The sequence below is a fragment of the Lytechinus variegatus genome, chromosome 4 (genome assembly GCF_018143015.1).
Source record: "Lytechinus variegatus isolate NC3 chromosome 4, Lvar_3.0, whole genome shotgun sequence".
Taxonomy (NCBI): Eukaryota; Metazoa; Echinodermata; class Echinoidea; order Temnopleuroida; family Toxopneustidae; genus Lytechinus; species Lytechinus variegatus.
In genome coordinates, this window is record NC_054743.1 from 16008936 (window position 1) to 16153114 (window position 144179).

At 36.3% G+C, this 144179-nt stretch overlaps 3 protein-coding genes, 1 long non-coding RNA gene and 1 pseudogene across 4 annotated transcripts in view; 3 read left to right on the plus strand and 2 right to left on the minus strand.

Annotated features, from left to right (window-relative positions):
- The first annotated feature begins 1611 nt into the window (after nt 1-1611).
- Nucleotides 1612-49819, plus strand: LOC121413502 (snake venom 5'-nucleotidase-like). Its single transcript, XM_041606326.1, has 8 exons — nt 1612-2392; nt 32246-32459; nt 35634-35819; nt 39659-39856; nt 42983-43234; nt 44209-44364; nt 46722-46922; nt 49262-49819. Exons 1-8 carry the CDS (start codon nt 2042-2044, stop codon nt 49456-49458), a joined length of 1755 nt encoding a protein of 584 aa, XP_041462260.1. The 5' UTR covers nt 1612-2041; the 3' UTR covers nt 49459-49819.
- A 7655-nt stretch (nt 49820-57474) lies between these two features.
- Nucleotides 57475-73705, minus strand: LOC121412831 (tubulin alpha-2 chain-like). Its single transcript, XM_041605593.1, has 4 exons — nt 73649-73705; nt 60982-61207; nt 60203-60351; nt 57475-59820 (listed from the first exon to the last, which is right to left on the minus strand). The coding sequence occupies exons 1-4, from the start codon at nt 73703-73705 to the stop codon at nt 58840-58842; spliced, it is 1413 nt and encodes a 470-aa protein (XP_041461527.1). The 3' UTR covers nt 57475-58839.
- A 38-nt stretch (nt 73706-73743) lies between these two features.
- LOC121413503 lies at nt 73744-98147 on the plus strand (annotated as a pseudogene).
- Nucleotides 89180-95663, minus strand: LOC121413504. Its single transcript, XR_005969747.1, has 5 exons — nt 95301-95663; nt 93875-94052; nt 93074-93230; nt 91214-91338; nt 89180-89675 (listed from the first exon to the last, which is right to left on the minus strand). It is a non-coding gene; the product is annotated as an uncharacterized LOC121413504 (long non-coding RNA).
- A 43878-nt stretch (nt 98148-142025) lies between the features above and the next one.
- The window catches only part of LOC121412832 (serine/threonine-protein phosphatase 6 regulatory ankyrin repeat subunit A-like), an 8202-nt gene continuing 6048 nt past the window's right edge, over nt 142026-144179 (plus strand). The window contains exon 1 of the mRNA XM_041605594.1: nt 142026-142232. Coding sequence (XP_041461528.1) covers nt 142026-142232 — 207 coding nt within the window. The remainder of the gene's footprint in view (nt 142233-144179) is intronic.

The following is a 144179-nucleotide window of genomic DNA, read 5'->3' on the forward strand; positions in this document are numbered from 1 at the left end:
AAATTGCGAGTTATTTGTAATCTGCTTCTTGAAGTGACAAGCGGTGTAATCTGACTACAGTTAAGATTGATTAATCTATTGCAACATTGCAACAGAATATTTACAATTGATTGCAAACATTTTCTTGTGACATCCCCTATGACTAGTTATTACACAACAGAGTCAATGAGAGACCACACAAAGTGATCAGTTCACCCCCTTTAAAATTCAGTCTTGAGGAATAAACTAAAAAAATGAAAAGAAACGAAAAAAGGGGAGCTCTCCAGATCTTACGAGCACCCTCTAATCTCTCTTACGAAGATTGATTTTGTGTCAGTCATCCCAATAGCCTTCCTGAAGACATAAAAAAATGTACCTCTGTCGAAACTTTCAAAAATCTTCTAAAAACTTTGTTATTGAACTCTTAGCTCTTTATGCGCCTTGAGCACTCTACAGAGTGGATTTGGCGCTCTACAAGTCTCATTATTATTATTATTACTATATCACGAATACCGACCGAATACTAATATGACTAATATGTATGGCCAATAACCCATCCGCGTCTATAATAATAATTGGTAGGTTCCACATAATAATTTAGATGGAGGAATTCTCGTTCGGTCGCTGTGGTCGATATATTGTGGTCAGGTATTGATACCTGAAAACGTATTTTAGGTGCGCTTTAACTCGCATTTTTTTTCTTTTTACAAACACACGTTCAGAAGTGTTTTATATTCACGATTTCAGGCGCCGTAGCCGAGTGGTCTCGTGACCCGACTACTTCATGAAATTCAGAGGTTCGATTCCTGGACCCTCGACCAATGCATGTTAATATACATTACTTATTTATCTTGCATCAAGTAAATATAAATATTTATGCACTGTTGATATGTTGTGCATGTGTTAAAAATCTAACATTTTAGCTCGCATTCCGCGACACATTTAGTGAGGTGCGCATCACGTTCATAAATTCCTACAAAATTGACCTTAAAAATATTTTTTTTTCAAATCAGTATACCCATAAAGCAACGAAGAACCTCAAGTTAATTCATCCCTTGAACTACTTGAGTGCGTAACAGTAGCTCTGCTAAAGCCAAGGTAATTATGTTGCATTTATTATAGAGCGCTAAAGACTTATGATAAAGGGGCATTAGGCACTATGTAAGTCAGTAGAGAGTTAGTATTTTGGGTTTGTTGCACTTCGCTTTTCTTAATTCCCCTGGATTAAAAAAGGCCAACGTCAATATATTGAATCTCCTTTCTACAACTCATTGATAGGCCTCCGCTATGTTTATGGTCGGCTATTTTGTAAACTCGTTGGAAAGCATATCGATCGAAATGTCTGATTTTCACCGATCGGTCAGGCTTATCAAATGCCCGGTATCAATGCTTATAAAGGCTTATGGTCTGAATGAACCCCCTTTTTTAAGGACCCACGCCTAACAGACAACAAACCCTTTCTCTTCGTTCCCCGCACATCGATTTTATTGACCCAAGTCATACTGGAATGAACCCATTGATTTCTAATCTAAAGCCTCTTTTATGAAACGGAACAAATAAATAGTAAATAAAATAAAGACCGTTAAAGAGACGTAGAAAGTAGTTTATGGGATGTATGAATAGGCGATACCGCTCAGAGGCCTAATCGGGTCATGGTGCGGATATGGAGAGCGCCGTCTGTCGTGGCTTCACACGCGCGTGGGTCTTGCATTGTAGCAGACGATATTCTCTAATATTTCACCAGCCCGGGACATAGTCGACAGGTATATAGTTTACCTATTTTGTTATCTTTTATATCCTGATAATGGATTGTTGTCTTACTTGATCAAAGTCCGTGTGTTTCTACATGTGATATAAGAACTGACGGACCTCTGAAATGAACAACGAATGTACTGTCATATTATGCTACTAATCAAAAAGTCAATACTACACGAGGTGCATCGCATCACCTTATTAATCTGATCAAGCTTGCGATCGTGTATCTCTCTCAAATCGGCTACTGACTTCACGGGTAGATGTACTCACCAACTCCGCTTACAGTCTCACTTTTGGATTTATAAACATGGATATCCTCACCATTTCCTGGTCAACCAGCATCTTACTTCTGATCATTTGTTTGGTTTCCCACGGCGGGGCGGACTACCAACTGACGGTCCTCCACACCAACGATGTCCATGCACGGATCGAACAGTTCAACAAGTATGGTTCCGAATGTAGCCAGGAGGATGCCGAGGACGGAGCGTGCTTCGGAGGGGTTGCTAGGCGGGCAACCAAAGTCAAGGAGATCCGGAATCGGGTTGCCAATGTTCTTCTCTTGGATGGGGGTGACCAGTATCAGGGTACCATGTGGTTCTTTCTTTACAAGGGTGCTGAAGCATCTCACTTCATGAACATGATAGAATACGATGCAATGGTGAGTTTTCGTAGGAAAATATATTAATGAAAGTTTTTACCCTAAACATTTAGTGATACTTATTCTTGATATGTGGGAAAGGATTTTTTTTCATACAGATGCCATTTTTCCTCTAACGGGGGTGGGGGGAGGGGGGGGGGGGGGGGGTGGGGACACGAGTGATGGATAAGAAAGAACTACTATAACAGGGGTATAAACATGGGGTTTTGACATTATTTATAACATATTTTGCAACAAAGTCATGATCCTTCTGTATAACTCAAATTTTGAAAACAGGTAGCATAAAAAATTGAATTTTACCCATCAGCAGGGGCGGGGCTAGAAAGTGGTGGGACAGGTCGTGACCGCCCCCATTTTTCACAAGTAATTAAATAAAATGGAGGAAAATGGATAAGAGGGAAAAGGGAAGAACTTAATACCCAATTATCTTTAGAAAGAGAGATTGCTTTTACCCCGTTTCGCCCTATTTCACATGAAGGCTATATATTAGTCTACAGGCACAGACCCTGATTGAAATTTTGATCAACAAGTGCGTCTCCACGCAAAGACTAGCATGAGCGAGATGGCCTTCAGTACACAAGGCATGAGTAGGCTGCTTTTTAAGACCGTCAACTCGAGTGAAGGGTTTGCCCAGCAGACTAGCTATATATAGCCTTTGTATGACTTTACAAGAATGAATAGTTTGTGGTCATAGGGTCTAAATACGAAAAGAAGATCACACGGCTCTATCTATTTTTTATTTGTTTTTAACTTATATTCGATAATCCAAGGTTGGTGGTATCCCCATATTATTGGGTAAAGTTAAACAAAAAAATGAGATTCAGTGTGCTGCACCTCCATGGATATAGCGGAGCTCAGTAAGACCTCAATTGTACACTGCAAAACTCCGGTGTTAATTTAACCATGTTAACACCAGCCCGGAATCTATACACTCAAAAAACGGGAATGTTAAATCAACATTTTGAAAGGTTGGAGGAGTGACAACATTTTCTAAATGTTGCATTTACCACTTTAAATGGTTCTACTCAACACTTAAAATGTTGGATTTAGCTTTATACATAGTTGGATGTAACATTTGGAAAAAGTTGTCACTCCTCCAACCTTTCAAATGTTGATTTAACATTCCATTTTTTAGAGTGTATGTCCACACCAGAGAAGTTTCGTTTTGGTCTAACACCAGAAAGGTGTTTATACAACACCAATTAGTATTAAAACAGCATCGGTTTGATTCCAAACTGGTGTTGTTTCAATAGCGATATTTGTGTGTGTAAGAAGGGAAAATAAAGAGGGAGGTAGGAAGAGAGGGCAAGAGGGAGAGATATTAGGGGGGGGGGGCAGGGAGTGGGAGATGGAAAGAACGAGAGAGAGGTAGGCAGAGACAAGAGGGTCAGGTATGCAGAAAGAGAAAAAGAAAGGGAGGGAGGGAAAATATGAATGAAAGGGCACTGCAAAGCAGTTTCCTCGAATTTCCACAAAATTCATATATACCAATATAACGTAATCAAGATCAAATTGCTACCATGGAAACCCCATCCGTCATATATATATATATATTTAAAGATACTGATTATCATCTAAGTCCTCTTGACGATATCATCCGAACTGATTATTTTCGCCGTCGAAACGATTATTTTCCGAAAGATTAGGTTTGAGTACGTCAATACTTCTTGACATTTCAGCGACCCAATCACATGATTGGGTGGATATACCCTCTCTTCGTTTCCTCCAGCATATAGTATGGAAAAAAATGCCCAGACTGACGACGAAAGCACGAAGCAACGTTCGGTGCAACATGTTGGCTTTAGCGTTTATCTGACTTATTACCAGTGGCAGCACCACAAGGGGGCAGGGAGGTCATCGCCCCTAGACAATTTCAATTAATGAAAAAAAGGAGTAAATAGGCAGATAGAAAAAAAATGAATAGAGAGGGAAAAGTGGAATGTAGAAAAGAATACAAATGAGATATCTCAGTCGTGTAGCTCCGTAATACCCATATAATGTAATTCAATCGATAAAAAACATGACGTCATAATATTTAGGTCGCCTTGATAAATAAATATATATATATACCCTCTACCCTATACCCTACGGGCGGCATTGGGATATATGTATATATATATATATATATATATACATATATATATCCCAATGCCGCCCGTTTTTATTTCATAAGCATGGATGTGTAATAACATGCATGACCTGGGCTCCGTTGCAAAAAAGTTACCATTATGGTAACTTTGACTTCCAATGGTAAATTTCATGGAATCCTTGATTTTGATTGGTTGTTGATCAGCGTTACCATAGTAGTTACCATTGAATGGCAAAGTTACCATAATAAATTTTTTTAGCAACAGGGATCAGAATAACCATACCTTAATTGAACTCCTTGTCCAGAAAGCTAAACAATCATTTCAATGAAATCCTGACAATCCACTTGCAGCGAACACAGATATGATTTTGAAATCTAAAAAAATTGCAACGTCTGATGCAAACAGTCTTGCGTCATTATGTGATGTAGTGTAAATTTCATGAATTGTAATATCCAAAAGATTCATTGTCAATTAATATCATATTTTTTTGCATGAAGTGCGTTTGAATAACTTGTCTGTAAATACATTTTAAGCATAAGTAAGATACATCAAGACTTCGAGTTACGAATATATCCGCTAAAGAGGGCCCATACACTGTAAAAGCTGCGGTGTTAAAACTGACACCAATTGGTGTTAATAGAGGACCACACCCTGAGGTGTTAAAATTACACCCTAAAGATTAAACATAACACTAAAGATTGTAAATGTAACAACAAAAGGAGTTGTAATAACACCTATAGGTGTAAAACTAACACCACAAATTCAACACCGGTGTAAAATTTTCCGAGTGGAAGACACCTTTTGAAGACATTTCGTAGACTTTGTGGTATAGATGAATACCATTCAATTCTCTTCTTGACTACCCTTCAATAAAACGATAATATGCTAACCATGCTAAACATCTGAAAGGCTCATGAGGAAGAAGGCAAACAAACTGTGTCATCCTTTTCTGATTTTTTGTGGAACCGTTGCTGACCTTTTTTTCTCAAAAATCCATTCAATTCGAAGATTGTTTCATCCGTCCATATGATTATTGTCAACTTATCCATGTTATTAGAGGCCCCATTTTTCTTTAAGTTTTATTCGTGATTTATGCCATTCGTTACGAATTGAAATATTGTCAGATATTCACTAGGCATTGCAGGATTGAGTTGAAATATTGTCAGATATTCACTGGGCATCGAGTCTGGAACAAGTAACTCTAAGGAATTCGTATATGCTTAGGTTTTTAAGGCTCTGCTTGGTACCAAAAAGAGATTTATTTTTAATTTTGGAGCAAATGCGTTCATTTAGGTTCAACCCTATATTACAGAATCACATCTCCTAAAATGTTACCGAAAAGCTTATTATGAATTGAGTGAAGTAAAACCACATCCTTATTGTATAGATCGTAGCATTACGTAATTGATGCTTTTTACCTCGAGTTTGGTATGTCGGTGACGTTTCACGAGCATAATGCTCGATTCCGCAAAATGAGGTAAAACAAATCCTATAATTTATAACCACAAACCGCGATGAACTACGGGGGGGGGGGGCACGTGCCCCCAATCGGCTGACCCCCCAAAAAAAAACGGGGAAAAGGAGAAAAAGAGGGAGAGGGAAGAGAAACGTAGTGGGAAAGAAGAAATTGTTGTTCATTATGATGTTATGAAACATTTTTTAATAACTTCATGAAACATATTTTACTCAGGGCCTATGTGCTCATTATTCCTGGTGCTCGCATTGTCTGTTTAACGAGATATATAATCCCGTTGTACTAAAACGTCCCGTTTTCAAGTCAATATACACCAAATATATTCCTCCCACTTCGTCTTATTATTGTTTTATAGAGTGACATATGCTTCTTTTTCATGACTATATACTTAAAGTGATTGCCCTTTAAGGTCTTAATACAAAAGATTTCATGTCCGTGCTTACGTTCGCATTAGTGGATTGGTGAGATATATCTGATCTCCATGGACTAAAATCAGTCCTTAAAATGTCTCTTTTTCTGATCTGAATATCAAAAGTTTTCAGCTCGCGCTTCGCGCTCGCATCATTTGGTTTGTGAAATAGGTATGATCTTATTGAATTCCTACAAACAAGCATTAGAATGCCCATCTTCAGATCTGAATTTCCTAAATTTTCAGCTCGCGCTTCGCGCTCGCAATGTTTGATTAGTGAGATGCGTATGTTAATCGTGATTACAATAATTGCTACAAGTGCTTCTTGTGTTTAGATGTAATTGTAACAAAATCAGCAAGCGCTTTTCACTCGCAATAGATGACTATGGAGAAATATGAATACTCTTAATGGATTTCTAAAATATAGTCCTTAAAATCTCCGTTAGGGGTCAATATATTAAAAAAAATTCAGCTCGCGCTTCGCGCTCTCATTTTTTAGGTACGAATCATGATTACAAAAATATGATTATAATGTCTCTTTTTAGGTTTGAATGTCAAAAATTTTCAGCTCGCGCTTCGCGCTCACATTATTTGATCATTGAGATGATCAAATAAACAAATTCATTGATTCAGGAATGTGTGGGTCCAATGCTAATGGCACTGTCCTTAAAATGTCTCTATAACTTAAAGGTCGTTATACCTGGCAACTGAGCGCGCGAAGCGCGCTCATTAAGTGACTATTTTTTGCTGGTGCCCCCCAATGCCATGACCCACGGTACGCCACTGGATTCTCATATAATAAAAAAATTGACATTTTTGAATTCATTCTTTTTTTACCCAAGGGGTGTTTTTGTAAAGCTGAACGTTTGTGAGACGCTAATAGGTTTATGTTCAGACCATGGACCTATAATAGCAAAAAAGAAATGGATCTGAACTGGATTCCACATTTCACAAGTATAATTATGATATTGTTTTTTTTTTATAAATGACATTTCATTATTCTAATGAAGTAGATATGGTATCACTGAAAAACAATGAATTCCAGAATTCCTTTACGCTGTTTCTGGTAAATCACCGTGTGTCTGTTGATAAGTCACGCAGTCAAAATGTAACATTAAATCTTTTCCTGCGCCAGAAAGTAGAACCACCTTTCACGTATTATAATGGGTTTATTCAGCCATTCAACCATTATCTACGGATGCTTAAAAATGCCACCCAGATGTGGGAGAGATGATCAGATGACAAGATCTTGGATCTCAACATGTCTACATCCCTTGGAAGAAATGATCAGATGACAAGAGCTGGATCTCGTCATGTCTACATCCCTTGGGAGAGATGATCAGATGACACGATCTTGGATCTCAACATGTCTACGTCCCTACGTCCCTTGGAAGAGATGATCAGATGACAAGAGCTGGATCTCGTCATGTCTACATCCCTTGGGAGAGATGATCAGATGACAAGATCTTGGATCTCGTCATCATGGTCATGTCTACATCGTTTGGAAGAAATTATCAGCTGGCAAGATCTTGATCGGAGATCTTGTCATCTGATCATCTCTCCCACAAGATGTAGACATGACGAGATCCAGATCTTGTCATCTGATCATCTCTTTCACGGGATGAAGACATGACGAGATCCAAGATCTTGTCATCTGATCATCTCTCCCACAAGATGTAGACATGATGAGATCCAAGATTTCGTCATCCTATCTTCTTTCCTAAGAGATGTAGACATGACGAGATGATTATATCAACATCTGAGAGGCACTTATAAGCTTGTAAAAAAAAATAGCGGGCCCAGCATTTCTACCTTTTGTAAAATGACGATGTGAAATGCAGAGCACGGCTGAGCAGTAGGCAACAGAGGGTTGAAATCTTTGGTATTTTTAGTTTTGTAGTAATCTTTATTATTCATTTACTTTAAATTCATACACAGTCTGGAAAATACCACAGAAATAATTCAACAGATTAATTACAGCTGTACATAAACAAAATCAAATAGCATTACACAAAATAACATGGCAGATTAATTGTATATGAACAGAAACGTAGCAACAAATCGCAGAATATAATACAAACATCGCAGAAAATAATACAGCAATTAGAAAACACGACATCAGATAAATATTTTGAAATAAAACAGTAAAGCAAACGGGATCAAATAATCTGAATGAACGAATGTATCATGCATCCTCGCTCCAGCATGTCCAAACAACCCCTTCTTAATTTTATCCGACATTCATGACATTGAAGCTGAGAAAACTGACACACTGACAACAACTGCAAAATAAAAGAAAAAAAAAGATTAGGATAAATATATATTGACGATTTGGCAATGAATCGAACCCATAACCCTTTCGTCCATGACCATGATGCTCGGTCATGCTCACGTTGTTAATCTATCATTTCAGAGCAGCATCGTTGATCGATGTTATACATGAGGGGGTCATACAGTCTCCCTTTCAACATTTTGAACGTGGAGGTAGAATGCTTGTAAAAAATGTGAAGCTTTCGATCGCTCTATCAAACGCGTGTGGAGGAGCTGTGGTGTAGTGGTTCTGACTCTCGCCTTGTAAACAGAGGGTCGTGTGTTCGTATCCCATCGCGGTCTGGCGTCCTTTGGCCATGCGTTAATCCACACTTTGCCACTCTCGACCCAGGTGCTAAATGGGTACCCGGTAGGTGTGAAAGTCATTGTAGCTTGTCCAGTACTGTGTGCGCCTCACAGGCGACTGACTGGAATACTCCCCACGGAGTGGAGGATGTGCATACATTGTGTGCGGGAATGACTGATTGAATCTGATGACCGGGGTAATAATATATCTGTAAAGCGCTTAGACACGTCGTTCCGATGGACTAAGCACTATATAAAAGAGGATTATTATTATTATTAAATCCTCCGAATCCTCAGAAGTTTGCACATGATTGGGGATGATTGGAAGGGATTCTAACGACACAATAGGACTTGAATAACATGAATAAAAAGATGAAGCAAAAAGATAAAAGGACGCTTATACAAGTTGTATCTAATATGTTACAACAAAGATATACCAGTTGTATAGCTGTGATGCAATTGAACATTCGAGGTGTAAGATTACGTGAATTATTCGACGAAAGAAGACAATGAAGTGCAGAATATTAATGTTAAAGAATGTCAGATAATACTGACACTTTACCAAAGATGAATACTTTCAGATAGTGTGTATCGGAATTGGGTGAGTTTTTGTTATTTCAACGAGGAAATTGATTTCCGATGATGTGGCCGAAAGTAGATTGTTTATATTTTGTAAACATGTGGATACAATTCAGAATATTAGAACGTTTCGGTACGTGGAATAGATGACGAATAGAAAACATGAAAAAGTGGAAGGGAGGAGATAGAAGGAGGAGGAAGGGAGGGGGGAGGGGGGGAGAAGAAGGAGGGGAGTGATGAGGTTCATAACAGTTGTAATAATAACAGGTTTGAAGTAACGGTTTATACCTATTGAAAACTTGGTATAGAAATCATGCATTTGTTATAACAAATCTTTTTTGAAATAGAACCCAGAAGAGTCAGCAATAAATCCGTAATAACATCATTAACATGATTAATCACCGGTGGAATGTACTCCTTTTTATGCATATTTATAAAGTAATGAAACGATCCCTGACAATCTAACTAAATACGCCAGTGCGATAAAAAATCATTTTCTACTATGCATGTATATAGGCATATACGAAGCTTTCTTCACTTGCTATTTTAGTTCGGTAGACCTACAAGAAAGTTGTTTGGTATAGCCTTTACTAACCAAGGGCATTGGTGCATGGATATAATTATCGAGATTTGCGACGTCCTCCGTTGTACGTCTCTTTCTTGTGAAAAAGATTTGAAGATGGAATACCCTCGAGTCTCAAGTATTTGCCGACTGGTAATTATGTCACCATCTCTTTCTCCCGCCGAGAAAATGGCCCAATCTCCGAACTATTTTTCACCTAGCTTACTGGTCACGTTCACACGTGTCAACATGATGAATAGGCTTATAGATTAACCTCATTACTCAAAGATAGAAAAATGAAACAAACATAAAGAATAGTCAACCCCTCCTTTAATCTTTGGCGCATTTACTGCGCATTACATGCGAAACCGTCTATTTTATAGAATCTTCAGACTGGTTGGATGTAACGTTAGATAAACCTAAACCGGTCATGTTGGCTCAGTGGTAGAGCGTCCGCCTCATGAACAGGAGGCCGTAGTTTTGGAGCATTTGTATTGTGGAGCATTGTGGCCCAGTGGATTAGTCTCCGGACTTTGTAACAGAGGGTCGTGGGTTCAAATCCCAGCCATGGCGTAGTTTCCTTCAGCAAGAAATTTATCCACATTGTGCTGCACTCAACCCGGGTGAGGTGAATGGGCACATGACAGGAATTTATTCCTTGAAATGCCCCAGCGCTGTAAAAGGCTGCGGGGCTATATTATCCAAGTCCTTTGGAAGCGCATAGAGACGTTATTTATAATGTGTCATGCGCTATACAAGAACTGTCTATTATTATAAATATTTATTGATCCCAGGCCGAGTCATACCAAAGACTTATAAAAATGGGACATTCTGCCTTTTTGCTTGGCGCTCAACTTTTAGACTGGAGAAGGGTAATAATAACATATTATGTTATGCAGGGCCCGCTGGAAGAGCAGTCTTAATATTGAAGTGGCTACCCTGTGTAAATAAAACGTTATTATTATTAAAACAAAAAGTAATAAAAAGCCGTTCATCAACATCAATACCACAATATTAACACAATTTTACTTGCAGTTTATGATACATAAACCTACCATATGATGAAAATATTACAATAATTCGTTTGAATTATCTGACAAAATTACACAATTATCTGTTGAAAAATAGGAAATTTGTAGACACTTGATATGACCCAGACATCGCTTGTTCAATCTAATTTATTTTGCTTTTTATTCAACATCATTTACCTAAGTAGATTGACATATATATTGTATTCTTGTAATAGTTATTGCATTTGGCAAATTGTTTCCAGGTTTTGCATCTGGAGATTTACGGTATACAAAGTTCAAGACCAGCGGCCGGCAATATGCCATGCTGGGGTAATGATTGATGCACTATTAAGGTCCATCCATTTTGTTTATTTCGTTGATATAGAAATAGAATAAAAATTCTCGAATCTTGAATGTTGAAAACTGGGGGCTGTTATCATTACCCCTAATGGCTGATCTTCTGAACCCGTGATCAGTCAGCACCAAACACATCTGATAATAGCCAAGGGAACAGGCAACCCGGCGCGTGAAGTTGGTTTCGAGAAGCAGAAAAAAAGAGAAAAAACTTTTGCCGAAAAGCCACCCGAGAGGCGCCCCCCCTCATAGGCAAACTCATATCAAATTGGAATGTCCCTGACAATGAGTTGAAGAATAAAAAGGAGAAAAATTAGACAAACATATTGATAAATTTTTTTTTGGAAAATATTTGAAAATGTCAGGGTCATGAATAATTAAAATTCTGTGATGCGCGTAATTTATTTATTTTTCTTAATTATTCATGCATAATGTGGCTTAATATTGAAGAGTGGACGTTTGATAATTTCTAATGACATTTCGAATTCACAGATAAAATTATTTCCGTTTAAAGAAAATCTCACCTTATGGTATTCAGAGTAGACGGCGTCTGGGGGGGGGGGGCGCATCTTGTAAAGCCCCCCCAAAAGAAAAAATGCATGTAGAGACTAGAGAGGTTAAATCGGAGAATTTATTTTATTCAGGTGAGTGAATCAATCAAATCGAAATGAATCGCGAAACACTAATGACAACAAAAATGTTTTTTTTTTAATTAGATATCTACTTCACCTAGGCTAAGTGATTGGCTTGATTTGAAAGCCGAAAATAGAATCCCCCCAAAAGGTCAAGCTTTTTAATCCTAGGGGGCGAACACAACCGTTATAATAATAGGAGGTCGTGTTCCCAGCCTGAATCACCGCCTTAATGGATATAGGGGGATTCCCATTCATAACTTTAATTTCTGTCATGTCTGTTCTGGGGAGGAGTGCTCTGACTGAATAATGTTCACATGTCTCTGTCATTTCAACTACGACGAGGAAGTAAGCTGTCATCTTGGATAAATTTGATTATCAGTTACATTTTCTGCTAACGAGCCTAACGTTAAAGGTAAAAGACAACTTATTTCATGACAGAACTAATTTCATGAGAAAGTCTTTAAAATCAAGGTTAATTGTCATAATATTGCCATACATCTAGAGCTGGTCATTAATGTACACTTATTTTTATGAAATGCTGAAATCTTATCTCAAAATGAATAATTCTGATGCTCACTAACACAGAAAAGCATATTTGGGAAAATACCCAACATTTATGGAATTACGTGCTTATTTTCCTCATTTCTCAGCATTATTACTCATTTTCTTCCAGAGCTTATTTGGCACACTATTTTAGATTTATATACATTATAAACACGTGGGTGGTAATTTTATTGGATTCTGTTCGAACTAATTTTGAGATCGTTACCACAACTGGTATTTATCTTTAAATCTCCTGCATGACGCGCCTATACAATCCCCCCCCTTTGACGTCGGATTTTGCTTGTAACTTTGGTAATCACGGAATTTACATGATTCACAACGAGTCATGATTGTCTGTACACACAGTCATACGCGGAGATTTCTTGGGCGTTTTCGCCACAATGGGGAGGGGGGGGGGGGGGGTGGTTCCACCGTTTCCCCGCCGCCTATGCCTATTTCTTACTAATAAAAAGTATAAAAAGGATAGTAAATAAAAATATCAAAACATTTTTTGTAGTATGTAGAGGTAGTTTCTTTGACGTTAATTCAGTGACATTTAACCAAATCCTCAGTAATGCATGTCATTATTATTATGCAACTGGTGATGTTTTTGCACGCTCTTAGTATAGTACATGAAGTATTCCAGACTGCATGGGTTTGAAAGTTCCTAATAGATTGTCATCATGTTCTTGACAAAGAAAATTTGACAAAAATATTGCATTTCGTTTCACATCCGTACGTCATATCTCTTATTGGAGTGTAGGTCTTACATTCTATAAGCAGGAAATGCATAGGTAGTTCAAACAGTTTCACTTTCTTATTCCCAAGCTTAAGTTAACTTTCCTTTGTATCGATCGCATTATGAAACATTTTCATCAATAACTTATTTGGAGGACATGAACTTCGATAACGAAAGATTGCTTTGAAATCTGATCACCACCATTTACTCTATAGCAAGCCTTACAACCACTCTTGTAAGTGATTGTAAGGCTTGCTAGACACAGTAATCACATTACGGACAATTATTACGCCGCTCTTTAGCAAAATATGAACGATACAAACTAGGTTCGTTAGAACTGGTCCTATTATGAGGAAATTATTATTGTAAACGAAGGTTATATCAATTATTCCAGAAATTATAGAATCCTGACAAATAAATGAAGATCTGTTACAAAAGAAAATCACTTTCCCAAAGTGGTTGTCGCAACTCGGTAATCTGTTAATTGACCATCCAATTAACCATGATTTCATTTCAATTACTGTTATTATATTGATACTTTGATCATCAGCCAGAAGAGCTGGTTTACAACTAATTTTGCAGTTACAACAATGAAACGGACTGCAAACCAATCGAGAAAAATGTCGCTTTGGTTGACGGCTCCGTAACTCAAAGATTAGCGATCGATCGGTAAATGGACTGACCAATTAAGATTAATGTTACACGCGCATCTGGTTTAAAATACTGACCAGGAACCAATCAGAAGTGTTCTTTCATATTTGCTATTCATCGCTAAGCTTTGTGTTACGGGCCCCTGGCGTCGTCTCTCTGGCTTGACGGTGTATTAGAGAGGCTTCAATACAAATAATACAAATAACACACAAATCTAAAAAAATACACAAATTTCAAGATAAATAAAATTCAATGCATATAAAGGTAATTACAGTCATTTTGTTATGATTATTCAATTTCAATCACTTTCAATCGTGATAATGAAAATTTCCCTTAAAGGGGAAGTTCAACCTGAAGAAAACTTTGTTGTAAAATAGCAGAAAAAATAGTAAAAAATATTGGTGAAGGTTTGAGGAAAATCCGTTAAAAAGTAAGAAAGTTATTAGAGTTCAAAGTTTTGACGTTATAAACGAGCAGCTGTCCCATCTGTTAACTGTTATGTAATATAAAATGCATGAATTTCATTTTTTTGTGGTTCCTAACGACTTAATTTTGTTTTCTATTCATGATCGGGTGTGAAATGATTTGTCTATTGATATACAAAAGGTACAGTGAAAACCATTTTCAATTTTCTGAGAAAATGACATTTCTTTGATTTTTTACCATTTGCTATGTATGAATGCTGCTCTCATATGACGTCACAAATCAAATAATTAAAATTCTAATAAGTTTTTAATTATTTGATGAATTTTTCTCAAACCTTCGGCAATATTTTAAATTATTTTTTCTGCTATTTTTAAATGAACTTTTTGTCAGGGTAAACTTCCCCTTTTTTATAAAGCGCGATATAGCTCAGTCGGTAGAGCTGGGGTTTCGGATTCCGGTGACCCGGGTTCGATTTCCAAGTGGTACGCTAGAGCCCTTTGGTAAGACATTTATCCTTATTACCATGTCCCTCGGAGAGGACCGTTGCAACGCGTTGGTCCCCCGGTTGCTTGCTCACAGGCATTTGTGCCTTCTTATCAGTCAGGTAAAAAAACTCGGTATAAACCTGTGACAACCATTATTATTACAAGGCAGAAGTTTTAACTACAATTATCAGTCTGAACATAATTTGAAGGTGCACAGGTGCAAGCTATCGGTTTTTCAAAGCACATGGGATAGACACCATGAAGGTTCCATGATATTTTCTCCGACGACAATTGCTCCGATGGAAAATATGCACGTTAAGCCAAGCATAAAATCTAACCTCCAAAACAAAATAAACCCTCTGTACACTACTCAGAACCTGAAACTCTATTTCAATCCTAACTATAAGCCTAGGCTCTCTGATATACTAAAACAGGAGCAAATGTTGCAGGAGCATATGTCATGTATGTCGTGTCTCCATGAAGTTTAAGGTAACATGTGGCTGACTTGAATAATGCTGAGTCTTTCATTTCATTGGACCAGACTTATCAAGAAACTTGTTGATTGAATTTCAATCAGGGTCTGTGTGCACACAAGTCTGAATACTGTCACGATTTGAGCCACGACTTAAACGTCGTACTTAATCGTGGAGCAATCGTAGTGATCTAATTAGATCGTAACAGATCATATCAGATCAGTCGCGGCAATCGTATTTATCTTAGACAAAATATATAGTTCCTTTTTTTCGGGATCAGTTACGAAAAGTCAATGATTCGTGACTTTCGTAAAGGTTCGCACGACAGTTGGAAGGAGGTATAAGGTGTGAACTGGATAGTAAAGGGACATTGCATTAAAATGTGACAGAATTATCTTAATACTACACTGTAAAAACTGTGGTGTTAAAACTGACACCAGTTGGTGTTAATAGAGGACCACACCCTGAGGTGTTAAAGTTACACCCTAGAGAATGAACACAACACCAGAGAGTGTACATTTAACATCCAAAGGTGTTGTAATAACACCTATATGTGTTAAACTAACACTGTAAATCTAACACCGGTGTAAAATAACTGGTGTGGTCCTCTATGTACACCGGTTAACACCACAGTTTTTGCTGTGTACGACCACTTGACAATTACAAACTTGGAATGAATGGGAACATTAGGAAGTTGTCATTTAGGTTGGGAAACCAAATGTCAATACAATGGAGTACATCCTTATTATAGTTACGCAGGAAAGAAGAATGGCTTGCATAGTTTTATAACTTTGCTGATGCCGAGAATTAACAAAAGTGGTCCATTTTCGATGTTTTTTTCTTACTTCTAAGGATCTAAAATGAGTTTGTGTAAAGCTAACTGTCTTGTCCGTCTCGTTTTACTGAGTTACTCCAAATTATCTGTCTCCCTTTTGCACTATATTATACTTTTTTATATTCACAATGTTTAGCATGTTTAGTGATATACGTTACAGACCTACACGGTAGATAGAATCGACTGAAGAGAGAAAAGGTATTGGATATACTGATACTAGTTTGTATCAATGTGACCATTGTAAACTTGATCTTGGAGCCGAGGGGAGGTCAAAGGTCAAGGAATTACATTAATCTTTAAACTTTCGTGTCAGAAATTCACCTTCGTGTCAGAATTCACTGTCGGGTTTTGTTAAGCGCTGTTTTACATTGTGAATTATTGATGAGAAAAGAGGTCAATCTTATTGGAAACATGTGTATTTACGTTCATTAGATCCAGGCGGTATGCTATTATTTTTTCTCATTAGAACTACCTGTACAAGAAGGACGATAAATCCTTGAAAAATGCTGTTTTTATTCGTTGCAAGGTTTCAATAATGTAAGCAGCAACAGGGATGCATCGTTTTTGAATCAATCAACGACGGTGTAATGTCTGAAGTTCATGGTTAGTATTCTTATTTTCATTTTTTTTTCACTTCACTTGCTTGGCAGAAAACTTTTAATCTTACGGCCTCCAAAGGCCAGTCCAGGATCCACCCCTGGGTGTACATTATTACTATAAGGACGTTGATGCAACGATATCACATATGTATATCAAGAAAACAAAACATCCATGGTAGAAGATGATCAATGTCCCCAGTACAAGGCTTGTGTATTATTTTGAAGTGAACATAATCAATGATAGGACATTGATACTATAGGCTTGATTGATTTGTAAAATAAAATTAGCTTTGCATGAAACTTCGGAGGGGGGGGGGGGCTGGATCCGAAGAATATGAGCGATCGGAATCCCTAATTATGTTAAAAATTCCCCAAATTTTGATTTAACTACATAGAGTGAGAGAGATCAGACAGTTTCATATCGTTTTTTTCAATGAATTATGACACCAAAGAATTTGATGGGCATTCTTTCACGCGGAGTGAACTCTAATATCACGATAACAATTTTTGTGAGCATGCAATGATAGGCCTGTAGGGTTCTGATCTGAACTACTTCCTGCCATTTCCTAATCTAAATTGCTCGTTTTTCTGTGACAGAGTAGGAATAAAGTGCTTCCCTCATTAGTGATATCAAGAATGGTGCATTACTGATTTCCAGGGTTCGAGTTCATCACTGAGAAGGCAGGTCTCCGCCTGTAGATTACCCCTGTCTTATGAAGATGGACACACGACGCTATAGACAATAAAGAGCCCAATCTACTTTGGGATTGAGACCGATGACTTGAAAATTGATCCTGATTAAAGGGAGCATCTCAATGATGTAGCTGCCCCATCAGCATGGCTTGCGTTTTTTTTTACCCCATGTACGATCTCGAAGTTCATTTGAGATCAGTGAGGGCGATGTGCAAAGTTATTGGGTATAGGCTTAACCCATACATCATCATGATCATGTGCATCGTGTGTCGCAGACAGATCCTGAAATTCGGTGTACTCGTTTTTCTAGTCTCCGAGAAATTGATGTGAAAAAGAGTGAGATGTTTAAAAGAAATACACCATAAAATCATTTTGGATTTATAACCTACATCTTTATCTACCACACTGCAAAAACCCCGGTGTTGATTTAACACCAGCCCGGAATCTATAAATGTCCACACCAGAGAAGCGTTAAACAACACCAGTTTGATTTTGGTCTATAACACCAGAAAGGTGCTTATACGATACCAATTAGTGTTAAAACAGCATCGGTTTGGTTCCAAACTGGTGTTGTTTCAATACTTCTTTGGTGTGGACATATTATTCCGAGCTGGTGTTAAATCAACACCGGAGTTTTTGCAGTGTATTCTATTAGATGTCCACTGTTTTTATGGTTATACTGTCATGACTAATGAGAAAATTAGTGATGAAGGAGTTGAAACCTCCTTAACAATCGGTGTTTCGACATGTTTGATAACAGCTTGTGGTCTGATTTAATAAAATGCATATCAATCAATTCAGAGAGCAATACCTTATTGCAGCACAAAAAAAAAATCATTTCGTGAAAGACGTTCTGGACATGCTGGATGAAAATCAATAATCCTTGAAGTGACTTAAATGCTCAACTTCGAATGGGCGAATTCAAATTTACTTTCAAAGGAAAGGTCATAAAAGCTGACCACGGTTTTGCAGGTGTATATTCTGTTCAACAGTCTCACCGCTTTCAAATATCGTATACAAAATAACGATATGAACTTCGATTCAATTTAACCTCGAAAGTAAACAGCTAAAGGTGTATACAATTCGATAACTGTCTTGACTGTGCTACTCCTCGCAGTTTTATCACATAATGATAGTAATATTCCTTCATGCAGGATAAACGATGACATATAAATGATTCTCAGGTCTGCAACAAAAGCATTTCACAGTTTTATAAGATGTGACGCGCTTGGCAGGTGGATTTCCACTACCTAAAGTGAGAAAATTAGAAGCGCATTTATATCTCCCAGCCTCATAATGCCTTCTGCGAGAACCAACACCTTATCATGTCTGCGACGCGAGGTTTACAGCCTTTATTAGGTTCTATTAATCGAAAATGATTCATTAGTCAAAATATTAATTCCTTCTCAGGTAAAATGAAAGATTGTATCATAAATATATTCATGTGTGAAACCCTTATAAGATCTTGAAATCTGAAAACAGGCAAAATTTGCAGTATGCACGTACAACAGGCATGACAGGTGGTTAATGAACAAGTCCACCCCAACAAAAACTTGATTTGAATAAAAAGAGAAAAATTCAACAAGCATAACACTGAAAATTTCATCAAAATCGGATGTAAAATAAGAAAGTTATGACATTTTAAAGTTTCGCTTCATTTCACAAAACAGTTATATGCACATCTCGGTCGGTATATGCAAATGAGGGAACTGATGACATCACTCACTATTTCTTTTGTATTTTATTACAAGAAATATGAAAATATGAAATATTTTGATTTTCTCATCATTGTCATGTGAAATGAAGTTTCATTCCTCCCTGAACACGTGGAATTCCATTATTTTAACATTTTGTGCTTCAGGCAAGGAGGTCCTAATAATCAAATTCGTAAAAATTGAAATATTGTATAATTCAAACAATAAAAAACAAAAGAAATAGTGAGTGAGTGACATCACCGACTCTCTCATTTGGATGTAACTGGCTCGTTCATATAACTATTTTGTTAAAAATAAGCGGAACTTTGAAATGTCATAACTTTTTTTATTTTACATCCGATTTTGATGAAATTTTCAGCATTGTGCTTGTCTGATTTTTCTATATTGATTCAAATCAACATTTTTCTGAGGTGGACTTGACCTTTAAATTACATTGATTTGCATTCGATGAATCATTGTCACAGGTCATTACATAATCGAGATTCAATCTTTAATAATTGGCAAAATTTTACCAAATATTGAAAACAAGAATACATTTGTTATTGCACAAGCTTCTTTTTTTGTTTTGGTGGGGGGGGGGGTTACGTAATATTATTGTTCCTGTTATCAAATTTCAGTTCAGGTGAACCTTATGGTTAACGGTAGTCTGCCATAATTTTAAACGCAATTGACCAAAGTTATATGAAATTCATTCAAGATAGACTTGATAATTGTAACAAACATATGTGACCAATTGAAGTCAAAGTAATTTATCTTCCATAAACTGAAGATTGTAGGCCCTACATATAGAAAAAATGATATTGGGAGTGTATTTTATCTGATTAATTTTCATATTTTGTGAAGCCTATATAAGTGTCAGAAGTAAGACGAATTGCGAAATACGATATTCTTTTCCTACAGTTGAGATAGGGTGTCATTTGAGGTCAAGAAATTATAATCAAACCTAACATACCCCTTAAAGTTTTGTGTGCATCTCCGGGGTAAAATATTATCCGGAGTTAATCGTCCGAGGCATACTTGACATGGAAAATGATTTTCCGAGGGTGTAATCACTCGGATGATACTAGTCATTGGAGAACAGAGGGGGGGGGGGGGTTATGGCCACCAATAGATCTACGACTAGAAAAAAAGAGGCAAACGAAGGAGAAAAGGAAAGTGGGATATATAGGAATAGGGTAAAATGTCATGTTTTTTCTGATTATTTTGTCAAAATATAAAACAAGATTACATTTTCATTTTATACAGGTCAAAAAAATTCCTTGCTCGCTTCGCTTACTCGGGACTGGCGTTAATTTTCGTATGGGCAGTTGTCGAGGGGTAGTTGACCGGGGGTTTTGCCTTGGAGGTTATCCTAACAGATTATTTATCTTGGTAATAATCTTTAGTGCTATTATCGAAGGGCTATCATCATATTGTCAAGGTGGTGATCCTTCGGATGTTGACCCGATCATGTTAAGCGTCCAAGGGGTAAATGTCCTACAAAAATTAGTTGTAACTTTGAAGTAAGGTGGTAAGACTCTGAGGCATACGTGCTTTATAGTTCATCCATGCATCCAACCATGAACCTCCTTACAGCGAAACTTTCTGGTGCCCCTTTGTACAATCAGGCCAGAATTTCATGCACTGTATTAAAGACAAGTCTCCTTACACCTGTAATGCGATCGCCATGATCGATGATGTGTTAATGAGCTGATCATTGCTTCATGCTCTGATTAACTTTCTGATTGATTTACCTTTCGTCGCAGTCACACCAGTCGATCAGACTCCAAACCGATCGATGCTGCATGTCATTCAAAATAGCACTAGCGTTGATCGGTGTGGTATCATTTTTGTTGACGTGCCTGTAGCGAGAAAACCTGCGATAGTGGAAAGGAGGACTTTGAAGGTTCCATTTCCGAAATCATATACAATTTAAAAAAAAATATATATTCATTTTCTTCTGACTACCATCTGAACAACGTTTTATTCCTCCCTAGACATCTGGATAATCAATTGTTTCAGCAGTTCTTTTAACACTTTCAAAATTGTCGAATCTGTAACAATTGACATGGTTGAAGCATAACTGACGTATAATCAGGAACTCCCTGGTATAATTCAAACAATGAAACGAAATATGTGGTAATTGATGAGGGGCATAATCGATTTTCTCATTTGCATGTCAGTGAGTTTCGCAAAATAAGCGAAACTTTGAATGGCATAACTTTCTTATTTTTCATCCGAGTTTGATGAAACTTTCAGCGTTAGACTTGTTTGATTTTTCTCCATTGATTAAAATCAACCATTTTTCTGGGGGTGAACTTTACCTTTAAAGGTCAAGTCCACCTCAGAAAAATGTTGATTTGAATCAATAGAGGAAAATCAGACAAGCAAAATGCTGAAAATTTCATCAAAATCGGATGAAAAATAAGAAAGTTATGATGAACGAGCCAGTTACATCCAAATGAGAGAGTAGATGATGTCACTCACTCACTCACTCACTCACTGTTTCTATTGTTTTTTTGTTTGAATTATACAATATTTCAATTTTTATGAATTTGACGATCAGGACCTCCTTGCCTGAAGCACAAAATGTTAAAATAATGGAATTCCACGTGTTCAGGGAGGAATGAAACTTCATTTCACATGACAATGACGAGAAAATAAAAATATTTCATATAATAAAATACAAAAGAAATAGTGAGTGAGTGATGTCATTAACTCTCTCATTTGGATGTAACTGGCTCGTTCATATAACTATTTTGTTGAAAATAAGCGAAATTTTAATATGCCATAACTTTCTTATTTTACATCCGATTTTGATGAAATTTTAAGTGTTATGCTTGTTGAATTTTTCTCTTTTTATTCAAATCAATTTTTTGTTGGGGTGGACTTGTCCTTTAATGTTAGAGGAGAGGGCCATTGTATCACAAATTGTCAAATGAAATTGAATTGAGATACAGGATATAATACATTTTGTACGTGGTTGTATCTTTGATATTTGAGAACCCATGTATCACAAATTAGATTGAGATGTAAGATATACTTATAGATATTACTTCTTCATGAATATATGACAATTAATATTGTGATTCTGGAAATGACTGAATTGACAATTAACACTCGGCAACATTACTTCACTTTCGATTTTTGTCTCTTTTGATGATCTGCTTGTCCTATATCAGTAAAAAAGACTAAACTGATAATGAAGGTCTAATGAACAATAACTCAAATGCAGGAGTGATATGGAATGAATTTCAGCATAAAAATAGCCGTGCTTGTATTTTGAGCGTGACAAGAGTTATATACTGTTGCCTAATCCATATCTCGATCCTCGAGTACCCTTTGTTTGGAATTTTAAGATGTTGTGTAATAAGTTGTAAATTCCCAAATGAAGAATTAACTTCTAAGCAGAGTTAACTCGGAGAAGCGTAAGGCTTTCATACATCTGCGATCAAGCGAATCACTTTCTTACGTATTTGATTTGATTCTTTTTATCATATATCACTGACCCGATCACTTCTCCTACCATCCTTGGTATTCTCGAGTTAAGATATTCCGTGTGGTCTTAGGCAGTTGTGCTAGAAAATACAGAATAAAAAATACTGCGGAAAATTCACTCTTACGAAAGAGATTTCTCCTCTCTTTCTGTGAACCTCCGTCACTTAAATAAAGACCATTCTAAAATGGCGCCAAATCGTAAAGACTTTGGGGTTAAAATTTGATTCGATTTGCCTAATGATAATTTTTCGATTCACCCTTTTACCCGTCAGGCTTCCGTTAAGTTCGGTATGCGTTACAACTTGAGTGATGCTGGAGTGACGTAAATCGTTTAGGGACTATTATATATTCATGATAAAGTGATATGAAATTATTTTAAAGATGCACCCACAACTAGTAAATGAATAAATGTTAACAAGATCGGTCTACAATACGAATTACCTACTATATTAGATATTGCCTTTTTCATTTGGGCCCGATTTATCATCAAGTGACGTGCACGTATTGTGGATTATCAGTGCTTAGAGAGGCGGGCTTGTGATGGTTAAGGACTACGAGTCATCAACCGCAGATCATGAATGGACGACGTAGCAGCGAGCAAGCGTTCGCATTTTACCATCTAGTCATTAGTGGAGTGATGAATGAACGAAGATTAAGAAGGGGGTAGCGGCATCTCCTTCGTGATCATTGGCGGTTGTAGTAAGGGTTATTGACGATGAAAATGGGGGGGGGGGCATTAATTTTGTACTGACATTGATTGGGTATGTATTAACCCGTGCTAGTGTACTTGTCAGTTTAAAGACCTAACTCGCAACTCTCATCAAGTCCTATAAATATCATTATCAAGTGTCTATGCTCTTCCTATGCAATCAGTCTATTTGAGGAATAGATTTAATTGAGGCAGTCTGTGTATTCAAGTGTCAATGGAAAAGAAAAAAAAGATCTGAAGATTACGTATAAATAAGCATTACGGGTCCTGTGTTGTACATATGCGTTAGTGTTTACAATAAAACTTCAGACTTTCAGTTCCCCCTTTGTATGTAGCAAATGAATGAGGGTGACTAAGGGCAGTATCTTTACAGTACTATGTTGATCTTGTATTATTTCTAATAGAGCGTCATGTGTAATTTGTGAAATTATATATAAATGATTATTTTAAGGTGAAGAAGCAAATTTAGCAATCTCGATTACCATGATAACTAATTTATCCATTAAAATTTATATATCAATATTTGGGGGTAGATTTAGTGAGTGCCCCTGCTCTCCTAACCCTCTTTATGACGTCACAGGCGAAGATATTCCACCTGACATGGCTCATTAGTTCGATGTCTGTGATTTAAGAGCTTAATGGGCTTCTGTCAAGCTGTTAGAGTGCATCGGAATGAAATGAAATGAAAGTCTTGGATTAGGCCTTTTAAATTCTATTTGAAATCTTCGAGCGTGAAGAGAATTGCATCCGTGCGAAGAAAGGACTTGGAATATCAGCGAGAAGAAGTCCATCAATATTATGTCCGCCCAAAACTGAATAAGATGAAGATCGGCTGGAACAAAGTTTCAATGGATAGGCCTACGTTATGTTTCCCTTTCATTAGGGTGTTTAAGTACAACACTTAACTCTACCTTTTTTTGGGGGGGGGGGGGTGGATGGGGGCGCTGAGTTAGGCGGCTCCAATACCATCTCAACCGTTTGACGCGATATGTTTGCAATGCGAAAAGCAATCGTCGCCGTATCTTACCCATATTTTTAGACCAAATTTGTGATAACCATGTACATGTATACTTATGTTGTATTTAACTCCAAAAATGCATGTGTGATCAATGAACGAATCCAATACAAAAAATGGTAGTTCTTGCCAAATTCTCAACTGCATTAATACTTGTGAAAAGGGAAATCAATTTCTTGCTGAGTGTGGTCAAAGAAGTTTTTCTAAAAGGCTGCATCGTAAAATAATGAAAATCTTAAAATGGAAAAAACAAAAGAATTCATACAAAAATTTCAAATTCTGATGAACTACGAACAAGGTGAAGAAAATTTATGCTTTTTTGGTGTCTAACTATATTTGATCACAATCCCAGAAAGGAGAAGAAATAACTTAGGCCCAATGTGTAAACCACATTTTTGATGTTTGGTTGAAATTGTATGTATGTAGCTTTCTCGTAGGTATATGTGATGTAACCATGGTGACAAAGAAATAAAATGTGATTTTGGTGATAAATTGAATCCGCATGACGAATCATCTGTTGTTTAATTTCTGAGGAATTTTATACAAGACAGGGTGGTGGTGCTTCCACCTGACTTCAAAATACAAAATTTCACAATATCAAACCATTGTTATACCTGTTAAGAATCTAATTTTTCAGATTCGTTTTTTAAAACACTATTTATGTGTGATTAAACGTCTCCTCTGATATAATCATTGAAATAATGCCAGTGAATCATCCAGTAGCAGCATTCAAAACATGTAAACAAAAAATGTTTATTCGGTACACTCCAACTGAGAATGGGCGACATAGAATCTGCTCCTTTTGCAAACACCTTCGGGATTAATTCAAATATCGTTTTCAATAATAACCAAATATTCTCTTGGAGATAATATTTGGTAACGGCGAAGGGATTTTGACAATGGGCATTATGAAACGTTGTTTGTGAATGAGAGCGTTACGCTATCAGAATTATATTCCTTTTGAAGTTTATGATGCAATCGCAACTTGAACCTTTGGCATGTTTAAAGAGCATGAATAAAATATTGTTGTTTGAATAAAGATTAAAGAAAAAATAGTTTGAATAAAGATAAAAGAAAATAAATTAATAGCATAGATGATGACATTGTTAAGTAATGCTCCAAAACGCATCTCCCCTTCATAAAGTGAAACCAATGGATACTTTCAGAAGATTATCCTTGTCTAAAACGTATGTACAGATAATAACGAAACAACCGCCCAATATAAGCATTCAAAACTTGCTCAACATAAACAAATGAAATAGACAACAACAAGACCTCGTATGGAAACCAAGAGGTAGAAAGGGGTAGTCCGATGACCTGGTTTCGTATGCTTATAGTAGTATATAGGGTCCATGATTGAAACAGCAGATACACATGCGAGACCCACACCACACTGACCAAATCTGTGTATTTATTCTTTATTCAGGTGCACACATCGGTACCAATAATGATAATTTCTATCTTAATGAAGGAACAAATAGCATTGTTGATCAATCGCGCCCTTGAATTGGTCAAGGGCATAGGTGACGTGGACGGAATCGAACCCGGACATTCGTGTTTCTAGTCTGGTGCCTAAGACCACTCGACCACTTCACCTCTACTGTATTTCCCATGTCATGCTATCGGTTGGAGGTGACGTGGCCGAGTGGTCTAAGGTGCCTGGTTATATATAGAAAGTCCGGAGTTCGATCCCCGGCCGTGGCTCCTATGCCCGTGAGCAAGGCATTTAATCTACAATGCTCTTTTATCCTGCTTTCAAATAAATAGAAATGCTATTTTCATTATTGGTAACTAGGTGTGCACTTAAAAAAAATCGTAGGTATGGCTGTGCCATTAAGGTAGTATGATCTCTTAAGTGATCACCGTGACCTAATGAGAACAGACGTCATCAGAGGTGGTATATCGGAGGGCCACTTACTACCAAATTAAAGTGAACTTCCACTGAACTTCTATTCCTTCCTTTCTTATCTCATTTCATTTGCTCAAAGAATGACCCTTAAAGCACACGCCACCATTGGCAATCACGGCCATAGCGGTGTAGTGCCTTACGAAATTGGACAAGGGGCGAATTCTATAACACTTAGCAAAGACGTGACGTCGGGACCGGTATTAAGGAGAAAGATGATGATGATATCATGACGATAATGATGATGATGATGGTAATGATGATGATGATGATGATGACTACGACGACGATGATGATAATGATGGTAATGATGATGATGATGATGATGTTAATGATGATGATGATGATGGTAATGGTGATGATGATAATGATGATGATGATGATGACGACGACGATGATGATGATAATGATGGTGAATAATAGTGTTCTGTCATCTCACATTTATGGAAAAGTAAGGAAGCACGGGTAAGTGGTGATTTTTGACCCGTATTTTGATCGTGGTTTTTTATAGTGTACCTCTATTTGGGAACCACCATCTTCGTCTTATTACCCTTATCCTTTCAGAGAAAATCCGATACATAACCCACTTTGATTCTAATCCGTCATTATCTTATCTGATATATTCCAATCAAATGTGCGGGGTTATTACTCCCTAGGTGTTATAGTCCTCCAGAACACGGACGTCTCTGATTTGAAATATAAACCATCTTAAAAAAGGTCTCTATCGAGCTCGTTCTTAAATGGGGGTGGGGGGGGGGGCAGGTGAGTATTTGCCCTTAGTGCCACTTCGGGGGAGGATGCAAAGAGGGAAGAATGGGGGGGGGGGGATACAGAGCCCATTCTCAGGAACAACCAAAGAAGCCACAGGCGTCAATTATTTGAAGGGCGCGATTTTATACCCGGGTGCCCCCGCCCCCTTTTCTCCATATGCCATTGCCTGTAAGCTGTGTGATCGTAAAGGAAATCTGTTTTTTTAATCCGTAAATGTACAGTAACTGATTTTTTTTATCGGAAACTAAAGAGGATTATAGATTAACAAACATTTTAATCTGTCTTAATGCTGTCATTCAGGCATGCTTAGTAATTTTTTCTACAGTTGTATGTTTTCAACTGTCACAATATGAATGACTTATTATGTATTCTTCATGTTCTTACAGCTGAGTTCTATAAGGACATTTGAAGTTACATTGTTACCTATGTAGGCGAAATATCAGACAAAAAAGATATAAGTCGATGCGATTATCTTCTATGGGATTTTCAATTCGCCGAGTAAAATGTAGAGTGACGCAATCAAGATCTAATCTAATAGATCGTGGGATAAAAATTGAAATTTAAAGCCATTATTGCTACTCTAAAAAACATCAAAATTTTGAGTGTTCTGAAACGGTTCAGAAACGAGTAACACAGTTTAAACTACATTGAATACAGTATTTTATTTAAAGCTCATGCCACTAGCACCACAATTTATAAAATATTACAGAAAGGATAGAGGAGTTGTGATCACATTAACAAATGTGGGTTATATGCAAAAAGTTTGAAACTATCATCACGTTCGGTCTCAAAAATATTATTCACAGAAACGCGCCACAGCAGGCTTAGAATCTATTGGATGACTGCATAATCACTCTTAATTTGGGTTTGTTGGTTTGTTGGTTCCTGTGTTGGTTTGTATGTTTGTTTCTTTTTCTTTTTCATTCCTACGGTCACATCTTCATCCAATCACCATTCGTTCGTTCATCAATTAATTCATTATTTCCCAATACCATTTCTTAATTTATTAACTCGTTCTCTTATGAGATCAATTTTTTCTCTCTTACTTGCGTGCTATCCAATGTAATCTTCAAGTATCGCCTTACGTTAACCAAACCGCCGACACCTACATAAGTTCCTACCATTAAAACACCAATTAACATTAATCATTCAGAGATTATGTTTCTCGCGGTGTTCTACTGTTGTAACCTCTGTCTTTATCCCGTTAACAAACATGGGTGCATGGCAGATTGCGTTTCATCATTTGAAAATACATTCATCTGACATTGAACTTTGTTTCAAGTGTCTTTTGACGAATTCTTTTTTGCTGGTATTTTCACATCGAACCCGAAGACTACATCTCTTAGACTGACCTAAAATAATAAATTTAAATTGATGATCGTACACGCCAGCAGAAATATATTCCAAGAATTATTTTATTATATTGTTACAGGAGAACGGTTTAAATAAAGAAATCAACAATTTCATTTGAACTTAATGATCATTTTATTGAAAATAAATCACGTTATTCGTATTCCATGATATTTAACTACCATTTGCTACAGTATGCATGAAAAAACTATTTCTCAGTTCTTACAAAAATAATCAAAACAATTCCTAATTATTGAAAATAAAGCAAAACGGGAGATTGTGTAACTATTCAAAAACGATATTTATCGTTCATATCTCATGAATAGGATCTTCATGATCTATGCAACCACCCACTTCAATTGTAAAACCCTGGGTGCGTAGTGGTGTCAATATAATAAAGCACAATTCATTTTCATTTTGTTTTGTAAACTTCTATTTAGTTTTAAAGCATAGCGTCAACAGAGTGTTAGCTGTTCATGCTGGTGGAAAAACGAATGTTCGAATTTTCTCAAGAACACTTTTATGATCTTAGTCATGATTTTTCCCTTGTCAAATAGTTAACACCTATTCAATAACATCCATTCCCACGACTCGTAGATCCAATACATAAATGTATTTACCCAAGAGCAAGTTCAAGTATAACATTCTATATACACTGCTTTCATATCACGATAACATTCGCCATGTTCGCTGTCGTCATGGTGGTGCGCGTATGTCATGTATGTGTGGTCGGTATACGTGTGAGGTGTGTGGAAGTGGGGGCGTGAGGGAGTGAGCGTATGTAGAGGTGCGTGACTGACTTTATGCATACATAAAGGTCCGGGGTTCGATTCCCTCTTCAGCACTTTATGCCCTTTGCAAGGGTATTGGTTCCTTTTATCCTTTATCAAATAAATGAAAATGTTCCCATCATTATGGGCATTTCAAACTTGTTCCAACGTATACATGGTATACACGTGTTGAAATTAAAACTTATGCATGTATATAAAGATTTATATTCTCATTTTATGTGTGTGTGTGAAATTAAAGCGTTGTTGTGTAACGTTGTATTTTCAAATATATTAATTCACACAGTCAAACGGTGACAAGAAAATTCATAATATAAAATGGAACAAAAATTAAAAATAAGTAAAAGGAAAGTTTTACAATTTCGGTTTTGTTAATGGGGGAAAATGGGCGCTATCGCAGCTCACATAAATCTCACATCTGATAATTCTGATTTAATGATTGAATTCATTCATTACTTGTATAGAACCTAAGTTACACTGAGGTGGTACACAATCTTTTATGTATATATTGTTATTATATATTAACAGGCCCATGCTGTAAAACAGTCAAACATTAAAAGAAATTCAAATAAATAGATAAATGAATAAATAAACCTTATCATTTTTCAATTTTTCTTCAGTAATTTTTTTCGTCCACTCAGGTGTTCTGCAGATGTCATTAATTCTTTTAGCTCACTTGGATGGACCGGGGTAGCCATCTTAGTTAAAGTTTACGAATAAGTATGTAGAGAAGACTCTCTAGTTTAGCCTGACGAAGAAGATGAAGACAATGAGGGTCTAAGCTTCTTTTAAGAGTTTTCCAATTTTATTCTTTCTTATAGCCTTTAGCTTATATCAGAGTAAAAAAAGATAAATAATACTGGGAGGATACCAATCGGTCGCAATCGGTTTATCTATTTCTGATGTTCGCGCCGAAACATCTAATGGGTGGTAACCAATTTCATTCTCTTATTTGGTCATACAACCAGCAACGTTTTTATTACCCGTAATACCTTATTTGATATAGGCCTAGTTCTTTTGTGATAACTGTAGTATAGGTTTCTCTGTAACATTTTTAAAAAATAAACAATTAAATGAATGGCATGTATTTCTTCATAACAATGTTCTCATGAGTTACATTTAAAAGTATATGATAATGAAAAGAATAAATATAATATGAGGTTCTTCTAAGACCATACCAGTAAATAACAAACTGACCTCTGTATGTATGATCAATCGAGAGTCATATTTCTGAGGGCTAGTTGAAGTAGTAATATATCTGGACAAACAGAAGTGGTACGAAATGGGGACAGGGTGATGACTCCCTGTGCAAAAAAAAGGAAGAGGGAAAGTTGAAGAATTAAAAAAAGTAGTATATATCACACCTTATTCAATTTAAAATATAAATGGCATCACTTTTAGGTCATTTTGCCCCATCTTACTAAGGCAAATTTGCCCCGAATAAAATTACCTCTTGTGCACTATTCAAACACTCGCATTTAAACGCAAATAAAAAATCTAGCGCAAGTCTATTTTTTTTTTACATTTGATTGAAATTGTTGAAATCAAGTTGCGTTCGATTGTAACTTTGTGTGCAAGTGGACCTCATTTGGATAATGGACTTGTGGTTATGACTTTCGTATTTCAATCTGAGGGACGTTGATTCGATTCCAAGCCACGGCGTGTTTTTCTTCAGCAAGAAATTTACCCACATTGCGCTGCACTCAACCCAGGTGAGGTGAATGGGTACCTGACAGGGAATTATATCTTGAAACTCAGGGCGCGTAAGAGCTTCTACATGTTCTATGTTAATGTCAGGGCAATTATGCTGCATTGATGTAGAGAGAGCTTAGAGACTTCTGATAAAATATTTGTTATACAGTGCGTATCATAAAAAATTTTACACTTTGAAAAAGCCATGGGAATTAACAAATATACAACATGTGGGTAATTTTTTCACATATAATTATGGGTTTGGGTCTCATCTATCCAATGAAAGTAAAAATTTTGACAGAATGTTACACTTGAGTGAGCACTGTCCATTTTTGTAAAGCTCGCAGAAATCTGTTTGCGCAGAAATACTTGTTTTCACGCTGTGTCAAGGGGAAAGGGCGAAATCAAAATTACCCTGCGAAGCATTTCTCATAAATTTCCCTAGCACTTTTAGCCAATTGACATAAAACGGATACATATTAGCATATTTTAACAATTTTGCCGCCAAAATTTAAATTTCAACACTTAGTAAGCACAACCTTTACCCTTTTTGTGTCAGCTTCATCTGAAGACATAACTGAATCTGAACAAAAGTTTATATCAGACATCTCCGGCATTTTTTACTAAGTTTTTTATCATTTAAAGTTGATTTACATTTCATTTTTTTATTTAATACTTGTTTCTCCACACTTTGACCAAGCTTGACAATGATTAACAAAATGAAAATCAAGCCTATAAGCCATTTCATGTAAATCTCAGTGTAAAGCAAATATCGTCACGATGGTCTCAGTGTGTGGGGAAGTGGGGCGGGGTGCAATGCACTCTTTGAAGTGTTTGGGCAAGGAAACAAGTTTAAATAGGTAAAAGATATCTTCAAATCAATTTTACTAACTAATTTCCACGTGTTCTTCATGATAGGTCTAATTTTATTCGCATAACTATTTCAAAGTTCTGCGCAAATCATTTTTCACCAACTTTTCAAAAGTAAGTGGTGCTCACTCAAGCGGAAATATTTTTCGACAGTTATATCGTCATTTGCTTAAATGGATCTGTACCAATGCTAAAATGTGGAAAAATCGTCAGGAAATTACAAATATATAATTTTACAGGATTTTTTCTAAGTGTAAACTTTTTTTTGATACGCACTGTATAGGCGCTATAATTATGAGCAAGTGTAATTATTATTACTGTCATTAAAATCGCTAATCATTTACCAGGCACTTAACACAGCAAATTGTATTCCATTATTTAACACAGGCACTTGGGAACCACGAATTTGACAACGAACCAGAAGGATTGAGGCCCTTTCTTTTAAACACATCTTTTCCTGTTTTAAGTTGCAACATCGATGCTTCGGCGGAACCCTCCATCAATGGTCTTTTTCAAAAACGCATCACCAGGGTATTGAGCGGAGAAACGATAGGAATTATTGGTTACACGTACTTCAGAACTCATGAAATTTCATCATCAGGTAAATTCGATAGAATACGTGTTCTTCATGAAGTGCATTTGTTAAATAATTCATGTCATGTTATATGGAATGATACAAAAAAAGTAATACAAAATAGAGGCGATACTCTAAGTGCGAACCTGATGCGATAAACATTATTTTGATTATTAAAGGGTCAATGATTTATTGAATATGATTGATAGAGACCTTCATTGCTGGATCGACAAAGGTTTTTCTTTTGTTAGTTATAGAGAAACGGTGGTCCTTGATTTGCAATTATTTAAATGCTTTAGATTAACGACCATTTTTGGTAGAAGAAACTAAATAAGTGTAAAAAGACTAACTTTCTAAAAAAAAAAAAAAACGCGGGGTAAGGGGGGGGGGGAGGGGGGTGGTTGAATAAGTGCCTGTTTGTATGCTGCCTGTGAAAGATTATGTGCATTATGTCCATATTTATAAGCACTATGACGTAAAGCATTTGCCTGTCACAGATCAGAACATCGTGGGCCCGCATGCTTATACAGGCATACATAAGAAAATAACCGAATATTTGATATTAAAACCTTCTTGGCCGTATCATAATATCTCCAGATTCATAATGCCATGGATACCTGGTAGATATTGAAATATTCCTATAGATTACGCTTGACTACATTATTAACCAACTACTCTCATGTCCCTGCATGGTTGGACGGTACCCAATTAAATTTTGCCATGAACACAAAAACACGTATACCGGTACAAGATAAAGTAGCAGAGACTGTCAGTATAAATGAATTATCATTCTTGTGTCTACCTTCGATTTGTTTACGAGAAGTGAAATGTATAAAATAGCCATAAGAAAACACACAAGAATGTGCAAGGATACTGAATAGGTAATAACACAATGTAGGATATTCGCTATCAAATTGGTTTGGATAATATAAGTCGAGAATCTCCTTTTTCCATTTAACAATTTGAACAGCTCAAATTGTGTATTTCGGTTTGGTCACAAGCGGCATTAAACCCCCCCGGGTATAACATAAGCATGATAAGGGCGATGGAAATGAAGATAAGCACCGGAATATGGAACTTCCATTTATCAATTCGTCTTCATCACTACGACAAACCGAGAGAGAGAGAAAGTTAGTCTTGAGCGAGACACGCGCACAGGGTCGGATCCAAGATTTTCCCCAAAATAAGGCCCACTTTCCCGAGGAAAATTTGAAAGGCAGAAAAAGGTCCTCGCTTTAAGGGGGAGGGGTGGAAATTGTGTAAGAGCAGCATTTTTACATTACAAATTTTTATTGTCTCTTAAAGGGGTCCGGATGTGCCACCCCCGGATCCGCCAGTGCACACACACGGAGTGGCGAGGGAAGGGAGAGAGAAAAAAAGAAGAAAGGGATATATAGCGGGAAGGGGTGTTGGACGTTAAGAAGAAGGGACACGCCCACGGGTAACATCATGTTGTTAAAATATCGAGTGCGAGGCAATCTCTGACCAACAACGTTTGTAAAATCGATCAATTTATTAATGCGATGAATATCCGAACCTAATTGTCTGGTAAAACGTTTAGAACATCAGTTAATTTGAAAATTTATTTATATATTCATTTATTTTATTTAACATATTTCATTTTATTCTTTTCATTATATTCTATTTTGTTTGATTTGATTTATTTCATTTCATTTTGTTTTACTTGATTTTATTTCATTTCTGTTTCTGTTTACGGTCACTCCCGTAGGAACTCGGTAGGACAGCGTTTTGACGCCAAGTAGGTATACAGTGCGTATCAAAAAAAGTTTATACTTAGAAAAAATCCTGTGAAATTATATTTTTGTAATATCCAGAAGATTTTTTTTCCACATTTTAACATTGGTACAGATAAATTTAAGCAAATGACGATATAATTGTTGCAAAATATTTCCGCTTGAGCGAGCATCACTTACTTTTGAAAAATTAGCGAAAAATGATTTGCGCAGAAATTTGAAATAGTTATGCGAATAAAAGTAGAACTTAATCATGTTAATCATGAAGAACACGTAGAATCTAGCTTGCAAAATTGATTTGAAGATTTTTTTAACCCTTTTTAACTCGTTTCCTTGTCCAAAACACTTCGAAGAGTACATTGCGCCCCGCCCCACTTCCCCACACACCGAGACCATCGTGACGATATTTGCTTTACACGAAGCCGTGATTTACATGAAATGGCTTAGGCTTGATTTTCATTTTGTTAATCATCGTCAAGCTTTAGAAAAGTGTGGAGAAATAAGTATTAAATCACAATGAAATGTAACCCCACTTTAAGTGATAAAAACTTAGTGAAAATGCTGGAAATGTCTGATATAAACTTTTGTTCAAATTCAGTTATGTCCTCAGATTCAGCTGGCACAAAAAGGGCAAAAGTTGTGCTTACTTAGTGTTGAAATTTCAATTTGGGTGGCAAATCGTTGCAAAATGCTAGAATGTATCCGTTAAATTCAATGGACTAAAATTCCAAGGGAAATGTATGATAAATGTTTCGCAGGGTAAGTGTGAATTCGCCCTTTCGCCTTGACACAGCGTAAAAACGAACATTTCTGCGTAAGCAGATTTCTGTGAGTTTTACAAAAATGGACAGTGCTCACTCAAATGTAACATTATGACAAAACCTTTTACTTCCATTCGATAGATGAGAAACAAACCCCCCAAAATGACCCACATGTTCTATATTTTTTAATACCCAGGGCTTTTCAAAGTGTAATTTTTTTTTTGATACGCACTGTATAACCTATTACCTAGGAAAATTTTACGTCTAGGTTAATCAGTCATAGTGGCTGACCTTATAGATGACAGATATCACTCTTCATGTGCCTTTTTATCAAAGTGGAGACAATGGCAGAGTGGGGATTCGAACTCACAACCTTGCGATTATGAGTCCAATGATCTATTCTCTGGACCAGACCACTTATTTATTTATTTATTTTTTTATTTATTTATTCATTTATTTATTTATTTATTTATTTATTTATTTATTTATTTATTTATCTATTTATTTATTCATTTATTTATTTATTTATTTATTTATTCATTCATTCATTCATTCATTTATTCATTTTATTTCATTTTTTTTTGGGGGGGGGGGGCGAGGGGTTCAGGGAAACTCTGGCTCTTAATTGATTTTTGCCAATATTCCATCACTTTGTGCAATATGGCTCTGTATCTTGCTCATTACAGGAGAATGCATCTTCCATCCAGAGGTCCAGAAAATACAGGAAGAGGTCGACGCTCTTGGTAAAGAAGGCATCAACAAGATCATCGCAGTGGGTCATTCTGGGATTAATATCGATTTAGAGATTGCCCAGAATGTCATAGGGGTTGACGTGGTTGTCGGCGGTCATACAGATACATTCCTGTACACAGGTGAGGTGCTAATAAATGAAAATTGAATATGACATCAGTGATGTATAAGCGTATGCAATCTTCGAGGTTTAGATGGATGAGGGATTGCAACCGTCACGCCAGATAATATTCTCTTATCATGTTAAACTCAAATAGGGACTCGCCCATCGTAGTGTTTATATTCTCTTAAACGGTTTAATACGCTTACCGTGTTATATTTATTCCATTATGTGGTTCATTATTTAATCATCACATCATCTTAAGTATTGACTACTGGCAAACATTTAAGTTTAGACATGCCACACTCTATTGTTTTCTGATCTTTTGCTCTAATCACAATAATAAGGATATCTGTGACCTTAGAAATATACGATTTTTTAAACTTCGTTCAAATTCCTTATGCAGATTTTTGTTATTTGTAATTCCAAAGATGTTATATAATATTATTTTACGTATGATGTGTCAGTTATTCTTTTGATAATTGTTCTGATCTGATTTTCTAAGATAAAAAATCCCTCCCTGTTTTCATCCAACCATCACCATGATCTTACAGTCACTTCATATGACACCCTTTACCATATCCTCATCATCCGTTGCAATCTGGAAAATACCCTTATAGCATAGCAATGAACCAGAATTCTGTCTGGCATGGTAATATTACAATATGTCCCGCTATTTTGTCCCTTCTTACAGCTCTTCCGATAAGGCTCATTTTCCTGTCAGGAAAGTACGGGAGCAAACATTAAGGTATCGAGTTGAATCTTGCAAACAAGCGGGAAAGGTCAGAATCTTAGATTGGATCTTTGAAATAAACCCTCTTAATCGAAATACCCCTGACTTTATTCACACCGGAGCAATCCACACCCTGGACGGCACAGACACATCAATGAACCGAATCAAGACCGATTACTACTATTACGTTATTTTAAATGTCATACCGCCGATCGGTTGGAGTCAGGTTTAGTTGGTCTGACTGTGCCTCTACTAGGTTGTATGGTCATTCATGCCAATGAAGGAAATATGCAAGGAAATTGTATTTCTTATCAAAAACTTCTTCTATTCAACTATTGTGATCTGAGGATTACCGATAAAATATCAATTATAAATCAAGTGCGCTGAGTTCCTTTGTGGTATTTTTATTTCCCTTTTATGGTGATTTATGGTGCCCCCTACATATATCAAGTTCAACGGAGAACTATATATAGAAGGGCTACTATTTCGACACATAATGATCTAGATTAATATTAAATGGCTGCCTTTTTGTATCACTGATTTTTAGTATTCTGTTTTTATATGGATAATGTTTGAGAAAATAAAGTAAAAGGAGGAGGTATAAGTCAGGAACAATACACTTTGCCTTCTTGTAAAGAATATACTATTGATGGTATAATTATGTTATCAAAATTATCATAGTGATACTAGTTAGAAACGGGAGTGTAATAGTAGTTAAAGAGAAATGCCAGTAGTTGCAGTAAACATGAAGATCACCAACACAGATAAGCGCACGTGGGACAGTGTATTATGTCGTACCCGACGCTTGACCCGAATCCTGTGCTTTTTTGCTAATTTCTCAGCAATTAAAACAATTTCTTCCAGAATCCTTTGGCACATATTCTTTATTTATACAAACAGACACTTTGGTGGTCATTTCATTGGATTCTGTACGAACTAATTTTATATCGTTACCAAAACTGGCATTTACCTTTAAAGAGATTTCAAAGGTAACTTGAATAGACGATCATGATTGTGGGTTTTTTTGCAATCAGCACCCGTTCTGTACATAAATTTCCAATTCCACATTGAGCCTGTTAACACGAACTTTAATACAGCCGTTTCACTCGTTTAATATCTATTGATCATTAACTTTATCTGAACTGAACTTATTTGAACATTAACTTGAATTTTCCTCACACACACACTCAACTCTAGTGTTCCGTTTACATTTGACATGAAAACCAAGCTCGCTATGGACGTGATTTTTTTTTGTCACAAAAATCATTACCAAAAGGAATATTCGGTAAAAACCTGTTTGGTCGGTCGTTTCCTTTCAATAATTGCACCTTCTGGCTTTACAACATGTCGGCATGTGCTTAATGGATGTGGGTGTGTGCATATGAGAGACAGAGAGAGAAAGAGAGAGAGATGGAAAGAAAGAGGAGGGTTGGGGCAGAGAAAAGGGGAGGGAGTTGGAGAGAGGGGGAGAGAGTATGATAGGGATGGATTAATAGCGATATGTAGTGGATGTGCGTGAGTGTGTGCGTTAAGGCGTTTGTGCGTGTGATGGATGTGTGGTGGTGTGTGGCGGTGTGTTAAGGATGTGTGTATATGCCTGGGAATGTAATAGAGTGTGGGAGGATGTGTGGATGTGTGTATGTTTTTTTAAGTGTAGATGAATCCAGTCGAAATTGTGTCAGAGTGTATCATCAATCTCCCCTGACTGTTACATGGTTTTTGTTATTGAATTGCGTTCTGGAGTTTTATCCATCTGATGTTAAAGGCTATAGGATTCGCATCCCAACCTTGCACTTTCTTTGTCAGACACCAACAAACTCTTACCTCTGTCCATCCAAGTGTAAATGAATCGTGACAATATTCTTCTCATGAGGCTTCACTGTGTAAATAATGTAGTTGTTTTGGGGAAAATCATGCGAGTATTTGACAAAATACTCCTGCCAGTCATCTCACCAGGTCCATAAGAACGTTTTTATTTCTCCTAATTTTGTAAGGGAAATCGTGAGGTGCCAAGACGTACAATGGGAGTTAAGTCAAGAGTGAATTTGATTCACCACAAACAAAATCATACAAACCTCAATACTTTGTCAAACAAACGAAAAATTAACACTTATACTTTTCATTGTATTACCAGACTCACCAAACTTCTTATGTTAACAAAACACATCCTTTCAAACAAGCTTCAACAATGGTACAGTATGACACATGCCATTTTAGATTTAGCCAGTTGTAAGATTGGATTATGAACAGTTTTTCCAATCCGTTTTGAATAACATTGATGGATAATAGAATAAACATAAGTCGACACATTCCATTTATGCGAGTGTATTAGGTTAAGCCTTTCCTTTAGCGTTAAGTGTGGCTACTGTATATGATTTAACATCACAATATAATGAGTATGAAGCATAAACCCCTCCTTTTTATTGCAAAAAACGAATAGGATTAGGCGCAGGTGAAAAGGAAAGGGTAGAAAAAAAACGTGTGAAAAGTGAATAGTTTGTCAAAGAGAATAACGGTTCTTAAATGATACAGCCTTCGTTTCACACTCGGTGAATCAATCATATTCAGGTATACTCCTAAACTATTGCCAACTACTTTAGAAATCATTTATGAATAGGATATTTTTAGAAGCCAATACAAAACCTTTTCGAAATCTTGATGATCTGGTACCGTCCTCTATCATGTCTATAAACGCTCGAATAGGATAATGTAATGTATACTGGTATACAGTGCCAAACGCAATCTGCAGAGCACTCAGGCGCATAGGGAGGAAGAAAATAAAAGTGCTTGAGAAAGCTTTTAAAAGATTCAACAGAGATGCGAGTTCTCCTACGTTGATCCAGGGAAGGGGGGGGGGGGCTTAGGGGCATCAAAGCAACACTCCTGTCACCCTTCCATTTTGAAAGTGTAATAAAAATGTTAATAATGATATTAAATAATGATAACAAAAATGACAATTATCATGATGTACTAACAACACATCATCATCGTCGTCATCATCATCATCATCAACAACAACAATCACAACAAAATAACAATAATTTGCTTTGTATCTGTATGGAAGGATTTAAGAAATCACTTTTCTATTTTAAATAGTAAATCACTTTCATTAATTTATCATTTTCTAGGTACACCACCATCTAGAGAGGTACCATCTGGTGATTATCCTTTAGTAGTTGATCAGAAAGGTGGTGGTCGTGCCCTCGTCGTACAGGACTATACATTCGGCAAGTACCTGGGAAATCTGGATGTCACCTTCAACGACGCAGGCGAGGTCATTGCTTACGGAGGGAATCCCGTGCTATTGGATCATACAGTAACAGAAGGTTTGTATATTTTGTCGCACCGCCCCCCTCCTCTGCCAAAGTAAAACGACTTATTTCTTGTCACTATTTATGCTTTTATTTTCCCTATATCGTGTGATTATCTTGTATTATCCCTATCCTTGATGGGACTACAAAAGCTGTGGATTACTAGGGTATGCTCTCAGAACTTTCTCAGAAATCCACTCAACAGCTTTTATTACAATTTGATGGAGGGATTAGAATGATAAAAGGTGATGGCTGCTCTGACCATAAAATTTATATTTAAGTTTACACGATTTTTCTCATAAATCTCGCTCGTTCCATTGACTGATGCCTGCATACTGCAGTAAAATAAACTCTTTTAGAAGTTAAGCAGTTAAGTGTCAGTCAATTAGTTCCAAACTTTTTATGCTGTCGAAAGAAAGGTGAAGAAAGCGAAATTAAAGTTGATGTCATTTTTCTTTCATATGACGTTGATAAACAATATTTTATCAAATGTGTAACCAGCAGCCTTCCGTTCTATATAGTTTTCGTATCTTGTATCTTTTCAAGTAACACGCCAATATATAGGCTAAATAAAACCGAAGCCAACGGAAATCCAACATTTTCTCTTACAAATGATTTTTACTCACACTCTAGTCTAAATATCCATCAAATGAGGTGACTTACATTTATAAAAAAAATAAGGCTTAAAGAGTAGAGGTTCATGACTCATTTTAGCAATTACAGTTATGATTTCGTTATGATACGTCATCGATAATTTATCGTTTTCATTTTTTTTCTGGGGTTGAACTCAAGATAGCTTTCGAACTACTTTCGATCAGAGTAGTGAAGGTCACATTTTAATTAAGGGTTAACTCCCTCTGGCGAACTTTGGGTTGATGCCTTTGACAAATATGGCAAGATTTGTTTTGGAAACGTTCGGCACGCCAAAGAATGATTTCTGTAAATCTTGCCCACAAGAGGTATTTGCTCAATAGAAATATTTATAGACAGTAATTACTGAGATGTCTGTCACCTCCATTCACCATGCAGACCAATATTGACCCCAAACCGACCGAGGTATAACTTAAATATCGTAATACTTTTGATTGATCCGGCGTTGGAATCGTGGTGACACGATATCTGCTCATGTGATATTTGCTCTAGTCTTACTAGAAAGTTTTTGCATTTACTACGGGCCCGCTTTCCACAACGCACCAACTCCTTTGAAATTGCAAGTCAAATCAGAAATATGAGCTTAGAGACTTTTGTTGAAAGTTTTTGGACCGGGACAACAACGTAGTCTCGTGACTCAGGACAACGACATATTTGCAATTGTTCGTCCGGTGCAAATCTTCGGATGATCCGCTGTCCCGGTCCATCAACTTTCGACAAAATCCTCTCAGCTCTCCGTTGTGATTTGACTTGCATTTTCACTTACATGTTCCGAGGAATTGCTGCGTTGTAGAGAGCGCGGCCCCGTGCGAAAACTCTTTACTAGGTGCCATGAGCCTAATTACATCAGGAGAGCTCAAGATATTCGTTCGACCCAACCCATTCGAATTTTTTTAATTTGATGTGGCTGATTGACAAAACTGTATGAATATGATTCAAAATCTAACACTGATTCTAGAAATGGTAACTACTGAACTTCCTTCGCCCAAATTGGGAAGATAAAAAATTGACTTGGAACTATTTTTTTGACTGGCGGACTAATTAGGGCTATTTTACTGTTTGAGTCGATGAATTTGATCCATTCATAGTTATCTTCATAAATGGCAATTTATTTTTAAAATGAGCTGGCTACGCTACCCTTTCCTGGTCAGATATGGAATGCCAGATATATATCCTATCCAATGGTAGTAAACATTCCACTCTCTAATTTCACATTTATTTTTTATGAATTTTTCAAAAGTGACATTTTAACACACAAGTCTATGGGGAATGTTTTACGCGCGTGACACCATAGTGGGCATACGGTTAGAATTACGATTGTAATAGGGTTCCAGAGCTTTTCTTTCTTCGGGATGACCTAAAGATAAGGATTTTTTAGTTTAAGAAGTTAGGTTTTAAGTTTGGTTCAACGTGCAGATTTTCAAGTCACCGGAGTATATGTCATAGAACCGGTTTCATTGTCATGCTTATTGTCACTGCAGCGTTTGCTATTACTGGATTTGATTTGTCAAACTTTTCGCACCTATACCCTTATATCAACTAGAAATAAAACTGCCCCCGCCAAACAAATGAAGAAAAATAACACGATTTGTATTTGATATTTGTTATCTGATTTCAAAGTTCAGAAAACTTGAATATGGCTCTTTTTGATTTTGCAATTGTTTGGTAGCCCACGAGTATTACCCAATGGAGTGGCTTGTTAAACAAATTCAGTCTTAGCTACGTTGGTGTTCATTAAAAATGTCTTTCTGAGCTGTTTGCAGTATGAAAACATATACTGTTTGATCAGGCTTATGTGAAGAATAAGATTATGTGATTATGATATTACATAAATTTTGACAAGTCAGAGCATGTCTATCATTTTTAGTAGTGATCGAGATCATATCGTACTTAAAAATAGGGAATCTGTTGTAGATACTAACGTGATATGATTGTTAATCATAGTTGTATTTTATTCATAAATGTATCAATTAACAGATGATATCGATCTTTGGTCAATGTAGTCAACAAAATACAAGTATGAAAATATACATTAACATTATACTCAAGTTAGTTTGTTTTCAAGTAGAGCATTTTTGTTCAACGGTTTGCAAAAAAGATTGAAACAAAAAAGGTCTATTATTCCATGGGCCGGTCTATTAAGATTAACGACGATGGAACATTTTCCACTATGGACATTACCATGGGAACCTTGATTTTGGCATGCTACTGAACCTATTGACTCCGTAGTAACCATGATTCTTTATGAAAAAAGTTTCAGATGTTAACAAACATTTCCTAAAATAAGCTTAAGCTTACCCTTCGTACATTAGACATTTAAAAACTGTCATCCTGGTCCATAACTTCGTGTCCAAATATCATGGCCAATGATTATCGTCTGATCATGCTGATGTGGCCATTGCACATAATAAATTAATCGTAATTTTAATGATGGATGGAACTGGATCAGAATTTCTCTTCATTATGGCTATATCTCTCACCCAAACGTAGATCAGACGATACTGGAAGAAGTGGAAAAATGGGCCGGACTTGTTCGTAACTCGTCTGCCATGTTCGTCGGGATATCCCATGCTTTCCTTGAAGGAGATCGTACCATGTGTCGAGCCCGAGAATGTAATCTAGGAAACCTGATTGCAGACGCCATGGTCAGTCAGAATAATAAAAACCCTGATGAACTTCGGTGGAATGATGTCGGGATTGCCTTGATGAACGGCGGCTCGATCAGGGCTTCGATCAGTCAAGGTATGGAAGGGTAATAACGATCAAGCCCATGTGGCATGAGTTTTTCATTGCTCATTCCCTCGACTTTAGTCATTCATTAGACCATGTGAACTTTTAACCAGTTATCTCGTCTTTCTAACTCCTTTCATTGACTTATGAACCGTTCCCTCAACTCACTAACCAGTTCCTACGACTTACTAACTCGTTATCTGGGGCCCGTCTTACAAAGAGTTACAATTGATTGGATCTATCACAACTATGGAAAGTCAACGTCAACATCTAATATACATGTTCAAAACAATTACTAGAAGTAATGTACATGTATATCCTTACATTATCTTTTTTTTGACAATTCAGTATGCTCCTTTTTGTTTTCAAAGGACATCAAACATACTTCTGAAAGAGACAAAAATATGACATTGTTGGAATTCCATAAACTTGAGATTGATCGGATCAATCGTAACTCTTTGTAAGACGGGGCCCATGACTTACTCATTGAATCGTGATCCGTTCCCTCCACTCTCTAACGCGTTCCTAGGCCTCTCCTCCCATGTGTTATAAGTATGTGTTATATGGTAAATCGAGGGGACGAGTATTCATTGGAACGAATTATGAAACCTTACCTTGGCTTTGTGAAGATCAAGCCATATTTTACCAAGCAAAATTAAAAAACACACAAAATGCAAAATATTAGGCTTCGAACAGAAAAGTTCGTCATTCTGGGCAAGTTTATGACAATTTTTTTTTATTAAACTTGCAAACAGCATTTCCACTTCTACTTTATCTTGATTCACTTCAAATTCTATAAAGAATCTCGATGCGTGCACTGCATGATGTCTTTTGGAATTTTAAGAGTTATGTTCTTAAATCATGTGTAAATTGATTTTTCAAAGATCGGTGAAACTTTGCGAAATGTTCGTAATTATTTCCGATAATGTTGAATTCTCATTTAATGATTTTTGTTCGAATTTATGATCACAAACCATATCTTTTAGGTGACATTACAATTGGAGACATCGCAAACGTTCTTCCATTCGGAAACACAGTTGATGTATTAGAGCTACGCGGTATTCATCTATTAGAAGCATTAGAGAACGCTATTAGTATGTACGACTTAGAAACGCTGGATGGTAGATTTCTTCAATTTTCAGGTAAGTTGAAGAAGAATATGATAATACAGAGGTCGCACCGTGTGGATACCATGTTATCCTAAATACCAATTTCACATAAAACCAATAGCTTGAAAACTGATGGCCTCTTTGAATGAGCAAACTTGAATTCGACGTTTGTTCGACGCCGGATACAATTGCTTCTCGCTCCGCTGTAAACTGTATTGTGATAGAGCACATCATCGGTGTTATGGAAGTTTGGATTCAAGAAAAGTTGAGCTCATGGCCTTTCAGTATAATAGGTCCATGGTACAGTCGTCTCTCAATATTATTTTTGTTAGTCCGAAGCTGGTGCCAAGGCCAGCCAGTGTCATGGACTTACTACCTCATAGCGTGTACATGGTGTAGGTCCACCCAAAGATATCTGTTTATAAACAGGTTGTTTTAAACCCATGTCTTCAAATCTAATTCATAATTAACATATTAGATATTTCTGACATTTTCGCACTTCTCGTTCCAATCATACTTACACTTTCACCACATATTTATTGCATTCTTGACCAATACAAATGAATGCATTATTGGAATTCAAAATTGTACTTTTGATTTTAGTATGACGGACCCTCTCCTCCATGTATTTCGATTTTGTCTCCATATCTGTCTTCTAGTTGAGAAGTTTGGAATATTCAGTGGGGATACCTTAGTGACTGTGACGCAATTTCAAGGGTACCAACCAGTGCCTGGTAGTTATAAATTTTCCCAACACTCCTTAAAATATTGACTTCGCCTTGGCTGTTCCTGCTATTCTCAAACCTGAAGACTTAGATTGTTTCACTTCATTATACAAAAAAAAAATCGGACATCGGATATGTTCATCGCAGATATGGAAGTAACCAACGACGGATGACGACGTGGGGGTTGAAAGAGGTTAAATTCAGGTGTTTTGTGACATGTGCGTTCTCATCTGAGGCAGAATAAATGGAATGGTCCTGGTCCCTTACTCAATAAAAGATGGGAGAGTAACATGGGCGGAAATCCAAGGGGAAAGTGTCCCCCTACCAAAAATAGTAGGGGGGGGGGGCGGGAGAATATCAAATGTCCCCCTAAAATTTTTGGTCTTTTATGATGGAGAGAAATACATCATTCACATTCGACGTATTTTGACCTTACATTTTGGGTGAAATTCTTTTTTTTTTGCTTGTAATTTTTGGAGTTAAATTGACCTTATATTTGAGGTAATAACCATTCCCCCTTTTTTGTTGCTCTTTTGTTCCCAGCCCCGGGTCCCCCTACCTTTGGGGACGGATAATTCCGCCCATGGAGAGGGGAGATTGGTCGATAAAGGCCGATCATACTTGAGCGAGATAGTACTAATTTTCCGTATAGATCTGCCTGATTAAAAAAGACAATGCGTCGTACTCAGGTTTTTCTGTACGTGAACTTCTTTAGTCTCGTTCCGTTTTTGAAGACGATTCCTGATAATCGCGATTCTTGTTCAGAAAATTATATATTGTTTTATAAAATGTAGAGGATCAGTGGGCTGATGTATAACCTACATTATAATGCCACGAAAATAAAAAGGGTAGTACTAAAGATTCTCTGCTTAAAGTACGTCCAACATTGTTGCTTTAAAAAATCCCAAATACATAATTAGAAAAACTGTGTTTAAGATATATATTGCTGAATATTTTCTTAACGATTGCATTGACTGCAATGTACAATCAATCGTGAAAATCAAGCGTACGGTTGATCGCTGTTTGTTTGTTTGTAGGCCTATTTATTTCCATATAAAAAGGTAAAAATATATACATGATCTATTTAACATAACATACAGATGGAGGATGGCCCATTTCAGCGGTATCAATAAGATACCAATATTCTTCCATGGGGTCCCTATCGATATATCGCTAAACTTTGTTTTACGGGATTCTGATATTTATTTCGAATCCACACTTTTAAAAGGGATTTGTCAAAGTAACAAATCCGTAGGAGTATGTGTCTGACCTATGAAAATGGTTGATCGAAATCCTTTTAAATTCCAACCGTAAATTGGTTGGTTTTTACCATTTTCGTCGGCTGGACTCATACTCACCACCAGATTGGATTATTTTACCAATCCTTTTAAAGAGCGCATGATACTTCATATTTTACCATGTATACCGAGTGGGGATGTTATGAAAAAAAATAGCAGTTCAAAAAGAAAAATACACAGAAGTGTAAAATCTATCGCGTTATATCATGTTGGTCTAATTTCATGGTCAAATCAATGTTTTAAAACATATTGTGAACTCTTACCAGAGAATTCCGTATGTTGGTATTATCTTCAAACAATTCATCTTAGGAATCAATATGTTAAAAAAGTAAATTAATGGTAATAATTTTCATTTATCAAAATACAGGTATGAGAGTTACATACAGTCTAGCAAGAGAACCGGGCAGTCGGGTAGTCTTGGCTGAAGCGATCTGTACCAACTGCACGGTGCCACATTACGAACCCCTGGACACCAAACGCGTCTACAAGATCGTCACAAACAGCTTCTTAGCAGGTGGTGGCGATGGGTACACGGTTGTCAGGGATAACAAAATGAACCATGTCACAGGTAAATATAAATATAACATATTTTGTATCTCTTTTATCATTAAAATGTTACTTAGTCTTCAAAATAGCTTGCTATTAAACCCAGCTTTTTCGTTTTGGCAATCAAGACATATGGAACATCTTGCACTGCTACCCAAAACAGATTCAAGAACACCATAGATGTACTGGAAATGCCCGTCAAATGACGATGAACAGCTGTAAGGTCTTTGTCGAAAATTGGTGAACTGGAATATGTTGCTTGTCCGGGTCCAGGACGAATCTGCTCTCTTGATTCACTCATTTTTGATAATTTTTTATTGGTTGCTCTTTGCCATGAAAGGCATTTGACAGTACATAAACTAATATCAAGGCAGCTGCCGTTATGTTTGAAAAACACTATGTTTTTATATATTTGAAATGACAATAGTTTCACTAAGTGATCTAAAACGGTAGAATCAGGAAGAAAGGAAACATAAAGCATATTTGAATATCCTGGACATTACAAGCATCAATAGTTTCCCAAAATAGAAATGTCGTGTAGAAAATACACACTATTATCCACCAATCAGTAATAATTAAGGTTGAAGAAGAATAAGAGACCAATTATTCTTGTTTGCATTCCACTTGAAAAGATTTTTCATTACGGCTTACGGAGAGATAATGATACAATATTCCACTTTTATATAAATGATGATAATGATAATCATAATGGGCACAATCTAATGAGACTATTTATATAGCTCTTGCTAGTCAAGTGGTTCAAATTATTGTCATAAAACAAACAGTATTCCTGTTGGCTTATTAGCCATTTAAATGGACGAAGTGTGGTTAAGTGTAGGTTGGCGTCTAGCCAAATGACACTTTAGTCGCTCTCGGGTAACACGACAGTTGCTCTTGCGACAATATCTAAGATGTAGGGTCAGGGTTAGGGATGCAAAAGGGTTTTATGTTAGGTTTATGGTGGGTACTGTTAAACCCAGGGTTGAGGTTGATAATTCGATTAGTGTGTGAAATTTAGAGGGGAGCAAACATCCAGCCATCTGATTTATGCGACGGACAACACCACACGACGCTTCATGTTTCATTTCTAAGATCACAACACATAGAATTATAGTTCTATGTTGAAAGGAACTAAGTATTAGTAATTTTGTCATACTTAAACTGTCATAAAATCCTACAGACTGCTTTAAATATTCAAAATAAAATGAAACCTGATAGTTTTTATAGGATATTTGACATGGTTTATGATGTTTTGTGGAATGCGCCCTGTGACACGACAATTGACACTGGCTCACATTTATGTAGTTGTACTAAATCAACTACAGAGACGTGATTGATGATGGCGGTACGTTATTACAAATAAAAATCTATTATCCTTTTGGGAGGGACATTTCATATGCCTCTCTTCATAAACCTAAATGGGTATTGTAAATTGAACGACTCTGCCATCTTTAGGATTTTTGTTTAACAAGTGCAGACATAGTTAACAAGCATGTATGTGAATTCGAATGTAGCATAAGAGAGGCGCTATCGACTAAACGCTTTGCTCACCGGCGAAGATGCCGTGACCAGTGATCGAACCCCGGACATTCAAATATCTAGTCAGGCGCCTTAGCTTAGACCACTCGGCCCTATGGCAAGCCATTTTAGCTTTTAATCCTATTTCTTTATATCAAGAATTTATTTCTTGATATCAAGAAATCGAATTCTTGATATCAAGAAATGGTTTTGTGTAGTTAAGCAATGGTAATTCTTGATATCAAGAAAACGAATTCTTGATATCAAGAAATAGGATTAAATGCTAAAACGGCTTGCCATACGGCCCCGGCACAATGCATACAATTTTTCTATACACGGAAGAATACATTGGATAAGAAAAAGAAGAAAAGAAAATACTGAATTCATGTTCCATTCTCATTCATGATACCCTTCCCCTCCTGACTGGCCAGTGTTTTCAAAACAAATTGTCTGAATTTTCTCGAAATTCATAAGCATTTTCTGAAATTTTTAAGATTGATTTTTAACAAGAATCGGACAATAATACAGCAAACCTAAGCTTGGTACAAGTGACCAAAATCAAGGAATTTATGTGAGTTGGTATTCAACTCCTCTCTCCATCAAAACAATGATGGCGCCAGCTACATGCATTCATTGTTTAAACTTCTATAAACTATTAATAATTCGTAGTTTTCAAAGTCATTCTTTTTCAGACTGTCGCAGTTGCCGCCCATGTATATCCCCCATCGCTCCCCAGACCCTCCAACGCCTGCATCATTTACATTCAAATTTTTACAGTTTTTTGTAAAGTTTTACATCTTTCTATCATTAATTTCTTCATTATACATTTTTTTTTCTACTCAGGTAATTTAGATTCTGCTGTCTTTGCCGAGTATATCCAGCGTCTGTCACCCGTGGCACCCGCCCTCGAAGGGAGAGTCACCGTACTCACTGAGGATGTCGTAGATTGCACAGGCAATGCCTCAAATTTTGGACCATCTCATCTCATTATTTGGACTACTTTCCTCGCAATAATATCACATATTTTAAGCACGTTATAATGAAACCTTTAGATTCATTTCATAATAGCCCAATAAAGCTGGGTTCTGTTTCATGAAACTGATTTCAATGACACGTTACAATATGTTGTTTCTAGCTACTGGAATGGTGCTTTTTGATTGGTCAATTGCACAGTAATCATTGATGAAAAGTTTTATGAAACGGCTCCCTTGCTGTCACTAAGAATAGTTATGATAATGATTTTTAAATGTATAGTCAAAGGAATAGAATGGGGAAATCTGGTTAGCATTTTTTCATTGATCGCTTTGTAAATCATGTAAATGCTGCATACCTTTAAATCATACATGATCATCATCACCACTATTATAATAATTATTATCATCATCATCATCATCATCATCATCATCACTATCACCATCATCATCACCACCACCACCACTACCACCATCACCGTCGTCATCACCATCATCATTATCATCCTCATCACCACCACCCACCACCATCACCACCCACCACCATCATAATCATCATTATCATACACCAAGATGAATGGGAAAGTGGATGTTCATTAGATGTTGATAGAGGTTTGAAGCAGCAGATCGATTTAATTTCAACTTTTTATAATTAATTATGCTTTTGTCTTGTCACAATCCATTAGGCATTGTCTTTCAGCTTTCATTTTATAAGGGTTCTAATAATTATGGTATTCAGATGGTCTTTTAGAAATTCATTCTTAGTAGAAGACGATTCTCGTATCTAGACCTTTTCACTTGGAACACTATATTTGCAGCCATTTAGTGATGAATGTGATATTTTTGTGATTTGTCATCCTACCGGTATATGATCATGACAAGTGATACTAAACAACTCTAACAATTTATGAAGAGGATACGACATTAACCAGACAGGTACGTAGAATTTGCGTGTGTTTTTTTAGTGACCAATGATAACACAAAATAACCACAGATATTACTTTTACGCAACTAATTTATATAGAACATTATCAATAATTCCTCTCACATGCTGTTCAAAGAAAAAAATCAAGATGAATCTGTTCAAATAAAAAAATCAAGATGAATCGGTTTTTTTTTCAATACAATAAATAATTTTTGCCAGAGGGTCATTTCTGAAGTTTTCAGTCCACCGGAAGTACATCTTTCACATAATTCTCTTCATTACCAGTTGTAGAAATCGAGCGTAAACATCTCCTTTGAGAATGATTGTATTATGTGCGATTATTATTTCTTTTCCAAGTGATTCGTATGCAGGTAGAATGACGACTCTAATTGTTTGAAGTAGAACTTGTCCATGTTTAACAATGCGATCTTATCTTATACAATGCTGCTAGAAAGTGCCATATGAATTTGTCATCAAACGAATTACCTTTGTATTTCATATATACACTGTTAGACTTGAAAAGGAGAGATATTTTAGCATGTGCTAGTGGCTTAAAATTTGAATTTATATTTTAACTAATGAAGGAATCAAACTGAAGATGGATCTAGCCGTATAAACTGAATCCAACTAGCAACAGTTGCATTCAGGTAAACAAAAAATGACACTAAACAAGTAATTATTGTTCTAAAGACCAGTATATCAGTACTACTTAGTCTTATTTTTACGTAATTTGTTTTTCTTTTGATGTACATGATGTAAGATTTTTTTTAACCCTCATTTCTTGGATAAAGAATAGCATTATGCGTAGAACCGAAATCATTTCTTAGCTTCTGACCAGTGCATGAAAAGTGCATTACTTTTAGAAATTTCGATGTTATGAATTAATAATTCATAACGTGACTGATGGTTCATTTCGTAATGGAAATTCGTCATGTAGTGAATTGAAAGCTTATTCAAATGATTCGAAGAATCGTAGCATTGAATACAATAGTTTTGTAGATTTATCACGATTATTATTACCAATGTTTGGACATCTTTGATATCAAATTCTTACCTCAAGGGTAATTGTGAGTAAGTGGTGTATATAATTCTTCTATTTTGATATTTCGAATCTTCTGTCATAATTTATGGACATATGTATTTCATTCGATGTATTGAAAGCATAGTGTAAAGTTGATTATTTGTTGTGTGTAAACCTGTAATCACGTCCGGTATAGATATCTATTCATAAGAATATTTTATTTGTTAAAATTTGTTTAAAAAATCTATCGACTTCCGTGAGGGGAATCGAATCTGTTAGGTGGTACGCAACAGCATGATACTGGGCGTTCTACCTCCGAAGCCCGACGGATTTCAAAGATTGTATAGCAGTGGCCCTCAGGGACATCGAAGGGGGGGGGGGGCTAATATTTTTCATTGATGAAAAACAGGAAGAAATTAGTATGACCAAAAGAAACGAAAAATAATCCAGCTTCGTCTTCTGTTTATGGTCTAATCACAGTATAACTTAATATTATTTGCAAAATAGAATATTTCCTTGGGATTATATCCCTACACTCTAAAAAATGGAATGTTAAATCAACATTTGAAAGGTTGGAGGAGTGACAACCTTTTCCAAATGTTACATCCAACCTTGTATAAACGCTAAATCCAACATTTTAAGTGTTGGGTAGAACCATTTAAAGTGGTAAATGTAACATTTAGAAATGTTGTCACTCCTCCAACCTTTCAAATGTTGATTTAACATTCCATTTTTTAGAGTGTATCACCGTGATCATTCCTGTTTAGATACCCTGGGGCAGCCCCACGGCAGTCCGCCCCTCTAATTCAGATGTAATTTGATTCATATTGCTTTGCAAGAATTCATACAACTCATAATTTTAAACATGTGAAGATATGTTCAGAACAGTAACGTCTTACAGTAGTGTAGTGAGCCAAAAACCTTAAGAGGGTAGGACATGGCGCAAGGGGCAAAATTTCTTTAAAAAAGCTGCAAGCGAGCGAGCAAAAATGGTAAAATTGTTAGTGCAAAATATGAATTTGTAAAATATTTTGAAATAATTCTCAGTAAATAATATCATTCCCTTTCATATTCCTTGTCTTTCGTTTCTTACCTTATTATCTTGTTCGTGAAAATATTTGGGGTTTATGGCCCCCGACTGGCGCCAAATTTACGGCAGTGATGATTGTGAAAGAAGAGTAATAAATTTGCCTCTTCAAGAACGTGATGAATACTGTCATTTTTTTAACGATTGATCTTTTTATGGTATTTTGATATCCTAACTATGTGCTTTCTTAAGGATGTGTACAAATTGTTTTGTATATCATTATTCGTAATGACACCAGGTTACCTAAATGGATGTCAAAACTAGGTATGAATTTTTATTTCTTAACGATGTTCGTTATCTGTCCTTTGGCATGGTAAAATTCTAGCCGTATTTCATATTTTATGGTTGTATGGTTTTTGTGATGAAAAGTGACTTTTTTTTAAACAGAATGATATATTATTGTGAAGTTACTATGATATATGTATGTTGCTTGGTCTCAATAATTTAGCTATGCCCATTAAGTCGATATTTTGTTCGTATGATTATTAGACAAATTAACAATAATTTATAAAACATGCTAATTCAAAGAACTGAGAAAAAAATATTGATATATACTTTATACAGTATGTAACGTATCTGCTACATTGTTGCTTACGAGACAGCAATTATTGATATTTGAATGCCAATATAATATAGAAAATTTGTGTTTTCGAATAAGGCTTTCATTCTACAGCGAATTGGGTCGGGATACTTGCATAAATATTAGGGAGCTTTTAGATTTGAGGCACTTAGATTGGGTAAAAACTGTGTAAGAAAGAAATGGAGAGTTAATACATGAAATACGTAATGTGAAGTTCGTGAAGCTAGCACTACTTGGTTCAATGTTTTGGTTATGAATAGTAAATGTATTTTTACTTGAAATATCTATCGAATAAAGATGAAATGAGTAGAAAATCTGCACCTGTCTATTTGTTTCCAATGAATTTTTATATTTAAATGGATTAAATTGAGTAAAGCGTGTAGTATTATAAGGTGACTTTGGAAAAACCATGGACCATGGAAAAACTAAACATCACTATATGGTTCAGAACAAAAGCAACACTCAAAGGTATAGCGCCCCCTCTCTGTCTCTTGGAAAACTTTCTGACGTAGTGAATATATTTGCAAATGAAGCAAAGTACGGATGTACTGTACATGGCCATTTGTCATCTCCTCCAGTGCAGCAGGACGATTCTAAAAATATTATACAATTGAAATTTACACAGTTTGCATAAAGGGAAAATACTTCTCTCATTAATTAAACTTTAATTTGCATCATTCCCCCTCTTTCTTTTCACCTCTTGTTCATTTTTTGAGTGTACTGTTCTGTTTGGTTCTTGATATTTCTCTCTCCCCTTACGTGATTTGATTCTCTCCATTCTTTTATTCTCCCTCGATATACCCCTTTTCCCTATATTGTCTTTTTTCTTCTTCTTCTTCCTCTTTCTTCTTCTCCTTCTTCTTCCTCTTCCCATTAATCTTCCTTTTCTTTTTCTCCTCCTCCTTCTCCTTCTTTTCCTCTTCTTTACCTTCCTCTTCTTCTTTTCCTTTTTTTCCCCTATTTTTATTCTTGTTCTTTTTTAAAAAAATCTCTCCTTATTATGTTCATTCACTTTGCCTGTTTCCTATAATGTGTTTAAAGGACTTAATTTATGGTTTTAGTCCTTAGAGAAAGGAATTGCAAGAAAAAACTGCTTTTGGGGGATCATTCCAATAGATCGAGATTAGAACTGTCAATTTGGATTTCTCCATAAACTAAGAATGGATTAAGGCACACGAAACTGAGGTATACTCAAACAGAGTTACATACCCCTAACACTTAACTCTATGGGTATACTTTTCACAAGGATTTGTCAAAATACAAAATGACCAATACGTTGGTGAATATTACCGTTTTTTTTTACCAAGGTACAACCCCATCCACAAAGAAAACGGAAAAAAGAACAAATGTGATTTCAAGTTCAGTGTTGACCTTTTGGTGACGGTGTGTAAACTCAGCATACGTTTTAGAGCAAGAAAACGCAATCAAAATGTTGCCGCCAACACCAACACCAATAGGCCGCGCGGACTGGCGCTGAATCCCCTATTGTCAGTTGATTCTGTCTTTATTTGGTCAGAGTATATTTACCAAAAAATTCGACATTTTGACAAATTTTTTTAAAAATTGAATCATGGACCCTACTTCTTAAGCCCCTTTTACACCTTCACGGAAGCAACACGGATCATCCCGGATTGTCAATCCGGGGTCATCCGTGTACAGTCCGGGACTACCGTGTACACTCCGGCTACTCATCCGGCGCCATCCTTGATGTACCGGCATGTCCGGGAGAAAAATTGAACATGTTCAATTTTTCATCCCGGAGTACACGGACTGATAATCATCCGTGTTCATCCTTCTAGCCTCCTTGTACATCCGTGTAGCTACCGAATGCATCCGGGAGGCTCCTTGTAAGAACCGGGTGATCCTTGTTGATACCGGCTTTATCCGGGGTCAAATGTTTGTATTGTTTGCGTACATGAACAATAGTCCGTATTCATAACCAAGCACGAGCATGCTCCAGATGTTGCAAAAAGGGACGAAACTTCATTCTAGCAAGATATATCCCAGTACAGAATGTGAGCAACCGTGAAGGTCCGTGTAAAGACCCAGTAACATCCGTGATCATCCGGGTATTCCGTGTGGGCTCCCGGAGCATATCAAACAGGATCCCTATTGCTACCTTGCCTATCCTTGTAGACTCCGTACTTTTCCGTACATATCCGTGTTAATAACCAGTTAACTCCGTACTCACTCCGGGAATGCTAGGAAAATACAAATTTGGCACCCCGGATCATCACGGACTGAGATCCGTGTTGCATCCGTGAAGGTGTAAAAGGGGCTTTAGTGTAGTGGGTCCATGGTTGAAGAGTGTAACATGTTGGATTTCTACATGTTATGTTTCATCACGAGATGGCGCACTCGTCATGTCTTAGGACATGCAGAGGCTAAGAAAAATATATAGGGGAAGGCGGGGTAAGTTGTGACAGTTTTTGCTTTTTGCATGTTAGAATTGATATGATTAATAATCTTGTCGAAATAAGTACCTTGCCTTGAAATTTGATTCTTCTGAAATATTTTCCACCTATATATAACTTTCTACCCCAACACTGAAAGTCATCGTGACCTTTGAAAAATAAGATGTCAAATGGCTCAACTTGCCCCATATGTGGGGTAAGTTTGAGCCACCTTCTGGGGTAAGTTGAGCCACAAAAACTATGTACAAAATGTATGGGGGGAGAACCAGCATGTCAATTTTTTGTTTAAAGTCTTTTCACTTGGTAATTCTCTATAAATACTAACATCCTGTAAAAGGAAAAGAGCAGTCATGTAAATTTGCTCCTTTCAGCCTGCATTTCAATCGATTTTTATGGTTTGTTTGTTTTTTTAAGATACATTACCATAGGAATTACCATGGCTCAACTTGCCCCATGCTGTTTGGCTCAACTTACCCCAGTCCGAACTTAGTGCGATAATTTTGTATCCACACATTTATTATGCATCCATCATATAAAAGACTATGACAAGAATGAAGATCCATACCTGGACTAATAATGTTGTTATCATGTCTTTATTATATTTAAAGACGTGTGTGTTTATAAAGTACTTATCTATTTCACACTCTTTTTTACTTTTTTGGCTGAAATTCATATTTTTCCCTTTAAAAAACTACTTTTTGTTTCAAAGTTGGAAACAATGTGGTGGGGTTAGGGGTTATGCTATGGGTCATCAATACATGACACCACCACAATGTCTGACTCATTCATTATTGGCCTGGGGCTGGTGGCTCAACTTGCCCCTATGCTCAACTTACCCCGCCTTCCCCTATGCATGTATCTGGTAGTGGGTTCCGGCACCAGGTTTTGATTAATACAGTCACGAAACTAAATTCATTTTATTTTAAGAGTGATTTCAAAATACATTCCGCGAACATGCATCAAAGAAAACCAATCAAAACAGATACAGCTTAATATCCATGTTTATTCATTTTAACCACACAGCTGCAATCCAAAGTGAATACATTATAAACGGAATGGCATTTCAGTATCGTGATCATATAAGAAAAAAAAAATTGAACTCAGTTCAATAAGAATTTGGGCTTGGAAGGCTTTATATCCATGTATAACTTATACATGCTAACATACTTATTTAGTTTCAAAAGCATAGTCCAGCTACGATGCAAACTACATGTAACATGCCTGATATTCTGAATGCGATCATACATGTATATTATTTTTAAGGGCCTTACTACCAAGCTCTAATATCGAATTCTAATTAAAATGTAGGGAAGAAAATGAGATCATTGTTAGGTGCGCGCCCATTTTCATATACTTAAAAGAAATAATGAGGAGGTGGTAGTGGCGGCAACTTAATGAATTTGGGGAAAAGCATGATCTACCAAACCTGTATGCTAAATTGAAATTATTGGTAAGAATTTTTACTAGTCTCATCTAATTTAGAAGTAATTAATGATCCAACACAAACGATTCTTAACCCCCTTTCTTTTTTTTTTTATTATATTGCTTCTTGTTTTTTTTCTTCTTCACCCCTTTTCACATTTTTTTCACTTTGAATTCCCTCTTTTTTTTGCTTTCACTACTATTACTACTGGTATTACTACTACTTCTCCTTATACTACTACTACTACTAATACTACAACTACTACTACTACTACTACTACTACTACTACTACTACTACTCCTGCTCTTCTAATACTCCTCCTACTACTAATACTTCCTCTACTAATAATATTTCTCAGTACCACAATAAAAACTACAAATGATACTTACCGTTGTATTGCACCATTCATTTATGAAAGTGTTAAATGTAAAAAGCATACAGCTAACTGCCTACTTCCTCCTCCGCCTCTTCTTCTGCTCTTCTTCCTCTTTTTTTTCTTCTTCTTCTCTTCTTCCTCTTTTCTTCTTCTTCTTCTTCTTCTCTTTCTCCTTCTCTTTCTTCTTCTTCTCCTCCTCGTCCTCTTCTTATTCTTCTCCTACTTCTCCTATATGATACTGCTGCTGCTATTACTACTACTGCTGTTGCTGCTGCTACTACTTCTACTACTACCACTTCTATACTGCTTACGATCAATAGTGCTGCTGCTGCTGCTTCTTTCATTACAATTCATTTTATAAACATTTTCCATGCTATCCGACAACTATTGATAAAGCAAATACGATCATTATGGAGTATGGAGAAGCATATCCTCTTCGGCTCTTCCAGTGCTAGTACAACTTCAGTTATAAATAATATATCGTTTTGATACTGATACGTATCTGATTATGCATTTGAAAAGGGCCTTCGTAACCACCACCACCACATTGTTCTACATTGCGAGTTATCGAGGGTGTATGGTAAAAGTTCTACTACTACAAACGTTTTCTACAAAATAATGCTCATGCATGCCAATGATGCTACTACTACACACTATTTCTACAGTATATATTACTACTATCACATTAACATATTTCTATTAGCTATTCTACTTTTTTAAGAGTTTGGAATGATGTTTCATATGGATAACATTATAATTTTTGTCAGTAATACTTACTATTTACCTTACACCTCTGCTTGGAAGAGTACTACGAATCATCTTTAGTTTGAAACCATGTAGTACAGCTGGGCCATTTACATATATACTGCAATTCCATATACAATTATTTCCATAACATTTCAAAGTTAAGCACATTAAAAACGGATGTGAAGTGGAAGCAAGCAATCTTTTGTTCGAAAGAATACCAATAAATAATGGAAGACATAATCATAAACTCCATCGATTCTGAAACCAACTCGAAAATTCCAGAAACAATCGCCACGAGTAAATAAAATCGAATCGCAACGCATGAAATATTATACAGAACACATACATGACATACACATAATACCAAATTGAAATATCAGTAGACTACTTTGTAGTTTGGAGTCATTTATGTATACAGAAGACGATCATCCGTGATTGCATCATTAAGCATGATAAACATTAGTTTAAAAGGAATTCAAATGCAAAGAAAAGGGGAAACATGATACAGAACTCGCGTAAAAGACTTAATACATTTAACAGTATGAAACATATACGACATTTCTTTGTAATTACAAAGATACAATTACAAAGATAACAAAGCACTGCAAAACATCAATGGTATATTGGTTTACTTTATCTAGTAATAATATAATACTTTACCATGATAATTTATGATTCATGATCAAGTCATGGTCAAGTAATACACATGTATTTTTATGATAGCATACGAGATTGTTCGTCGGTGGCAAGCTTGATAGGAAAAATAAATTACCATGAATTTAATGAATTATTTCATTTTAATGAAATTTACCAATTAGATTTGAATTAATTTTCATTACAACTATGCAAGCCAGCAGATGCATGTAGTGTGATGGATTTACATCTCGTCAGCGTCTTCTTCATCCTCTCCTGTGCCGGAATCTACACCGACCTCTTCATAATCCTTCTCCAGAGCTGCTAGATCCTCCCTCGCCTCTGCAAACTCCCCTTCTTCCATACCCTCACTAACGTACCAATGAACAAAGGCACGCTTGGCGTACATCAGATCGAACTTGTGGTCGAGACGAGCCCAAGCTTCAGCGATGGCCGTGGTGTTGCTCAGCATGCAGACGGCACGTTGAACCTTCGCGAGATCGCCACCAGGGACCACGGTGGGTGGCTGGTAGTTGATACCGACCTTGAAGCCAGTTGGACACCAGTCGACGAATTGGATGTTGCGCTTTGTCTTGATGATTGCTATGGCAGAGTTTACATCTTTAGGAACCACATCACCTCGATATAGAAGACAACAGGCCATGTATTTACCACGGCGGGGATCACACTTCACCATCTGTTGATTCGGCTCAAAGCAAGCATTGGTGATCTCAGCCACATTCAGCTGCTCATGGATTGCTTTGGTTGTCGAGATCACTGGAGCATAGGTGGCCAGTGGGAAGTGGATCCGAGGATATGGCACCAAGTTGGTCTGGAACTCTGTTAGATCAACGTTGAGGGCGCCATCGAATCGCAGAGACGCCGTAATGGAAGAAACAATTTGTCCAATAAGACGATTGAGATTTGTGTAAGAGGGACGCTCGATGTCAAGATTAGTGCGACAGATATCGTAGATGGCCTCGTTGTCGACCATGAAAGCACAATCAGAATGCTCAAGGGTGTTGTGAGTGGTCAAGACTGCATTGTATGGCTCTACAACTGCTGTCGAAACCTGAGGAGCAGGATAGATAGAAAACTGAAGCTTAGACTTCTTACCGTAGTCAACGGAGAGACGTTCCATCAACAGCGAGGCAAAGCCAGACCCAGTACCGCCTCCGAAACTATGGAAGATCAGGAATCCCTGCAATCCAGTGCACTGATCAGCCTGAAATAAGAGATAAAACATTTGAAAAAGAGCTTTTATTGAAAGCAAATCTTATATAATTAAAAGTTTTGCTCAATGGCGTTATAATTGTTCACAGTAATTGATCCTTGTCAGTGTTTCTCGGTTTTGCATCCACTATCTTTTGTCTGTCCTGTCTGTGTAAAAATGAATTCGAGCTCCATGACCATGAATGTTTTAGCAAGATGACATGTTTCATCAGTTCTCTTATTCAAGTCAAACCGTTAACATGGTTAAGACAAATTAAAGCAGATGTTGTTATCTCTAGAAACATCTTGAAAATATTTACATTATAAACACAATCACAATTATACAACTGGCGACAAAGAATGTTTTACATTGTACTTTTGTTTTATTTGCTTACCAATTTCCTTATCCTATCGAGGACAATGTCAATGATTTCCTTGCCGACAGTGTAGTGACCACGGGCGTAGTTGTTAGCAGCATCCTCCTTTCCGGTGATCATCTGTTCAGGATGGAACAGCTTCTTGTACGACCCATGACGGATTTCATCTGGATTAAAAGGGGAAGCATAATACGAGGGAACGATGAAGCCAAAGTGAATAGAAGGGAGATGGAAATGCAATGCTGCAATTACTCGCAGCATCTTAGACTCTGAATAAAAGATTCGTCTTCGGAAATTTGCAAATTCTTCGTGGTCAATGGCCAACACCCAATCGCAAACACCACAAGGCAAGGCATCACAAGCACCGGTGGCATTGGCGCTAAGAAACTAGCATTTTCTCTTCAAAGATTGACAATTTCCTTTATTTCTTTCAGATTTGTTTGGTTTTATTCGATTGACTTTATTTGTTTCCTTTTTGCTAATGATTTTTGAAAATGTCGAATTAATTTGATCTAGAAAACACAGCATTTCAAATCTAAATTATATGATATCAATGCATGGAGGATCATATATTGTTTCTTTGGAACCTGGAAAAATCGAAAGTTTTTTAAGTGCTTATAGAAAGTGCAGACCTAGGTGGTTAAATAGGAATATATTATATGGAAAATATGCAAATAGATCCCAAGAAATTATGCATCACTGACTTTGATCTACAGAATTCTTGCTTGCGACGCTATAGAGGTCGAAACGGATTGATATTTACAACTAAAGTAATGTCCGATGAATATCAAACTTACCAACCACGGTGGGTTCGAGGTCAACGAACACGGCTCGAGGAACATGTTTGCCCTTGGATGTCTCGCTGAAGAAGGTACTGAAAGAATCGTCACCTCTGCCATTGTTATCAGTCTTTTCGGTTATGAGACCATCAGGTTGTATGCCATGCTCGAGACAATACAACTCCCAACAAGCATTCCCAATCTGAACTCCGGCTTGGCCGACATGGACTGAGATACACTCACGCTGAAAGATAGGACGGACACGTAGACTATTATGACCAATCAAGGTTCGTTGGTAGCATTTATAGAATAATTGCCATGGCAATAATTACGGGAAGCAGAATTGAAATAAAATATAAAATTAACCTTGATTGATCACTACATCTGCAGAAAATAACAAAATGTAGTAACATTATTTTGCACCTTCATTTTAGCACAATGTTGTACTGTAGGGGGGGGGGGGGGTACATAATGCGCCTTTGGAATAGAATATTTCTAGATAGATGGCGCTATATAAATGCCTATTATCATTATTATTATTAATGAAAATACGTAAAGGTGAATGCTGGTAAGGATGGCGTAATAGGGCGTGTGCGTATCTAATGTGGGCGTGTCCGTGTGAGTTTTAATCTCCAATGGAGGACATATCAAATCAAAATTGAGGACACCCCAGGTCTGTCTGTGGACTATCCTCGATTAGATTGATAGTGCAATATAATGATGGTAGTGTGTGGGTGGAAAGACATGGGAGGGTGTGTGCATGTGTATGAAAAACGGGGACAGAAATATTGGATAGTGTGTGCGGTGAGTGCGCGTGTGTGACAGAGATAATGTACAATATATTTATCAATATAGAGATATAGGTAGAATAAAAGACACGCAAACACACACACCCACCCTAACACACACACACACTCACACATGAAAACACACCCAATACCACACAAATAATTTGAAATTTTTAATAAAACAAATAAAACAGAGAAAAGAGAAGAATAAATCGCAGCCAAGTATTAGTAAACACACCAAGAAAATAAAAGAAAAGAAAGACGGGCAGTTGTAGAAAAGGAATAAAACGAGTGGGAAATTGAAGGAAAAGAAACACAGAAAAAAATAGAAAAGAGGAAGAACAAAGTTAAAGAGAGAGTGAGATGGAGTAAGGGTGAGAAAGTTTGATGGAGAGAGAGGGAGAGAGAGAAAGAGATGGAAAGTGATGAAAGGAAAACTAGGATTGAAAGCATATGTAATCACTTTTCTTTTATACTTTATTCGAGCGGAGATCTGTTATCTTATAAGATAAAACAAAATGCATCACACAAATCAAAAGAGGGATTCTTTTGGGAAATTGCAGAAATAATGATATGAATACAACATGTCTGTCATGAATTATTCCTTGTTGAATCAGAAGAGGTATGATTGAGCTTCTCAATATGGGACGAGGAGGAGACAAAAATCATTCAACTGATTAATCATCAGGGAGCATCCTTTCCTTACGAAATGAAGATGAGGAAATATATGAGTCACGTTTGGTGGATAAGGCAGAGGGTAAAGCACGATAAGAGGCTTCCTTCAGTGTCCGGTGGAGGCAAAGGGTGCGAGGATGGTGGGGGGGGGGATAATGAACTCTGTCTGCGGCGCCATGAGTCAGAGATGACATGGTGGCAGTCATTCACGTAAGCATGTGAGCAAGTAATGCTCACCATGGTGCAAATGAGCATGGACCTACTGTGTCATGAGTAAAGCGCTCTCAAATTTAAGGGGTAAGAACAAGAAATTTGATAATGACATATACATTTTGACAATTTCTTTTGTTTCATTCGAAAAAAATGAAGACGATTGTTTAATGCTACTTTGAGGTTACCCAAATAGGTAGAGAAGTGAGCAATATTAATAAATCATTGTGTTTATTGTGTTTATTCAGGAGAATTCAAATTCTATTCTATTGTTGTTGTGTTTTGTGTTTATTTTCCTTGAAGCGCCATGAGCACCGAAAGGTGAACCTGTGCGCTATATAAGTAGCCACCATTATTATTATTATTATTATCATTTTTATAAGGTACATCATATTAGCAACTGTAATTCTTAGCAGCTAAAACTACAGTATTCACAGAGGGGTATGGGACAATCAGTTTGTGCACTCTAGTAAATAAGGTTCAAGATTTTACATGTATCTTTCATATTCGACGGTAACGTATTTACCAAATGAAGTGACGAATATGGATTGACGAACGAATAAAACACAAAAGAATAGAAAATACATAGATCAGAATGGAGTGACTCATGCTAAAGTGAATTAGACACACCAAATTATTATTTTTTAATAGAGAAATGACTTTCCCAACTGTTAAGGAAATCGAGATTGCTGAAGTTTCGGGAGCGAAGATAACTCTCACAGTGTGCACAACCTGGGAATAAATTTAACGAGAGGGGTGAAAACCAGTAAAAGTCGTCACCATAGTCCCAAAGGGAAACGTTGAAATACAGACACATCTGGCGGAGAGACGTGAATGTATATTTTGTTAATAAGTTTCCCTTGTTTAGTACGAACATCAACCTTTGCAGATACGCCACATAATGCAAGACCATGTCTTTTCATTTGAAAAAACTGAAGTCATCTCAATGATAAGCACTATTTTGTAAATTTCTGATCATTTTGTAACGGGCGTACACGATGAAACTAGCGGCTGACTCAGAATATGATGTATTATTGGTGATAGATATTGATAGATCGAAGCAAGCAAGCCCCACAAATGTACACCTTTTATATTTTTAAATAATGTTGATATGTAGGCCCTGAACAATCTAATCAAACCGAAGAGAAAGAAAATTTGATTCAAATAATCACATTTCAAAATAAAATAGATAAGGAACACGAATTTGGTGATGTTTATATTCATTTATTGTTTTGTACAGATTGTAAAAATCTTTAAACATTTATTCTTGTATTTTTCTATTATTTGATTTCTATTTATTTCAATAAGCTATTCTTTAGTATTGTGGTTATTTCAATAACAAAATATTAGTGTGATAATAGTAATAATAATACTAATAATGATCATTATTATTATTATCATCATTATTATTATAATAATAATTACTATTATCATTTTCACTATTACTATTTCTAGTAGCAGCATTATTCCTAATGTTATTCGTTTATGGGGGGGGGGGGGGTGGTTGGTGTGGGCTCGATCAACCCCCCACTCCCCACCAGTACACCTGTGATTGGTAAACCATAACGTTTGCCCAGAGTGAAAAATCCATTCACTTGCCCCCCATCACTCTATGTACCCTCCTCCGAGTCGAGGAGAAACTGGGCCTAATTTATTTGCACTTTGCATATTTATCAAGCGTGTCTTGATGATCTAGTCTCGGCGTTACGTATCGATGCGTCACAGTTAACACAGCGGACATCATTTTGTTTTTCTTCCTAAGTCTCGTGTTGACCGTTGAGCAGTTATTAGTTTTGCAACCCAAACTGTTTAATAAATTCTTATCTCGCTTTGCTCACTTGTACAGCATTAAGCCCTCTATTCAAATTTGACACCGGAATTACGTGAAGATGCTTCGAATGCAATAAAGATAATAAACATTAAGTCAGATCGATATATTGTCATGGAACAAACCAGTAAAGACACTTATTTAAGGTGGTTAAGAAATGTTGAAAATTATGCATGCAAGTATTAATGTTTGCAGTATTATTTTGGAAAATCAACGCTATACTTGAAATATACCGAAATAAAAGTATAAGATTACACAAAAATGTTCAAAAATATTTGAATATAAGGATATCTGAAAAATAAACTGTTTTTACAGTAATAATTTCATTATGATATTCCTTTCAGTAAGATGAAAATAACTCGGAAATTTAACAGAGTTTTTCTTCTTTCCTATCTTTAAAGGATGAGATCGTTACAATCATTTCACCACTACCCCACTCTCTCTTTCATGGGAGGGGGGGGGGGGGTGTAGCTTATATTCTTGAAGAGAAGTGGGCATGGCGGGTATGTGTCCCGATTCCTGAATGTTCTTTACTGCAGACAACAAGAGACATTTTAAATGAAATGTTGATGACTCATGTAACGTCATGCTGACTTGGTTTACCCCAAGGGATATTCGTCTGACTGACTAGCCAGAATAATCACCATCCCTTACTCGTAAATTGCTTTCTATCATGTTTTTAAATATCCATGCACATGTATCCAGTAAAATAACTATAATATTGCCAAAAATAAGCTCCATCTCCAACATTCTTTACTGCCTAATAATAATAATAGCTTTATTTTATTGAAACATATCTATTCAAGCGAAAACGAGATAAGTATAGAAACACTGTTTTATATCAAGGTCCTGAAAGGGTTAAGAGGTTACATCAAAAATCAAAATTGATAAATCTTTCTTCCAAAATTCTTCTTTATTTCTTCACAATAAAACATGTGCAAAGGACATTAAGACATGCACTGAGTTGGTCCATTGTAAGTGCATAATCTATTTTCATATTAGGCAGGTAAGGTGTTTTGAATTCTTTTATTAATGGTGTTAGTTCAAGGGGAAAAAAGAAAATGTCATTTGTGAAATGTAATGGTTGGAATAAACACACTATGTATTGATTTGAAGCATAAAAAAAGAGAAAAACAAGGCTAATGCCACTGTGAAAAGGAAAGAAAGGGAACGAAAGTTAAGTTACCAAAAAAGGAATGAAAAAAATTATTTTAACAAACCGTACAAAGGTCTTGGGAAGAAATACTAGAATATATGAATTATGTTAAACATACTCCATCACAGTTTTGATGATAGCAAAGAGGCAACTATCGTGGTTCAAACCGAAACGAGCACATCCAGGGCAGGCAAATATCAAGATTATCATAAACATCCCTGTTTTGAGGGACGCCAACCGCACTCAATAACCGTACAAGAAATCACATAGATGGGGATAAAGCAGATAAACTCCCCGTGGCGCCTCTAAGGGAAAATGTCAGCACCAATTTACATATCTGATGCAGACGAATTAATTACATTCAGGTATATCAGGTGTGTTGACCCGTGTTCTTGTATGGCTTGGATTTCGCACATAAGCATTCTCAGTGTGCTTAGATCGAGGGATACCCCAAGATGAATTTATCTTCTTATATTCAATGATATCGGATTATTCGTGTAAAAATCTTGCTGGCTTCTATTTCTTTGCAGGCCAGGACATTAATTGGTATTTAACAGGTCTAAGCATTGGGGTGCTCTTACATAGATCTTTTTATTGTAATGTGAAGAATAAAGTGGTTAGAAAATTGTCGACATTATCATTATCATGCAATCAGTTTGATTTCATTTTGTTTTAATAGGATATATTAATTTCATTCAGTTCAAATCATAGAAGTAATGGTACATTGCAAATAGTCAATCGAAACACTGTTCATAAAGACACACAATTATTCATAATACAGGAAATTGTACAAAAACATATTATACGACATCAATCTTCTTCCGTTTACTGTAAAAAAATAATCAAATGGGATTAGCAGGAAGACATTAGGGTTTGCAGTGTCCAATTGAAGGGGGATGACTCACTGATTAAATAATCAGTATCAATAATGTATCAATGAATGTAATTGCATTTACAGAAAAAACCCAGGAGAGACAGATTGTTGATGAGACACATCATAACATCTTTTTAGCATCCTTTACTACTCAAACAAATATAAATTAAATCAATTCAACGACATGAATCATATTTTATCCAAATAATCGAAATGATAAAACAATAAGTGAAATGTAAGAATAACAAAAATCAATAATATCATGTTTTAATGATCATGGTCATTCCCCAAAGCCACAATCGAAGAAAAATATTGATATTTGTGATTATAATTTAGAGTATCACTTGTGTTTTTTTTTAAGTAAAGGAACTCAACTCAGTGCATGAGGAGAGGGGGTAGACGGGGTTAGGGCATCAATATTTAATGGTATTTCAAACGAAACACCGTATCCCCATATGGAGGAAATTAGGATAAAGATTAAACAGTGCTCGTCAAACAATGACGGTAGAGGCAGTGGCGTAATGAGTCAAAAATTTTGAGGGGGCTACATTGTAGGTAAGGCGTATCACGTAAAATTTATTAAAAAGTTGCGAGCGAGCACAAATTTTCGACATTTTTAATTAAAAAAAAAATCAAATTTTGTGATACGTATTGACATACTTTTCAGAAAATTTTCCCTTCTCTCTTTCCTTTTCTTTCCTTTCGTCTTTTTTTCTTAATCGTGATAGCCTCCCCTCATCTGTACGCCAGTAGGTTTTAGAAAAGGACTGAAAATAATATTAGTCATTGCGAACATCATCACATGAAAAAGGACGGTTGCACGATTTCTTTCCGGCAAGAGCCACACCTAAATACATTAGCATACATGCACGTGGGCTACAGGCTTATTGCATGCCATGAAACTACTGCACATACACGTGCGTCATTCTATTACCCGTACCCGTGTCCGAAACATTTGTAGTAAAATAGATATCGTTTCTTGAAACCTTTCGTTACAAAATTAAATTCATTGATCAAATTAAATAACATTCAACACCAATAACAAGGAATAAGATGATGGAATCATACCTCAATGTTTGTGAGGTGAATTAAAACAAATATTGTATATAGGCAGTATCCTGATTAATTTTTAAACGGAGAATTAAATTAAACATTTGAATGTATTTAATGATTGCCCTCTAATATATACGTATCGATAGTGATGTATACAAAATTGAGCTATAAAAATGTTAAAGATGTATTTACTTACCATTATGTTATATTTACTATCTACTGAAGATGTGAATATACTGAAAAAAAAATCGAGCAATCTGGTCCTTATCCTTAAAACACTAAAATTCCGATAAATAATGAAATTGAATAGATTGTCACCGTCTCATGGATTACGAATGCAGAAATACAAATAATGGCCAGGAATCTCAAGAAAGCTGCGATGGCTCGAGAGAGACAGGCAAGACAGAAATGGCGGGAATAGGGAATGATCCGCTGTATAAATTCACATACCGACAACGCAGACAATGCGCACGAATGGATATCACGTGATCTCTATAAAACTCCCGATTACGCATCTTATCAAAATTGTATTCGGAGAATCGTTTTCTCTCTTATTTTATAATTCTCTGGTAATAGCTATTACTTATTGACATACTTGACAGGTCATTTGCTATCAAAGTGTTACATTCAAGAAAAAGATAATTGACATTTTTCATTCAGTTAAGCAAAGCACCTTATTGACAAATTTGAATATTGTTCTCCATTATATAACATTTAATTGGATATGATAAACATCATTATTATTTTAGAAACATTTGAATAACATCAACATCGTAGAACTTGACATTTCTGAAATGCTTAGTCTCATTGTATAGCATTTAATGATGAACGGGCACGCTGAGATTTTATTTTGTTCGGCCTGTCAGCATGATCAGACCATAGGATACTTGGCGACGCTAAAAATACTCAGAAACTTTTAGATATAGGATCCTTATCAATACATATAGGATCCTTATCATGTGTTACTATCTTCTATGTGTTACTATCTTCGTGAAAATATTTCACGAAGATAGTAACACATGAGTTGCAATAGGGACACTCGGCAGGTATGAAAAGACATTTCAAAGTGAGTTTTTAACACAGTGGCAATGTCTGTCGTAGGATTGTAGTCCGCCTCCATCACCATTGTTTCTTTCGTTGTTCTTAATCATTTCCGATGACATGGCCACTACCCTTGCGTATATGTTTTGGATGCAGGTCTACATAAAGAAGAAGAAGATGATGATGATGATGATGAAGAAGAAGAATAGCAAATCGGCCCCTTCCCCCAACATGGACTGCTCTCCATCAACAAGACCCCTCTCTCTCCCTTACACACGCACACATACCCCCCACACTCACATACAACTATACAAACAAACACACAAACTCATACCGGACATTCATAAGCTCAAATGTCGCTAAAAAGATGGAATATATTTACAAGAAATTTCTTGTATGAAGATCAGAGACTGGAAATCCATGTCGTGGAGAACGGGGATTTTGCTCTGCAGCATATAATGTCAACATGCTAAGAAACTGGGAATATTATTCATACCACTGAAATACGTGCAAATTACAACGGCTATCTTGCTGTTCATAACATTTAGAATAACATTCAACTTCACTACCTAAAGTGTTGTGCAAAGTATCGTGTCGATAAAATTGATTAGAAAATAACATTAATCACCCAAATTCATCAGAACAAAAACAAAAACAGTTGGTCCTGAATTTCACTATTTCATAATTCTGCCATATTTGATAGATTTCAGTGGTCTAGGAACATTAAAATGCGGGTAACTCAGCCTTGATGGTTTTGACTTAGTGGGTCAATGAACAATCCTTTATAAGATGATGAAACCAATGATAACATCAATAAAGATAATGATAACAATAACACCAACAATAATAGTAATACTACTACTATAGGGTTAACCCTAACACTAAATCACTGCTATTAATATCACTGCTATAACACTTCAGCTACTACTTGTACTACTACTGCTGCTGCTGCTGCTACTACTACTACTACTACTACTATTACTGCTGCTACTACTGCTGCTGCTGCTACTACTACTACTACTACTACTACTGCTGCTACTACTACTACTTCTACTACTATTACTACTACTACTACTACTACTATTACTACTACTGCTACTACTACTACATGTACTACTACTACGACTACTTCTACTACCCCTAATTCTACTTCTACTTCTACTACTACTACTACTACTACTACTACTACTACTACTACTACTACTACTACTACCTCTTCTACTACTACAACAACTACTACAACTACTTCTACTACCATTACTGCTACTACCACTAGTTTTAGTATTTTTAGTAGTGTTAGTATTTATAATCTTACCATAATGTTAATCGTCATCATTAGTAATATCATCATCATTGGTTTGTCATAGTATTCTCAGGCATATTTACTTACATTGACATTCCGTCTTCCGCAAGTAATTTTATGTTTTATAATGTACATTTGTACTGATTGATTGTCAGACAATCTTTGTAAAATTTTGGCTAACATAATACTTCGTTATGCATAAGATAAAATAAATGAAATCAAATTATCGTTATCATCAGTATCTTTAAAATGAGTGACATGCATTTAAAATTCATTCTGTTTATGGATGACTTAGAGCAATTCACTTTACAGTAAAGTTTAAACGGCATTGTCAAGCTCTGACCTTGTTCGTAGTTTGATTGAACTTATCATACTAGTATTTCAAAACAAAAGTGCTTAATTTTACTCATATTTCAAAAAAGTAGTTATATGTGCTGGTATATTTTAAATGAATCCCGTTTAATTCATTCTGTAACGGATTCTCTTGTCCTTAATAAGTTTTTACCCTTGAACTATATACTTCCTTAATACGATGACATTTAACACAACCAGGATTGAATAGTGCACTGCAAAAACTCCGGTGTTGATTTTACACCAGCCCGGAATCTATATATGTCCACACCAGAGAGGTATTTAAAGAACATCAGTTTGGAATCCAATCGATGCTGTTTTAATACTAATTGGTGTTGTATAAACACCCATCTGGTGTTAGACCAAAACTTAATTAGTTTTGTTTCACACTTCTCTGGTGTGGACATATAGATTCCAGGCTTGTGTTAAGTCAACACCGGAGATTTTGCAGTGTGTATAGGTCTTGTTTTCTATTTAGTATCACCTTAATCAATCTCAAATCAGCACCTGTCAGGAACAAGCATCTTCAATTTTAGGTCCTCATTGACACAGCAGTATGATTAAGGGGAGAGTGTAAAACTGTACTTTCTTTCTTTCAAAATACAAAATCAATAAAAACATAGAATTATGTTTACATAGATCATTAATACTTAGACAAGACATAAATATCATCCATAAATAACATGAATGCAAAGAATTTAAGAAAAAGGTGTCCCTAATAGCCTCAAAGGTATTAGAAATGAGATCACCAAGAATAAAACGAAAGAATATAAAAAAGATTCAAGCAGAGTACCAAAATGAGACGCCACAACACAAACAGTCACACCAAAAGACATGTGAAGGGAAGAATAAAACAAACAAAACATACAGAGGAAGCATATTACTTTTCGAACCCAAATATGCTCGCGATAAACAGCAAGCATGATGTAGGTACATTCTTTTCTAAACCGAAGAATTATTATGTGATTTTTTAAAGGTCAAGTCCCCCCCATAAAATTGTTGATTTCAATCAATAGAAAATCAAACAAGCATGCCGCTGAAAATCAGTCTGACCTTTTTAGATTTCGCTTATTTTTCACAAAGCTTCATGCACAACTCAGTGATATGCAAATGAGAGAGTCGATGATGCCCCTCACTCACTAATTCTTTTTTTTGTTTAAATTATGCAGCAATTCATTATTAACTTGTTAAAATAATGGTAATTCCACACGGTCAAGGAGGAATAAATTTTTGTTGGACATGTTGGACAATGACGAGAAAATTAGAGTTTTCATACTGTATATCCTCTAATAAAAGAAATAGTGAGTAGGTGACCTCATCCGTCTGTTCATTTGCATACCGACCATCACTATGCATATAACTGTTTTGTGAAAATAACAAAACTTTAAAATGTTATAACTTTCTTGCTCTACATCCAATTTTGATTGATGACTTTTGCAATAGAATGCTTGTAGGATTTTTTCCTTTTATTCATCCAAACTTTTTTGTTGGGGTGGACTTAAGTCACCGTGGTCAGTTCTGGAAGAAAGTTTAGGGCAGACCTGACTATTTACGAGTTGGTTGCATGTTCAAAACGCAGTTAAACTCAACAACTTAAAGCGCCTTAAGCGTTTGTACCTTTACATTATCATCGATATTATTGTAACCAACATTCGGGGTGATAGCTGCATGAATCTCAAGAAAGCAGAGATGTCTCGATAAAGACAGGTAAGAAGAAAGAAATTGCGGGAAAGGGATCGATCCACTTCGTAATTTTGAATATAGACACTAACAACTAACAAGTACACAGGCCTATAGTTGATCAATCACATTCAATATCTGTCACTATAGTCGTTGCCCTTGAGCATAAGTTTTGACATACACTAGGTCTAGATGATAAAAGTAATTCATTGTACAAATGTAAGAAATGTATGACCTGAAATGTATGAAACTGAAATAAATCTCGTAAAATCGCTCTGTGTGTGTGTGTCACATATGCGTACACAACCTCATCTCAGATTTAAAAAAAGTTCACATCTAGTTACCAATAATGCATATAGCATTTCCATTTATTTTATTTTAAAGCATGATAAAAGAACATTATATATTAAATGCCTTGCTCACGGGCATAGCTGCCGCGGCCGGAGATCGAACCCCGGACTTTTTCATGTACTGTATATCCAGGCGCCTTAGACCACTCGGCCAAGGCACCTCCAGATATCTACACCTTTACACACACTCTCTAATTCTCGACTCCTTAACAATTACACAAATACACATCCTACAAACACGATCTCAAGTCAGACGCTTATACCCTCACAAGCACTTACACGAACACCCACACACACACTCACGACACTATCTCAGACGCCTACATCCTCACACATACACACACATCCACATCAACATCCGCATCCCATGCAGACGCTGGTACCTTCAAAATACGCATACAAAACCTTTTTTTTTCCAAACTCTCATTCCCTCTATTAACATGTTCTAACACTACGATGACTTGAAATAATTCAGCAAAAAACAAAAGAAAAATTGTTTAGTGTGTATAAATTCTAAAAATTACAAACCAATGTACTAGAATTTTGTTTGATCTTCAACTTTGTTTCAAATCATATTTTTAAAAATTACATTATAGCATGAGCTTTATTTTCAATATTTGGAATCATTTAGGTTTAAGGCCTAAACGAATATGATTACCTATTAAGGCAGTACAGAGTATACAAAAAAGGTATAAAATGAAGATTTTTCCGTTAAAAATGCACTTTATCAATAAGGACAATTGCTTCCTTTACTGATTGGCCGTATGTAAACTACATGTACGGCTTGTACATTATATTGCTCTAGCAATTTACTTTTGACCTGATATGTGCTTAATACGAACATGTGATATAGATGGACAAAAATATAGCGTTTTTATATAGCCCGTTCTTAAACTATTTCTTAGCGCATTATAACTGTATCTGCTGAAGGTGAAGTGCATTACTTCTATCAAAAGTGATGATTTATGAAGCAACTACACTTTATCGCCAATGACCAATCCTTAAACAATATTTGAGTATAAAGAATAATTATTGTAATCATTATTATCATCATCGTGGATATTATTATTGTCATGTATCATTATTATGATTTTTAGCATGTATATTATTACTATTATGAGGACTATTAACACCATCATCATTATCATCAATTTCTTCATCACTATCGAGTGAACCCGGACTTACAACAGTTCACTTTGCATTAAAATCAATATGATAATATCGACCAAATTTGACATTTTCAAAGTTCCTAGTTTAGCTGAACTTATCACCCCGGCACTTCAAAAAAGCAAAGTGTTCATTCTGTCTCACATTTCGACGAAGAAGCTACGCATGCTGGTATTCTCGAGTTAATTTCTTTTTAATTCAATATGTACCGGATCCTGCTGAAATAAGTGTTTATCCTTGACCGCGACCTCTTCTTCAGAAGACATGATAAAGAATGACAAATGATTTCTAACGCCATCAGGATAAAACAGTGGATCAGTTTTGTTTTCTATTCAGTATCACCTTAATCATTCTCAAGTCAACACCTGCCGTAAAACCATCTCGTTGAAAAACAATAAGTGCTCATCTATTCTACAATATGGGGTAAGAAATCTTTGTTTAAATGTTTACATTTAACTTTCGACAGAAGTTTAAAGAGTCGTTTACATTTCAAAAAGAAAAAAAACAACAACTGATGAATCAATTTTGTATTTATTCAGCACGTATAAACGTATTAAGCATCTTCACTAAATAAGTTTTTAGGGTAGGTTTAGTAGTGCTTTGACAAAAGGAAAATATTGAAGGCTCGTCATTTATTTGAAATCGTGCGCAAAATGTCCGCTTTTCAGATTGGAGTATGTAAATTCTGAATAATATTATGTATTTCTTATGACCGTATAACCATATGACACCCTTACTACCTTTATTTTCATTTTTTATCACAATAGTTATCTGGCAAGAAGTCATCTAACATGTCTGATAGTCTCAGTGACGATCATGTATGTTGCATCGACAGTGAGGGCGTGCACATCTTGTCCTCATGATTGTTTGATAGGTAAGTTATTTATCATTTATTCATGTTTTATTTAACAAAAATCGATGAAAAGAACAGTGGAGGGTAGTCCGTTCAGTTAAAAAAAAATGCTTTACAATGGAGCCTTCCACGAAATAAAAGAAACATAAACATGATAAATGAAAAGCGGAACAAATACATAGTAAATGGATAAATAACAAAAGATGAATATAATGAAAATAGATAACATATACACAAATCGTAATTAAAATGAAAATTGAAAACAAACAAAAACACAAATATAGACAAAAATCACAATTAAGTGTGGCTGCACGTGGTATATCCAACCAACCCCTCCCTCCCACATTAGGCCAGGTTGTAAAGTTAGAGCATGTAAATGAAAGTTTTACAAAGTTTTCTGAAGATATTTAAGGACTTAGAGTTTTGTACGGACAATGGTAGTTTATTGAAAATAGAATTTGAAGTGAATGAAAATGATCTTTTTTGTATTCAGATTTAGGGTATGGTATTTGTAGACGATTTCGGGCGGAATGTCTAGTATTATATTTGACATGTGTAATATCTAGTCCGCTGGCTTTATCATTTTAAAATGTTTGGTTGAACGAGGTATGTCAAAATAATCTTTTTGGATGTTAGTATATCTGATGAAATATGGAAAGCCTGTATATCCGGGAAACAATCTTTAAGATCCAGGTGCTCATCACCGTCTGCTCGGTACATTCTACCTTAAGAACTGACATGTGTCGTACAATGTTAAATTTTCATTTGAATTTGTTGTGATTATTTGAGTGATAATGTGGTACTTTAAAATCTTTTATACAAATCTAGCTTACTACCCGTTTGAGGGAGACGCTGACGATAGTTCTGGTAACAACCGCAACGGAGCTACGACTGGTGCCGTTACATACACGACTGGAAAATGCGGTCAAGCCGCGTCCTTTGACGGTGTTTCTAAGGCAGCTTGTCAAAAGTCCATGCACCGTTCTTCATCGTTCTTCCCGCATCCGGGTTTTCGCTTCGGCTTTCCCACCCAACGTTCCCTTCTCTTCAAAGGAACGGCCGCCATCAAAGGCCCTTTGATGCCACCGTTCTTTTGTTCGTCTTTCCTGCAAGTCTTAATTTCTATCGAAAGGCCGAAGAATCTATTCTAAATAGCTCTACGACCAAAACAAATGTGTGCCTTCATCATGTTCATATTGACTGTCGGATCGAGAGTTCGCGTCACTGTTCTGAACTGTGGTTCGCATCTATGATGGAAGTTCGGGTGCATTCAAAAGCCACGGTAGCTTAATCAAAAATCACGCGCATGTCATAAATCGTTACTGATCTTACGAATTTGCTGCAATAACCATGAAAACCTCTTTTTTGCAATTGGAAGAGCGTCAATTCATGATGTCTTAGGTGGGGAAATAAGATTCCACATATTTTCGTTTCTTAGGCCCAAGCCATTCGTAGAATTCACGTCGACTTAGAATATTAATTATTACTCGCATCTCAAACAAGTGTCGAGAGCCCCCCCCCCCTCCAAAAAAAAAAACAGAAGGAAATAGAATGATAAAATAAATATGACCGGAACAGCTTGACACTATTAGGCATAGATAGATCAAAGATTTACAAAGATTTATTAGAAACTGCTTTAAATAGTTTCTTAAAATTTTTGACGGGCAACAATTTCCCCAGGATAACATATTGTCTCTTAATTTTCTTTATCTTCATGCTGTAAAGAAGCGGGACCAAAAGAGATTGTGAAAAGAGGAAAAAGAAAACTAAGAAGTCAAAGGGAGAGAAAAGGAAGGGGAAATAGAGAGAAATAAGAAAATAATATTGGGATGGAAAAAGAGGAAGGGTGAAAAAAATGGAGGAAATACAGTTGAAAGAGTGGGAAAAAACTCGGAAATTTGAGAGGGGTTCTCCAGATAAGCGATTCCATGTCCCTCGACGTCAATGTCCGATTGTGTTAAAAACGACTGTCATCGATTAATATTAATCTTTTTTTTTTGTTTGACCAAATGCGTGCGCATCCCGATTTCTGCCTCTGCATCGAAATCAATATTAATGAGAAAGCAGAGTTGTGTTCTCGCAGAATTCGTGATCAGGTGGGGGGGGGGGGGGGTTAAAAACATTTTTCCCTAAATTCATGAATTGCGTCTTCGGAATGAGAGTACGCATGCGCGTGGACTGGATATTTACGAAATTGTGGTCGTCTATTTGAATATTGTATGCCATGAATGAATCAGCATCCTCAAATTTCCGGTACCTTTCTACCCCCCCCCCCCATTATGAGAGGCACAATTAAAATTTGTAATGCAAAATGCAGCCAAAAGAGAAGAGTGCCCCCCCCCCTTGAAAGCGAACCTATTTTTTCCCCCTGTCATGGATCCGCCCCCGAATTTTAGACATTACGTTGTATAGACACAATTCTTGGTTGGATTTACATTTACATAGGGCCCGCCCCCCCCCCCTATTGGCGGAGTAAAAAAAAGGGAAAGAAAGAAAAAGAGAGGAGAAAAAGAAGGGGGAAACATAAGAGGAGGAAGGCGAGTGAATAAGATGAGGCGAAGACTTAGAAAATAACTTTAATAATCATTACGCTACTGGGACAACCAATTCAAAGAAATAAACAAATATCAACCTTGGGCGGCCGATCGGGGAAAATATGGGTGAAAAAAGAAATCACCCTCCCCTATTGGCGGAGGCTGGATCCACCCCTGATTTAGATTTACATTTTATTCACACTATCGATCCCCTCTCGGGGCATGAGTGTACAACATAAAAACATATAACAGACTAAAGTATAACTTCATTTAATTGGTTTAACGTATTAAACGTAATGTTCGGAATTAAAGATAAATACCAATTGTGGTAACGATCAGAAAATTAGTTCGATCAGAATCCAATGAATTTTACCAACGAAGTGTTTGTTTGTATAAATGAAAAATATTTGCCAAATAGCCCTGTGAAAGAAAATCGTAAAAGTGCTGAGAAATGAGCGATATAAGCACAGAATTCCATCAAATGTCAGGTATTTTTGAGGCAATATTATAACACACTGTACCACGTATGCTTTTATGTTTTAGCGATCATCAGAATTATCGATATTGAGCGGCGATTTCATTATTCTACAAAGATAAGTGCAGGCGCGGATCCAGGAGGGGGCCGAGCCGGCCCCGGCCCTGCGGCCCCCCTATTTTTTGACAACCTGCAGAAAAAAGTGTTTCTTGATAGAAACTACGAAAAGCAGGAAGAAAAGTAAGAAAGAGCTATTATACCCATGATGTGTAATTTACAGCCTCGTAACGGCCGGCCCGACCCCGAAAGGAAACAAGAAAAAGATGAGGGGAAGAATTGGAAAACAGACTTTGTATAAAAAAAATTTCGCTTGCGCATCGCGCTCGCATTGCCTGTGTAATGAATCCCATTCAAGAGGATTAAATGGGACTTAATATATCCAGTTCTGAAATCAATTTGCACACAATATTTCAGCTCACGCATCAAACTTTCTTTTTTGTTTGATTTACACAAATTGTTATATCAAAATTTTCAGCTCGCGCTGCGCGCTCGCATTGTTTTATTTGTGAGATACCTATCCTCTTTGGAAATTCTTTCCAAAATTTGTCAAAATGCTCCTGTATCATGTCAGTATATCAAAAAATTAAGCTCGTGCTTCGCGCTTGCATTTAATTGTTTGAGACATGCAAACAAGCTTGTTCTTTAATTTTGAATAAAAACGCGCTTAGACCGTCCAGTTTTCAGGTCGGAATATCACTCTCATTATTTAATTGGTGATACTTGTATCCTCTTCACTAATCAGTAAAAACAGTCCTAATTGAGTCCCTTAATTTTCACGTTTCGGCTCGCGCTTCGCGCTCGCATTGTTTAGTTGGATACTTATCTTTGTTCATGATTATAAAAACTGCTCAGAATCTTCAGTTCTAAGGACATAAAATATCAAAGAATTTTTTGCACGCGCTTCGCGCTCGCATTATATATTATGACCACATGAGATACCTTATCTTGTTTATAACAATAAAAACTAACATTTACTTAAAACTTCAGTCTTCAGTTAGGACTACCCCCTGAAAAACAAACAAAAAATAGAATTATGGCGGCCAATCGAGAAAAATGTTGCTGAAAATATTTTTCGGCCCCCTTATTGGCGAAAGCTGGATCCGCCCCTGAAGTGTACATTAATGTACTAGATCTAGATCTATGATAGATATTTCGTATCGAAATCGTCATGTAATCATATTTAAAATTGCTCCTTATATCTTGTGCTGTACATGGTCTATAACCTCCCATAGTTATCGATATCGTCATCACCGCTGTTACTATCGCAATCATCTTCATTTCACTATTATAAGTATTATCTTCGTTAACATATCTATTATTTAATTTTAATTTTATTTTCATGAATCGATAGGTTGGGAGGAGGAGGGGAAGACTGAGAATTACCAAGGAGAAGCAGACGTACATGTAGAATGGGGGAGCAGTAAAAAGGGATGAGAATAGAAATGAGTGGTGAGGAAGGATACGGAGAGGAAACACAAAGATAGAGAAAAAAAGGAGATGCAAGAAGAAAAAGAAGAACGAAGGAAAAGCAGTAGGAGACGTATTAGAAGAGCAGGTGGGCAGTAGAACAATAAGAGAGGAGACTTAGAAAAGGAGGAGGAGGGAAAAGAAAGAAGCAGCAGAAAAGAATGAGGTGGAGAAAAAAGAATAATGAAAGACGATTAAGGATATGAAGAAGAAAAAAAAGATAAAGAAAAGGAGGAGTAAGAAGAGTAGATGAAGGGGGCGGAGGATGCGAACAAGAAGAATAATAAGGTGGAAAAGAAGAATAACAACGGAGAAACAGAAGAAATAGAAGAGGGGGGGGGGGTGAGTTTGTTCTAAAGTAAAATCAATGTGAGTAGAATTAAATTAATGTTTTTTTTATCTATATTGCAGTGATTACATCATTACAATACTAGGATGCCATCATGTTCAATAATTTAAGCTTCAAAATTCTGTACTTCACGGGTGAAGATATGGGGCCGTAAGCTGCAGGGAGATATGTAGAATATTAGCATTAGATCATTACTCTAAAATAGATGGAACGTGATTATTTATTTATAACTAATATTAGTTAGTACACTTACTGGCCTAAAAGCCAAAGCAAATAGGGCCATGATATAAGCTTCTCCATCAAGAGAATTGAACATTATTGACCTTTCAGGATTGCTTGGCATTGATACTCATCGAACTGTTCTTAGTCATTGCCCAGGCCTATGATCATGAAAGAGCAAGATCACTCACCCGTATAGTAGAGAATCATTGACAATAGCATGCTCAGCGGGTTCGCCACAGAAAACAATGGGAGAGCTAGACGCTCACATTCTTTAATTCCCCATATCCGCTGTCGTGATTATTGTCGTAATTTCAATAGACAACCTACTTCAAAAGACCGTTGGCCCGCCCGATGGGGAATCTTTTGTAATAATGTAGTGTATTAAAGTACGTGTATGCAGTAACTACCATCCCGACTTCTGTTGTGCTATTTAAAAGATTTCTTTCACCATCATCGAGGAGCGATTAGCGTGTAAAATCGCATAAATTATCTCACATAACGGATCTAATGTTCATGATTACCAACATCACCATAATCATTACCATTATCTTTCATATTTTTTAATGATATAAACTATAAAATTGATACTGGAGAACGATTGGAAATAGATAATGAATGAATGATGATGATAACAGTGATGATGATGGTGATAATTAGAACTTTGAAGTGATATTAATGGACATGATAATACGAATAACATGAATAATAATATCAGTGATAATGTAAACATTAACAAGCGAAGATGATTGGTATATTTGCGGCAATGAACCATGTATAACTTGAGACGCGTTTTTCCTTTATCATGTTTGTTATAAAAGGGTTTTCATATCATGATCCTGAAAGACATAGATTATATTTAGATTAAAAAGAAAGAGAATGGATAGCAATCTAATTATGGAAAAGATTTTGCGGGATGTCAAGTCCGATGCAGTATAAAAATTGATTGCATATCGAGGTCGATGCGATTTTTATATCAACGATATCATCCCCCAGAGTCTATCAAGTTATGAGTTTATGTGCATTTTTAGCAAAATTGACATTTGTAATACGAGATTATTCTAATTTTAGAGTGCTGTAACATCCGAACTGCATGGCATTCCTGCTACGTACGTTTTGAATTCATCGGACATTTCGATTTCTGGATGCATGTTATATCAGTTAAAGCGGTGTACGTCTGAATCATATTGATTGTCATTTGTATTAACTTTATGATAACGTTGATATACAAAAACATAATTCATCAGGTTCTTTATCATTACACCAATGATATGAACTTACGCACATATAGGCCTACGTCTTTTGCTTGATAGAACACTGACACCCCCCCCCCCCCCATTAGAGCAAGAATAATATTGTGCTCTTTCATTAATATTGATTTCGGAGATCGGGAAGCGCACGCCAATAGGAATTTACATTATTTGTATACCACTTACAAGTGAAGCACAAAACATGTATCTAAACGCTATGGAACAAATAGAAAGAGAGAATGAATTTCAACAAAAATTAAAGTAGTTGCACAGTTCACAGTAGGCTGTAAACGATAGGAGGCTTCACATGCGGCGGGAAAGGCTATTTCCCCCCCCCCCAAAAAAAAAAAAAAAAAAAAGTTTTAACATGAATTTGAATTTCTCTCTTGAATCTGCTTGTTTAGTACTTTCTGTTAGATTGTTCCTGAGTTGGATTTAGTGGGGGGCAAGGGGCCCGCCCCTCCCTGCTCCCTCTATTGGCGGAGCAAAAAAAAACGGGGAAAGAAAGAAAAAAAAAAAGAAAGGAGAAAAAACATAGGAGGAAAACGATTGAATAAATAAGATGAGGGAAAAACAATTAAAAATATCTTTCATGTCATTATATAAAATTTTCGCTCATGCTTCGCGCTCGCATTGCCTTTAAGGTGATTTACACATATGGAACTTAAAATATCAGATTTTAAAGTCAATATACATAACATATTTTAAGTCGGAAATCGAACTTTCATTTTTAAAAAGTGTTCTGAAAAAAAAATTATTGTCTGAATATTAACATTTTCTGCTCCCGCTGCGCGCTCACAAAATTTGATTTGTCAGGTACCTATTATTTTCCTGTATTCCATTTTAGTTATCAAAATATCCCTATTCATGTCAGATTGTGAAAACATTAGCTAGCGCTGCACGCTCGCATTTTGATTGGTGAGTTAGGAAATTTTCAATATTAATTATATTACAAACTAATTAAAATCTCCATTTTATGACAGTTTATCAACAATTTTCGGCTGGCGATTTGCGCGCACATTGATTTTTGAAAATATATCAACTCATGCATCTTATTCATAATTATAGAAGTGCTTTAAATATATAATATTGACAGATTTCGCGCTCTGATTAGGCTTATTAGATTAATAAATTAATTTAATGATAAATTGTCCCTTTTTCAGAATGGAATATCAAAAAGTTTCATCTCGCGATTTGATAAGAAGAGAAATAGGAAGACAGTCATAATTTCCATATGATGGAATATTGTTCTTAGAATTTTCCGGCCCTATGTCAAAACTCAAAGTAATAATAATGAATCATATATGTTCCTTTTTAAATGTGATCCATATCCACTCACAATTCTCCTACAAATCTCAAATTTTCCGCTTGCGCTTCGCGCTCGCATCGATTACTTAGTTATGTATGTACCTTTTTCATGATTACAAAAATTGCTTAGAACTTCCATTCTTCAGGTAGAAAAGTAAATATTTTCAGCTCACGCTTCGCGCTCGCATTATCTAATTGTTGAAATATGTAACGTTTTAATTTACGGATAATTACGAGCAGCCGTTAACAGATTCCTTTTTTATCAGAACGATCAATGCGTACTAAATTCATTCATCTCGTTTAGGATCAGAAGCATTGCCAGAATGCTATTTTAGGACAAAATACATGAAATAAAAATTAAAAAAATAGCGCGCGCTTCGCGCTCGCACTATTTAGATTAGGCTTGTGAGATTATTTTACATTTGATTTAAAAGAATAAAGCTTAAAAGTGACAATATTTGGTTTACATATTATAAAGCGCCTTCTTATATTCCAATTTTACCTTAAACGTAAGTATTTTATTTTCAAACGAAGTCTATGAAAAAGGTGCAGTTAGGCTTTCATTTTGATGCCAAATAGTCTCATAATTGGGATTAGTTGCAAACACGGTTTTCGAATAGAAGGCACATCGGGGAACATCAAAGTAACAAGACAGTCACCAGCGCTGACAAAGTGATAATCTCCCCTTGACATACCCCTACCAATCAAGAGGTCATCTTTCTATTGAAATCCGCCACCAGTCAGACCACCTCTATGTTCAAGAATATAGGGTAATCTCCGCAATCAAGAATGGGGTAATTTAAATCTACCTTGACAATGGGGTAAGCCGTTAAATACAGCTTGCAATGCACTGGCCCATGTCATTTTCAACGTCCGGCTTTCGGGGAATTAAAATGAGCATCAAATGGGTAGTTTTCTTGTTCTCGTTTTGTCCCCATACTAGAACCTTGATTTTGTTTCTTTTCGTAATGTGCATTTTGATATGGTTTCCATTATATTTCTCAACATTTCGACATTTAATGTAGTTTAATGCTTGCCTTTATAAAGAGCAATATTACATAAAACCTGCTTGGCGAAGCAGATTATAACATAACGTTCGAATGATATTTTATCAACACATTTTTAATTAAGCATGTAACTTCCCTCTTTATAGGTCTACTCTTAATGTAAACATTCGAGTTATATTTATTGCCTACCATCTCTCTGTGCATTTTAATAACCAGGCTAAAGTGAAGGTCCTCATTTGGGTATGGACGATTCTCATTAAAATACATGTTGTGAGTTTCAAAGGGGGCACACTTGTGTAAAATGGCATATTTACATTAACAAAATTGATAATGGCTCTCAAAGGGGGGCCGGCACACGGGCCGGATCCCCCCCCCCCCGATTCACTACATAACTGTACCCTCCATGTGCAGAATATAGACCCCCGTATAGACCCACTACTTCTTTTAGTAGAGGTCACAAAATAGACCACAATACTTTTGAGAGCCCAACTATTGTTCAAAATAAATACGGCGCTTATTGGATTGTATTGTGTTACTCCGGCAGGATCCGCACCAGCATGCACTCCATCCTTGTTGATCTAGTATGCTAAATACCTCGGTCACATTTGTTCTAAGGCAAGTCGAAAACAGTCATTTTAACAGTTTTTGTACCAGCTAAATATAGGAAATTTGAATAAAATGAATAAAACGGCTGTTTTCGACTCGCTGTATGGCCGCCGTAAAGCAAATATGACCGAGGTATTACCATTTCCTGTACGTTAATTTATTTTTGGTGCACATTTGAATATGCAAGCTATACAGAATGCAGCTATACAATTAAGAGGTGAGGTACAAAGTTGGAAGGGAAACTAGGCCAAAGAGGCTTTCGTATTACGTCGGTAAATTATGTTTACCTTAGACACTGGGAATCTAATTTGCAATAATTTGACAGACACACATTGCAGATTAATTCAGATATTTGATAGGAAGAAGAAATCAACGGCAATATACACGTATTGTTCAAGTCAAACGTGAAGGTTAAAAAAAATAGGTACACAGAAAAAACAAAATTATACAACCTGTATAAAATTTTATACAACCGCTGTTTACTATATGAACCTTACAACTGTTGTTTGAAAATTATACAACCCTCGGTTGTTCAAAATTTAAACAGCAGGTTGTATAAATTTTTTATACAAATTATGTTTAAAACTTGGTTTTATACAGCGGGTTGTAAAAAGATTTTTATGCAATACTGATTAAATTTTGTGCAACTGTATAAACTATGGTTGTATAAAAAAAAACTGTTCAAAAATGGTTGTATAAAAGAAGGAGGCAAAGAAGAAGGCAAATGAGAAACTTTTATGCTTTCAGTTTCATTCAAGATATTTATTCTTGCATTTCACACCTGCACAGTAAAGTATGCATGTTTTACATTACATACATAGGAGGCAATACTCCCAAAACTTTTTTTTACAAGGTATCACTTAAAAACACTATGTAACACTGTGGAAGACTCTGACATACTATATCGGAACACGGACGAGTAGATTCAATCCTGCACAGGGAAAGGTAGAAAATTTTGAAATGTGTACAAAATATGAAGAAATGTCCATAACTTATCATTGACGTATTTGCTGCCCTCTTGTTATCAATATATATTTTTAAAAAGCAGAAATTTTCTTATTACTTGTTTCAGTAACAGTAATTTATTTTCTTCCCCCCCCCCCGCTTTTTTTACAAGAAAATCAGACACCTGTGTGCTTTCACAAATGCGAAAGATTAACATTATCCTAAAAAGATGGGGATCCTTGTAGTGATCTTAAGTATGCAGAAAATCTCAATCCAGGCATTATATCTAAGAAGTACTCTGATAACTAACTTGCAACAATGAAGAATTCACATTTTTTCATATTTCAAATAGCTATTTGATACATAAATTAATGAAAATTACATTGAATATTGGCATGATAAATTTAGACAAAAATGTCATTACAATTTCATGAAACATTGCAAATAACAAGACTCATAAATATTACATCTATTTCAACCTATTTTGATGCCTAAGACGGGGGGGGGGGGGGGCTGATAGATTTGGGGTACACAGACACTTTATATGAATCTGATCAAATGTACAAAAAAAATCCAAAATCACATTTAATTTTTTTTATGTATTTTATTGTTTTCTAAATTTCTTATGTATTTCTCAATTTTTTATTGTTTTTCAATGGAAATTGTCGGGGACCATAAATAAGATGGAATTAATAAATTTCAATCAGTAAAAGGAAAAATAATGATACATTTGCCTAAAAACTCTATTTGCATTGGATTTGTACACAAATTCAAATTTTTGTTAAATTTTGGGTCTGCAAGCACTTACGAAATGCGTTATTTTGGAACCGCGTATCCGGGGGTCGGAAATTCGGTCTCAAAAGTTGCGCGAGGCTTGAATGTAAAGAGTCGGTGAGCGACGCGGTCAAAAAACTTTACATGGCAGCTTTGTTACAAAAAAAAATGTCGAGGGGGGGACCGATTCAGCTCCCCTCAAAATTTTTTGACCATGTCGCTCACTAACTTTTTACTTTCAAGTCTGGCGCAACTCTCGAGACCAAAATTGTGACCCCCGGGTACGCCGTTCCGAAATTACGCAACATTTCGTAAGTGCATGCAGACCCAAAATTAATCAAAAACGTGAATTTGTGTACAAATCCAATGCAAATAGTGTTTTTAGCCAAAATTCATAAATGTATCAATATTTTTCCTTTTACTGCTTAAAACCTATTAATTTTATCTTTTTTTATGGTCAAAAGTCTCCGACAATTTCCATTGAAAAAAAGTAGATAAACAAAGAAAAACAAAAGAAATTTAGAAAACAATAGAACACATAAGAAAATAAATGTGATGTTGAAATGTTTTTTAAATAAATTTGATCAGATGCCTATCTAGAGTATGTGAAACAAAAATTAGCAATTCAGGGGCATTATCTATGATTTTACGCATAAATTATCATAATTAATGAGACATGCAATTTTTTGCAGAATTTGATGTTATAGTTTTGTGATAATGCCATGGGTAACACGTGTGCCAATTTTCGTCTTGATCGCGCCATCCACGGCGGAGATCGTAGGGGGGGGGGGCTGAATTAGCCCCCCCCCCTCCCCGTCTTCTTAGGCGTCGAAATAGCCCAGTCTATTTAGGGTGTAGCCACTGAATACTATGTGAGCAAAGCAAATATGAAATATATGTCCTATTACAGAACCAAGCTCAGCATTACTGCAGGCCAAAGTGAAATAAGTGTGCAATGGATGAAAAATTAGAGGGTGGTATCCAATTATGGTACAAAAGATCCTTCGGTTTTAATGCATTGAGCAAATGTTCAGTTGCTGAATATTTAAAGGACAAGTCCACCCCAACAAAAACTTGATTTGAATAAAAAGAGAAAAATTCAAAAAGCATAACACTGAAAATTTCAACAAAATCTGATGTAAAATAAGAAAGTTATGGCATTTTAAAGTTTCAACAAAATAGTTATATGAACGAGCTAGTTGCATCCAAATGAGAGTTGATGACATCACTCACTCACTATTTCTTTTGTATTTTATTATATGAAATATTTCATTTTCTCATCATTGTCATGTGAAATGAAGTTTCATTCCTCCCTGAACATGTGGAATTTCATTATTTTAACATTTTGTGCTTCAGGCAAGGAGGTCCTAATTGCCAAATTCGTAAAAATTGACATATTGTATAATTCAAACAATAAAAACAAAAGAAATAGTGAGTGACATCATCGACTCTCTCATTTGGATTTTACTGGCTCGTTCATATAACTATTTTGTTGAAAATAAGCGAAACTTTGAAGTGTCATAATTTTCCTATTTTACATCTGATTTTGATGAAATTTTCAGCATTGTGCTTGTCTGATTTTTCTTTATTGATTCAAATCAACATTTTTCTGAGGTGGACTTGACCTTTAAATAAATTGAACGATGGAACATTCATAATTAGCATTGAGAAAGTATCGAAATGAGTCAAATTTATCCTGGCACAACAAGTTGGAATAAAGATTGTCATCTAAATGTTTCAGACATGCCTTAGAAGATTCTTTCTTGTATTTGCATGAAATCTGGAAAGATGATGTGTACTGGACTTAAAGTTCTTACAACAAAGATAACAAGAACTGTTCTTCTGCACCAAAAGGTGAAATTATTCAAACAACTCTTTAAATTAGCCAACCGTCATAAAAAATGCCATTTGACCTTAAAAATATTTACATGTGATCAATAGAATAACAAACGAGCACTCCTCTTAACCCCAACTAGACCAGGCTTTTTTGGCTGCTCTGTGGGGGGGGGGTGCCCCGGGAGCCACTTACATTGACGAGTGGATACCATGCGCGACCTAAAAAACAGGTAAAAAGGATGTCTTTTTAACGACATTTCACGTTGCGTACGTAACGTGATAATGGTGTAAAAAACACAAATATAATGAAAAAAGGGTATCTATTTCGCTAGGAAAATCACGTGTTTAGGGTCAAATTTGCGGGGACGATAAAACAAAATAAAAATGTTTCATAAAGGATGTCCTTTTTGCCCTAACACTTCGTGTTTAGAGTCTGATTTGCACGTAGAGTAGAAGATGGGGTCGTACCAAACCAACTAAGGTAAAGCAGACAACCGAAGGACCCGTAACAATAAAACATTACTTGTTTAGGGGTTCATTTCAGAGAATATTTGCCAAGAGTATCGTTTTGTTTCCAATAGTTGTTAAGGGTAGGGTTTCACACGCCAATACTTGTTAAGGGGTGCATGTTCCGAATATGGAAATTACGTGTTTAGGGTGCTTTTCGAGACCCCATGGTCGCGCATGGTATCCACTCGTGAATGGAAGTGCCCCCCCCTGCCGATCACGCGAGCAATTTGCACGCTGGTAGTGTGCGATGTAATCTACAAGGCTGTATGGTAAAATTTTCCAAATAATGATATTATTTTATATGAATTAATTTATGGGTAAATCATATTTTTTTGCTCTAATTCACTTCATATCATAAAGCTCCCAGAATGCTAATTTTTGGTAAAAATATTCTTTGTAGCATTCTCAACAATCACAATTGAAAAAAACTTCAGTTTGGAAATCAATTTCTTATGTATTTTATTGTTTTAGGAATTTCTTTGTTTTTCAACCTTTTTTTCACCAGATTTATATTATAGCAGCTGTTTGAAGCATATAATTATGCTAAAATCAATTGACTTCTGCTGTTTAAAGTAAAAATCATAGCTTTATGAATAAGATGAGAAAACTCAATTTGCATTGACTTTGTGGACGAAATCACGTTTTGGAACAATTTTTTGTCAGACATGAACTTACGAAATGTTGCATAATTTCGGGACAATGTACCTGGGCATAGTAAATTTGGTCTCAAAAGATGCGCGAGACTTAGTATAAACTCTGAGAGTGGCAGGGTCAACAAATCTCCCGCGGAGGAATGATCGCAGAAAATGTTGGGGGAAGGTTGTTTTAACCCCCCCCCCGGCCTGTTTAGGGTTAAGAAGGGGAAGTAGGTGTTAATTAGCACCTTTTTCATATACTTGCTCACAAAACCTAAAATACTGTATGTAAATGTCAATGAAAGGCTGCCAATATAAGGTTTAAAGGCATGGTTCATCCTGACATTGCATGTTAGTTGCCCGGGGGGGCCACTTCCATTCACGAGTGGATACCATGCGCGACCATGGGGTCTCGAAAAGCACCCTAAACACGTAATCTCCATATTCTGAAAATGGACCCCTTAACAAGTATTGGCGTTTGAAACCCTACCCTTAACAAGTATTGGAAACAAAACGATACTCTTGGCAAATATTTCCTGAAATGAACCCCGAAACAAGTACAGGAATGTTTTATTGTTACGGGTCCTTCGGTCGTCGGCTTTACCTTATTTGGTTTAGTACGACCCCACTTCTACTACACCTCGCGCAAATCGGACTCTAAACACGAAGTTTTGGGGCAAAAAGGACATCCTTTATAAAACATTTTAATTTTGTTTTATCATCCCCGCAAATTCGACCCTAAACACGTAATTTTCCTAGCGAAATAGATACACTTTTTTCATTATTTTTGTGTTTTTGACACCCTTATCACGTTACGTACGTAACGTGCCCTATCGTGAAAAAGACATCCTTTTTACGTGTTTTTTTGGTCGCGCATGGTATCCACTCGCCAATGTAAGTGGCCCCCCCGGGGTTAGTTGGTGAAAATCCACCAAGAATAAGAGTTATGAAGTTTTAAATTTGTGACTTCACATGCGAGCAGCTCCCCATATTTTATGTGATATCAATTCTATACAAGTGCCTTTTCTAGGGAAATTGGAAAATGATTTTACCTGTGGAGTCAATGTTATCAGAAACATTATTTCATACAAGCTTCTGATAAAAACCCATTTAATTATCATGAAAACCATTAAAAAATGGCAATTTATGGAATTTATATTACATGATTGACATATTGGGAGCTGCTCGCATGTCATGTCACAAAAATTTAAAATTTTGAAGCCTCATAACTCTGTTATTCTTTGATATTCGGCAAACTTTAATTTATTAATTTCTCTCATGGTTCTCCTTAAAACCAACTTGATGTCAGGGTAAAATTAGGTCCAAGGGTGCCACTGTGCAATCACTCCCAGGTATGGAACGCGCCGTTGTCAATTCCTGTTCATCTTCTTTTTCTTCATGCTCCTTCCTAAATAAAGTGCAAAACAAAGAATCGAAGGGGGTAGAAGACCAATCACACAGACATCTAGTTGGATAATCTGTATTATACCTTACATACTAAACAGCAGGGTTGGTAATACAGGAGTGGGAAATACATGATATTTCGAAAATCATAATGACAAGGGTTCACAAAACATGACAATTGCATCATTCTACCAAAAAAAAAGAAATATCCAATACAATGACACTTTGGCTATATCACTGAAATTAAAGATCTAAATTGTTCTATTCTTTTGGGGCCATCATGTATAATGAAATGGGCAAGTGAATCTGGTCAACTTACGATTTTCAGCATGGGAAATCATGCGGCTCAGATTTATTAATTGTGGTATTGTTAGCCAATATCTTCAAAGGGATGGTCAAAAGCTGAAAATATTCATGTCTTAAATACATAGAGTAGAATTCACTGAACAAAATGCCGAAAATTTCATCAAAATCGGATGACAAATAATAAAGTTATTGAAGTTTAGCAATATTTTGTGAAAACAGTCGTCATGAATATTCATTAGGTGGGCTGATGATGTCACATCTCCACTTTCCGTTTTCTTATGTTATTACATAAAACCATATTTTTTCATTATTTCATACTTGTGTGACTAATACAATGTATGTCTCCTTTATAATGAAATAAGCTGCAGCAATCAATATCTAATGCACTAAATGAAATGTCAATCCAATTTTTCTAGTTCTTGGAGGAAAAAAATTGAATAAACCTATTTTCATACAATAAAATACAAAAGAATAAGTGGAGATGTGACATCATTAGCCCACTTAATGAATATTCATGACAACGATTTTCACAAAATATTGCTAAATTTTAAAATTCAATAATTTTGTTATCCAATTTGATGAAATTTTTGGCAGTTTGCTCAGTGAATTCTACTCTATAAATATTTTCAACCTGGACCATCCCTTTAAGAAGGACTTCTATTGCTCCCCCCCACAAAATAAATAACATGAATCAGCGTTGATCTCATTACATTATTGAGGTAAAACCATAGGAGGTTTTTTTTCTGAGTTTAGAGAACTGCATTTAAGGAGATTTCAAGTCTTCGCAAGATGTGCAGTTTTGCATAGACATCCAACAACCATGACATACATGCAGAATAGGTATTGACTAAGTCATTGTGTGAACTTATTCCGTTGTTATGATTTGCGTTACAGAATTGAGATACTTAATTTAGTATCAGGATTATTAGATAGAACAAATACAGTCAGATAGCTGCCCTGAACAGATTTCAATGTTGGGGTCAAAATTTTACTTGCCCACATTAATTTTTTTTTTTTACCTTTTTGGGTAAGCAACTTAAGCACTTTGATATTTTCACTTGCCTTGGTCAAGTGAGCATGCGCTACAGTCAAACCTAAGTGCTCTCAAAGATTGCCAACAGTAACGTTCTAATATTGTTCAGGAAAATCAGAGCTTTAACCTAAATTGGCCAAAAAATAAATATATAAATAAATAAATAAAAACTTTGAAAAAGTAAGATGATAATCAATACTTACTAATTGGAGATTGATGAAAGATTCAAGACTTTGAAGTACGGCACATTAATTTGCCTCATTCCCCTTTCGTTCTGCCGATCAAAATCCCAGGAAGTACTGAAAGCCAAATTTTCTTCATTGTTGACCTGTATAAATGAAAATACGGTTTGAGCAAAGAAGTGACCGGTGAAAGAAGGGAAAACAAAATAAGAATGGGAGCAAAGAAAATAGGAAAGAAAGATGAAGGTGAGGAGATATCAGCATTTTCAAACTAAATGTGTTTGCCTGCAAGTGAGATTCAATCTTACAAGTGGAATGGGTACAAGTATATAATTGAGATATTATAAGGATTGAAGGTAATAAAGGGATTCACCATGGTGATTTCAGCCAAAATGTGTATCACCCATTAATATACAACAAAATCATTTTATATTCAAAAGGCTTGTTGACCCCTGCCTGTGACCTTGGAACTGGAGGTGACCTTCAAATCTCTGAAGAACATCATCTCTCTTAGATTGGTAACAATTTATGAGTGATGATAGAAATTTAAACAAACAAACCAAAATCCTAACAATGAGCTCCAAAAGTTCTTCAACCCCTGCTGTAACATTTGACCTGGAGGTGACCTTCAACCCCCCCCCACTCCCCCGGGGACATCTACCATCCAAGTTTGGTAAAAAAATGGGCATACACTGTACATGGATCAAACGTTATGAGCTGTAATACAAAACTTGCCCTAATAGGCTTAACTTTGACCCATGCTCATCATCAGCCTGACCCATGACGTGACCCTCATGTTTGGTAAAATTGAAATAAATTTGCATATAACCATGCTTCTCTGCAAGTTGGATTAAAAGCCTTGAGTACAAAGTTATTCAAGTTTTGTCAGTGTTCCCATTTGAAATTCCTGCAATGCATTACTGCTACACAATCCGGGGGGGGGGGGGGGGGGCACTCGACCCAAAAATTGGTGGGGGTGTGCCGCGGGCGAAACAAAAATCGGGGGCCTTGGAGTGGGCTAATTGTAAAAAGGAGGGTCCTCGGAACGGGCTTCAGAACTACAAATGTTGGTGAAATCGGGGGTCCTTGGAACGAGTCGCCTGCATGTGAGTGCCTTCATGCATCCCTATGGAACGGGCATACGTGCATGCAGCTAGACCGGCAGCATGGGCGGCGGGTGCGCTAGCACAGAGGCAATGGTCAGACAGCGTTCATTGCAGCGGCTGCTTTTTCAAAATTACGACTCATTGTAGCAGATCGATCGGAACGGCATAACAGAAAATATGCGAAGCTTTGGAGCGGATTCCTTTTTCACGAGAAGAAAATATTATGCCTTGGAGTGGCTTTCTTTGTTCTTTTTCTTAATAGGCTAAAAATGCTATGCCTTGGAACGGAAATTTGAGTGTAAAAATGGGGGTCCCCTCCGCTGCACATACCCACTATGCATTATATACCAAGTGCCCCCCCCCCCCCTACACAATAATGCAATAATGGTGAATAATGCTGATAATGCTGTGCGCAGTGTTCAGCTGGTATTATGTTGAGAGTCAATTATCTCTCTTTAATGGCTTGTGCAACACGATAGTAAAAAAAAGGGTCTGTGTTAGTTCCTCTTCAGAAATCATTACTCTGAATTGGTGTATGTTACTGTAGAACATCACTTGCTTGTTTCGATGAGGTCCATTAACTATACTAATTATGTTGGACAGGATTCGGTGTACATAAGAACACTGATTTCACTTGTAAGCATTGTTATTCTTACACACCTGGAGAGGAAATATCCTCTTTTGCAGTTTAAATGCTAATTGATGCAGCTTTGTAAAAGTCTTCGCACTGCTACTGTAAGTTTGAATTGAGTATAACTATAAGACTAAAACTTACTCTGCGTCATTTTCTGGTCCACTCCAGCCCCTAGGATCTTTCTACACCCTGGATTAATCTTCTCCGCAAATTCCAAAGTCTGCCTGGACAAATTTGGCCACATTGTGAAAAGGGCACCAGGAGCTGCATCAATTGTTAAATCAAAGTCTTGATCAATCTGAAAATGAAATAAGTATTTATATATAAGCTGTATAACACATAATACAATTACCAGCAATACCATGTTTTCATACATTACCGGTACATTGTAATTAAAGTCATGCTAAATATTGCTCATTAAATAAAAAAAATAAAACTTATCAATGTTTGTAACAAAAACCCTAGGTCACATGCACACACTGCACAAATCAAGTAAAGTCTAGTGAGCTTTGACATTGACCTTTCTATTTCTAACCATTTATCACATTTTTTTAAATATTGATCACTATTGGAGTAATTAACCACTGGAGAAAAATACTTAGTATTTGCAAAATGAGGGGGGGGGGTTAGGTGGGGAAATTAATATCCCCCCCCCCGCCAGAGATTGACATTCATGGAAAGAAGACATAACTTAATCTTTCCAATCGGATTTCAGAACAACTTTTCCACTAATCATAGAATTATGACAACTAAGATGCAACTGAATTTTTAACACTGAGGCAGATCGAGTAAGTGATCCTAAGATCTTGCACTATATTCTCAAGCAAGAAAGAGAATAATTTTGGAAATTCATAACCAAAAATGCTTCGTTCAACTTCGAACAATTAAATTTAATTTTTTTTTTCATAATGCGAATCCACTGCACTAATCAAGTTATTTTACCATTCCCAAAAGCTGTAGATATTTGTCAAGAATTTCTGCTGTGCTTGGTCGCGGGTTTCCTCTAGTCAACTCATATCTAGGTACCGTGGTTCGTCACATTAACAACAATGTTGTCAGGTGATGAGTAATATTGCATCCAGTAGGTGTCTTCTTCGTGCTCATCTTCTGCAACATTTAACTGTGATAAACATGAATCAAAGATCAAGAATAGTAACATTAATTATTACACAAGTTATCTGACTATTCTATAGAGAACTGATGGAATAAGTGGATAAATTGTAGAAATTCTCAATAAAAAATTCCCCTGTGCACAGTGGGGAATTTACATGAAGTCAACCTAAATGTAATTCCTGTATCTCAGATTCAAAATTAGTTTCTGATCATTCACAAACTGTACATACATCTGCAATTACAATGTAACATTTAGATCTGTTGCTATTTGCATGTAGCCTGTCCTCGCTAGGCTGGCCAATAAGGGACTATTGGCCAAGCTAGGCCAGGATTTAGATCTAGGTTTGGACCTATAGTATAGACCTAGATTTTAATGGGGTTTAACATACACATATGTAGACGTACAAAATTGAATAAAGTTGACTAGAAATAGATCTAGCCAGGCCTACATTACACGTAGGCTATGTGCTTGAGGACGGCCCGAGCTTGTACCGGACCCGGTACCTCGCGCATATCGCATCCGCATGCGATCATCGGCAGTGAATTATTTATGTGTGAGGATGATCATCACAGTTCATGTAGGCTATAATTCAAATCACCAATTTTGAGACTAATACTAATAGAAGCATGGAAAGAAGTGAAACTTTGTGTAAAGATCGTGATGTTGCATGAATTTCTTATTTCACCCCCATAAAATCCCACCTTTTGTCACTCAGAATATCAGATCGAGTTCATGGTCTCGAAGTTCGTGTAAGTTGAGCATGGTGTAGGCCCTTGTAATTAAGTGGAGTGGATCCTGCACGAACTTCGCTCAAGCCTTGTACCATAGTCTGCGCACATGCGTATCTGCGCAATTCTAGTAGAATCTTTAAGATACGCAATGCAAACTTTACACATCTAATGCATAGACAGATATTTATTGCAAAATCCGACTCACTGGTGGAAAAATAATGAAATTTGGGTATTTCTTATGACAGCCTCAAAATGCAGCCTTTCTCATCAAAATCTCCAAATCACGTGCAAAAGTGAATGGGTGCGCAGACTGGGGCACCATTTTTTTTCAATCTCAAAATGACTGCCGGCCGAGCCGAGGTTTTTCCAATAAAATCATAGGCCTATATTTCTGACTTGGCGACCATCATATAGAGTTACACACGTACATGCACACACAATAAAAGCACTGCAACAAAATAACAATGCATTGACTTTTGAGATTATTCATGAACATTCACTCGAAATCAAGCAATGAATTTACCTCTAAAGATTGGAACTAAATGTGGAAGGTCCCACTCCTGAAGCAGGTTTGTCACCCCCAAATCTTTCATTTTCTAAAACGGAGATTAAACACGATTTTTCCAGTGCACTGCAGCAGTCTCCGAGTCGAACATACTCAACGCCATCTTCCGACCACTAGCATAGCACTGCGCACGCGTACGCATGCGCTTTACATGTGCCGGTATCTTGTACAACCCCCTGTTCAAGCCTTCTGTCTACGGACCTTAAACAGGTCAATTCGCCGTGTTTTATACCGATATTTATCAAAGCTTAAACATGTGCTGTTCAAAAAATTATACAGCACCTCTTATACAGCGATATTTTGTACAGCGTTTTTACTGTGTATAGAAAAGTTTTAGAAAAATTCAAAGGAAGAAATGAAGTTGGATAAAAAAAAAGGAACCATCAGAATTAAGTTGACAAAATTGAATATTGTATGTAGAACAGGAAAATTGAAAGAAATAATTAAGTCCCCTCCCCCCGAGCGGACTGGTTTGAAGGGGTGGGGTCACCATGCATAAAATTATGGTACTTGTGGAGGCCTCAGCCCCAGACCCCCTTCGGTTCTGTGGCTCCTGGATGGTAATCAAGAACACTAGGTCACAGAGCACTCTAGATCCAGGGGAAATTTATATAAGAGAATAAAGATGGATCCCAGGTAAAAAGATATAGTATAGGATTTCCTGTCCATTGTCATGTCGGAGTCACTTCAATGTGTTAAGTTTCATTTTAATTCACGCGATATTTTTCATCGGTCATTCAAAGTTTAGAATGGGATTAATAAAAGACGCTATAATTCCTTTATAAACACTCAACTCTATTCATGGTCAAGACTACCTCAACTTTGATAATTTCAATATTTATTTTTAAGTGCTTTTGATTTCGTTCGAAGGTAAAGATTTTTGTAATGGTCTTAAAAAGTAACGAAAGTACTTTTTGTTCTGAATTTCGGGTAATGAAATTCAAGAATTGTGCATTTAAGCTACAATTACCGATATGACAGCTTGAGCATCCAATTTATTTTTTTAAAGTTCAAATTAATGATATTTTATTCGTTTGTTTTGCACGGCATCTGTATTATGTGCGAATATATAAGTTTCTAGAATTCCAATGTTTAAACAAATGCAGTGGCGTACCTCGGATTTTCCACAATGGGGGGGGGGGGGCAAAATCGCCTAAAAAGAGTCCTCAACAGGATATAAAGGACATTTCACAGCTAAAACAAATTGACAAGCAAAAAAAAGGTCTTCAACTTCTCGTCAGGGGGGGGGGGGCAGGGATAGGTCCGTTGCATGGGTTGTGACTCGTCAGGGGGAGGGGGGGGGAGTCTGCCCCCCCGTAGGTACGCTAGTGAACATACATATAGTAAGAGGGCTAAATTAAACATAGGCCAAATTTGAATTTCAACGCTGCCCTTAGTTTTCAGCCTTTTTTCCAGAAAAAACGGTTGCATTTTATGTATTTATTGTTATTTTTTGTCACGGTAGCGTTTCAATGTATTACTTTAAATGCCATCATTTTTGGACCAAGGTATGATTTATATTGCATCTTTTGCGTGGGTTTTTGCATTTCGTTTACAAAGATGTTAAGGACAATTCCATATTTTTCACCCGACAATGCTGACTGTGTGGGCTCAGTGTGATGAAAAAAATCTTACCCTCGCCTGAATTAACACTTTCAGAAATTCAATATGTTAACGGTATGTTCTTCAAAATAAAACAACATGCTCGTGCTAAAGGGCTAAAGCTTAATTGTTCTATCAAAGAAATGAAATCTAAATCTAATTGAAATTTGTCATATACTGAAACCCGAAACGAAAAATTCTCCCCAAAAAATGTGAAAGCGTAACTTTTGAAAATATATACCCCACTGGACTACGCACACCGATACAAGGACACAACAATATTCAGATCAGTGACTGGAGATCGGGCGTTTAATAGTTTGCCTGAAATGCCGATATCGTGGACATAGAGGGCGCTCATGCAGAAACAACTTACCGGAGAGCCAAACGGGTGGTGTCAAAAGAAAAGATAAAAGCGCACGCTTCCGTTTTCGCTGCAAAAGGGAACGGTGGCGTCTTGAATGGCAAGAGCACTGACCCGTAGGAAAGAAAAATGGACAATGGAACGTTGAGCGGGTTCGCCGTTGAATATAAAGGTAAGACGCACGCACACCTTTGACAAGCCGCCTAAGATTGACGTTCAGGCGTTGAACAACTTCGCATGGGGCACTGAATTCAGTGTGAGTGTGTGGTTCAAACGAACCGGCCAGTGGGGCAACTACCAAGGCATCGTCAATAATGGCTACTACACCACTGGAAGCTGGGAGATCAGGATGGGCAGGGAGAACAGTGGTCAGATGCTGGGCGGTGGTGTCATTACTACCGCTGCCGGCACTACGTGGGACTACAGTAACCTTGTGGCCCAGCAGAACATGTGGAATCACGTGACTATGACGTATGACGGATCAACCTTGAAGTACTATCTTAATGGTGTCCTTCAGACAGCAAACAACCCCAACTGCTGCACCGGTCCCATTCTTACCCGTAACACCCGGTCACTATTGGTCAAGCAGGTCAAGGGAAATCTAACGAATACTTCTATGGCCTGATTGATGAGGTCAAGATCTACAGCCGAGTGCTCAGCGCCGCTGAGGTTCAGAATATGAAAAACCATCCTTGTCTGTAGAATGCATTGGGTTAACCGGATCTTGACGTATTTGAAAGAATACAATGTTTTTCGTTATTATTCATAGCCGAGTTATTGGTTTAGGGCCTTAACAATTTATCTACTTCTGATGATCATCATTCAATAAATTGAAAAGAAAGTCACGGGCATGATATGTTATTATTTCTCGTATTTTAATTATAACACAGTTTAATGTGTTGCATATTCTCATGTAACGTTTGTAAGGTTAATGTAGAATATTAACCGGAATTCATGAGACTGGGTATAATCATATATACGTAGATGGAAACAGAAACGTTGTGCAAGATGGAATCCATTTCAGATTATTGACGTAATAACCAGTGGTTGTTTATAATCGTAAAAACCTTAAAATCTGTATCCAAACGTTAAGCCAACACATTTTAACATTGCTTTTTTAAAAGATGACGCGGTATAATAATCTGTCTTCATAGAAAAAAAATAAAACACAGAAATCTCTCTTAAGGACCTTTGAACGTGATAAACCAGGTGAGTGCTCAAATCATGAAACTTCCTAAAAAGTGTATTAGATCTCTTAAAAGGTACTTCGTTTAGCTTACAACAGACGCGGATCCAGGGGGGGGGGGGCACAGGGGGCACTTCCTTTTAATCCCATAAAAATCGAGCTGTGTCCCCTCTTTTCAAATTGAAAAATTGAAGACTTTTTTGCTTGTCAAATTTTTTTCGGTACCTTTTTGGGCTTGTCAAAAATTTTCTCCGAAAAATTTGCCCCCCCCTTGAAAAACACTGGATCCTTCTCTGGCTTACAATATCTCAACTTATGATGATTAGACCATGAGTGGTCCTCATTTATTTTTTTTATACTGGCGTGTTCTACATGTATGTTGAAATAGTCAATCGTGGTGTTGCTAAGCCTTAATATAAAAAAAAATCATATCCGTTTAGATATCAGTCGGCAATCAAGACACACACCTTTTCATGCTTGTAATAAATATCTGAAGACAAACGTGAACACTACAACTCCTTATTCGACCTGATTGTCTGTGGTAGTAAATGTGTTTATGATTATGCGGTGAAACAACCGAAAAAAGGTCCAGATTGCAAAATAAGCCAAAAGAAAAAAGAGAAACATGCAAAACGATCTTATATGAGTGACAGGGGTTGAGGATTGAACAATTTGACACGAGGGAGATGTAAAAGAGAGAAATAGCAAGATTGAACAAAACTGATTTTTAAAAAGGTGGAGAACTAGTGAGTGTGATAGTGTGCAAAGCCACATGTCCCTACTAGCATGATAAGGTTCGGTTAGAAGAAGAAAATGGATATCAAATTAAAACAAAAATCCTTTTTTTTCTTTTCAAGAACGAGCTGACCAAGAGGGAGTCCCCCTTTTCGGACTTTATGGGGACTTCATTAGTTACACGAGAAACGTGATCACCGCTGCTGCTCCAGTTAACTTTGGGGGCTCTGGCTGAAGTATAAATAGAGAGCGAATAATAAAGGAACGCGAGCGTTACCATGGTTACAGTGGGTTGGTTTGGTGCAAAGACCTTATAATATATTACTAGACCGAAAGCTGCGCGCGCGTTCAGCACAAAACAAATGAGATTAGACTCCGCCTACCGCGATCATTTGAAGACAAAAATAAGCCCCCATTGACATTCATGAGCGTAAATATATTCATATTCCGGCCTTGTCATTGGCTAAGAGCGTCATTAATACGCGATTTCCCCGATTCTTTGTCATCGATACTAGTGGTATCGTGTTACAGAAGTAATTATTCATTTGACCTCATTACGTCATCTAATTTATTCATTCTGAACCCGAATCTGAAACTTTTCTTTCCACACAAAAATGGACCTACGAACACTCCGGTGAGTACGTATAATTGATATAACCACATGAATTCAGTGGACTATTTACAAATTTCACACTGTATTTTGTGATCTTAGGTTATTTCTCTACCAAATTAGAGAGTTTACTATCATTCTTCTGTTAAAGGAAAGCAGAATTTGGTCTATGAAATTGAAGTTAGATTGTCATCGTCGCCCAGTGCAGCCTGTATGTTGCTTGCAGTGTTGCGGTTATGCCGCTGTGTTAACCACATGTATTTTGTACGGGCTCCTAGCCGATTGGGCATCGAGAGAATTTCGGGCCGGTTTGGTTCACCTCCAATTAACAAGGACCAACCCACGATTGATTAAAGCAAGAAGAATGAAGCTTCTTTTTGTACACTGTAACGTTAGATCTAGAGGGAGATCTGCATCTATCTTCAGTAGATCAAAACCCAGTCAGGAATAAACTGTGAAGTGGAGTGTGGGTGAAGATATATTGCCTGTCATTGTGTCAATCCTCACTTTCAGTTTCAGATATCAAATTTATTTTGCATAACTTCAGGCTTCTTCATTTAGCCCCCACCCATTTTAACTGATTGTTATTTATAAATAGGGTCTATATAGTTAGAATCCTAGACCAAAAGCTTCAGTCTCTCTATTTTGGTTGTTCCGCTGAACTGTGTTGGCTCACTCACGAATAGTAAAAAAATGTCAGAAATTGTTGAATAAATCCCCAGAAACGATGGTTATTCCTGTATAAGAAATAATATGCTGCTCTGCATGCATGTTTGTCTTATTATCAATAGGCTGGATCTAGGACCTAGATCTAGATAGGCCTAACGTTAGAACTAATTTCTAACTTGGTTAACAGAGGATCTAGGCCTAGTGTTACTGTTGCTTCTTATTAATATTATTTTAGACTTAGATCTAGGCCTACGGTACTTCACTTTTATTCATCGATGCTTTCTAATTCTAGGCCAACCTAATTCAAATCGAGTCATCTAAATTATACTTTCCCAACCCGCGACACTTACCCCAGGCCCAGGGCTTATGATCTAGGTCTGTAATTTAGGCCTAGATCTAGGTCTGGGCCTAAACGACTCCATTTACATGTACGAGTATGCCTGTCAGTGGACCAAGGACTAGATCTAATCTTGGTCAATAATGGCAATGAAGTTCAAACTTTTAGCCAGGAATAAAAGACATCAAATCCATATAGGCCTAGATCTCAGTTTAGAACCAAAGCTTTACTTTCTAGGTCTAGATAGATCGAGAGTCCATCGTTACTAATATCTAGATCTAGACCTACGAGTAATTTAGATACGCGAATGCTGTTGCACAGCTCTGAGTCTTGGACTAGATCTATACTTTCTTACAAATAGATCTAGACCTAGTGCATGAGATGAAATTATGTTAAAGTCAAATGAAATAAGATTCGGAAATAAAAAGATGCAGATGTTTCTTTTTGGGGGGAGGGCAGACATTTGAAAAAATTTAGAGAAACCTAAAATTCAGAAAGCGAGGGCCAGAAGTAACCAATATTACCTATGGCCGTTTTGTGCATTTTCTAAAATAAAATTGAAGGATGTCATGCAATTCTTTTTTTGATGAAGGTTTTCACATTTCATCTCTTACCCAAATCCCTCCCCTATACATTCGGCCATGAAAAATATCACTTATTATTGTACTCTCTTTTCTTTCACAAACAGGTTGAGTTTGAAGAAAAAGAAAAACAGGTTGAGTTTGAAGGACAAGAAAAACAGTATAGAGGTCTACCTATATGGTTCAAGATGATGATCATAAGTGCATGCATCATTTTGCAGATTCTCATCCAGGTATAAAAGTTAAACTAACCCATTCAAAATTACAGATACATTACATGCATTGAATGTTAACCATGTTTACATTAAATAAAAATAACCTGAGCCACAAAGAGGTAGGATCTGTACGGAACATACACTTCTTAAATATACAGGCTCTCGAGTCTAAAATAGAACCAATGTACTTTGGGCAAATTTATAAAATTAGGACATGTCCTTGATCTACTAGTAATTAAATTGCCTTTTTATTTCCTATTTGTTTATAAACAAAGCAATATTTATTTTTCATGAGTTATATTTTATAAAATTCATTTTATTCATTCTTTAGTGTGATATTCATATTTCAGGTTTGTAGATTTACGATTTTTTTTGGTTTTACATTTTGTCTAATAGGATGATGCAATTTGACAATTTCCATGGAGGTGATTGATGATGATAAATAATTGGTGAAGTAGGCCTAATAGAACAGTGCCTGGACCACAGAGAGAAATACAAACTACAGCAGTTATATGAGTGAGTTAGTTAGTGATTATTTTTGATAATGGAGGTTGTTCACATTTTTTGGCAACAAATAGACCTGCCTTTGAAAAACCCATTTCAATTTTGTTTCTAGATTATAGTTAGTGTCGTTTTTAATTACAGATCAAAATATTCTGTGCAACAAAACATATCAACTTTAATTCTGACTATTCATATAATTTACATATGTTAATTTATATATTCATATTTACAAGAAATCTCTGTCATTTTTTCGAAGAGTACATGTAGTTAGAATGGAGAGTGGTATGTAAACTGCAGAGAACATGTTTAAGTGATATGCTTTATAGAAGTACAACTTTATAATTAGAAGAAAGATTTCCTATGGTATGTGTTGAAACATATATACCTATGCATAGTCTCACTTTTCTTAAAACATTTGTTTTATAAATCATGACAATTTAATTGATTTTCTTTCTCTATTTTTTTCAATCTGCAGGACTGGTGTAACAGATGTTTTCATTCAAGAAATCCAACTATTCAACATTGAAGACTTAGGAACCACGTGATGAAGATGGAAAAGGTTTTTTTTTTCAAAGTCCAATTAAAAAAAAAATTATCACAACCCAAATTCATGACGTATGAAATTTCTTCTTGATTTTCATTAAAATTGGTTGCAAAAAGAGAAGCTATAAACATACAAATAGGAGCAGCGGATTGAAGTTGCTTGAAAGTGGGGGGGGGGGGGGGGGGGGGGGCACAGGGAAAATGCTGTTTTATGTGAAATTTTTAAAAAGTTGCGAGCAAGCAAAATTTTGACATTTTAAAAACAAATATCCAATTTTGTGATAGATTTCGACAAAAAATTCAAAATGATATATTTCACCCTTTGCTTTCCTTTTTTCCCCTTGGTCGTGATTTTTTTTTTGGGGGGGGCAAGAGCATTGGCGGCGGAAGGCAAAAAATTTAGGGGGGTCCACCTGAATTTATCCACCTAAATCTTAGAAGGGACCACAAAAATTTCCAGCAAAAAAAAAGGTTGTCAACCACAATTTCAGGGGGGGCACAACAATTTTAAGGGGGGTCTACCTGAATTTAGGGGGACGCAGGAAAAAAATTGACGAGCAAAAAAAAAAAGATTCTCAACAAAAAATTTAGGAGGGGGGACTGTCCCCCACCTCAAATTTAGGGGGGACAGGTCCCCCTATCCCACCGCCTATGGGCAAGAGTCCTTCAAGCCCCCCCCCCTCCATCTGTACGAACCTGCTTATATACCCCACTCACATGAATTATTAAACTTAATGCACACAGGATTTCCTTCAGAAGTATATTATAGAAATGAAAATATTGTTTTCTTGTTTCAAAGGGCACTCGTCATGGTGACCATAAAACAGATCCTTCTCAAGTGAAAGGGGCACAGAACAAATTAGAAGCGCTCTTCTTGGGTAAAAAAGGGGCAGTGATTCAAGAAAGGGCACTTTCAAGAAGGCGAGGGGGCACTTTGTATTACATGAAACGGGCTCTCAGATGGAAGGGCACAGAACACATGGGGGGCATTTTTGGGTGAAAAATTGCATATAAGGAAGAGCACTAATTGGTATTACCTAAAACAGGTTCTCATCAGGTGAAAGGGACACAGTACACGTTCGTGAGGGGGCATTTTCTTGCATAAAAAAGGCACTTTTCAGTGCTTCAAAAAGTAGGGGGAATTGTGCCCCCCCCCCCAGCATACAAAAACATATTTATTTTGGTTCATACTATTAACATACGCTTAAGAAAAAGGTAAAGCTTAATCCTCTCATAATGTGATTTTTTTCTGGATAATTAATAAAATTCACTAACCAGAAAATTCCTTCATGTCTTTCATTTGTGTTCATATAGTATTTGTATCAAGCTAAAATGAAAGGGATTTGGAATTGGCAAAATTCAAAGTGAGACGGAGATCGAGAGAGGGAAAGAGTGATGAGAAGTGGGTTGAAAAGAGATGAGAAAGAAATGGAGGGGCACATAATTATGAAGAGATAATTTAGAGGGGGTGGTGAGAGAGCTGGTGTTGGAAGTAGGAACAAAAGGGGTGGAAGAGAAATAAGACGAGATTTTTGGAAACCAGGAGACAGATAACAAGTGGGAAAATAAGAAGGAAATATATGAAAAGTTAAGTTGCAAAAGGGGCTAGGGCCACTCCAAGAAAATCATTTTTTTATTCTCCCATATTGCAATATTCTTATGCGAAAATGAATTTTCATGATACCCTACCATTAGAAATTAAAAATTGGGTATAAAAGAAATCTACTTATCTTCATATTTTTTTAAGATATTATTTTCCAGAAAAATTATGAATGGACCTAACCCCTTTTGAAAAAAGTGAATTTTCTTTTTTTAGTTCACTTTTTTAATGGGAATTTCAACTTTTCTATGGTATCATCTTATAGAGCTACTAAAAATCAATTAAGACATAAAAATCAAATTTGATTAAAAATGGACCTAACCCCTTTTAAAAGTGAGCTCTTCATATGTAGGAGAAGGGCGGCGCAAAAGAACATGAGTGGGAAAATGATTAAATGGAAAAAAAAACAGTAAGAAATGCTGGAGAATAAAGGGGACAGGAAACATATTGAGCATGATAAACTGGGGCCCGTTTCATCATGAGTTACAAGTATGGTAACTACGAATACCAATCATAATCAAGGTTCCCACGGTTATCACAATAAAAGCGATGTTTAAATAGCTCAGTGTAATTCATTATGAAACGGACGCCAGAAGAAAGCAGGCACGGGGATCATGAAGATTTTTTTTTTTTACTTCTCTAAATTAAATTTGTAACAAGAAATGACTCTTTTAGTGGTGAAAGTTATTTTTTTCAGTATTCATACTCAACCAGTGAAAATGAATACCATCATTGTAATAACCATGATTTGCCCCCACCCCACCTCCACCTTTTTACCTAATCGCGACTTGATCTACTCTTTTCATCTTCCCTTTTAGAATTAGCATAGGCCTATAAGACGCAATACAAACATTGTTTTGTTTTTAAGTGATATCGCTTGTGATATCGATACTTTATAAAGCGCAACGTATCGTCTCAGATTTGCGCTTGCTTGATTCGCTGAATCCTTCGCGTCACGAGCGCGTAACAAAATGAATACATTAATAAATTTGCCAAGTTGACCTTTGTCATTGCGCTGGTGTGCGTATTGTCTAATACACGTACAAATCCACAGTTGACGAGGGAGCATCGTACGAAATTAATATTAATGGGGGCTTATTTTAGCTTCTAATGGATTAAACAAAATGGCGGTAGCTTCGGGGGCTGGTTTGATGTGTGTGTGGGTGAGAATGATGTTTTGCAATGAATAAAAAGTCTCCATCGAGATGGGGGAGTGAACTGTGTATGTGTGTGTGGGAGGGATGGGAGTGTTGCTTTTTTTTTTTTATCTAATTGAGTCTTTCCGCTTTCCCTTAAATTAAAGTTTTATCTGAAATGCATATTAATTCGGATGATTTTTTTGAAGAATAAAAGACCCCTCCACACACAAAATAACATATGTTGTACACTGTTAAAAAAAAAAAAAAAACGCAGTTTACTATGTGAATCGCACAGTAGTTGTTTAAACAGTTTATAAAAGACTTTTTTTAAAATCTTAAACAACCATACTTAATTGTCAATGAAATATTTGAATTTTTGTTGTTTAAGAATTTAAATACTTGTTTAAAATGTTCAAATAACTACTGTGCGATTCACATAGTAAACAGCGTTGTTTAAATGATTTTTAACAATGTACAATACATTTGAAGACGAAGATGAGAAATTCGATTTGAATGAATAAAGGATGAAGTGGTTCATACATTGATAACAAATTTATCAACCTATCGAATTTCATATGATCTATGATAGTTTGCAGGATGGTAAACATAAGGTAGGAGCATAAGGTCTGGATGATGGAATGAAGAGAAGTTGATGAGAAGTTCTTATAGTACTGTGAACCAGATGAGATGTGAGGACTTGAAGCAGAAGTTAAGTTGAGTTGAGGAGTCTCAGCAGCGATGAGTGCATGTCCCAGTAAAAGTGGTTGCTCTCCACGGCAGGTGCACAGCAAAAAACTGTGGTGTTAACCGGTGTACATAGAGGACCACACCAGTTATTTTACATCGGTGTTAAATTGGTGGTGCTAGTTTTACAGGTGTTATATATAGGTGTTATTACAACACCTTTTGTTGTTACATTTACACTCTTTGGTATTACGTTTAATCTCTAGGGTGCAATTTTAACACCGCAGCTTTTACAGTGTGGTATGTGTGCGTATGCGCGTGTGCGTGTTTCCCTCTCCTTCCTCATCTATCCCCTTTCAATTCTAACTTAATCTCTTCCGTTGGACTTCTCGTCATTCCCCGCCATCCCAAGTTCACTTTTCAAAGATGTATTTCAACAAAATTGAATATCATGTTTACTAGAAAACAACAGTATTAGGGACTTGTTGGTGAAATCTGATTTTTATGATTTATTTGATCATGATTATATAATTGTACTATCTACATGTATGTAACAAGTCAAATTTTAATATACAAGGCTACCTTTATGTGTTGGCTAGTGCTATTGAAATAAATGAATTCCATACAATTAAATTTGGGTCATACTAAAATGAATATATCTGCATTCTCAAAAGGACACTATCAGTGAGTCCAACCTTGACTGTATGCCTTGCACATGTTGTAATTCGAATGGTATCAGTAATGTATATAATTCTGTTGAACTCAGATTTTTGTAAAGTATTAAATAAATGTATATTAATTTGTTATTGTAAAGTGCATTGAAATGTCAATGTAATGCGCTATATAAATGTAACTTTTATTTAATTATTTATCTTATGTATGGCTCTACGTCTTTTTTTCAAGTGATCATTCTTAATGAAACGATGATTTATCTTTATTTGTACTATTTCAATGTCAATTCTAGATCGATAAATAAAATAACGAGGATAATTATGGTGTTTGGAAGTACTAGAAACACAGTTGGCGAACTGAATAAGAGGCAAGTAGCTCCATGGAAACAGGGACTGAAACAAGGACTAGAGAATTGTTAGTGGTCATGTACATCAGTGTAGTAAAAATGATACTAGAAATTGGGTGGGGAGGGGGTAATGTTGAAAGGTCGATAGACTTGTGTATATCACTTTGTTCCAGGCGTCAATCATTTACAGCAAAGTAAACATAATATATAGTATTGAGGTAATGCAAACTCACATTATCATAAATTTGATCCAAAGATCATTTATATATCTTCTTAGTATTTGTATTACGTACCTTCAGACAGCATTATAGGCCTACCGTAATCAGAAATATCGTGAGATTTGCCCTTATGGCTCGAAGATAGACCCTCTTGATAAACAAATGAAACAAGTTCGATGAAATACACTTTACTGCATTAGAGTAAACATATTAAAAAGATATTAAAGAAATATGACAAACAGAAGATATCAAGTTTTTCATGATCAGCAGTAAATAGAGATAACTTACACCCATCTCGTAGTTTTGTACGTGATGAATATTGGATAATCTATTTAACACATTAAACACGACTAATGTTCTTTACGAATTCTTTACGTCACAATGTATGATACTTTTAATTTGGAACACTTCTCATTTTAGTAATTTCAGTTTGAGAACTTGAAATTAATCCATATATATCATGCATGCACTTCGTGGAGAAAAAAAACTCTACAAAAATGAAGCAAAACTTCACGCATTTAACAGGGAAGTTCACCCTGAAGAAGAGTTTGTTTAAAAATTGCAGAAAAAAATTGGTGAAGGTTTGAGGAAAATCCATTAAAGATTAAGAGAGTTATTAGAATTTCAAATTTTTGATTTGTGACGTCATAAACGAGCAGCTGCCCCATGTTTATGCAACATGAAATGCATGGATTTCATTGTTCAAAATTCTCCTGAGGACTTATTTGTGTTCTCCTTTCACGATCGGGTCTATTTATATGCAAAGGGCGGTAACCAACAATGTAAATTTTTCTCACAAAGGACACTTCATTGATGTTTTACCATTTGCTATAATATGTACGAATGCTGTTTGCATATGACGACGCAAAAAAAATCATTAAAATTCTTCATTCTTTGATGGATCATTATCAAATATTCGGCAATATTTTTCCATTAAATTCTCTGTTATTTTACAATTAAATTTTTGTCATGGTGACAAAGGATGTATTTCTGACAACAGAATTCAAAATCCGTAACCAAAACAGGATGAAAGAATTATACAAGGCATGTATGAAAGGGTATAATGGATTGATTTAGTAAATTTTGTTTTCATTTTTTCATGGATATGTTCTTTTATGATTATGTTGGTGTTAAGATATGATGTCCACATTCAAGCTCACCCACAATCAATGCTTAATCTTTCACACCTTAATGTCCATTGTTCCTTCATCGAAAATCAAAAAACATCGTGTTTCAACATTGCTTGATGGCTTTAGGAAAGGGAACCTTTGATGAAATAAAATGAATTGGATAGAATGGTAGAGTTTATTGTGGTTTATAGGCGCGTGTTATGATAATCATAAAACGAAATGAAATATGATCTAACAAATATTGACATTGATAAGATTTCCGACAAATGGTAAGCGATAAGAAGTTTTGAGATCGGTTGAAACATTCTCATTGGTCCAAAACAAAGTAATTACCGATTGTTTCAAAGAACTTTGACTCACCATGCTCATGAAATACAAACACCGGGGACCAGTAACACGAAGTTTATCGATTGATTCTGGAGCTGATTTCTACGATTGATTGCATTGACAATTACCCATGATTCATCGTTAAAAAAATCCCCACGATCAATTGCTAAGATTTGTGTTACGGACCCAGTTATGGAAATAAGTTCATAACTGAATAGCCCGATTAATTATTTTGTTTGTCATGTGGTGTTGCCTTGAATAGTGTCCAGATTCTCTGGTAATCGGTGTGTTTTTCTGCTGGCGCCAACACGTAACAACCTTTTCAGGACTCGGTTATACTACCATGATTGCCGTCTGCTACCCAAATTAATTGTTGCATATTTTTATATTATCTTTGTTCTTATGTCAGATTAACTGAAGAACCGAAGGAGACCTTGTCTTGATTGATTTATATACAACATTGGATTATGTGGAGAGACGATATTTATGTATTCATGTCTGATCTATGAAAAGTAAGTACAAGTAAATGATATCAAATTTATGTATTGTTTTACACCAAGCAAAACAAATGATACAAGACACTGTACTATTAGCATAAATAGCACGATATATTTAAAAAAATCTACAGTCATCTTTTTTTGTGGTGAAAAATGTGATTTTGCTCACACCACCAATGACAATCATTTGTCAGCTCTGTAATTTTGTATTGCAAAATACAATTTTTCCTTCCGTTCCATGAATCTATAAATAAATCTGATATGTTTATAAAGAGAATGTTACAAAGATGACAAAGGATTACCAAGACTAAAAATGATTTTAACTTGAAGTATACTATATATGTATTAATGTCCATACATGTATACAGTATATTTACTAAATTTGATTTCGAAATTCATAATGTTCGTATGGCATACTTTGTTGAACATATGTGAATCGTTATTCTACAAATCAATCAAACTTTTAAGCATGATTTTTCCAAATATTTGAATCCAAGCTTTAAAAACTGGTACAGCATAAATTTATCCTGCCATCTTACACTCTTATTATTTGCACCGCAAGGAAAACAATTAGCTCATAAATTTTGCTTTTTATTATTCGCTTGAGACAAGTTTTCCATTATTGGATAGATTCTTAAGATTCATCCTATTAGTAAACCGTTATCGGATACCAGAGTTACAAAGGCTGAAATTATCTTGGCTGATAGACAAAGTGGGCAACATTATCCAGTCTGGCAAAAAATGTGTCTATGGTTTTACTACTGGGTTCAGTGAATATGAGATAACCTCCTTCAAAATAATGAAAAATAAGAAAAAAAACACAACGAAAAGAAAAACTTGAAAATCTTTACACCAACAAAGGTTTTTCCTTTGAAGTATGATCAAAAGATGTTATGGCGTAAATATTCTACATGAATGACAGCCTAATACAAACAACAACAAGACTTCACCTCTACAGAAAGTACCTACATTTTCATTAATAACTATAATTATTTTCAGGGTGACGTCACGATGGGGGTGAATACTGATGGTGAGAAGACGAATCCAGAAAGATCACTTCGGGATGATAATCAGGTGAACATATTGAATTTTGTTACAATCCCGATGAAAATAATCATATTGTGTCATGACATAATCATCATGATTGAGAAAGTAGGTTTGTGCGAGAATTGTATACAATTTACCACTTTTGCTGCGTGTGTGTGTGTGTGTATGCTATCTGACTGGGATAGAAAAATGAATAAATTTAACCCTGAAAACGAATAGACATTTGGAACACTGGTAATCCATCACATTTGGTTTGGGTCTATACGAAAAAGGGTGTCAAAAGCAGTGGCGTAGCAGGCTCGCTGGCGCCTTTTACAAGTTTTTCCACATTTGCTATACATATTGTACTGCCTCAAAATAGTTAGTGTATGTATAAAACAGTGGCCATCTGCAATGTTTAAAAACATCACGAGGTTCCAGGGGCTAGCTCCGCCCCAGACCAGTGGCGGTACCAAGGGGGAGGGGCATTTTCCCAGTGAGTTGGCCTCATCCCCGAAATTTTGAAGAAAAAAAAATATATAACGTAAATGTTGTCATTAGCATCCTACTATAGCTTCAAAGTGCTCAAAAACAGCTTTTTCGTTCTTTTAATTTTGAAAATTTTCTCATCAATTAAATGTTAGCTCCCAACAATTTTTGTCACTAACATAAACCTTTCAGGTCATTATATAATGTTCAAAATGTCGCTCGCGCTACGCGATCATAGTATTACTGTTGACTGAGATAATTAAATTATCTGTTCACATGTTCAACTCAAAATGTTACTCTCGCGATGAGAGTTTTCATCTTTCGTTTTTAGCGAGATACACTTCCTGCGTATTCATAATTTTCATAAATCAAAAATTTTCAGCTCGCGCTACGCGCTCGCATCATTTTTTTTTAAAAAGTAGATAGCCATCTAGTTCCAGGCGCGTAGCTAGGGGGGGGGGGGGCGGTGGGGGCGGTCGCCCCCCAAAACGTCCCCAAAAAGAAACAAAAAAGGGAAAAAAGAGAGGAGAAAAGAAAAAGGGAAGGGAGGAAAGGGAAGAAAGGTAGCTTTGTGTTTTTTTTTTTATTCTTTTTTTTCTTAAAAGAGAAACTCCATCACTCTTGCTCTAAATTTATATATGAATTTTTCTTCCGCGCTGCGCGCGGTTAAATGACAATTTTGCAATTCTCCATTGTTTCCCCCACCCTTTCTCTATACCCTGTTTTTCCACCTCAGGTATATGTGTTTCTTACCGGTTAAAGTTCAAATGTATCCATTAGGGCATATTAGAGTAAGGCTACGCCAAAGTATATGAAGTTATCTTTTTTTTTAAATTGATCGCGCAACTTCTGGTCGGGTCGGCTCCGGGCGGGTAAAATTTTATATCAATTTCTGCCGCCACCTCCATAAAGTCAACTTCTCCTGCTTTTCAGCTCATTACCAAACAACCATAATTCTGGGGCAAACAGGTTCCTAAAATTCGCGTCGTATTAAATAAGAAGTACAATATTTTTTTATCAAATTCTATTAAACTTCATGTCATTTCCCTTCACATTCATCTCCTGCACTGTTTTGCGCCCTCAGTTTGAAATTTTGAATGACACTTAAGTTTCTTTATTATTCAAAATGAAGCACTTCAGGATAAGTCAAAGAAATTAGGAATCCTCTTTTTTTTATTTAATTTCAATAAATCACAGAAGTTTCAACTTTTTGCGCACTATTTCCTCAAAAAGAAGTTCAATAATCTTAGAAAATCATTTTAATTAGAGTCGATGGTGGTATTAGACGTATCTGCATTATTTTGATGAAACGTCCGCCCTTTGAAATTTCAGAGTTTCATTGCTCTGCGCGGGGCTGAATATCTTTCTCCCGGCATATATACACTTCTTCTCCTCTGTTTTGCAAGTTAAAGATATGCACTGTCGCTAAATTGTTTGTAATCAAATCTGATCTTTCCAAGGGAAGTATTCAATATATCTTTAAGAAGACCCTTCAGTCGGGACCCTTTTCATGGCAAAAAAACTGATAAAACGCTTTAGCTTCCGCGCTTCGCGCGAGGGTATTATTATTTTAATTTCCTCCAATGTATTCCTTTTTTTGTGCGTTCACAATCACTTTTTGAAAACAAATTAAGGTTCATGAAAACACAATGAGTCAACTGAATTGGAGCTAAAAAATAGGCACTAGAGACAAGAGAGACGGCTCCTTTTCAGTTTAATTTATGAAACACCAAAAGCTTCGCGCTTCGCGCGGGAGGGGGAAATTCCCCCTCCCTGCACCCACCCCCTAGGGAGCGCGCTTCGCGCGCTCCGTAAGTGTTGGCACGCTTCGCGTGCATTTACCGCCCCCTCCAAAATGAAATCCTGGCTACGCGGTTGTCTAGTTCATGATTACAAAAAGTGCTTAGAACGTCCAGTTATCATCTCAGAATATCAAAAAATTTCAGCTCGCACTTCGCGCTCGCATTATTCAATTGGTGAGATACCATCTTAATGACCCAAAGCCAACAGCTAGTAAGTCAGTAGGGTCTAAATAAATTCTAAAAAAATTAGCTTGCGATTCTTGCTCGATTTTAAGAAATAGGCAAAATATATGTGTGTTGCCCCCCCCCCCGAAATTAAAAATCCTAGTGCCGCCATTGGCCCGGACCCGATCCGCATAGCACTGACCCCAAAAATTTCTACAACCGAGAACAAATAATAAAAGATGAAAGAAAATGATAGGAAAGGAAAGACAAAAGTCGGATATGTTATTTTCTGAATCTCAAGGTTATGTTTTTTTCTGAATACCATGTCAAAATCAATCTCAAACTTAGATTCTCATGAAAATGTGATTTTTTTTCTCGCTCGCTACTGATATTAAGCAATTTTTTGCTGCGCGCGCCATGCTTTGCCCTTCTTTTTTTGTACCTATCATGCATTGAGATTCGCTCTAATGCTCGGGCATAAGCATAAAAAAGTCCTGTTCATACTATGATATGGCAGGAAAAATTGCTGGCTCTTGCCCCCCCCCCCCCGAACCATGTTACGCCCCTGGTCAAAAGTATATCACTTTTAAAATTTGCCGTTTGAAATATTGGTCTAAGATTTTTCAAAGAAAAATTCAACAGGAACACTTGAATATCAAGTTAAATCAACTAACGATATCATTTTCATTAACAAGTGAACACATTTGTTTTAAATATGACCATTGCTGGAGGTCACTTTTTTCATTAGGATTGTTATGCTATTTGATATACATTCCATACAAGAACAGATAAGTATGGAAGCTTAAAAGTGCCACCGAGATGTTGAGATAATTATCTCGGGAAGTCGACATCTTGATAGCAAAAGATAAGATGACGAGATCCCAGATCTCATCATGTCGACATCTTTTAGAAGAGATTATGAGATGACAAGATCCCGAATCTCATCATGTCAACATCTTTTAGAAGAGATGATGAGATGACAAGATCCCGGATCTCATCATGTCAACATCTTTAAGAAGAGATGATGAGATGACAAGATCCTGGATCTCATCATGTCAACATCTTTAAGAAGAGATGATGAGATGACAAGATCCCGGATCTCATCATGTTGACATCTTGTAGAAGAGATGATGAGATGACAAGATCCCGGATCTCATCATGTCAACATCTTTTAGAAGAGATGATGAGATGACAAGATCCCGGAACTCATCATGTCAACATCTTTTAGAAGAGATGATGAGATGACAAGATCTCGGATCTCATCATGTTGACATCTTGTAGAAGAGATGATCAGATGACAAGATCTTGGATCTCGTCATGTCTACATCCAGTGGAAGAGATGATCAGATGTCATGATCTCGTAACTCGTCATGTCTACATCTTTAAGAAGAGATGATTAGATGACATGATCATGGATCGAAGATCTTGTCATCTGACCATTTCTTCTAAAAGATGTCGACATGACGAGATCCGGGATCTTGTCATCTCATCATCTCTTCTAAAAGATGTCGACATGATGAGATCTGGGACCTCGTCATCTTATCTTTTGCTATCAAGATGTCGACTTTCCGAGATTATTATCTCAACATCTCGGTGGCACTTTGAAGCTTCCATAGGTAAGGGCTTCTGGGAGTGCATACTTGTGTTGTTGGAAATGGAACTCCCAATGTTCATGTCTTGTAAAGCATAATTGAAAACTATAGACATGGGCGAGCGACCGATTGTCAGTTCAAAATATTAAGTTGTGTAAATCACTGACCTCATAAATTAAGAGTTAATTTCTCTTCAACGTTAAATGATTTGGATTCGTTTGCAAATTTGAATGTTTTATCCCTTTATTTTGCGTAAAGGTTGTTAAAACATGAAATGAACAAAATTTGCTGTTGTAGCCGTTTTATAGCCGCTGCATGTTTCAAACGCTATATAGGAAAAAAAGTCTGGCGTTTTATAGCTGTTTTAATAGGCCTACATAATGATTACAAAAGAGCTAAAAAGGTAAATGAAAATAGCAGAACACAGCTGCAAAACAGCTTTTTGACATAAAGAAAGGGATGGTCAAATAACACAAACTTTTCTTCTGAGAGAATCACCATTTCCACAAAAAACATTTTATCGTTATTTCTATTTTTTTTATATGTGTTACAATTGTCTACAAAAGTAGCCTAAATTATATGACTGGCGTACAGATTGGGGAGGGGGACTTGAGCACCAAAGACTCCAATTAAAGACAAAAGAAAAAGGAAAGAAATTTTCTAAATAATATGCCAAAATTTGTCACAAAATTATATTTTTTATCTAAAAGATGTCAAAACCTTGGCTCACTCGGTTCGTTAGATCGGAGCTTTTCATAAAATTTGACCCGATGCCATTTCTAGCCCTTCATTTGTTTTTAAGTAATATAAATGCAAATCATTAGTTTTATATTTTCTGTTTGAAATAAAATCGAAATGCATTATGAAATTCGAATGGGTAAACTGAATTTGATTAATGATTGAACTCTTTAAGCGCCATTGGCAGCTATTTGTGACCATAGGCCACTCTTGCCGGTGGCAGCTATTTGTGCCCAAGTAACTTTTTTTTGTTTGACCAATTTTACAGCCAGAAAATCAGCACCATATTCTGTGTATTTTATGTTGTTATACTGGCAAGGAATTCACAATTCATTCTATCATATAAAAAATAGTGGTTTACATAGACATTTTTTGAGTAAAATTGTATTTTTGCATCATTATTTTGAAGAGTTGATTTTGGATATTGCCGCAATCTCAATCAGGATTTCCCCTATAGAAACGTGTGATATAACGGTTGTGTGTAGCAATACACGTACTTCTATGGGCAGAGCAAAGGCGAGTGTGCGAAGGCATTCAGCTCGGAATTGACCAATGACAGAGCGGTACGATGTTCCTCACCCAGCACTACTCGCCCATTCGCTATTGTTACATGAATATTCATGAGCTATCGATTTGGTCTTTTGCAGGCCGGTATGGTAGTATTCTTGTGTCAAGGCTTTTTTGTGCCTGCAAATGTGCACGGTTTGGGGGAGATTTTTTTTTTTTTTTTTTTGGGGGGGGAGGTTTTATACTTTGTTTTTTGCATTCTCACAAAATTGTTCTCGTTATGAATATATGAGTAAAGAAGGCTGTCATTTCCCACTCTCGTCGCACTGCAATCACCACACTCATTGTTTATTTATTCATTTATTATTGTTGTTATTATTATTATCATTATTAGTATGTGAGTATTATCATAATCTTTGTTATCATTATTGTTATTTTTATTATTATTATCATTTTCGATATTTTTCTCCTTCACCTTTTTCTTATCATTAAAGGGATGGTCCGGGCTGAAAGTATTAATAGTTTTATAAATAGGGCAGGATTCACTGAGCAAAATACCGAAAAATTCATCAAAACCGGATAACAAATAACAAAGTTATTGAATTTTAAAAGTTTAGCAATATTTTGTGAAAACAGTCATCATGAATATTTATTAGATGGGCTGATGATGTCACGTATCCACTTTTTTGTTTGTATTTTATTATATGAAATTATGTTTATCAATTTTTTTTCCTCCAAACAGTACAAATATTGAATTGACAACTGATTTTACGCATTACATATTTATTGCTACAACTTATTTTATTATTAGGGAAACATATTATTCACACAAGTATGAAATAATGAAAAAATTATGATTTTATGTAATAACATAAGAAAATGGAAAGTGGGGATGTGACATCATCAGCCCACATAAAGAATATTCATGACGACTCTTCACAAAATATTAATGAATTTTAAATTTCAATCACTTTATTATTTGCTATCCAATTTTGATTAAATTTTCGGCATTTTGCTCAGTGAATTCTACTCTATGTATAAATATATGAATATTTACTGCCCGGAACATCCATTTAATGTTATTGCCATCAGAATCATATCAATTGCATTTTTCCTGCAGCCAAACTCTCTCTTCATAAATTTAAGATCAGGTAAATAATGGTTCATATTTTTTTGTGTTTTTAAAGCTCATACCATTATAAAAAAAAGAATGATTGACATTGGTATGCTTATAAATATCATCTTCAAACTTTTCACCATGATATGAATCGTTCAATATTCTCCTCGAATAAAGTAGGAAGAAGAAAAAAAAGTGATAATTAAATAATGGCCGTTATTAACGCTTTATTCCTCTCATGATTTTTTTTCAATGTGAAAGACTTTCCTTTGCTAAATCAAAGCATTAATTGGTGAGAGAAAATGTAAACGGAGTATATACGGTAATATCAGAAGTTTTGAGAAAAAAAAAGGATAGGGCATGACAGCTGTTAATTTCAATAACGAAACTGACCAGACTTACCTATTAGTTGTTGCATCCTTGACATCACTATCCAGTGGATTTTAAAACGAATTTAGTACAAATTTTGTAAAAAGAAATTATAAAAATAATAATATGAAGGGGAAAAAAAGAATAATTTGATATGTTGGCCCAGAAAACTTTTTGTCGGAAAGCAGTATCATTTTGTTGTATCAAATTTAGATAAGAATATATCAAGTATGTTCGCTTCGGCCACAAAAACAACTAAAACTGGAAGGACATGTCCACCCCAAACAACACGTTGATTTGAAAAAAAAATAGGACAGAAATCCAACAAGCAAAACACTGGAGTGGGGGTGACTACAGGGTCAATAATTATATTTAGCTGAAAATTAAAAATTTTGGCCATCCCCACATCAAGGGCTATATATACTGGGGTAGACAACACATGTACATAATACAAGTGGCGAAATGATACCCCAAAATGAGAGGCCACAACACGGCACCTGTCAAAGTCCCGAGTGAGCTAAAAATAAAATGAAAATCTCATTTTGTAGTATAGATTTTTGCATATGATATTATGGAGAGTATAACATCACATCTTACCCGTTTCTCATTCACTTCCATTTTTTCTTCCTTCTTCTTTGATGACCGTTATGATAGATTTAATTGTGACATACTTAATTTTTGAGAATAGGCACATACACGTTAGAATTATGAAATTCATAAATGGTTCATCATAACCATATTCACGTGATGCTGCGAATATAACCTTTGTGATATGAATTTTGTGTACACCTACAAAATATCTACACACATTTCTACACCTTGGTCGAACCGGATTTATGCAACTGGTCGACATGATCTGATGTCACCTAAAAAAAAATACGTTTGTTTATTATGCCAGTGCAAAGGGAAGCAAGATTTTTTTAATTTTATTTCAATGATGACATTTGTTTTATTGCTGGAAGAAGTATTATAATATTCAAGAAAGAAAGTATACGTTTTGTTTTTAACTGTCAGGTTCAGATCTGCAGAAGGGGAAAGAGTGTGATGGAGAGGCGCTATAGTGCCTACAAAAATGAAGCATGCGCACTTGACAGTTTGTATCAACATGGGAGTTACATAATATAATTACATACATTCTCATGATGAAATCTGAAAGCTTCATGGGGGGGGGGACGGCAATTTGTTTTAGCCATATTTTCCTTGATCGGCAGTTTAAAGTTGATTGAAAGGGTAGTCCTAACAGTCAATAATTAGCTTTATCCTTATAAAATAAAGTAAATATGTAATAACATGATAAACCCTTTTTAAATAATGCAAGCGCGAGCTATATATTTTTGTTAATATGATGGGCAATATGTTTGTGATCTTCAAAGCGAGATGCCTATGTAACTAAAAAATTTAAATAATAACTGCTAGCAAGAAGCGCGAACAGCATTTTTAAATAAGCTCTGACCTGATCTAAAGGGACATTTTAAGAACTTTTTGCAGTTAGCCATGAAGACGATGCGTGTTTTAACCAATGGCGGCGGAACGTTTTTTTTTTTTTTGGGGGGGGGGGCAAAGCAAAAAACAGGGGCCAATAGGGGCAATTTGGTGCAAACGGATATTTTCACCATTAGATTATCATCTGTGTAAAGAGGTTGTGTGTTTTGTAGTAACTAAATTGAGCACAATTTTTTAAGTGATCACTAAAGTTATATATTTACGTTTCATTTCTGCGAGCGTAGAGAGCAAGCGGTTGGGGGAAAAGTCAAATCTGAAGATGTCAATTCACCTTTTTGGTCAATTACTGTTAAAAGGGCATCCTTGTGAGATGTTGCGAGCGAATCACGTGCTCAAACTTTTGGAAATTTCATGTGGGCCTAGAATGATAATATTGATATAGATATCATTTACCCAGGGAAGCCACTTCAGTTCTGAAAACTATTCTCCCAGCTATTATTATTTTTTACAAGAATGCTTAGAACACGTAGAATGTCCAGTTTTCAGGTTGGAAAATCGGAAAAATTTGCTCACGTTTCTCGCTCACATCAATTATTTTTTATTGAGCAACTCATTCTATTCCTGGTTACAAAAAAGAAGTATAAAATGTCCAGTTTTCAGGTTGGGATGTCGCAAATTTTAAGCTTGCGGTTCGCGCTCTCATTATTTAGTTCGTGAGATATATATTCTATTCATGAGTCACTAAATGCAGTCCTTAAAATATTACTTTCTGAAGCCTGTTGTATAAAAATTTTTACCTGAGAAAACTCTGGTAAAAACTGAAAATTAAAGTTAGTCTGATTTCCGCCATTGACTTTAGCACAGGGCAAAAACTTCTGTAAAAACAACCTGAGTTTTCTCAGGTAAAACGTTTCATGTAGCGGGCCCCAGGTCAGTATATAAACAAATTACAGCTCGCCCTCGCATTAATTCTTTAGAAAGATACACATCTTTCTCACGATTACAAAAAATGCTCCGAATGCTCACTTCACGTCTTGTTACATGAAATGTCTACTAGTTTCAGCTTGCGATTCGCGCTTTCAACATCTCAGGATCATTATTAGTATTATTTTTAAGTTCCTTTGATGCTTTACCAATATATGGTAACTTATATATGGTAACTACAAGATTTTTTAAGTTACCATATATTGGTAAAGCATCAAAGGAACTTGAAAAGAGAATCAACATTATGGTTAAACAATATTGCCAAGATCTTCATATTACTCTTTCTTTCTCATCTTTCAAGCTCAGTTCTTTACTTTCTGTGAAAGACTCCATTCCCCAGGAGCTCCGTGCTCGTGTCATATATCAATTTACATGTGCGAGATGTAAAGCTCGCTATATTGGTCAAACCAAGCGTCATTATAAGACACGAGTACAGGAGCACCTGGGGAAGGACAAAAACTCCCATGTCTGGAGACACTTGCAATCGTCACCCCAATGCTTGTTAGAATGCAATACCCACTGTTTCAAAATTCTCGATACTGCTCAAACAGATTTTCAACTAAAAATAAAAGAAGGGCTTTTCATCAAATGGAAACAACCTCAACTGTTATCCATTTAATTTAAACCCACCCCTATCTGATAAATCCATAGACTTTGTAACTTTTTACTTCATTCCATTCAACAATTGCATTCCTTGTAATCCTGTGTAACTACATTCTTGAAATTTTTACTTGACATCCCAACTGTATAAATACCAATGACTCTGTTAATAATTTTCAGGCTGAGGATGAGGTGCGACACCTCGAAACATGTTCCGTTTATTAAAATGTTATGTTCTATTCTTTATTTTTGTCTTCAATTTAGTATCGTGTCGTTCTTTTGAAAATATTGATCATCAGACTTCCTGCTAGTTTTTATTTAACTCGCTCTCATTTCCTTACTTCTCCATCAATTATTATGATCCGTGAGTAATACCGGTTCTAGGACAATTACCCCCAGACAATTACCCCCCGGACAAGTACCCCGGACAATTAACCCCCGAGGACAATTATCCCCCGAGGACAATTACCCCCGGACAACAACTCCTCGGACAACTACCCCCTGGACAATTACCCCCTGACAATTCACCCCCGGACAATTAACCCCAGGACAATAAAGGGAGTGCACAGAGTCATAGATCCAAGGGGCCCGTCCCCCTATTGGTGGAGCAAAAAAAATTAAGAAAAAAGTGAAAGAAAGAAAAAAGAAAAAGGAGGGGAAAGAAAGGAGGGAAAAGAAGAGGTAAAATAAGATGAGGGAGAAGAGTGAAAAAAAAAACGTCAGGGGAGGACTTGAAAAATGATTTAAAAATATATTTCGCACGCGCTTCGCGCTTACATAGCCTGTTTGATGAGGCTGATATGTAGCTTAAAAAAATAAGTTTTGAAGTCGATATACAAAGCATATATCACCTCGGACATTATTCATTATTTTGTTTGATTTACAATTTGATTTTTTTAAGTGCTCTGTTTAATGTCCGTTTTATGGTGTGAATATAACTTGCAGCTTGTGCTATGCGCTCGCATAATTTGATTTGACAAAGTATATAACAAACTACTTTAAACCCCCCTTTTATGACAGTTTACCAAAAATTTCGTCTCACGATTTGCGCTCGCATTTTTGTTAAAAATACATCAACTCACAAATCCTATTCATGATTACAAAAGTGCTTAAAATATCCAGTTTTCAGGCCTCAGTGTCAACACATTTCAGAAACATTGCCCAGAATCGTCAATTTTCAGGTGAAAATATATATTATTATTTATTATTTGTACTTTTCCCATTAGGCCCAAACCGCTTACAATGAATTAATTAAATGTAATATTTTAACAACTGCAAAGTACGAAAGAGATGAGTATTTCGCGCTCGCACTATTTAAATAGGGCTTATAAGATAATTACACTTATATGTTGCTTTATAAGAATAAAGCGTGGAAATGACTAATACAACATCGGCGTTTTACCCCCACCGCCCTTATTTTTCACGACCAAGAAGAAAAGAGACAAGCAAAGGGCTGAGGGTGAAATATAGGCCTATCATTTCAAAAAAATGTTATGTCAAAATCTATCAAAAACTTTCATTTCATTTTGTGATAAAAATGTTGAAATTTTTGCTCGCTCGCTTCGCTCACAACTTCTTATTAATTTTTACGTGATACGCTATATTGAGCCCCCTCAAAATTTTTGGCATATTACTCCACTGGGACAATTCCTTCAAAAACAAATAAAAATCAACTTTGGGCAGCCGATTTGGGTAAATATGGGTGACAAAAAATCGGCAAGAGCTTGATTCGCCCCGGCCATCTACAAATCTTTACGAAACCCAGAATTCGATCATAATTTGTATGTCACCATAGCATAAGATCATTCGTTTTGGCAATCTTCGCAGTGGCGTAGTATACGGGGGACCAGAGGGGTACGTGCCCCTCCCTGAGACTTGGTTTGCCCCCCTGAAAAAAAATTGACGGAGCAAAAAAAGGGGGAGAAAAAAAAAGAAGGGGAAAGAGAGAAGAAAAAGAAGAGGAAAATGAAAGGAGGAACAGGATTGAATAATATAAGGTGAAGGAAGACTTTCTTTTTATGTCACTTTATAAAATTTTTGCTCACGCTTCCCGCTCGCATTGCCTTTTCGATGAGATTCATATCTTGCTCAATATAAGCTGATATGGAGTTTAAAATATCAAGTTTTGAAGTCAATATAAAAAACATATTTCATCTCGGATATCGAGCATTTATTATTCTTAAATTTACAAATTGATTCTTCAAGTGCTCTGTAAAATGTCTGTTTTATGGTCTAACTATTAATATTTTCAGCTCACGCTGCTCGGTCGCATTATTTGATTTGCATAGGCCTACTTTATAAATTCTTACAAACCATCCTTATATGTATACTACCATGATTGTCAATTTGTATAGAACAAGGCAAACGCCAAGCGTTGTCTCGCCTGCATATTGCAGTCATGAAGAGAATGTATGTCAAAACTATGCTATATGACTTCCGAGGCTGCAATAATGCAATAGGCCTACCTTATCCCTAGGAAATGAGATAACACTAAGAATGCTGTTAATACTATGAAGCTATAATGATTTCCATGGAAGTAAGGAAATGAATGTGAGTGAAAAAGAATGTAATTCATAATAATGTGAGTGAAATAATAAAATTGAATTAATTATTGAGGTGTTATGGCAAACTTATTGTCATGGAAAGTTCATAGACCTTTGACCTTAATCAAATTCGACTCACATTCGAACTTGACCTGCACCTTCAAAAGATGGACCTCTTGTATGAATTTGGCAATCCTACCTCGAAGCTGTAGAAAGTTATTGGGTGTACAACACAGCACAGTGCCAGTCATGGAAAGTTCATTGACCTTTGACCTTATTCAAATTCGACTCATATTCGAACTTAACCTGTGCCTTCAGGAGATGGACCTCTGGTATGAATTTGGTGATCCCACCTCGAAGCTGTAGAAAGTTATTGGTTGTACAACACAGCACAGTGCCTGTCATGGAAAGTTCATTGACCTTTGACCTTTAACCTTATTCAAATTCGACTCATATTCGAACTTGACCTGTGCCTTCACGAGATGGACCTCTGGTATGAATTTGGTGATCCCACCTCGAAGCTGTAGAAAGTTATTGGGTGTACAACACAATTGTTGACGACGACGCCGCCGACACCGGAAATAGTGATACCGGGATTAGCCCATCAGTCATAAGGGCCATAAGTCATAATACTAACTGGCCATAAGGACCGCTAGTCATAACGTGTAAAATCCTATACCCAAAAGCTCGCTAGTCATAATAAGCAAAAGGGGTCGCTAGTCATAAGGTCATAAGGACCATGGGTCATAAGGTCCGATTTTCATAATGCAAGATAAGGGTCGCTATTCATAATGGACCATAAGGGTAATTGATCATAAGGATCACTATTCATAATCGAAAATGAGGTATACATAATACTAGATAAGGGTCGCTAGTCATAAAAAGGAAGAGGCTACATTAATCATAAGGGTCGCCAGTCATAATAGGGGATGAGGGTCGCCAGTCATAATAGTAGAAGGGGTTCGTCAGTCATAATAATACATGAGGGTCGCCAGTCATAATACTAAAAGGGGTTCGCCAGTCATAATAGTAGAAGGGGTTCGCAAGTCATAATGGTAGATGAGGGTCGCTATTCAGAATAGTAGAAAGGGTTCGCCAGTCATAATAATGGATGAGGGTCGCCAGTCATAATAATGGATGAGGGTCGCCAGTCATAATAGTGGAAGGGGTTCGCCAGTCATAATGGTCGATGAGGGTCGCTATTCATAATAGTAGAAAGGGTTCGCCAGTCATAATAATGAATGAGGGTCGCCAGTCATAATAGAAGAAAGGGTTCGCCAGTCATAATAATGGATGAGGGTCGCCAGTCATAATACTAAAAGGGGTTCGCCAGTCATAAAAGTAGAAGGGGTTCGCCAGTCATAATGGTAGATGAGGGTCGCTATTCATAATAGTAGAAAGGGTTCGCCAGTCATAATGGTAGATGAGGGTCGCTATTCATAATAGTAGAAAGGGTTCTCCAGTCATAATAATAGATGAGGGTCGCCAGTCATAATAGTAGAAGGGGTTCGCCAGTCATAATTGTAGATGAGGGTCGCTATTCATAATAGTAGAAAGGGTTCGCCAGTCATAATAATGAATGAGGGTCGCCAGTCATAATACTAAAGGGGTTCGCCAGTCATAAAAGTAGAAGGGGTTCGCCAGTCATAATGGTAGATGAGGGTCGCTAGTCATAATAGTAGAAGGGGTTCGCCAGTCATAATAATGGATGAGGGTCGCCAGTCATAATAGTAGAAGGGGTTCGCCAGTCATAATAATGGATGAGGGTCGCCAGTCATAATAGGAGAAAGGGTTCGCCAGTCATAATAATGGATGAGGGTCGCCAGTCATAATACTAAAAGGGATTCGCCAGTCATAAAAGTAGAAGGGGTTCGCCAGTCATAATGGTAGATGAGGGTCGCTATTCATAATAGTAGAAAGGGTTCGCCAGTCACAATAATAGATGAGGGTCGCCAGTCATAATAGTAGAAGGGGTTCGCCAGTCATAATGGTAGATGAGGGTCGCTATTCATAATAGTAGAAAGGGTTCGCCAGTCATAATAATGGATGAGGGTCGCCAGTCATAATACTAAAAGGGGTTCGCCAGTCATAAAAGTAGAAGGGGTTCGCCAGTCATAATGGTAGATGAGGGTCGCTATTCATAATAGTAGAAAGGGTTCGCCAGTCATAATAATGGATGAGGGTCGCCAGTCATAATAGTAGAAGGGGTTCGCCAGTCATAATGGTAGATGAGGGTCGCTATTTATAATAGTAGAAAGGGTTCGCCAGTCATAATAATGAATGAGGGTCGCCAGTCATAATAGGAGAAAGGGTTCGCCAGTCATAATAATGGATGAGGGTCGCCAGTCATAATACTAAAAGGGGTTCGCCAGTCATAAAAGTAGAAGAGGTTCGCCAGTCATAATGGTAGATGAGGGTCGCTATTCATAATAGTAGAAAGGGTTCGCCAGTCATAATAATAGATGAGGGTCGCCAGTCATAATAGTAGAAGGGGTTCGCCAGTCATAATGGTAGATGAGGGTCGCTATTCATAATAGTAGAAAGGGTTCGCCAGTCATAATGGTAGATGAGGGTCGCTATTCATAATAGTAGAAAGGGTTCGCCAGTCATAATAATGGATGAGGGTCGCCAGTCATAATAATGGATGAGGGTCGCCAGTCATAATACTAAAAGGGGTTCGCCAGTCATAAAAGTAGAAGGGGTTCGCCAGTCATAATGGTAGATGAGGGTCGCTATTCATAATAGTAGAAGGGGTTCGCCAGTCATAATGGTAGATGAGGGTCGCTATTCATAATAGTAGAAAGGGTTCGCCAATCATAATAATAGATGAGGGTCGCCAGTCATAATAGTAGAAGGGGTTCGCCAGTCATAATAGTAGATGAGGGTCGCTATTCATAATAGTAGAAAGGGTTCGCCAGTCATAATAATGGATGAGGGTCGCCAGTCATAATAATGGATGAGGGTCGCCAGTCATAATAGTAGAAGGGGTTCGCCAGTCATAATGGTAGATGAGGGTCGCTATTCATAATAGTAGAAAGGGTTCGCCAGTCATAATAATGGATGAGGGTCGCCAGTCATAATAATGGATGAGGGTCGCCAGTCATAATAGTAGAAAGGGTTCGCCAGTCATAATAATAGATGAGGGTCGCCAGTCATAATAGGAGAAAGGGTTCGCCAGTCATAATAATGGATGAGGGTCGCCAGTCATAATAACGGATGAGGGTCGCCAGTCATAATAGGAGAAAGGGTTCGCCAGTCATAATAGTAGAAGGGGTTCGCCAGTCATAATTGTAGATGAGGGTCGCTATTCATAATAGTAGAAAGGGTTCGCCAGTCATAATAATGGATGAGGGTCGCTATTCATAATAGTAGAAAGGGTTCGCCAGTCATTATAATGGATGAGGGTCGCCAGTCATAATGGTAGATGAGGGTCGCTATTCATAATAGTAGAAAGGGTTCGCCAGTCATAATACTAGATGTACATGAGGGTCGCCAGTCATAATACTTAGAGGGGTTCGCCAGTCATAAAAATAGAAGGGGTTCGCCAGTCATAATGGTAGATGAGGGTCGCTATTCATAATAGTAGAAAGGGTTCGCCAGTCATAATAATGAATGAGGGTCGCCAGTCATAATAGTAGAAGGGGTTCGCCAGTCATAATAGTAGATGAGGGTCGCCAGTCATAATAGAAGAAAGGGTTCGCCAGTCATAATAGAAGAAAGGGTTCGCCAGTCATAATAGTAGATGGGGGTCGATAGTCATAATAGTAGAAGGGGTTCGCAAGTCATAATGGTAGCTGAGGTAGATGGTAGATTTTGCGTATTGACCTTCAACCCACTACATTCAGCAAATGAATCTAAAATATTTAGTACATTACAGAAACTGGCAGCTGTACCATCGAGAAATAAAACTGTGTCATCCGCATATTAAAGAACTTTGTATTTTTTTAAGCCAACATAAATTCATTTGACAGAGTGTGAATTTCGAATTAACAACCCAAGAATTTTAGCGCATAACAAAAACGAATCTTAATGTCATTTGCCCATTGACTATAACACTAGAAAATGCATTCTGATAAAGTATTTTTATTCATGTCATGAAAGATTTGCCAAATTTAAAAATGGAAAGCGTTTTAAACAAAAAATCATGAAAAATCAGAAATCAGGAATATGTTTCTTCTCCGTATACACAATTAAATCATACAAAATTTTCATATTTTCACCAATAAATCGTTCAGACAAAAATCCTGATTGATTAACATGAATAATTATATGGTAATACTTTTTAAAGTCTGTGAGCAATACAACTTTACAGCAGTGTATAAACAACATTCAACAATGAAATTGATCTCCAATTTTTGATGAAATGTCTTACTTTGTCACCTTAAGGAATTAATGTTATCAAGCCATTATTGTTTGTGAGATGGATAATTTTCCAGAAATATAAGCAAAATTCATACTTCGTACCAAGAATATACCTAAGTCCTGAAAGAATGCTTTAAAAAAATCAGTTGTAAATCCATCTCGTCCAGGAGGCTTATCATTTTTCATATTTTTTTTATGCAAAATCAACTCCACTGTAAGACATTTCTCCATTTAAAGAAGAATCGTCTTTCTCTGTATGACTATGGAAACTCTCTTCTCTAATAAGGTAAAAAAATGTTCTTCAGCATTACTATTTGCATGATATTTATATAACTGTTCATTATATGAGCCAATTTCTCTTAAAATGTCTGTTTGTTCTTGCAATACTGTACCATTATCATGAATCAATTCAACAAATGTTTATTTCTGCTATCCTCTGCTTTTCAAGATAAAAAAATATTTAGACGGTTTTTCTCCATATTGCATTATTTGAAGTCTTATCTAAATTGTTCTAATTATTTCCTAAGTAGCCTAATTTTTTGTATATTTTCTCTAGTATTTATATTTTGGTCTAGAAGTTTTTCTAAGTTAAGTATTTCAATTTCGAGTTTTTTTTCTACACTTTATTCTTTTCTCTTCTCTCTTATTACATACAATATAGTCGCTGCTCTCAACTCCATCAACAGCAGGGGCGGATCTAGCCTTCGCCAATAGGGGGGGGGGGGCGGAATTTTTTTCAGACATATTTTCCCCGATCGGCCACTCGAAGATGATTTTTGGTTTCTTTGAAGGGGTAATCCTAATACTCACTTCTTAGCTTTATTCCTATGAATAACAATTTATAGACAATATCATATCTTTATTTATATAATGTGATCGCGAAGCGCGAGCTAATTTTTTGGGAAATCTTTTGTATTTTTCTGAAAAAGATGTGTATGCAAATGAATAACTACTACGAACGTGAAGCGCGAGCAGAAATGACTGAATGGATGATTTTGTGGACAACTCTCCATTTGTTTTGTACACATATTTTCAGATTTTCCCCTTTATTTTACATATTTCACATTATCACCTCCTGACCTTGACATATATGGTGTGGATTATATTTTCCCACGACATATGTTGTGCTCAGAAGGAGGCAAGATGCAACTTGAAAGATAATGAGGAAAATCTGAAAATTTGTGTACAAAACAATTGGAGAGTTGTCCTCAAAATCAGCCATATTGAAGCACGTTTGCCAATTTGAGGATGCCCATAGAAAGTACAATAAGAGTTTTCAAATTCCCATAACTTGCTTATTTCATAACCGATTTTGATGAAACTTTTTTTAAATTGATCCTTTCATTTTACTCTTTCCAGTAAAATTGCCTCTCTTCTTGGGTTTTGGTTTCCTTTAATATAGCGAGCGCAAAGCGCGAGCAGAAATTTTTAATATATACGTTTTGATGTAATAAAAAATGATCTGTTAACGGCTGCTTGCAGTTAGCCTAAGAACGTTATATATTTCAATAATCAAATAATGCGAGCGCGAAGCGCGCGCAAAAAATTTTGAAATTTCTACCTGAAAAAAGAAATTCTGAGCACTTTTTGTAATCGTAAAAAGGATAAGTATGTAACTAAACAATTGATGCGAGCGCGAAGTGCGAGCGGAAAATTCGAAATTTACACCAGTGGCGTAACAGGCAGGGGGGGGGGGGCAGGGGGCAAGCTGCCCCCCCGGCGGATTTCACCGGGAAAATAAAAAAAAAATCGGGAAAAAATAAAAGGGATGGAGAAAGAAAGGGAAAGGGGAAGGAAAGAGAGAAAGGAAAGGAGGAAAAGGAAAGAGAAAGGGAAAAGTGGAAAGAAAACAAGGAAAAATATATTTTTTGAAATGGAAAAGGAAGGAAAGCAGGAAGAAGAACCAAAGAAAACCATTTGAGAAAGAACAAATCATTCTGAAATAGACCTATATAGTGCAATAGCATAATGGGAAATAAATTAAAAGATGGCAAACAATAGCGGGAAATGAAGGTAGAATGGAATTAGTCAAAAGCTAATTTGGAAAACAAAGAAAAGGGACAAGAAATAAAACTTAATAACACGGCCGGGCTGACGAGGACAGGAAATAAAGAGCGGGAAGAAAGTGGAACTGCATACAACATTGTGCTATTAGCTTGCTAAATTTTATACAAAAAAGCTACCCGGAGCTTTGCCCCAGACCCCAAGCAGTAGGGGCTCTTCATCTATAACCTTCAAATGGCTCTATTACGCCCCCCCCCTTTAGGGACCCTTCCTACATTTAGCTTTACGTTCAGTCACTGGCGTACAGGCGTGCGGGGGGTTCAACACCCAAGAGGAAATAAAATAATTTATGGGAGACAACGTATAACGAAATGAATGGAAACAATGAAATGAAAACAATGTTATTTGCTGAATATAATGGAGAAATCTATCACATAATTAGAATTTGATTTCAATAGGCAATTTTTTTTCTTCCCCCGACTTCCCCCCCACATTGCTATGTTTTGCCCCCTCAAAATATTTGGTTCAACTGGGTTGAATAAATGTGTTGTGTAGAAGCTATATTCTGTATGTACCCGCAATTTGATTAAATAGCGGCAATCTGCGAGGTTTAAATGGCTTTAATATCAAGAAGTTCCGGGGGCTCCGCCCCAGACCACAACCGCATAGCACTGCCGTATATGAGTATGGAAGAGTTGGGCCATGGTCCCCAAAAGTTTTACCATGTAAAAAAAGATATCTCAAAGTTAGATTCTCATGAAAAGGTGATTTTTTCTCGCTTCGCTCGCTCGGGACTTATATTAAGCAGCTTTTTAGCACATGCGCCATACTGCGCCCCTTGATTTTTGTTTTGTTTACTCTGCACGCTACTGCCGCAAATAATCCTGTTAACAGTGGCGTACAGATCACAAAAAAGGGATGGAAAGAGAGGAGAGTGAAATATATTTTCTGGATATCATGTCAAAATCTTTCACAAAATTGGATTTTTGTATTAAAAATGTCAAAATTTTTGCTCGCTCGCATCGCTCCCTCGCAACTTTTTTTTAAAAAGATAAATTCTGCCTGATACACAATGTCTTGCCCTTTCGAAATCGTCGCCTAATTACACCATTGCGCCTGTTTATACCATGATATGACCGGGAAATTTTTGGCTCTTGCCCCCTCCCTCCCCCCCCTCCCCCCTCCATCCCCCCCTTGGCCATCGACCCCTGTTACGCCGCTGTTTACACCTAAAAACGGGACACTCCATTCATGCTTTGTAAATCATGAAAAGGATGAGTAATTGGATATCTTTCTACATTGAGCACAATTTTTTATATTGTGGAATAAAACTGGATAATGATTTATACAGAGAACAAGCTGCGTATCTGAATAAACGCACGCGTGTTTCAGATTTAGACCTAGAATCTGAGTGGGCATTCTAAATACCTTTTTTCATCGTTAAAATCGATAAAGTGAGCGCGAAGCGCGAGCTTAAAACATTTGATATTCCGATCTGAAGTGTTTTTTCAAGCACTTTGTAGGAAAAAAAATATGAGGTGGATATGGATGACATTAAAAAAAAAGAGTTTCATTATTTTAATTTCATTCAAAAGTTTCATTATTATTACTTTGAGTTTTGACATAGGACCAGGACATTCCAAGAGGATTATGTCATCATATGAAAATTATTGCTATATCCTCTTATTTCTCTTCCTAAGCGCAAGATAAAACTTGTCGTTATTGCATTCTGAAAAAAGGGACAATTTGATTCTTAAATTAATATCTTATTTATTAACCTACATGTAATAAGCCTAATGTGAGAGCGTGAAATCTATTAATATTATGGCCTGTAAACTGTACATTTAAAGCACTTTTGTATTTAGGATTTATGAAGAAGATGCATGAGTTCATAGATTTTCAACAATCAATGCGAGCGCGAATCGCGAGCCGAAATTTTTAAAAATTCAGACCATGAAACAAAGTGTTTTGCAGAGCACTTTTTAAAAATCAATTTGTAAATCAAACAAAATAATGAAAGTACGATTTCTGAGCTGAAATATGTTTTCTATGTTGACTTCAAATTTTGATATTTCAATCTCCATATTGATATGTAAATCACTTAACATGCAATGCGAGCGCGAAGCGCAAGCGATTTTTTTATAGTGACATTAAGGATTTTAAAAATCATTTTCCTAGGCTTCCCCTCATCTTATTTTATTCACTCGTCTTCCTCTTCTTGTGTTTCCCCTTCTTTTTTCTCCTGTCTTTTCTCTTCTTTTTCTTCTTTTCTTTCTTTCTTTCTTTCTTTCTTTCTTTCTTTCTTTCTTTCTTCCCCCCTTTTACTTTTTTTGCTCCGCCAATGGGGGGGGGGGGGTGGGCCCCTCGGGCCCCCTAGATCCGCCTATGAACAGTGTATAAAAAAACAACTGATAATCAATAATAAATCTGAGTTTCTCTTTTCTAACAGTTTCAAAAGCTTTACCATGAAGACTGTAAAAACATTTATCTAACACAATCTCTAAACTGATCATTGTGTGATCGGTACGATATCCTAAATCAATATCACATTTTCTAACCAAAGAAATAATATCTGAAGATATCAAAAAAATAATGCTTTCTACTTTGCTTCAATGGTGTGGGCTGTCTCCAAGTATAACATTTTGAATTTTGATTTAACTGACGCCATGGATCAACTAAATTAACTCACTGACTCAAAACTTTGGACCAGGTTCCAATCACCACATAGGATTTTATGAGGATCATCATAGTCCAATAAGATATTTTCTATACATCTAAAAAATTTAGGGTCATTTTGCCCATACAATGAAATCAATGAAATAAGCAACATAGTTTCCATCAGTATCGCATTTTACTCTCTTAATAACAAGGTGTATGTTTTTATCAAATAATATAGCATTGCATTAGATTATTTATATGAGAAAAAAACCTTCCCACTCCTTTAAGATGTTTTCTTCCAAATCCTTTACAAAATGAGTGTCCTGTAAACAATAAATATTTTTCTTCCTTTTCAAAAAATGAAATATATAATATGAAGGAATAATTTCATGCTCATATCATATTCAACATCAACTAAAAAAAGTATAATATAGATAGTAAAGACATTTTTCTGTAAGAAAAAAAACCTCTATTGAAAAAAGGGCTTTTAGAAAATACTGTGGTACAGGTTTAGGTCAACACTATCTTAAATGCATATATTCAAAGAAGATTTCCTTGTTATTGGAATTATTCACAATCTACACCTTTTCGCCTAAAGATAATTTGATTTTTTTAGGGAGGGTGTAATTTCTAACAACTTCTGCTGGTTATGATGAAAAAAAAAATCGCCGTAGGTAAAAAAAAATGCCCTTTTTCAAAAGGTAAAAGCCTTTTGGCAAAATGAAATGTCCAACATAAAACATTTCAGGATGGTCACAAAAGTAATGTCAATAACATGAGATAATTTTTCTTTTTAAAAGGTGTCATTTTTAATTGCTCCTGCTGGTTATGATTTAAAAAAAAAATCGATTTTTCAAAATAAAAAGGTGCTCTTATTCGAAATTGAATACCCTTTTTGAACTACAACATAATACATATTAGGCTTGAAAAATCACATTTTTTGTGTTCTCACGCTTTGCGCCCACCTCAGCTATTATGTAGCAAACTTCCCTTCTACTGACAGGCGAACCCCTTCCACTATCATGGCTAGCGACCCTCATCTACTATTATGACTGGCAAACCCCTACTACACTGTAAAATGAATTGCTAATTCAGCACTTACAGTGCTTGTATATTGACTGAACTACTAGTGTTGATTTCTAGTTCAAATTTAAACTAGAAAATCAACACTCCCAGTGCAATCACTATACAAGCACTGTAAGCGCTAAATTAGCACCTCAGTTTTTACAATGTACTATTGTGACTGGCGACCCTCATCCATTATTATGACTGGCGGCCCTCATCCATTATTATGACTGGCGAACCCCATCTACTATTATGACTAGCGACCCTCATCTACCATTATGACTGGCGAACCCCTTCTACTATTATGACTGGCGACCCTCATCTATTATTATGACTGGCGAACCCTTCTACTATTATGAATAGCGACCCTTTACTGGCGAACCCCATCTACTATTATGACTAGCGACCCTCATCTACCATTATGACTGGCGAACCCCTTCTACTATTATGACTGGCGACCCTCATCCATTATGACTGGCGAACCCCTTCTAATATTATGACTGGCGACCCTCATCCATTATTATGACTGAAGAACCCCATCTACTATTATGACTAGCGACCCTCATCTACCATTATGACTGGCGAACCCCTTCTACTATTATGACTGGCGACCCTCATCTATTATTATGACTGGCGAACCCTTTCTACTATTATGAATAGCGACCCTTTACTGGCGAACCCCATCCACTATTATGACTAGCGAACCTCATCTACCATTATGACTGGCGAACCCCTTCTACTATTATGACTGGCGACCCTCATCCATTATTATGACTGGCGACCCTCATCCATTATTATGACTGGCGAACCCCATCTACTATTATGACTAGCGACCCTCATCTATCATTATGACTGGCGAACCCCTTCTACTATTATGACTGGCGACCCTCATCTATTATTATGACTGGCGACCCTCATCTATTATTATGACTGGCGAACCCTCTCTACTATTATGACTAGCGACCCTCATCTAACATTATGACTGGCGAACCCCTTCTAATATTATGACTGGCGACCCTCATCCATTATTATGACTGGAGAACCCCATCTACTATTATGACTAGCGACCCTCAACTACCATTATGACTGGCGAACCCCTTCTAATATTATGACTGGCGACCCTCATCCATTATTATGACTGGCGAACCCTTTCTACTATAATGAATAGCGACCCTCATCTACCATTATGACTGGCGAACCCCTTCTACTATTATGACTGGCGAACCCCTTCTACTATTATGACTGGCGACCCTCATCCATTATTATGACTGGCGACCCTCATCTATTATTATGACTGGCGAACCCCTTCTACTATTATGACTGGCGACCCTCATCCATTATTATGACTGGCGAACCCTTTCTACTATTATGAATAGCGACCCTCATCTACCATTATGACTGGCGAACCCCTTCTACTATTATGGCTGACGACCCTCATCCACTATTATGAATGGCGACCCTTATGATCAACGAACCCCTTTTCCTCCTTATGACTGGCGACCCTCTTCCTTTATTATGACTATTGTTTGATTATGAATGGCGACCCCCATCGTTGATTATGGCTTGCGACCTCTATGAAAAAAGCCCCTTATGAATAGCGACCCTTATGACTATTATGACTAGCGGTCCTTATAACTAGCGGGTATTATGACAAGTCGTCCTTATGACTGGCGGGTGGGCCCCGTGATACCTATGTCTCGCTCCGCTACGCAGGCGAGACAAAAACACTGTATTTGATTATGTCATAATGTTTACAGTTTAGTAATTTTAGTACTTAATTTCCTTCTTTAATGTTTAATTGATTTCACCCAAGAATAATACACACAAAAACACCTTGTAATTTTACCATTTAGGGCCTAAATGGTAAAATTACAAGGTGTTCTTGTGTGTGTTATTATCTTTGCATAATTTTTTTAAGCTTACTGTATTAAATGGGTACCTGGCAGGAATTTATTCCTTGAAACGGAGCGCGCGTAACAGCTGCACTGTTAAAGCCAGGGTAATTATGCTGCATATACTGTAGAGCGCTTAGAGACTTCTGACAAAGTAAGTGTTAAGTGCTATATATATATATAGCAAGTATAATTATTATTAATCTGGAATGTGCACCAATTATGTGCATAATTATTAGCTACTTGTTAGTTGAATTGTTTTAAAATAACAGGTTTCTAAGTCCTACTTGACAGTGATAGTGTTGATAGTTGCGTTATCGATATTTCTACCTATGAAGGTGTCTTTTCTACGTTTTATCTATTTGCATGATTTCTTTCCTGAAATTGAACCCAAAATAAATATTTTTAAAAATCAGATCAGTTGGAATCACAGATATTCAGCATTTATGATTATTATGACTAATCGTGTTGAATCTTTCTACGAAAACTTAGTATGAGGGCCACTTTACACATTTTCTGATGTATATATGCATAGCCAAACGGAAGTTTCAGGTAGAAGCCCCCCCCCCCATTTATCATGATGCAGAAGGCCCCGCTAAACAAAAAAAAGAAAAAAAAGAAGAAATTGAGAGAACAGGAGAAAGACCAATATAAAAGAGAAAGAAAAAATAACGTAAGATAAATGGCACTTTCATTCCTTTGCACTTGGCAACAGGACTATGATTTCCTCTTTTTGCCACATACAAGAAATGTTCTGGCACATCGAAGCCTATCCCCCACAAGTGGCTGCTGAAGACACCCACCCCCTGTTACACTCACAAATGTAAGAATCTCCCATAAATGTAATAACGCCCAAAAATGTAATAACACTTTACCCACAAATGTAATAACACTTAACCCACAAATGTAACAATTTCACCCACAAATGTAATAATGCACTTTACCCACAAATGTAATAATGACTTTACCCACAAATGTAATAAATTTGAAGGTTTTTTTTGGCGAATCCGTTCTAAACTATATCCTATAGTAATACGTTGATAAAGCACAAAAGTGCAAAGTCTTCTTCCAGACCCGGTTAATTAAAAAATTATAATATAAGTCAAAAGTCTTTTTTCCAGACCCGGTTGTTTCAAAAATTATAATATATGTCCAAAGACTTTCTTCCAGACCAGTGTAATAACACTTTTCCCACAAATGTAAAAATTTCGACCACAAATGAAATGCACTTTACTCACAAATGTAATAATCTTTGATCGCCTACAAAGGTGATAATGACTTTACCCACAAATGTTATAAATTTCAAGGGATTTTTGGCAAATCCATTCTAAACTAAAATCCTATATTAATGCGTTCAAATGGCACAAAGTCCAAAGTCTTAATTCCAGACCCGGTTGTTTCAAAATTATAATATAAATCCAAAGTCTTTATTCCAGACCCGGTTGTTTAAAAAAATAATAATATGAGCCGAAAGTCTTTATTCCAGACCCGGTTGTTTAAAAAATGTTGTTGTTGTTTTAGCTTATACGGCGCGTGCCATTCAGTAGTGAATATTTGCGCCAGCATAATTTGTGGTAATTTTATTAATAACTTTTCTGTACTTGAATCAATTTAGTGAAAGGAAGGTACAGTGCCGCATTATTCGCGCAAGTTTTGGAGACTCACAATGATAATATAAGTCCAAAGTCTTTTCTCCAGACCCGTTTGTTTCAAAAATTATAATATAAAGCCAAAGTCTTTATTCCAGACCCGGTTTTTTTCAAAAATATAATATAAACCCAAAGTCTTTATTCCTGACCCAGTTGTTTAAAACATGATAATATGAGCCCGAAGTCTTTATTCCAGACCCGGTTGTTTCAAAAATTATAATATGAATCCAAAGTCTTTATTCCAGACCCGGTTGTTTCAAAAATTATAATATAAAACCAAAGTCTTTATTCCAGAACCAGTTGTTTAAAAAATTATAATATAAATCCAAAGTCTTTATTCCTGACCCGGTTGTTTGAAAAATAATAATATGAGCCCGAAGTCTTTATTCCAGACCTGGTTGTTTCAAAAATTATAATATAAATCCAAAGTCTTTATTCCAGACCCGGTTGTTTCAAAAATGATCACGTAGATCGTCGATCAACCACCTTATCTCTTTTTTTCCTTATATGTATTCAATGTTTTGTTTTGTTCGTTTTTTTCATAGAAAAAAAAGAATGAATATATAAGAAATGATTGAAAAAAGGAAAAATAAAAAATGATATTAATCAATAAAACTGTTACCCAACTCTTTATACAGTGAGTGGCAAAAATAGTCAGGTATGACTTATTGCCAAATAAAAACAAGGAATGGAATGGAATGGATAATTTAAGTCTAAAGCCTTTTCTCCAGACCCGGTTGTTTAAAAAAATATAATATAAACCCAAAGTCTTTATTCCTGACTCAGTTGTTTAAAAAATGATATGAGCCCGAAGTCTTTATTCCAGACCCGGTTGTTTAAAAAAATTATAATATAAGTCCAAAGTCTTTTCTCCAGACCCGGTTGTTTCAAAAATTATAATATATGTCCAAAGTCTTTATTCCAGACCAGGTTGTTTCAAAAAATTATAATATAAATCCAAGGTCTTTGTTCAAGGACCGGTTGTTTAAAAAATGATGTCATAAATCCAAAATCTTTATTCCAGACCCGGTTATTTCAAAAATTATAATATAAGTCCAAAGTCTTTTCTCCAGATCCGGTTGTTTAAAAAAAATTATAATATAAGGCCAAACTAAGATACCATAATGATATTCCAGTGGGAAAAAAAAATCGAGCTTATTTTTTTTTTCTCCAAGCCCTGTTTATATTCAAAAATTGTAAATAACAATATAACAACGACAAAAACTGTATAAAGACTCCATAATCTTATCGATGCTGGATAACATGAACATCTAGCGTAGTCTTTCATCCTGACCCAATTAATTTGTTTTTCAAAATAAAGCTAAGAGTAAATATAAAAATAACTCCAAGCAATCCTTGAACCTAAGAACCTGTTTTTAAAAGAGGTTTAGAACGTTTTCTTTTTTCAGACCTAATCATTACAAAAATTACGAAAAGAATCCTCTTGATTGGGATTCATTACACAGGTAATGCGAGTGCGATGCGCGAGCGAAATTTTTTTATATAAAGTCTGTTTTCCAATTCTTCCCCTCATCTTTTTCTTGTTTCCTTTCGGGGTCGGGCCGGCCGTTACGAGGCTGTAAATTACACATCATGGGTATAATAGCTCTTTCTTACTTTTCTTCCTGCTTTTCGTAGTTTCTATCAAGAAACACTTTTTTCTGCAGGTTGTCAAAAAATAGGGGGGCCGGGGCCGGCTCGGCCCCCTCCTGGATCCGCGCCTGCACTTATCTTTGTAGAATAATGAAATCGCCGCTCAATATCGATAATTCTGATGATCGCTAAAACATAAAAGCATACTTGGTACAGTGTGTTATAATATTGCCTCAAAAATATCTGACATTTGATGGAATTCTGTGCTTATATCGCTCATTTCTCAGCACTTTTACGATTTTCTTTCACAGGGCTATTTGGCAAATATTTTTCATTTATACAAACAAACACTTCGTTGGTAAAATTCATTGCATTCTGATCGAACTAATTTTCTGATCGTTACCACAATTGGTATTTATCTTTAATTCCGAACATTACGTTTAATACGTTAAACCAATTAAATGAAGTTATACTTTAGTCTGTTATATGTTTTTATGTTGTACACTCATGCCCCAAGAGGGGATCGATAGTGTGAATAAAATGTAAATCTAAATCAGGGGTGGATCCAGCCTCGGCCAGTAGGGGGAGGGTGATTTCTTTTTTTCACCCATATTTTCCCCGATCGGCCGCCCAAGGTTGATATTTGTTTATTTCTTTGAACTGGCTGTCCCAGTAGCGTAATGATTAATAAAGTTATTTTCTAAGTCTTCGCCTCGTCTTATTCACTCGCCTTCCTCCTCTTATGTTTCCCCTTCTTTTTTCTCCTCTCTTTTTCCTTCTTTTCCCTTTTTTTGCTCCGCCAATAGGGGGGGGGGGGGGGCCCTATGTAAATCCAACCAAGAACATAATGTCTAAAGGTCGGGGGCGGATCCATGACAGGGGAAAAAATTAGGTTCGCTTTCAAGGGGGGGGGGGGCACTCTTCTGTTTTGGCTGCATTTTGCATTACAAATTTTAATTGTGCCTCTCATAATGGAGGGGGTAGAAAGGTACCGGAAATTTGAGGATGCTGATTCATTCATGGCATACAATATTCAAATAGACGACCACATACAATTTCGTAAATATCCAGTCCACGCGCATGCGTACTCTCATTCCGAAGACGCAAGTCATGAATTTTGGGGAAAATGTTTTTAACCCCCCCCCCCCACTTGATCGAGAATTCTTCGAGAACACAACTCTGCTTTCTCTTGAATATTGATTTCGATGCAGAGGCAGAAATCGGGATGCGCACGCATTTGGTCAAACAACAACAACAAAAAAAAAGATTAATATTAATCGATGACAGTCGTTTTTAACACAATCGGACATTGACGTCGAGGGACATGGAATCGCTTATCTGGAGAACCCCTCTCAAATTTCCGAGTTTTTTCCCACTCTTTCAACTGTATTCCCTCCATTTTTTTTAACCCTTCCTCTTTTTCCATCCCAATATTATTTTCTTATTTCTTTCTATTTCCACTTCCTTTTATCTCCCTTTGACTTCTTAGTTTTCTTTTTCCTCTTTTCACAATCTATTTTGGTCCCGCTTCTTTACAACATGGAGATAAAGGAAATTATTAAGAGACAATATGTTATCCTGGGGAAATGGTTGCCGTCAAAAATTTTAAGAAACTATTTAAAACAGTTTCTAATAAATCTTTGTAAATCTTTGATCTATCTATGTCTAAGAGTGTCAAGCTGTTCCGGTCATATTTATTTTACCATTCTATTTCCTTCTGTTTTTTTTTTTTTTGGGGGGGGGGGGGGGCTCTCGACACTTGTTTGAGATGCGAGTAATAATTAATATTCTAAGTCGACGTGAATTCTACGAATGGCTTGGGCCTACGAAACGAAAATATGTGGAATCTTATTTTCCCACCTAAAACATCATGAATTGACTCTCTTCCAATTGCAAAAAAGAGGTTTTCATGGTTATTGCAGCAAATTCGTAAGATCAGTAACGATTTATGACATGTGCGTGATTTTTTATTAAGCTACCGTGGCTTTATGAATGCACCCGAACTTCCATTATAGATGCGAACCACAGTTCAGATCAGTGATGCGAACTCTCGATCCGACAGTCAATATGAACATGAAGGCACACATTTGTTTTGGTCGTAGAGGGAGCTATTTAGAATAGATTCTTCAGCCTTTCTACAGAAATTAAGACTTGCAGGAAAGACGAACAAAAGAACGGTGGCATCAAAGGGCCTTTGATGGCGGCCGTTCCTTTGAAGAGAAGGGAACGTTGGGCGGGAAAGCCGAAGCGAAAACCCGGATGCGGGAAGAACGATGAAGAACGGTGCATGGACTTTTGACAAGCTCCCTAACATAAGAAGTTCCTGCGAGTTTCAACTGTCATTGTTTGAAACATTCTTGCACAAAATGTCATGGTTCAATCCTCTGCATACTTTACAATGCAAACGAAAAAAAATCCTCCTCTGTGAATTTAGAACGGAATTATCCATGACATTGTGAGAAATCTTCACTGGAATACGTAATTAGGTGGGAGTTTTTGTCTCGAAGATCGAAACGTGCAAATATAGATGTTCTCATCGGGCGCTGCACTTTTGCGGGCAATCTATATGTGAAACAGCTATTTACAATGATGGCAGCTCAAAATCAAACGAACATAACTAGTATTCTCCTATACACAGGCTTCATAAGTACACTGAACTTACAGTCCCACAAACACAGAGTAAAATAAACAAAATGAATAACTTACGTCTTTTCTGTACATGGTAAACAATAATCCACTGATGATAAATGAACGTGATTTCCAATTAGCCCGTCAAATAGTCATAATAGCACCATTTCTTTCGGTTCCTAAACCACTCCACACACAATGTTCCATGTTTGAACTAAAACAATGTATCAACCCCAACACTCCTATAATGATCAGATTATTCCATGCAAGATCTTTGCAAAATATGCATGATAGGTGGGAGATGACCAACACCGGCCCCAACAACACAGCAAGCGATACTCAAACCACATACATAGCCGGATTGCTGAGAAAACTTACATAATCTTTCCAAAATTAATGATGCGGAATAATGCTGCAGTCCGCTTATCTTTGTTTTTAGTAGAAACCATGTACATAATATCAATAGGTCTACACGAGTGATTAGGAAGTGAACTGGTATGATCCAAGCTTGATGTATGCATAATGAATAATGGGTATTAACTTTTATACAAGCAGGGAAGTGGAGTTATATTAGCAAATGTAATTTGGTTATCAGCTGGCTGAGATACATTGCATTCTTTTACATATAATGAAAATATGAAATGAAGAAAACAAGGTAGTACAAAAAAAAACATTGAACTATCATTTGTAGAAATTTGTTCCGGATAAGGGTAGTTTTGGTTGTACGTTGGCAGCAAAATTATTCAACCCCCTCTAATTTTTGACATTATGTCAAAATGAATAACATTGCAATTGCAGATTGTTATTAAACCATTAAGATAGTTAGAAGACAGTTAATTACTGAGGAATAACAGAAAAAAGATTCAAATTTTACTTCATAGTTCATTTGAAATTACAATTTGTGCACAAAAAGCATGTTGCAAAATTATTCAACCCCCTATTTACACACAAGAAGGAAATGCACAAATAATGACAATTTAAAAGCCAGTGCATATATTCTCATGTAAATGCTGATTTTATTTATCCTCCACTTGAAACTGGAACCTTTACATGCACAACAAACAAGTTGTAACGTCATTCAACCCAGATGGGTGTGTCTTTCAGTACTTTGTGCAGCACCCATTTGCTGCAATAAGCTCCTGCAGACTAGATGAATAGCCTCTCACAATCTTCTCACACCGCTCCTTGGAAATTTTCCCCCATTCCTCTTGCGCAATTGTATGAAGGTCAGCAAATTCATAGGTCTACTTGCTGCAAAAGCTTTCTTCAGATCCCACCACAAATTCTCGATTCGGTTCAGGTCTGGAGACTGTGATGGCCACTCAAGGACCTTCCATCCTTTCTTCTCCAGCCTAGCCTTTGTAAATTTGGAGCTGTACTTGGGGTTGTTGTCCTGCTGGAATGTCCAATAATGTCCAAGCTTTAATTTCTTTACAGACGGGTTGACATTCTTCCCTAGAATATCCTAGTACCTTAAATAATCCATGATGCCTTCAACACGATGGAGATTCCCAGTGCCAGTAGAAGCAAAGCACCCCCACAGCATCACAGATCCTCTCCTGTGCTTCACAGTAGGCAAAGTGTTCTTCTCTTTGTATGCTTCCTTCTTCCTGCGCCACACGTATCGTTGATACATAGGACCAAAGACCTCCAGCTTGGTTTCATCATTCTAGAGAACATTGTCCCAGAACTTCTATGGCTTTGTCAGGTTGGTTCTAGCAAACTGGAGGCAACCTCAATGTGATGTGGCTTCAGAAGTGGTGTGCATCAAGGGACCTTGCCCTCAGTCCTTCAGCATAAAGTGAAGTGTGCAGCACACTGTGTCAACAGAAACTTCAGTGCCCCCTTTAACCAAGTCATCCTTCAGCTCCTTTGCTGTAAGCCTGGGGTTTTGAGTAGGTATAAGTGTTAACATTTACCAAAAAAAGTTAGGAGGAATACGGGTTGGGGAAAGTGCTTTTTTTCAAGGTCAAAGGTCAATGACCTTTTTCATATATACTGTATAATGGTATCTCTGAGATGGAAAGGCGCAGGTTGGTGATAATGGTGTCAAAATGCACAAATTCTTACCACAGTATCAGATATAATAAAATTAAGTACCCAGAATGCACATTAAACGAAAACTTTCAAGGTCAAAGCCTTTCAAAGGTCATTGACCTTCTTTACATTATATACCATATACGATATAATGGTATCTCTGAGATGAAAAGGCGCAGGTTGATGATCTTGGTGTCAAAATGCACGGATTCTTACAAGAAGATCAAATAAAATCAAATCAAGTACATTCAGTGCTCATTCACCAATGAGATTCAAGGTCAAAACCTTTCAAAGGTCAATAACTTTTTTTTACGTTATATACATGTACCATATACGGTATAATGGTATCTCTGAGATGAAAAGGCGCAGGTTAGTGATCTTGGTGTCAAAATGCAGAGTTTCTTACAGGAAGATCAAATAAAATGAAAATAAGTACCCAGAGTGCATATTAATCCATAAAGTTCAAGGTCAAAGGTCAATGACCTTTTTACATAGGTTATATATATCGTATAATGGTATCTCCGAGATAAACCGCTGCATGTTGGTGATTTTGGTGTAAAAAAGCAATTTTTGCAAGAAGATAAAAAGGCACAAATGATATTAAAGAATTATCCTTCACCTTTGATATCCAATGTCAAAGGTCGAAAGTTAATAAATATTGATATATCCATTCATGATTCCCAAAAAACTGAGAAATCAATCCATTATATTCACATTTCTTGTGAATAATTGAAAGAAAAATAGCTATTAGTAATGAAAACTTGGATGTTTAATAATTTCACTTTGAAATAGGGATAAATAATGGCCATGAAAAATATATAAAGGGGTTAGAGGTCAATGAACTATGTCAAAAACGGCTGGAAATTTAAGTAAATAGGTCGATATAACTTGATTGTACGTATATAGTGATTCTGATGTGAAAAAGACTCACCTGCGTGGAAAATGAACAGAAATTTAATAGTTGATTCCTGGACCAATGATGATGTCAAAATACAAGTTGGAGGTGGAATTTAAATCAAATAGCACTATTTAATATATACTGTAGTAATGCACTGCCAAAAAAGGGCAAAAATCATGTATGATATAATTTGAAATGGTCAAGTTGTCTAAAGTAGCAGCATTTAGATATGCATTTTATAAATCTAAATCAAGATACTAATTTCTCTGTAGCAATATTTCACTAACCTCTGATGCTACAATCAATATTATATACTATAACTTAAGCTGTAAATATAAAAGATAGGCATCATTCAAGAACATTTTCATATAGCCAGGGACAATGATGAAGAATTGAAACTATTGACAATATTGACTATTGACAAAAACTACAGCTCTAATGATGGCCTTCATTTCATCTTCATCGTCATCTCTCTGCTCTTTGGAAGTGCTCTCGGATGATGCTAGCTGTGACATGAGATTTAGACCTATCCTATCCATTTTCAGAAGATTAAGCTAATGAGATGAATGGACTATCGCTGGAGAGAAAAAGACACAACAACCTTGATTTAGATATTATGATGCATCAAATTTCAAATTGTATAATCCATTTCATTTTTTTTTCATTGCTATTGAAAATGCATCGCAGTATATGAAGAAGTGTTATTTGCTTATCACCCTT

What these genes read in the sequence shown, in the direction of transcription:
- LOC121412831 (XM_041605593.1), bottom strand. Translation starts at nt 73,705, where the DNA reads ATGTCTTCTGAAGAAGAGGTCGCGGTCAAGGATAAACACTTATTTCAG. An exon ending in ACTTATTTCAGCAGGATCCG is followed by an intron (nt 61,208 to 73,648) that starts GTACATATTGAA and finishes CCTATCTTTCAG; the next exon opens with CGTGAGTGTATCTCAGTCCA. An exon ending in TCGATAGGATAAGGAAATTG is followed by an intron (nt 59,821 to 60,202) that starts GTAAGCAAATAA and finishes CTCTTATTTCAG; the next exon opens with GCTGATCAGTGCACTGGATT.
- LOC121413502 (XM_041606326.1), top strand. Translation starts at nt 2,042, where the DNA reads ATGGATATCCTCACCATTTCCTGGTCAACCAGCATCTTACTTCTGATC. An exon ending in CAGGGCTTCGATCAGTCAAG is followed by an intron (nt 43,235 to 44,208) that starts GTATGGAAGGGT and finishes CATATCTTTTAG; the next exon opens with GTGACATTACAATTGGAGAC. An exon ending in TAGATTTCTTCAATTTTCAG is followed by an intron (nt 44,365 to 46,721) that starts GTAAGTTGAAGA and finishes ATCAAAATACAG; the next exon opens with GTATGAGAGTTACATACAGT.